At 42.4% G+C, this 143,214-nt stretch overlaps 2 protein-coding genes across 7 annotated transcripts; both read left to right on the top strand.

The window, feature by feature from the left end:
• Nucleotides 1-52,226: 52,226 nt before the first annotated feature.
• On the top strand, nucleotides 52,227-64,899 carry LOC139385121 (uncharacterized protein C11orf24-like). Of its 4 annotated transcripts, none has more exons than XM_071130230.1 (4): nucleotides 52,227-52,434; nucleotides 54,022-54,243; nucleotides 60,836-60,961; nucleotides 62,490-64,899. In XM_071130230.1, the coding sequence occupies exons 2-4, from the start codon at nucleotides 54,117-54,119 to the stop codon at nucleotides 63,476-63,478; spliced, it is 1,242 nt and encodes a 413-aa protein (XP_070986331.1). In that variant the 5' UTR covers nucleotides 52,227-52,434; nucleotides 54,022-54,116; the 3' UTR covers nucleotides 63,479-64,899. The 4 variants fall into 4 exon arrangements, with proteins under 4 accessions (XP_070986331.1, XP_070986410.1, XP_070986486.1 ...); XM_071130309.1 differs by having other exon boundaries at nucleotides 52,246-52,460; XM_071130385.1 differs by having other exon boundaries at nucleotides 52,288-52,460; nucleotides 54,098-54,243.
• Nucleotides 64,900-70,095: 5,196 nt separating this feature from the next.
• LOC139384857 (low-density lipoprotein receptor-related protein 5-like) lies at nucleotides 70,096-139,713 on the top strand. 3 transcript variants are annotated; one of them, XR_011628898.1, is made up of 24 exons: nucleotides 70,096-70,353; nucleotides 80,446-80,646; nucleotides 80,919-81,135; nucleotides 83,174-83,371; nucleotides 86,208-86,404; nucleotides 89,914-90,045; nucleotides 98,634-99,030; nucleotides 100,791-100,962; nucleotides 123,560-123,776; nucleotides 125,540-125,829; nucleotides 126,046-126,272; nucleotides 128,340-128,524; nucleotides 128,750-129,073; nucleotides 129,726-129,922; nucleotides 130,191-130,405; nucleotides 132,004-132,194; nucleotides 133,509-133,718; nucleotides 133,885-134,010; nucleotides 134,113-134,349; nucleotides 136,574-136,757; nucleotides 136,867-137,109; nucleotides 137,255-137,397; nucleotides 137,582-137,679; nucleotides 137,811-139,713. XR_011628898.1 is itself a non-coding variant. In XM_071129786.1 (24 exons), the coding sequence occupies exons 1-24, from the start codon at nucleotides 70,269-70,271 to the stop codon at nucleotides 138,070-138,072; spliced, it is 4,875 nt and encodes a 1,624-aa protein (XP_070985887.1). In that variant the 5' UTR covers nucleotides 70,109-70,268; the 3' UTR covers nucleotides 138,073-139,713. The 3 variants fall into 3 exon arrangements, 2 of the variants coding, with proteins under 2 accessions (XP_070985963.1, XP_070985887.1); XM_071129786.1 differs by having other exon boundaries at nucleotides 70,109-70,353; nucleotides 136,574-136,684; XM_071129862.1 differs by lacking the exon at nucleotides 89,914-90,045 and having other exon boundaries at nucleotides 70,108-70,353; nucleotides 136,574-136,684.
• The last annotated feature ends 3,501 nt before the right edge of the window (nucleotides 139,714-143,214 follow it).

Raw genomic sequence — 143,214 nt, 5'->3', positions numbered from 1 at the left:
AGCCAATTTCGGCGGAAGTCGTGACACTATGTCACACATTAGACCACCAATCTCACATAATCCTACATTAATTGCACACACATTACACAGTAGGATAATATACACTTGCCTATGTATTTATTTGACTCTATACTCCAGCATTTTGTACTTGAGATCAAATGTTAAATATGAGGCGATTTGAGGGTACTTTCATACACATCTGTTTTACAGATTAGAAATGAATGTACTTTTTGTACAGTATCTAGGCCCAAAATGTTAAGGTGTCATAAGTATTTGGACAAATTAACTTATAGTGTATAACATTTTGTCAAAAGTTTAGTATTTGGTCCCATTTACTTAGCACCCAATGACTACATCAAGCCTGTAACTCTTTTTGGATAATGTAGTGCACAAAATAAATGAATGGTAAATAATGTATTGTGTAATTTTGGAGTCACTATTATTGTAAATAAGAATATAATATCTTTCTGAACACTTCTATATCAATGTGGATGCTACCATGATTACTGAGAATGATGAATGAATTGTAAATAATGATTTATTTAGTGAGAAAGTTACAGATTCCCAAAGATCATGCCTCCAAAACACGCTAACCTCTCACCATTACCAATAACAGGGGAGGTAGCATTTTTTGTGGAGTATGATATTTATGCCTCTAACTTTCTAACTTTTTTCATTATTCACAATTCATTCATGATTATCCAATTAATGTAGAAGTGTTTCATTTACAATAAAAGGGACAATCTACCATTCATTTCTATTGGGCAAAAGAAAAACCCAAAATACAACCAAAACAAACTGTAAATGCATGCTAGGAACACGGAACCAAGTACTAAACTTTTGACTAAATGCAATAGACTATAAGGAAAGTTGTCCAAACGTTTATGACACCTTCAAATGGGGGGACTAGATACATAATGTGCTTTACATTTCTAAACGTTAAACAGATATGAAAATGCCCTCAAATAAAAGGTGACATTCTGTAATGTGTATTTTTATAGTCACTGAACTCCGCCATGGTTCATTGAACAAAGCCTATGGGAAATTAATGGAGTTTTTGTAGTTTTTTTGGATAAATGCCAAAAATAAGGTCTGGGGTAAAGACAGGCTTAGGAGATCTTATATGTTTTGTTCTATGAGATAATATTAATTAGTTAACATTACTTTTTGTGAATTGTGAAGAATTTATGTAATAAAAAATAAAAAACGCAAATCAAGGCTTCATAATTCATAAAGGTCATGTTAACTGACTGATATTATCCCATAGAACAAAACATATACGATCTCCTAAACCTGTGTTAACCTCAGGCCTTATTTTTAATGTTTATCCCCAAACCCTATTCTTTCCCCATTCATTTTCGCCATAGGAATGGCTGAACGAACCAGAGGTAATGCAGTTCCGTTTTTAAGGACTATAAACTGGCGAGCTCTATTGTAACTGTCTACCATTTTCCTGCTGTCATTGACTGCTGTCAGTGTTGATATCCTCCATCGCCGGGATAAAGATAAGTGCCCGTGTTCACCTCGGGCCCGCCCAATCACAAAAAACATTCTCAAGAGTTGTTTCACATTTGACAAATTATTACTTTAGCCATGCAGTAGACCTAATGTCAAAACTTGTGACCTAACGTCAAAATGTGTTATTATTTATTATTTATTTAGACCGCATAAAATTATTTTCACTGCAGAACAGAGAAGAGATGACCACCAACTACGCTGAGGCCTACTGACTGTGAGTAGACATTTTATATAGTAGCATAGGCCTAGCCTATGGTTCCACAAAAATACAACCAGTATGATGCAGATAAACTTCAGTGAACTACTGACAAAGACATTTACAAAAATGTATACTGGAGGAGATCAGCATATTATTATTACAGCAGGTTGCTGTATGCAGGTCACTGTAATAATAATACTGTAGTGTGTTTCGACTGAACAGGTAGGCTAATCCTCAGGCAGCGTTGAGGGTCGGAAGCAGATGTGCCGCTAGAAATACAAGTGGAGGTGTAGCCTACTAAACTCAACTCCACATTTTACGATGGTGTTGAGCGGTGACTAATGTGGGAGGACTGGAGCTCCGACATCACATAAAATGAACAATGTGGTGTGTAATAGCGGTCCATTTTTGTAGTGTTGAAATCAGTAGTTTGGGGCGGCAGGGTAGCCTAGTGGTTAGAGCGTTGGACTAGTAACCGCAAGTTCAAACCCCCGAGCTGACAAGGTACAAATCTGTCGTTCTGCCCCTGAACAGGCCCACTGTTCCTTGAAAATGAGAATTTGTAATTGAAAATAAGAATTTGTTCTAAACTGACTTGCCTAGTTAAATTTTAAAAAGTAGTTTAAAAAAAAGACTTCAGAGCTCCAGTCCGTCCACACTAGTTGCCTCAACTCCATCGTAAATTGTTGATTTGAGTTTAATCGGCAAGTGGAGCTGCAGAGTGCATCACACGCCATCAACAACTGTAATCTAAATATATATATTCAAATTGATATCTTATTTTATCACTCCCCTCAAAACGTTTTAGTGTGCTTGCATACAACATGGTATGCCAAATAATGAGCCTAAAAACGCCCCTGCTAAACTACAGCCATCTGGTGTGCGGCATTGAAATCAGCCATTTAGTGAATGCTGCCTTTGAAATCAATGAAAACTGCTATACTGCTCGCGTTGCGTCACATCAGATGACAGCGTCCAAGCTCAAGAATCGCTCAGGTTCAATTCTTGATGGCTGACCCGTGCAGTCATTCTATCTTGTGAATGGAAATAATGATTCATTTTGCGTGATTTTGGTTGGTTTCTGTGTAGCAAGTAGAGCTTCACATTGATGGTGACATGTGTAGTGTAGCTGAAGTGTAACGTTGTCTACTCTGTGAAAGATCAAACACATATCCCATCATCATTACATAGGAGTGTTAATTGAACCATCATTGTAAGGGTTTCAGAGGATTATCTTGGTGGTATTTAACACTCAGGGGCAGGACATGGAGCTAATTGTCACTAAAGCTTCCTTTCTTCCTGGCCTAAGCAAACAAATGAAACCTATTAGCCCAGCAAGAGGCCTCCTCTGTTACTCATTCAGTCCAGACAGCACCAAGTTCACTCAAATCAACAGCTTTTCTCTATGTGAAACATCATTTTTTTTTCAGATTTCACAAGATTGATCTACATGAGTCCAAGATCAAGATGGCAGAGTCTTGAGGTATGTATATCTGTGCACAGCCCTTATATAAATTGCCTGTAGGGTGAACCTGAGAGGGGGTGGATGTGTAGTTTATGGTCAGTTTAGGTAGGGGTTGAGCTTCTATTAATCTCCCTGCATGTGCTGTGGGTGAGTCAAGGTGACAGCTAGTCCCCTGCTGTCCGTGTATCCTGATTCCCAGACAGTCAGTGGAGGAATGTCACACTCTTCATCTGTCCATGTCCCATCCACTTCCTCTCACCAACAACAAATGGACAGGTTAATGGACAAGTTTAATGTTTTTCAACAAAATAGCATATAATAGAAATTATCTCTTGAAAACTCTAAAAAATAATACAGTCATAGATACTCATAAATAAAGGTTAAATAAAATAAGTATTCAAATAGATAGTCATAAGATTATTGTGCTATTGGAAATGGCAATATGGTCCACAGAGAAAAGTATGATATATTGACTAAATGTGATCACCAGGAAGTAGCCAACATCTCTGATTTAACATAAATATCTGGTATGAAGGTAAGACCCAGATGCAGACAACGTCGAATTAATTAACAACGGTTTAATAATCCAACAGGGGCATGCAATAGGCAGGTCAAGGCAGGCAGGGGTCAGTAAACCAGAGGTGGGGCAATTACATGTTACTTATGCCAATACACACAAACCTGTACTGTATATTTGGTTTACTGATAAGTCCCTTTTTGGTGTCCAATTCACTGTGTGAACATGTACTCCCCACTTTCTGTCACAAAGTCCCAAGCCAATGATTGACTTTCAACATTACTGGAGATGTAAATGATGACAGACATTGCATGCAAATTTTGTCATAATCTAAAGTCTATACCACGTACCTGTAGTCCATAGAGTATTGAAATAAATAGACAGATTGTTTGGATTGACTGTATTTGTCAATATGAAGACAATGGAAAAGCAAAACAGTAGTTCAACATGATCTTTCTAATAGTACCCTAACAAAATAATCAGATGGAACCTACCTATTTTGAAGTTCATAGTCCTTAGTACATGCCAGAGATGGCATCGGTTTGTATGATTCACTAGCGGTAGTAGCATTCTTGAACACGTTCCAACCGAAAGCCCACTCTGCATTCCCACCTGCTGCCAGGTCACTGCAGTACTCTGTCATCCTCCAATTAGGATGTATCCTGATATCAAATGTTTTAAGTTGTTATGACAGGGTGGAATTCTTTGTTGTTGAAAATAGAGCAAAAAAATCCTGATATAGTATAGGCTAAATTATGTATACCAGGTACTCCTTAAAGTTTATAAATTAATAAATTATCTATATATACCAACAGGTTGATGTCAGGGTCAGCCATCCACTGACTGTACCAGCCTTTAGTCAGATAATCCAAGATGGCGTAGCAGTCAGAAGTCTTGTCCTCGTCTTGACGTGTCCCGTGTATATATCTTTTTATACATTTTTTCTTTGCATATATATGTATTTTTTGATTTTCTTAACCTGAACTTCAACATACTCTGCTGCAATCCGCATCACCCAATGTGGTATGGATCTGCTATTTTATTTACTTTTGAACCGGAACCCCCAACAGAGGATAGCCAGCTAACTAGCTACTAGCGGTCATCAGCTACCTTTAGTCCGGAGAACTCTCGCCAGTCAGCACAGCGCGACTCAAACCAGAGCAAATCAGACTTATTTTTCTCCATATTCCTACCGCAAGCTCTGAAACTTTTCACCTGGATCATCACAGCTAGCTAGCTGCTATCCGAGTGTCCACTCCTGGCTAAAGTCTCTGTCTCGAAGCAAGAACCAATTAGCCTGGAGCTAGACTTTTCTAGGCCCATCTCCCGGCTAGCCGAAGAGGCCCATCAGCCACTCCTTGGGCTACAATACCTATTTGGCCTGGACCCCTTTTACTCCTGTCACAGAGCCCCGCCGACCCATCACGACTGGACTACCGATGTAATTCGCACAAGGGTTTTTTTCAACTGGCTCCTCCGTCCCGACGTCCCCTGAATGACCATCTCCTAGCCTGCTAGCCACGGTCCACTAGCTGTCTAGAGCATGTCGGACTGTTAGCTGAAGAGGCCCATCGGACAACTTCTTTGGCCACTATACCTATTTTGCCAATTGGCCTGGACCCTTTTACAACACGGAGCCCTGCTGATCCATGACGACTGGTCTGCCGACGTAACAGCATGAGGGGCTACAACAGACTTCTTACATCACGACGTCCCTCTAAGGCCCTTCTGCTAGATTGCTAGCCCCGGCCCGCTAGATGTCTGAATCGCTGTGTCTCGGGCCCGCCGAGCTACTCACTGGACCCCTTTGATCACACGGCTACACATGCCTCACCCGAATGTCAATATGTCCATTGCTGTTTTGGTTACTAATTATTGCCTTATTTCACTGTAGAGCCTCTAGCCCTGCTCAATATGCCTTAGGTAACCCTTTAGTTCCACCTCCCACACATGCAGTGACCTGTAGGATAATGGTTTAAATGTTTCTAGAGACAATATCTCTCTCATCGTCACTCAATGCATAGGTTTACCTCCACTGTATTCACATCCTACCATACCTTTGTCTATACATTATGCCTTGAATCTATTCTACCGTGCCCAGAAACCTGCTCCTTTTACTCTCGGTTCCGAAAGTACAAGACGACCAGTTCTTATAGCCGTACCTTTATCCTACTCCTCCTCTAATCCTCTGGTGATGTAGAGGTTAATCCAGGCCCTGCAATGCCTAGCTCCACTCCCATTCCCCAGGCGCTCTCATTTGTTGACTTCTGTAACCGTAACATTAGGAGCCTCCCCCCTAAGTTTTTTTATTCACTGCTTTAGCACACTCTGCCGACCCGGATGTTCTAGCCGTGTCTAAATCCTGGTTTAGGAAGACCACCAAAAATGTTCCATCCGTAACTATAACATTTTCCAACAAGATAGAACTGCTAAAGGGGGTGAAGTTGCAATCTACTGCAGAGACAGCCTGCAGAATTCTGTCTTACTATCCAGGTCTGTGCCCAAACAATTTGAGCTTCTACAATTTGAGCTTCTACTAAAATCCACATTTCCAGAAACAAGTCTCTCATTGTTGCAGATTGCTATAGATCACCCTCTGCCCCCAGCTGTTCCCTGGACACCATATGTGAATTGATTGCCCCCCATCTATCTTCAGAGCTCGTGCTGTTAGGTGACCTAAACTGGGACATGCTTAACACCTCGGCCGTCCTACAATCTAAGCTTGGTGCCCTCAATCTCACAAAAATTATCAATGAACCTACCAGGTACAACCCCAAATCCGTAAACATGGGCACCCTCAAAGATATCATCCTAACCAACTTGTCCTCCAAATACACCTCTGCTGTCTTCAACCAGGATCTCAGTGATCATTGCCTCATTGCCTGTGTCCGTAATGGGTCATTCCGTCAGTAGAGGATGCCTGGTTATTATTTAAAAGTGCTTTTAAAAGGGCTAGACAATCTGGACCCTCTCTTTCTAAAATTATCAGCCGAAATTGTTGCAACCCCTATTAGTAGCCTGTTCAACCTCTCTTTCGTATCGTCTGAGATCCCCAAAGATTGGAAAGCTGCCACGGTCATCCCCCTCTTCAAAGGGGGAGACACTCTAGACCCAAACAGCTACAGACCTATATCTATCCTACCCTGCCTTTCTAAGGTCTTCGAAAGCCACGTTAACAAACAGATCACCGACCATTTCGAATCCCACCGTGCCTTCTCCAGTATGCAATCTGGTTTCCGAGCTGGCAATGGGTGCACCTCAGCCACGCTCAAGGTCCTAAACGATATCATAACTGCCATCGATAAGAGACAATACTGTACAGCAGTATTTATCGATCTGGCCAAGGCTTTCGACTCTGTCAATCACCACATTCTTATCGGCAGTCTCAACAGCCTTGGTTTCTCAAATGACTGCCTCGGCTGGCTCACCAACTTCTTCTCAGACAGAGTTCAGTGTGTCAAATCGGAGGGCCTGTTGTCCGGACCTCTGGCAGTCTCTATGGGGGTGCCACAGGGTTCAATCCTCAGGCCGACTCTCTTCTCTGTATACGTCAATGATGTCGCTCTTGCTTCTGGTAATTCTCTGATCCACCTCTACGCAGACGACACCATTCTGTATACCGCTGGCCCTCCTTTGGACACTGTGTTAACCATCCTCCAGACGAGCTTCAATGCCATTCAACATTCCTTTCGTGGCCTCAAACTCTTAAATGCAAGTAAAACTAAATGCATGCTCTTCAATCGATCGCTGCCCATACCTGCCCGCCGTCCAGCATCACTACTCTGGACGGTTCTGACTTAGAATATGTGGATAACTACAAGTACCTAGGTGTCTGGTTAGACTGTAAACTGTTCTTCCAGACTCACATTAAGCATCTCCAATCCAAAATTAAATCTAGAATCAGCGTCCTATTCCGCAACAAAGCATCCTTCACTCATGCTGTCAAACATACCCTCGTAAACCTGACTATCCTACCAATCCTTGACTTTGGCGATGTCATTTACAAAATAGGCTCCAACACTCTACTCAGCAAATTGGATGCAGTCTATCACAGTGCCATCCGTTTTGTCACCAAAGCCCCATATACTACCCACCACTGCGACCTGTGTGCTCTCGTTGGCTGGCCCTCGCTTCATATTCGTCGCCAAACCCACTGGCTCCAGGTCATCAATAAGTCTTTGCCAGGTAAAGCCCCGCTTTATCTCAGCTCACTGGTCACCATAGCAGCACCCACCCGTAGCACGCGCTCCAGCAGGTATATTTCACTGGTCATCCCGAAAGCCAATTCCTCCTTCGGTCACCTTTCCTTCCAGTTCTCTGCTGCCAATGACTGGAACAAACTGCAAAAATCACTGAAGCTGGAGGCTCATATCTCCCTCACTAGCTTTAAGCACCAGCTGTCAGAGCAGCTCACAGATCACTGCACCTGTACATAGCCATCTGTAAATAGCCCATCCAACTACCTCATCCCCAAACTTTTATTTATTTATTTATTTTTCTCCTTTGCACCCCAGTATCTCTACTTGCACACTCATCTTCTGCACATCTATTACTCCAGTGTTTACTTGCTATATTGTAATTATTTCGCCACTATGGCCTATTTATTGCCTTACCTCCCTTATCTTACCTCATTTGCACACACTGTATATGGACTTTTTCTATTGCATTATTGACTGCATGTTTGTTTATTCCATGTGTAACTCTGTGATGTTGTTTGTGTCGCGCTGCTTTGCTTTATCTTAGCCAGGTAGCAGTTGTAAATGAGAACTTGTTCTCAACTAGCCTACCTGGTTAAAAAATAAAAATATTCTGAGACTCCACCAGTCCAGTGCCATCCTAATGGCATTCACCTGGTTGTACCTGGTTGTGCTTGATGTTATCATAAAGCCGTATACTCATTTCAGACCATTTCAGGGCCATTCCAGTCACTGGTCTGTTTGCCCACCAGGCACCTTAGTCCAGTCTGAAGTAATAGTCTTAGAAAAGATTCCTCACATAATCCTATGACAAGAACAGAGAATAAGATACTATGTATGTATTCAAGTACGATCAGTATTTTCTGTCTCAAATGATCTTATACGTGTAATTGTCACAAATTATATGACTGACATTCTACCTGCATAGTCCCAAAGTTATCCAGAGCGGACTCCCATGTCATGTGTTCCTTTTCTTTGCAGAGATATTTTGTGGTTCTCAGAGATGTTTAAATTTTTTTATACATTTTATTACCCCTTTTTCTTTTGTGATATCAATTGATAGTAACAGTCTTGCATCATCTCTGCAACTCCCGTATGGACTTGGGAGAGGCGAAGGTTGAGAGCCATGCGTCCTCTGAAACACGACTCCGCGAAGTCGCACTGCTTCTTGACACACTGTACCAATGTGTCAGAGGAAACACCATACAGCTGGTGATCGCGCAAGGAGTTGCTACAGCGCGATGGGACAAGGACATCCCAGTCAAACCCTCCCCTAACCCGGACAACGCTGGGCCAATTGTGCGTTGCCTCATGGGTCTCCCGGTCGTGGCCGGCTGCAACACAGCCCGGGATTGAACCTGGATCGCTCAGCGTTTATGTTGTGGAAATGATTATTACTTTGTAGAAAGGTAAACTGGTTAGAAATGCAATCACCAAAATATGATGCATCCATCTGCTTTGTGACATCGTGGTGGTTCATAAATGTTAAAATCCCAACCATGCCAGATTAAAAGCATTGTCCACAAAAGGTGACCTGTTTATAACTGGTATGACCTGCAATATTAAATAAAATAGTATGGTATGACCTGCAATAAAAAAATCTGACTCTATCAGTGTTGTTTTCAAGCAGAATAACATGGGCAGTAATACCCTTCCTACATAATCTGATGAATACGTTTTTCTTTTTACCTGATGAATAGCCCTCAATTGGTATAGAAGATGTTCCCACTTGCTAAGGTGATACTTAACCCTGTAGTATCCAGTCACATTGAGGTTGGCTAGTACCCACTGATCACTTGTCAGGTTATTGCTTATAGCTGAGGAAAATAATATAATGCATGACAATGAAGATACCGATAGTAGATCAAATCTGCTTGTTATTTCATCAGATAATTTTATGTTTTAATATTCGTCCACAGTTTTCTACAGAGGACACTAGTAAACAGGTTTCCTGTATCTGTACCTTTTTTCTCAAGCAGCCATATTTCTTTCTGAACCACTCCTGCCTCCATCCACTCGTACCTAGTCACCAAAATTAATTATTATATTATTCATACGTATGTAACATTCATGACATATACAGTGCCTCGTGAAAGTTTACATACCGAAATTTTGCTGACTTAAAATTAAATCTAAAAGTATTTCCAGACTATGTTCGGATGGTGGTACAGTCTACACAGAATCAGTGTCCAATATGAATTGTTGCTTGGAGATCTGTCCAGTGGCTGTATTTATGGTGACCACTGGGAAGCCCATCTGATAAGCCTCCCTCTACAACTGGATCCTGGAATTCCTGACAGGCCACCCTCAGGTGGTAAGGGTAGGTAACAACACATCCGCAACGCTGATCCTCAACACGAGGCCCCTCAGGGGTGCGTGCTCAGATACCTCCTGTACTCCCTGTTCACTCATGACTGCATGGCCAGGCACGACTCCAACACCATCATTAAGTTTGCCAATGACACACCGACAACGATCAGACAGCCTATGGGGAGGAGGTCAGAGACCTGGCCGTGTGGTGCCAGGACAACAACCTCTCCATCAATGTGATCAAGACAAAGGAGATGATGGCGGACTACAGGAAAAAGCGGACCGAGCATGCCCCATTCTGATCGACGGGGCTGCAGTGGAACAGGTAGAGTTTCAAGTTTCTTGATTACATCACCAACAAAAACATGGTCCAAACACACCAAGACAGTCGTGAAAAGGGCATGACAACCTATTTCCCCTCAGGAGACTGAAAAGATTTGGCATGGGTCCTCAGATCCTCAAAAGGTTCTACAGCTGCACCATCGAGCGCATCCTGACTGGTTGCATCACTGCCTGGCATGGCAACTGCTCGGCCTCTGACCGCAAGGCACGTCAGAGGGTAGTGCGTACGGCCCAGTATATCACTGGTGCCAATCTTCCTACCATCCAGGACCTCTATACCAGGCGGTGTCAGAGGAAGGCCCTAAAAATGTCAAAGACGTCAGCCACCCTAGTCATAGCCTGTTCTCTCTGCTACCACAAGGCAAGCGGTACCGAGCACCAAGTCTAGGTCCAAGAGGCTTCTTAACAGCTTCTACCCCCAAGCCTTAACACTCTTGAACATCTAATCAAATGGCTACCCATACTATTTGCATTGCCCCCCCGCCCTACTTTTATGCTGCTGCTACTTTATTATCTTTGCAGTCACTTTAATAACTATCTACATGTACATATTACCTCAATTACCTTGACTAACCGGTGACCCTGCACATTGACTCTGTATAGGTAACCCCTGTATATAGCCTCACTATTGTTATCTTGTTGGTTAAGGGTTTGTAAGTAAGCATTTCACTGCTCATGGGATCAATGTTCTTTGGGGTAAAAGTAAACTAAAGTAAACCTGTTGTATTCGGCGCATGTGACATGCACTGTACCAGGAAGCTACATGCCACCGGCATCTACTGCCTAGAGAGGGAGACCGGACACATAGGGGAACTACTAGAGAGAATTGTATGTTCCCTGAACCATTGGAGGGAAGAATTGTCATTATAATACTGGTCTCCACATTCTCATTGATATGACTATAAATGGAAGATATTAATGTGGGCTCGGTCAGTATCATTTGCTGCTGTGAAGACAAACATAAAATCTGATGGAATCTGTAGTCCTGCTATAATACTGCCAAAATCATTCATTTCAACAGTACAAACCAACTAGCTGAAAATAGGAATAGACAATGCACACTATTGATTGTTTCTAAGGAACTTAGTCATTGTAGATGATACCAAAGGGTTGTCTCCACCGTGTTATCGTAGGCAAAGTGATTGAGGTAGCTCTTGAGAAAAATATGTTTGAGGCACTTAAAGTGGAAAAAGTCAAGGAGTCTGAATACTTTCCAAATGCACTGTATATAGTTATAGTTGATACACATTTTAAATTATTTGAAGTTAGGATAGGCTGAACATGTGACAATTGGTTTGGTGTCTAGCTTGAACGGTTCAATAATTACTGTTGTTGGGTTATATTGTACAAACCTATGCAGAATTATATAGTTATTAGTTCGTAAAAGTTTTAAATATTTTGAAGTTAGGATAGCCTTTACATATGAATGTTGGTTTTGTGTGGTAAGCAGTTGTGGTCAGAAGTTGTGTGGTTGTTGTCAGTGGTTGTGGTCACTAGATGTGGTCAGAAGTGTGGTTGTAGTCAGATGTGTGGTTTTGGTCAGTTGTTGTGGTCAGAAGTTGTGGTCAGTAGTTGTGTGGTTGTGGTCAGAAGTTGTGTGGTTGTGGTCATTTGTTTTGGTAAGTAGGTGGGTGTTTCAGTAGTTTCGGTTAGTAGTTGTGGTTAGTAGTTTTGTTCTTAGTAGTTGTGGTTCAGTAGTTGTGGTCAGTAGTTGTGTGGTCAGTAGTTTTGTGGTTGTTGATAATATTGTTTGGTTGTGGTCAGAAATTGTGTGGTTGTGGTCAGTAGTTGTGTGGTGTGGTCAATAGATGTGGTGAGCAGTTGTGTGGTTGTGGTCAGATGTTGTGTGGTTGTTGTTTAGTATATGTGTGATTGTGGTCCCTAGATGTGAAAAGCAGTTGTGTGGTTGTGGTCAGAAGTTGTGTAGTTGTTGTCAGTAGTTGTGTGGTTGTGGTCACTAGATGTGGTCTGTAGTTGAGTGGTCAGTAGTGGTGAGGTCAGTTGTGTGTTTGTGGTCGGACATTGTGTGGTTGTAGTTAGATGTAGTGTGGTTGTGGTCAGTAGTTGTGTGGGTGTGGTCAGACGTCGTGCGGTCCTGGTCACTAGATGTGGTAAGCAGTTGTGTGGTTGTTGTCAGAAGTTGTGCGGTTGTGGTCGCTAGATGTGGTAAGCATTTGTGTGGTTGTGGTCAGAAGTTGTGTGGTTGTTGACAGTGGTTGTGGTCACTAGATGTGGTCAGAAGTTTGGTGGTTGTTGTCAGAGGTTGTGTGGTTGTAGTCAGAAGTTGTGTGGTTGTAGTCAGAAGTTGTGTGTTTGTGGTCAGTTGTTGTGGTCAGCAGTTATGCGGTTGTGGTTAGATTGTTGTGTGGTTGTGGTCAGTTGTTGTGGTCAGCAGTTATGCGGTTGTGGTTAGATTGTTGTGTGGTTTTGGTCAGTTGTTGTGGTCAGTAGTTGTATGGTTTTGGTTAGTAGTTGTGTGGTTGTGGTCACTGGATGTGGTCAGCAGTTGTGTGCTTGTGGTCAGATGTTGTGATAAATAGTTGTGGTCAGTAGTTGTGTGGTTATGGTCTAGTTGTGTTGTTGCCGGTCAGTAGTTGTGTCATGGTCAGTTGTTGTGTGGTTGTGGTCAGTAGTTGTCTGGTTGTGGTCAGTAGTTGTGTGGTTGTGGTTAGAAGTTGTGTGGTTGTGGTCAGTAGTTCTGCTCAGCAGCTGAGTGGTTAGTAGTTGTGTGGTCAGAAGTTGTGGGGTCGTGGTCAGTAGTTGTTTGGTTGTGGTCAGAAGTTGTACGGTTGATGTCAGTAGTTGTGTGGTTGTGGTCACTAGATGTGGCCAGCGTTGTGATTCTGGTCGGAAGTTGGGGATGTAGTCAGTAGCTGAGTGGTCAGAAGTTTGGTCAGAAGTTGTGTGGTTGTGGTCAGAAGTTGTGTGGTTATGGTCAGAAGTGTGGTTGCGGTCATTATTTGTGTTGTAGTCAGTTGTGTGGTCAGTAATTCTATGGTTGTGGTCAGAAGTTATGATTTTAAGTAGTTTTGGTCAGTAGTTGTGTGGTCAGAAGTTGTTTGGTTGTGGTCAGTAGTTGTATGGTTGTGGTCAGTAGTTGTGGTCAGTAGTTGTGTGGTTGTGGTCAGTAGTTGTGGTCAATCGTTATGGTTATGGTCTAGTTGTGTGCTTGCGGTCAGTAGTTGTGGTGTGGTCAGTTGTGTGGAAAGTAGTTCTATGGTTGTAGTTAGTAGCTGTGGTCACTCTTCACCCTTAGAATTGTTGCCCTCTGTGTCTGAGTATAGCAACGTCAACGGCTCCGTTTGGGCAGCTCAATGATGACACAGAGCTGTTAGTAGACGTCAGCTAGACACTTTTTGTCACTCTAAACTCAGACAGAGCTGTAACTTTTAGTTGGTTGAAGGTATTCCTAGTCCGCTCTTTCCAATCAGAGGGGTACAGCCCACCCTTCTATTTAGAGACTAGCCAGTTATGTTATTTAGAGTACAGAGCATGGTCCTGGAAAAGGAGGACGAAGCTGCAGTTCCCCCAAAAAGTTTTGGGAAAATATGGTAATGCTGGTAGTAAAACAGCTGTACCGGAAAATCTGTAGTAAATATCAGAGGAAGAGTTCATAATTTGTTACATTTTTGTCTAACCTGAGGGGTAGTGATCAAATGGGTAGTTTTTTGCAAAAAGGTTACAGAAAATGTTGTCGATGCGGTAGCTATTATTACACCCGTACCGAATATTTGTTATCATTTCAGATATGAATAGCGAAAAGTAGACCAATGTCATACCCTCTAACTTTGTCTAAGTCATTAGAAAACAGGTCAAAGTAGATCTATGTCAAAAGTTATTTTGCATTAACAGTGAATTGCAGTCGGAAGTGACAACGTCTCAATCGGGAGCTTTAGAATGTTGAGGAAAATGCCATGAAAGTGAATGAAGATTGTTGTTGTCCTTATTTGTGACAATGTATAACTTAAAGTATAAAATATATCAAAAGGTTGTATAAACTCAAATAGGGTAAGACTTTTCTGCACATTTAAAAGTTTGAACAGCGTTTAGCTTAAGCGGTGTAGGAGGAGTAGCGTGCTAAAGAAGAAGGTCGAAGATTGAAGCTGGGGCTTTTGCTGCGCAAGTCCCAAAATAATTAGAAGAAGAATGTCGAAGATTTTGAATTGGATGTTTGCGTTGCAAGTCCCATTAATTGCAGTGGAGTGTAATTACAGTGTAACAAGAATTGTTATATCTAATGTAATTTTTACACTGTACTTGGGTTAGGTCATAGGTAGATGTTACTGCTGTAAGTACTGCGTTATAAGGAGTAATTACGATACTTGTTACATTACATTGCCCTTATTACTGTGTAACTGTTACCGTAAAAAGTCTAGTTGACAACATATTTAATCAAATATGTTTGTCCAGTGACTATTTCAGAGTGCTAGTCCACCGATTATTATATAATTATTTCCAGCCATGTAAACGTCCATAAGAAGCAAAGTTACACCATTAGAAAATGCATTGTAAAACAGTTGTATTTATTATTTCCACATTATTCCACATTATTCCACATTATTCCACATTATTCCCACAATCCACAATCATAAACCAGTGTTTAATAGCAATGCAGCATTTTAGAAAGTTAGTCTTTGATAGAAAAATGATGTTTTAATTCATACAACGTTATTTCCCCCCAAAATAGAAGTATAGGCCGACATAGTATTTCTGATTAAGGGGCAGGATAACTTTAGAATAAAAAGTGTCATTGACTGTTAGAGAGACAAAAAAACTACAGGAAACATGGCTTTTGATTGGTCTTAGATAATAAATAAATGGACAGGTGTTTGTTTCTCCATGTGACCATTATGGTGCATCAGTCTCTGCTTTAAACCATGCCTGCACAGTTCTTGTTCTCTGCCACCCATTTGATGTTAGCTGTTGTCCGCTCAATGGCCTGTGAAATTGCAAAGATACCCGAGTCGAAGCCAACCTCAGTTGTCTGCCTGTAACTGCATGAGCTGTGACAGCGAAGAGAAACATTAACTTATATTGTACAATATAGAAAACTCTACATTTAGGGTCCACATCGTACCCCAATACAAACATGTTGAGCAATATGTGCTGACAAATCCCCTAATCTGTAATACCATCTGTTAGAACTCAAATTCAGTTGAAAACCTCTTGGTCACACCATCGATGAGATTGGAGATGGAGAAGGAGAAAGAACCACTTCCGTACCTATGACAGACGAGGTCAAGTAAGAAAACAACATCTAATGTAGAGTTAGATCAAATATCAGAGTACCAAATGTGACAAAGAATCACTTCGAAATTAAACAATCAATGCAATATGTGTTAAAAGCTCAAACTCACTGAGTTAAGATGTAACCCCATCTGTCTCTCATAAAGTCCCAGGCCAGAGACTGGCCAACAACATTGCTTGCAATGTAAAAAATGGTAGAGGTGGCATCCTGCTTGCAGATGTTGGTTGCATCCAGGGTGTAGTCCAGGTACCTCAATGGTGAAAGGAGGTACAAAGACAGTATGAGGCATTGAAGCACCTCATATTCATGTCAGACACACAAGTCTCTTTAAAGCACTCCTTGAAAATGGCTCCTTTTTATGCCAGGCAGAGAATCAATGCTTTGCTGTTTATTGAATACTCTGATGCCTAGGGGAGGGATAATCACAGATCACATTTGACCAATATGCCATGGATACGTAGCACTCTTAACTCATTTGTTGAGTAGCCAGGGCTGCTTTGTACAGGTCAGGGCAGATCAAAGCTTGTCTGCCTGATTAGTGATGCTGGCAGCCTCAAACTGCTCCCAACCAAATTCCCACTCTGCAGCCCCCCCACCCCGCACTGATAACAATGCAGTACACTGTCATCCTCAAGTTGGGGTGTATTCTAATAGGAAATCAAATATTTCAACATTTAAGCATGGAATATCCTATCTATCATCACACCTTTTAATCTTAAAATAGTGGTGCAAAAACATTTTGATATTCACGGTTAATGGTATCAAGAAATGTATCGGAATTGTGTTTAAATCCCGCTGAACTCACAGATTGTTGACAGGGTCAGCCATTAGTCAGATTCTGACACTCCGTCATTCCAGTGCTACAGGCCATCCTAATGGCATTCACTTGGTTGTACCTGAGGGTAGGAAGATACAGTACAACTAAGTAAGGGGATTGTTTTGGTTTTCAAGCAGTTAAAAAAGCCAGAGTGCTGTGCAAAAGGTGGCCATAGCAGGGTCAAATGATTATAATGACATTTTATTGATTAACACACTGGTCCATATGCCCAGTGGGTACTGTTTTCCAGTTGTCAGTGATACCCTTATAGTATGTAAAGTGGTTCAACTTGTTTTTGAGGTAAGCCTAAAAGACAGAAAACACAACTAGTGTTCGTGCCAATATGTTTAGTTTATTCTACTATTTTTAAACATGTTTGTATTGCTTGCTTATTGCCTTTCAAGAAAATAAACCAACCTGCATATCCCCATAGGCTTCACTCCTATCAAACATGAGGTAGAACAATTCCAAGTTGTCAAGAGCTGACTCCCACGGCATATATTCCCTTTCTGTATGTTGTTCGCAACACTATTGTTAAGTCGATATATTTTGCCCTTTACAGAATGTTTTTTTTTAATTGAGACTCCTTATCGGCCTACTATGAATAAAATGTTAAGTATTACTCTTTAAATCATGACTACAGTGAACTATGTACTCACCTTGCAAGGTTAAAAGGATCATCCACCAATTGAGCTCCATTGATAACTGGAATTGACAAGACAAAAACCACTAGCATCAGCATTAATTACTTTTTTTTCTAACAAGACAATAATTTGGGATGGAATAGATTGTGTGTTCATCAATGGGGCGGCAGGGTAGCCTAGTGGTTAGAGCGTTGGGCTAGTAACCGGAAGGTTGCAAGTTCAAATCCCAGAGCTGACAAGGTACAAATCTGTCGTTCTGCCCCTGAACAGGCAGTTAACCCACTAGGCCGTCATTGAAAATAAGAATTTGTTCTTAACTGACTTGCCTAGTTAAATAAAGGTAAAATAAATAAAAAATAAAAAAAATGAGGAATGGTGCTCAGTACGTTGATGAGACTTTCCCAGTTGGCTTCATCATAGCTAACCCTGTAGTATCCAGAGACATTTAGGTTGACCAGTACCCATTCTTTCCCAGTGACTTTCATTTCAGGCTTATTTGCTTAATATTTAGGGACAAACACAACATGTCAGCTTCTGAATCATATAACATGTGCCACCAGGCAGTCATGCACAAATAATGCTCTTTGATGTATTAGGATCTTGGTAGTATGGTAATCCTTAGATTGTGCTCATCTCTATTCTTTAACTGTTCATTGATTTAAATATACCACAATACAGATCTTCACATCAGTGATCCTAATACATGTACAATACATGACAAAAGTATGTGGACACCTGCTTGTCGAACATCACATTGCTGTGGGGACTTGCTTCCATTCAGCTACAAGAGCATTAGTGAAGTCGGGCAATTAGGCCTGACTTGCAGTCGGCGTTCCAATTCATCCCAAAGGTGTTCGATGGGGTTGAGGTCAGGGCTCTGTGCAGGCCAGTCAAGTTCCCCCACACCAATCTCAACAAATCATTACTGTATAGTCCTTGCTTTGAGCACAGGGGCATTGTCATGCTGAAACAGGAAAGGGCCTTCCCCAAACCATTGTCATAAAAAGTTGGAAGCACAGAATCATCTGGAATGTTATTGTATGCTGTAGCGTTAAGATTTCCCTTCACTGGAACTAAGGGGCTTAGTTCAAACCATGAAAAACAGCCCCAGACCACATTCCTCCAAACTTTACGGTTGGCACAATGCATTGAGGCAGCGTTCTCCTGGCATCCGCCAAACCCAGATTCGTCCATCGGACTGCCAGATGGTGAAGCTTGATATAGTGTATCACTCCAGAGAACGCATTTCCACTGCTCCAGAGTCCAATGGTGGTGAGCAACGTTTGTCTATGGTGATTGTATGGCTGTGTGCTTGATTCTCTACATCTGTCAGCAATGGGTGTGGCTGAAATAGCCTAATCAACTAATTTCAAGGGCTGTCCATATACACTATAAAATCGAAGTCGGAAGTTTACATACACGTTAGCCAACTACATTTAAACTCGGTTTTTCACAATTCCTGACATTTAATCCTAGTAAAAATTCCCTGTTTTAGGTCAGTTAAGATCACCAATTTATTTTAAGAATGTAAAATGTCAGAATAATAGTAGAGAGAATGATTTATTTCAGCTTTTATTTCAGCTTTTATTTCTTTCATCACATTCCCAGTGGGTCAGAAGTTTACATACACTCAATTAGTATTTGGTAGCTTTGCTTTTAAATTGTTTAACTTGGCTCAATTATTTCAGGGAGCCTTCCACAAGCTTCCCACAATAAGTTGGGTAAATTTTGGCTGGGCGACAACTGGAGGGGGGTGGAGACAAGCACAAGGACAAGTAAAACAGATCAGGGTGTGACAATCACATCTTTATGATGCACTATATGGTGCCTGATCTCACAATAGTTAGAGAAAATAAAGCCAGGTTATACCGTTAAGAGTTCAAAACACCTGACCTTGGGTGTGACTCTTATCTCAACATTTATTTGATAAATGGAATTCCAAAATGCTAAGAGAGCAAATAAAAAGCTTTGTCAATATTTCAGAAAACAAAGAGAGGTAAAGTGTGTTACATTGGAAGATGCTTCTAAAGGATGGATTTTTATTTATTTATTCTGATATATTCTCAATTTCTTTCTTTATTCTTTTATGGATTATGTGTGTATTGTTTTGTATTGCCAGGTATTACTGCACTGTTGGAGCTAGAAACACAATAATTTTGCTGCACCTGCGATACCATCTGCAAATATGTGTATGTGACCAATAAACATTGATTTGATAAGATTTATGAGAGTTCTTTCTAGTGTGCACATTTAATCTATCTGCTCTCAACGTTTGATGTGTCCATATCTTCAAAGATACAATAGATACCCATATAAGATTTGAAAGATGTGAAGACACGTACAATATTATTGCCACATGATATTATACATTGATCTTACAAAATAAACAGAACCTTGGTGACTCTCTAATATACTGTATTTCCTTTTGGAAAGGGGATTTGACCTGATAATAAGTATGGGCTTTCAGATCATGGAAACAGTTTCTCAAGTCATGTAAATTCCTATAATTCTGTGTAACCTATTCTCATGGCTGTGGTCCTAAGCCATTGCAACATATCTTAGGCCAAAATAGGTCAAAACTGGATCAAATGTGGAAGCTCTATTGCCCCCCTCCATCCCCACCCTGAAATTCAAATTCTTACTCTAATTTATTGTGTTTAATGTACATTTTAAATAACATGTTTCCTAAGTCGTAGACGACTATGCCTGTTACTACACTGTACCACAGCGCCCATAAAGGACAATATCCATCCGGACCTTTGCCACCTAGGGAATTTGTGTCACTGGAGTTTCTCAAATAGTAGTTGAGTACCCCTGGTTTAGATCATTACACATGTTTTTTAGATTGTCTGCCACGTACACTCCCTCTCCGGCGCTCTAGGTCACCAGGCTGCTCATAATCACTCACACCTGTCACCATCGTTACGCGCACCAGCGCCTCATCAGACTCACCTGGACTTCACCACCTTCCTGATTACCTTCCCTATATCTGTCACTCTCTTTGGTTCTTTCCCCAGGCGTTATTGTTTCTGTTCCAGTGTTCATGTCTGTACGCTACCCGTGGTTCTTGTTTTGTTCTATGTTCATTTAGTTATTAATTACACTCCCAGAACTTGCTTCCCGACTCCCAGTGTACACGTTACATTGTCTGAAGCCTGCATTTCCCAATCATAATTTAGGTCACTCAAGATAATAACTGATTTAGTAAAAGACAATAAACTAGTTAACTCCTAGAGTGCACAAAGGTTAGCCAAGGGAAGGCAGTAGATCCCTATAACAGTAAGGGATACATTTTTCCTCAGACAAAGGCTTAACGATATTATCTTAAATGTTTTGGCAAGGGAAACGGATTTCAGTAAAGAGACAGATAAATTATTTTTAATTACAATGGCCATAAGAAATTCAAAATGTGCTATGATCCTACTCAACAATTTGGATCTTGAGGTACAATGAGTCCAAATAGATCCTCAATGAAGATGGATTAGCTTTAATATACTGCTTGATGATAAAACAGTTACGGCTCATAAATGTCTTTAATGGCATTCAAATAGAAATATCAAACATTTTATGAATTATTGAAAGATGCACTACTAGCGTGTTTTAACTTGTATATAAATGGTAAACTGTCTGACACACAAAAAGGGGCTGATTTGTCTCCTACTGAAGCAGGAGCCGGGAGACAGTATAAAGACCCAGTCTCTCTAAAAGGCCCCTCACCCTTCAATGTTGCGATACAAAAATATTGGCAGAATTAAAACGATCTTATCGAATATTATTCATCACAGTCAGACAGGATTCTTAAAAGGAAGATACATTGGAGATAACATTAAACACTTTTTTATAAATAATTGAAAACTATGAGAATGCAGGGAAACAAATCATAGTGTATAGCATATTTTGAGAAAGGCTTCGATAAAGTAAGGGTAGAATTTATTTATAAGTGGCTGGATTATTTCAATTTTGGAGAATCTCTTATAAAATGGATTAAAGTCATGTATAACACTCCTTTATGTAAAATTTTAAGTAATGGTTATTTCTCTGAGAATGTTGAATTGTCAAGACATGTAAAACAAGGTCATTATGGCCATTGAATTGTTAGCTATAAAAAAAATGTGATCCAATTATAAAATTAAGGGGTTAGAAATGAATGGGCTAGAAACAAAGGTAGCAATGTATGCTGATAATTAAAGTTTCTCTCGAGTCCACAATTTTCAACTCTGAGTGGTCTTATTGAGGACCTGAATAAATTCTCCAGTTTATCAGCATTTAAACCCAACTATGATAACTGTACTATATTACAAATTGTGTCTCCAAAGACACAACATTTTAAATTGCTATGTGGTCTCCCGATTTAAATAGGTGACTGATGCAGTTGATGTGCTTGGTGTACACATCCAGTAAAAGTTTAATGATCTTGCAACTATCAATTTTAATAAAAAACTTACCAAAATAAATAAACCATGGAAAAGGAAACACCTGTCCATCTATGGGAAAATTACCCTGATTATTTCGATATTGCAATTTACATATCTATTCATGGCTCTACCGACTCCAGGATAACCTTATGTGAGCAGAAAATACTTAATTTTATTTGGAATGGAAAACCAGATCAAGTTAAATGGGAACACTTATGTAATGAATATGAGTTTGGAGGGCTAAAACTATTAACTATCAAGGCATTAAACCTCTCAAAGCTTCTATTATACCAAAACTATCTAAATCCAAACTGGTCTTCCAGTAGGCTACTAAAAGAGGCACATACGATGTTTAAAAGTGTGATCTTTGCTGTTATACAGGTTAAAACTATACATTTATGGTGGATTGACAATGAAACCCTGTTTAATGTATCCTTATTTTTAAATGAAGCTATACAGATTTGGTTACAATTCCAATTGTATCCTCCAGAAGAGGCAGAATATAAACTGAGTGTACAAAACAATAGGAACACCTTCCTAATATTGAGTTGCACCCCCTTTTGTTCTCAGAGCAGCCTCAATTCATCAGGGCATGGATGACTCCAATGCTTCCCACAGTTGTCAAGTTGGCTGAATGTCATTTGGCTGGTTGACCATTCTGGATACACATGGGAAAAGGTTGAGTGTGAAAAACCCAGCAGCATTGTAGTTCTTGACCCACTCAAACATTTGCGCCTGGCACTTACTAACTGTTTAAAGGCAGGTACATCTTTTGTCTTTCACATTCACCCTCTGAATGGCACACATAAACTATCCATGTCTCAAGGCTTAAAAATCCTTCTTTAACCTGTCTCCTCCCCATCATCTACACACCAACCAACCCATGCTCAGGCTATCCTATCAATCACTCAACCAGTCAAACTTTCCATAATTTTTCAACTATAACCAGTCACTACCATTAATACTACAGAATCTATCACTACAACTTATTTCACAAACATAAATACTTTAAGACAAGCAAGCAAGCACACACATTTTCTTTAGGAAACGTACTTTTCTAGTTATTGTTATTTGCTTTTTTCCACACACTCTAGCACTTAAACCGCTTAAGCTGTCAACACCAATTCAACTTTGGAATGTGCAGACTGACCGTCTTCAGGTTGCTTGAGAAAATCGAATCTACTTTAAGAGAAGCTAGAAAGCACACAAGTGTTATTTAGGAAATGTACTTTTCTAGTTTTAAATATAGTTTAAAAAGTGTAAATGCTATCAAAAATATTTCCTCAACCAATCTAAGTTGAGGTCGTTGGTTTCTTGTTAATATCGCAAAGTGTTTAAGCTCTAGTGCGAGCAGAAGAAATCCAATAATAATAGTATGTAAGAGTGCTAGAGTGGTCTTGCTTTTAGCAAGTACATTAATAATTATATTGATAGAATATCCAGTATCTTAATATGCAGCAACTTTAAAATACAGTATTTCACTGTCAATTCATTATGGAGGAGTATTTATAGTCAGTGCTAAATAAATGGCATACTACAAAAAAAATCTGAATTTGCTTCTGATAAATGTTTTGCATGGTTGGCGTATCGGTGTGGCACCTCAGACACAGACAGATGTAATCACCTAATAATACCTTATGATCTCAAATATATTCTATACTTCGGGTCCAAGCCATTAAAGAAAGCAATTGGAGGAGAAAGGCCTTGGTCAGGGAGGTCACCAAGAACCTGATGGCCACTCTGACAGAAATCCGGAATTCCTTTGTGGTGCTGGGAGAACCTTCCAGGAGGACCAACCTCTCTCGAGCACTCCACCAATCAGACCTTTGTGGTAGAGTGACAGACAGAAGCCACTCCTCAGTAAAACGCACATGACGGCCAGCTCGGAGTTTGCCCAAAGGCAGACTCTCAGACAATGAAGAACAAGAGTTGCTGGTCTAATGAAACCTAATGAAACTAAGATTGTACTATTTGGCCTGAATGCCAAGCGTCATGTCTGGAGGAAACCTGGCACCATCCCTACGGTGAAGCATGTTGGTGGCAGCATCATGCTGTGGGGATATTTTTCAGTGGCAGGGACTGGGAGACTAGTCAGGATCGAGGGAAAGATGAACGGAGCAAAGTACAGAGAGATCCTTGATGAAAACCTGCTCCAGAGTGCTTCGGACCTCAGACTGGGGCCAAGGTTCACCTTTCCAACAGGATAACGACCCTAAGCACACAGCCAAGACAACGCAGGAGTGGGTTCGGGACAAGTCTCTGAATGTCCTTGAGTGGCGCAGCCACAGCCCGGACTTGAACCCGATCAAACATCTCTGGAGATACCTGAAAATAGCTGTGCAGCAACGCTCCCCATCCGACCTGACGGAGCTTGAGAGGATCTGCAAAGAAGAATGGGAGAAACTCCCAAAATACAGTTGTAGATTGCAGCATCATCAAATCAAATCTTTTTTATTTTTTTAACCTTTATTTATCCAGGTAGGCTAGTTGAGAAGAAGTTCTGCGACCTGGCCAAGATAAAGCAAAGCAATTCGACACATACAACAACAGAGAGTTACACATGAAATAAACAAACATACAGTCAATAATACAGTAGAAAAAGTCTATATACAGTATGTGCAAATGAGGTAGAATAAGGGAGGTAAGGCAATAAATAGGCCATGGTGGCGAAGTAGTTACAATATAGCAATTAAACACTGGAATGGTAGATGTGCAGAAGATGAATGTGCAATTAGAGATACTGGCGTGCAAAGGCGCAAGATAAATAAATTAATACAGTTTGGGGATGAGGTAGTTGGATGGGCTATGTACAGCTGCAGTGATCTGTGAGCTGCTCTGACAGCTGGTGCTTAAAGCTAGTGAGAGAGATAAGTGTTTCCAGTTTCAGAGATTTTTGTAGTTTGTTCCAGTCATTGGCAACAGAGAACTGGAAGGAGAGGCGGCCAAAAGAAGAATGGGCTTTGGGGGTGACCAGTGAGATATACCTGCTAGAGCGCGTGCCACGGGTGGATGCTGCTATGGTGACCAGTGAGCTTGTTGTCAATGGTGGAAGAAGGTGAAGAGGACCAAGGTGCAGCGTGGTACGTGTTCATGGTAGATTTAATAAAGAAACTGAACACTAGAACAAAAAAACAACAAAGCCGAACAAACGAAACAGTTCTGTCTGGTGCAGACACACAAAGACAGAAAACGATCACACCACAACTAAAATGGTGAAAACAGGCTACCTAAGTATGATTCTCAATCAGAGACAACGAACGACACCTGCCTCTGATTGAGAACCATACCAGGCCAAACCCATAAATACTATATAGAAAAAAGAACATAGACTACCCACCCCAACTCACGCCCTGACCAAACTAACACAAAGACATAATAAAGAAACTAAGGTCAGAATGTGACAGAGAAGAGATAAGGCGGAGCTTTACCTAGCAGAGACTTGTAGATGACCTGGAGCCAGTGGGTTTGGTGACAAGTATGCATGAAAATCATTTTTGAACCAGGCAGTTGCGACACGAACGTCAGAAATAGCGATATAAAGTATGCCTTACCTTTGAAGATCTTCTTCTGTTGGCACTCCAAAAGGTCCCAGTTACATTACAAATGGTCCTTTTGTTCGATAAAGTCCTTCTTTATATCCATAAAAACTCAGTTTAGCTATAGCGCTTCAGTCAATAATCCACTGGTTTCACTCCATAAAAATACATACAAAGTGAATCCCAAATGTTACTAATAAACGTTTCCAAACAAGTCAAAAAAAAAAAAAGTGCCAGGCATTGAAATCAGTGGTAGGATAACATTTTATTTTTTGGGATGGATTGTCCTCTGGGTTTTGCCTGCCATTTCAGTTCTGTTATACTCACAGACATTATTTTAACAGTTTTAGAAACTTTAGTGTTTTCTATCCAAATCACCAATTATATGCATATCCTAGCTTCTGGGCCTGAGTAACAGTCAGTTTACTTTGGGCACGCTTTTCATCCGGACGTGAAAATAGTGCCCCCTACCCCAAAGAGGTTAACCTCTATAACCTCACAGTGTCCAAAGAAGGTCTAGAGGTATACAGAATGGTGTCGTCTGCGTAGAGGTGGATCAGAGAATCACCAGCAGCAAGAGCTACATCATTGATCTATACAGAGAAGAGAGTCGGCCCGAGAATTGAACCCTGTGGCACCCCCATAGAGACTGCCAGAGGTCCGGACAACAGGCCCTCCGATGTCTGAGAAGTAGTTGGTGAACCAGGCGAGGCAGTCCTTTGAGAAACCAAGGCTGTTGAGTCTGCCGATAATAATGTGGTGATTGACAGAGTCGAAAGCCTTAGCTAGGTCGATGAATACGGCTGTATCTCTTATCGATAGAGGTTATGATATCTTTTAGGACCCATCACCAGCTCTGAAACCAGATTGCATAGTGGAGAAGGTACGGTGGGATTCGAAATGGTCGGTAATCTGTTTGTTAACTTGGCTTTCGAAGACCTTAGAAAGGCAGGGATCTAGAGTGTCTCCCCCTTTGAAAATGGAGATGACCGCGGCAGCTTTCCAATCTTTGGGAATCTCAGACGATACGAAAGAGAGGTTGAACAGGCTAGTAATAGGGGTTGCAACAATTTCGGCAGATCATTTTAGAAAGAGAGGGTCCAGATTTTGCAGCTCTTTCAGGATTTGGGTGAAGGAGAAATTGGTGAGGCTTGGGCAAGTTGCTTGGGGGGTGCAGGGCTGTTGACTGGGGTAGGGGTAGCCAGGTGGAAAGGATGGCCAGCCGTAGAAAAATGCTTATTGAAATTCTCAATATTAGTGGATTTATCATTGGTGACAGTGTTTCCTAGCCTCAGTGCATTGGGCAGCTGGGAGGAGGTGCTCTTATTCTCCATGGACTTCACAGTGTCCCAGAACTTTTTTGAGTTTGTGCTACAGGATGCACATTTCTATTTGAAAAAGCTAGCCTTTGCTTTCCTAACTTCCCTGAAAAGTTGCATATCACGGGGGCTATTCGATGCTAATGCTGAATGCCACAGGGTGTTTTTGTGCTGGTCAAGGGCAGTCAGGTCTGGAGAGAACCAAGGACTATATATTTTCCTGGTTCAATTTTTTTTGAATGGGGCATGCTTATTTAAGATGGTGAGAATGGCACTTTTAAAGAATAGCCAGGCATCTTCTACTGACGGGATGAGGTCAATATCCTTCCAGGATACACGCGCCAGGTCGATTAGCAAGGCCTGCTTGCTGAAGTGTTTTAGGGAGTGTTTGACAGTGATGAGGGGTGGTCGTTTGACCGCAGACCCATTACGGGCACAGTGATCGCTGAGTTCCTGGTTGAAAACAGCAGAGGTGTATTTGGAGGGCTAGTTGGTTAGGATGATATCTTTGAGGGTGCCCGTGTTTACGGATTTGGGGTTGTACCTGGTGGGTGCATTGCTAATTTATGTGAGATTGAGGGCATCAAGCTTAGATTGTAGGATGGCCAGAGTGTTAAGCATGTCCCAGTCTAGGTCACCTAGCAGCATGAGCTCTGAAGATAGATGGGGGCAATCAATTCACATATGGTGTCCAGGGCACATCTGGGAGCAGAAGGTGATCTATAGGAAGCGGCAACAATGAGAGACTGGAAAGGTGGATTTTTTTAAGTAGAAGCTCGAATTGTTTGGGTACTGTTCTGCCAGCTATCTCTGCAGTAGATTGCAACACTGCCCCCTTTGGCAGGTCTATCTTGTTGGAAAATGTTTTAGTTAGGGATGAAAATTTCAGGGTTTTTGGTGGTCTTCCTAAACCAGGATTCAGACATGGCTAGGACATCCGGGTTGGCAGAGTGTGCTAAAGCAGTGAATAAAACAAACCTAGGGAGGAGGCTTCTAATGTTAACATGAATGAAACCAAGGCTTTTACGGTTACAGAAGTCAACAAATGAGAGCACCTTGGGAATAGGAGTGGAGCTAGGCACTGCAGGGCCTGGACTAACCTCTACATCACCTTGGAACAGAGGAGGAGTAGGATAAGGGTAAGGCTAAAGGCTATAAGAACTGGTCGTCTAGTACGTTCGGAACAGAGAGTAAAAGGAGCAGGTTTCTGGGCGCAATAGAATAGATTCAAGGCATAATGTACAGACAAAGCTATGGTAGGATGTGAGTACATTAGAGGTAAACTTTTTTTTTTTTTTTAACTCTGTTTATTAAGTTTTGAACATACACACACACAGACAAGACAAAGCAATATAAATAATATACTCAACTAGAAAAAAAAATACAAATAAAAATACAAATAAAAAAATAGCTTTAAAGATACCATACTTTAGACAAGTTAAACACACCGGGCAGAAGGCTACAGAGGTTAAAGGGCAATCTATAGTACAGGGACAGGGCAAACATCTCACCATTGTTCCTGTAAACAGTCAAGGGATAAGGGTGGAGAAATGCAACCACTCACAGAGAGTCATGGCCACAGACCGACCATCCACTGGACAAAAAAAAAAAGAAGTTTACAATGCTTTAAAATAAAAAATAAAAAAATGATTATTCATGTAGGCGTGAACAAAATGTAAAAATAACTGGGAAAAACAAGCTCACACTTCAGTCTCTGCCTGGGCAAGATGAACAAGGCATCTGCGGACCACTTAAGTCACAGACTTATTTTAGTATTAATTGGAATGCCATCAGAGGATGGACTGTTTAAAGTAAGACCGGAATGGAGCCCAAGCCTCATCAAACAGTTTGGGGTTCCCACGTGAATTTAATTTAATTTTTTCTAGTTTCAGAGAGCACAACACATCCCTCACCCAATATTTATAAGATGGGGGAGCTGCCATCTTCCAGTTCTGTAGTATTAGCCGTCTAGCTAAAAGAGTTGTATAAGCAACAGTGTCCGACTGGATTCTTGATAGGGGGGTACCCATGGGCAGTACTCCAAAAAGGGCTGTAAGGGGAGACGGATCTATAACAGTGTCATATATATCAGAGAAACATTTAAATATTAATTCCCAGAAACCTGACAGTTTATGACAGCCCCAAAACATATGCAACAGTGTGGCTGGTTCCACCTTACATCTGACACAGGTAGGATCAAAATCAGAGAATATTCTTCCAAGTTTGGCCCCCGACCAGTGGATACGGTGAACCACCTTGAATTGAATGAGGCTGTGTCTAGTGCTAAAAGAGGACGAGTGCACCCTGTGCAGCACAGATTCCCAGGCGTCTTCCCCAAGTTCCTCCCCCAAATCCTTTTCCCATCGAGTCTTTAAAGGCACCAAAGAAGGGTTCTGTAAGTCATGAATGATTGCATATACATCTGAAATTGCGCCCCTAGGAAGCTTGTTCAGCTCCAAGATGCTCTCTATAGCTGTATTCGCAGGCCTATTGGGAAATCCAGGTGTGTTAGCCCTGACAAAGTTTCTAGTCTGGAGATAGCGGAAAAAGTGGGATTGGGGGAGATTGAACTTTTCCTGCAGCTGAGAAAAAGAGGCAAATGTACCATCAAAGAATAATTGGGCAAGCGAGGAAAGGCCTAGTGAGTGCCAAATGCCAAAAGCCCCATCATTCAAAGATGGAGGAAATAAAATGTTCTGATTGATTGGGCCTGATAGAGAAAAGCCTTGGAGGTTAAAGGCTAAACGGAACTGATTCCAAATTTTAAGAGACTGCTTTACAATTGGGTTGGCACACCTTTTGCCTAGGGACACTGGGAGAGACGAGCACAGCACAGAGGAAAGTGCTGCAGGTTTACACGATTCAGACTCCATCTGGACCCAGAGTGGTCTAGGGCCAGTAGGATCAGTCTGCAGCCAGTACAGAACGGCTCTAAAATTTGCAGCCCAGTAGTATGTCTGAAAATTTGGTAGAGCTAAACCCCCCAATGACCTAGGCTTCTGTAAATGTTTTCTACCAATCTGTGGTACCTTGCCATCCCAAATAAATGCATGAATGTTTGATCCAGTGAAATAAAAAAAGATTTTGGAATAAAAATGGGTAAACATTGAAATAAATATAGAAATTTGGGCAACACATTCATTTTAATGACATTAATCCTTCCGATAAGAGAAAGGGGTAGCGAATTCCAAAAAGTAAAAGATTGTTTCAATCTGTCTGCTAGAGCAACAAAGTTTTCCTGAAACAAATTTGAATATTTCCTTGTCACTTTTACTCCCAAGTAAGTGAATTGATCCCGGACAATCCTAAACTGAGAACTTGTGAAAGAGCACTTTAAAGCAGCCTTATTTACAGGAAAAAGCTCACTCTTGCCTAGATTCAGCTTGTACCCTGAGATTGATCCAAACTTTTTAAGAACAGATAGGGCACGTGGCAATGAAGTATCGGGATTGGAGATAAACAAAAGGAGGTCGTCAGCATATAGCGAGACTTTCTGCTCCCAGCCCGCCCTGATTATGCCTTGAATGGCATCATTAGAGCGTAGTGCAATGGCGAGAGGCTCGATTGCCAAAGCAAACAACAAGGGGGAGAGTGGGCAACCCTGTCTGGATCCGCGGTGCAAGGGAAAATAGTCAGAGGACAAGTTATTAGTCCGTACCGAAGCCATGGGGGAAAAATAAAGAATCTTTATCCACGCAATGAATTTGGGGCCAAAGCCAAATCTATAAAGGGCAGCTGTTAGGTAGTCCCACTCAACGCGGTCAAACGCTTTTTCGGCATCAAGTGAGACCACCACTTCCGGGTCCTCCGACGCTGGGGAGTACAGTATATTCATAAGGCGCCTAATATTGAAAAATAAATGCCTATTTCTCACAAAGCCAGTCTGGTCAGAGTGTATTACTTGGTGCAGCAAGCCTTCCATACGGATGGCTAAAAGCTTAGCTAGGATTTTGTAATCACAGTTTAAAAGCGAGATTGGGCGATAGGATCCACATTCCAGGGGGTCTTTGTTTTTCTTTAGTAGTAATGAAATTGAAGCCTGATAAAGACTAGGCGGCAGCTTTGAAGTATTGAGGCACTCTGCAAATAGTCGGGACAAGAATGGGCAAAGCAGACCAGAAAACGTCCTGTAAAATTTGGTTGGAAAACCGTCCGGACCCGGTGATTTACCACTTTTCATTGCGGACACTGCTGTTGCAATCTCCTCAAGCGTAAATTCTTCTTCTAGACAGTCATGGGAGTCTGTATCAATTGAAGGCATATTCAAGCCATTAAAGAAGGAGTCAATCAGCAAAGGGTCTTGAGGGGATTCAGAGGTGTATAGCGCAGAGTAAAATTGTTTAAATTGATCATTGATCTCTTTATGTATAACTGTGGTGGCACCAGACGGGGTCCTTATTTGTGGGATTAGCCGTGAGGCCTCAGATTTACGGATCTGATGTGCAAGGAGTTTACTGGCCTTGTCGCCTTGTTCATAGACTTTGTATCGAGCTCGCAAGAGTAACTGTTCAGCTTGCCTGGTAGAAAGCTCATCAAATTCAGATTGGAGTAGTTGGCGCTCTTTATGCAGATCAGAGGAAGGATCCGTAGCATACTTCTCATCCAATGTGGCTATGGACTCGCTCAGGTCCCGAAGTCGCTGGGAGCGAACTCTGTTTTGGTTGGCTGTATAAGAAATAATTTGGCCACGTAGGTATGCTTTGAGAGACTCCCATATGGTAGAGCAGGACATACCTGGTGTTGAATTAGTTTCTAGGAATAAGGTAATTTCAGAAGAAATGAAATTGACAAACTCCTTATCTGAGAGTAAAATGGGGTTGAGACGCCATTGATAATACCTAGGAGGTTGCTGGGGAAACTCTAGTTCAAGCACTAATGGTGAATGGTCAGAGATAACAATACTCTCGTAAGTACACTGCCGAAGGTTAGGCAGAAGTTTTTTTGTCCAAAAAGAAGTAATCAATCCGGGAGTATGTTTGATGAACATGAGAATAAAAGGAATACTGTCTATCTGTAGGATTAAGGAAACGCCAGGCCTCAAACATAGCATATTTCTGAAGAAAGGATTGAATAAGTAGGGCACATTTAGATGGGCCTGTATTTGTTTGTGAGGACTTGTCCAGAACTGGGGACATTTTACAGTTGAAATCCCCCCCTAAAATCAACAAATGAGAATCTAAATTGGGAATAGCAGACAGAAAGGAAGAAATGAAACTTGTGTCATCCCAATTGGGAGCATAAACACTAGCCAAAACAAGAGGGGTAGAAAACAGTTCACCAGTTACTATGACGTATCGTCCCTTAGGATCAGCAATAACCTCAGAAGCTACAAAGGGAGTAGCTTTATCAACCAGAATAGCAGCACCTCTTGATTTACTATGAAAGTTTGAGTGGAACACTTGACCAACCCAGTCCTTACGCATCCTAAAATGCTCACCAGTCCTCAAGTGAGTCTCTTGTAGAAATGCAATATTTGCATTCAAACCCTTTAAGTGTGTCAACACCCTCTTACGCTTCACCGGGTTGTTAACCCCTTTGGTATTCCAAGAAATGTACTTGATCGTATTATTTCGGCCCCTCTGGGCATTCCCGTTATTCAACCCTGTCATTAGAGCATAGAATGGAAAAGCAATGAGCGCCCAAAACCCCCAGAATAACTTGTCTCAGAGTAATAATGTACGGTGGTAAATGTTTGAAAAAAGTACAGAAAAAAAAACAGAAAAAAAAACTAAAAAGACAGAATGACAACATTAGAACTGAACAATTCAACCTGCCCCCCCACCCCCTCCCCCTCCCCCCATCCCAGACAATACCTCCCCAAACAAGGTACAAGCCTAAATAGAACATGTTCTCTTCGCACAGTATGTCTGTGAGAGTGCGGTCTTAAACCTAAACCCACAGTCCCGCTCTTTAAAGTCGCGTTTTGTTCGTGGATCAAGCAGCAAAAAGAAAGATTTGTATGTATTTTTTCAAATAAAAAAAAGGCGAATCCCTTGTGCAAACGGAATGACAAAAGCACCACTTGTAGATGTATATAATTGTATTCCCCGTCTTATTACAGGCATTGAGAGAGAAAATAAATAAAATGTATAAAGGCTCTCAGCCAAAAATCTAATTTGAAGTAAGGAAATCATAGTTAGACAATCAAAAATAATAGTAATTATAATAGTAGTCTAGTTGAAGCTGAGACAGTTTACAACCAATACCAAAAAACTACGTGTGCGCAACGTTGAACGTTTGCTGGGCATAAATGACGCTCAAAACTTTTAAAATTAAAGTGAGGCCCCAGAAACCGTGTAGCCTCGGGAGACATTTACTGTTTACTGGGTCAATACAAACGGATGCAGTAAACGAATAACCAAAACTATTTTGAGTCACTGAGACAATGTGTAAACAAACTAAATAGGTGAGCGAGATAAGGCACGCACACTAGATAATCAAAACATTAGATCACATCAAATAAGCCTGAATAGTTTCACTAACTATACAAGACTAGCCTGTTATATCTAAACATAATTGTACCACAAGTGGGGTACTTACAATCCACACTGTGAGCATATTCAAGACTTCTTGATGTGACGTTGAATGTGAGCCATAGCCTCATCCGGAGATTCAAATGTGTGGTCTTTACCCTCATGAGATATCCATAAACGGGCCGGGAATCGCAGTCCATACTTCACACTTGGATGGTCCCGAAGTACTTGTTTGGCCTGTCCGAAAGCTGCGCGCTGCCTGGAAACAGTGGGGGAGTAGTCCTGGTAGATGGAGAAGCTCTGTCCTTGAAAGCTCAGAGTGGTATTGCGGGCTCGTCGGAGGATCTCCATCTTCTCATGAAAAAAGTGCACTCGAAGAATTATGTCACGGGGCCTCTCCCCATCCCGGGGCTTTGGGCGCAGCGACCGGTGGGCTCGATCAATCAGGGGCTTTTCATCTAAGGCAAGAACATCCTTCAGCAGCCCTGAAACGAAATCCGTGGCGCGATGCATTTCCGCGGACTCTGGGATTGATACAAGTCTCAGATTATTGCGGCGAGAGAATCCCTCTAAACTCACACAGCTCTCCCTCACCTTTTTCAAATCCGCAGCTAGGCGTTTAACCTCAGTCTCCAGGGATGTAGTTAAATCGGAGACATTAGTAGCGGAGGCCTCCAGTGCTGCAATCGTTGTAGTGTGTGACGCAGTTGTTGTTTTGAGTAATGTAATTGCCGGCACAGTCTCGTTCCGCAGGATGGTTAAATCTGCTTTTAAAGTATCAGAAACCTCCTGTATTCTGGCCTCAATCGTAGCAACCACCTGTGTTTTCATTTCAACTATCTCAGAGCGTAGTAGTTTGATGGCTTGGAGAATGTTCATTTCAGCGCCGCCAGGCCAAGCCGCGCCCCCGGGTAAAGTGTGCGTCCCCGGGCCCTCAGACTCAGGAGAGGGCGGTGATGAGAGCGGGTCTTGTGGGCCGGGTTTTCTCAAAGTCATGCTCTTGGCCTTATGTTTGGTCGACATGCTGACATTCGGAAGCAAAGTAGTCTTGGTTTTTACGGAAAGGGATCACCAAATTAATATTTGAAAATAAATACGGTTCTGCTGCAGAATTCACATAAACTTTAAGAATACCACGGGAGCAAACGGAGAACACGTCAGTCACACATGGCGTCCCCTACCATCCACATTGGAGGTAAACTTAGGCATTGAGTAATAATGAGAGAGATATTGTCTCTTGAGACATTTAAACCAGGTGATGTCACCGCATATGTGGCGGTGAAACTAAGTGGTTGGTTAAGGCATATTGAGCAGGGCTAGAGGCTCTACAGTGAAATAAGACAATAATCACTAACCAGGAAAGTAATGGACAAGGAATATTGATATTAGGGAGACGCATGCGTAGCCGAGTGATCGGCGATTCAGACAGCTAGCAGGCCGGGGATAGCAAGCTAGCAGTAGGGCCTTAGAGGGACCTTTTGGAGAAAAAAACTCGGGCAGATTACGTCGGTAGTCCAGTCGTGATGGATAAGCAGGGTTTCGTTGAGTAAAAGGGGCCCAGGCCAATTGGCAAAATAGGTATAGTGGCCCGAAAAATTGGCTGATGGGCCTATTAGCTAAGAGTCTGATATGCTCTAGACAGTTAGCGGGCCGCGGCTAGCAGGCTAGCAGATTGGCATTCAGGGGACGTCGCGACGTAGGAGCCAGTTGAGTACCCCCTTGAGCAGATTACGTCGGTAGTCCAGTCGTGAAGGATCGGCGGGGTTCCGTTCCCCGTACCGGCAGTAGAAGGGGTCCAGGTATTGTAGCCCAGGAGTGGCTGGCTGATGGGCCTCTTCAGCTAGCTGGGAGATGGGCCTAGCAAAAGCTAGCTCCAAGCCAATTGGTGCTTGCTTCGGGACAGAGACGTTAGCCAGGAGTTGTCACTCGGATTGCAGATAGCTAGCTGTGATGATCCAGGTAAAAAGGTTCAGAGCTTGTGGTAGGAATATGGGGATATGGAGAGAAAATAAGTCTGGTATGCTCTGGTTTGAATCGCGTTGTGTAAACTGGCGAGAGCTTTCCGAGCTTACTGCTTGCTGATGACTGCTAGCAGTGGTTAGCTGACTACTAACTAGTAGCTAGTGAGCTGGCTAGCTTCTGTTGGGGAATTCCGGTTCCGAGGTAGATAAAAATACTTTAGAAAAAAACAGATCCACACCACATTGGGTGAGGCGGGTTGAAGGAGTGTATTTTGAAGTTGAGGTTTAGAAAAAGATCAAAAAGATATGCGAAGAAAAATATATAAAAATATATATACATGGGACACGACAAGACGAAGGACAAAGACGTCTGACTGCTACGCCATCTTGGATGCGTTGGTCACATACACATGTTTAGCAGATGTTGACGTGAGTGTAGCGAAATGCTTGCGCTTCTAGTTCCGACAGTGCAGTAATATATAACAAGTAATCTAACAATTTCACAACAGCTACCTTATACACACGTGTAAGGGATGAATAAGAATATGTACATATAAATATACGGATGAGAGACGGCCGTGCGGCATAAGCAAGATGCAGAAGATGGTATAGTGTAAAGTATATACATATGAGATGAGTAATGTAGGTTATGTAAACATTATATAAAATGGCATTGTTTAAAGTGACTAGTGATACATTTATTACATCGAATTATTAATTATTACAGTGGCTAGAGATTTGAGTATGTATGTTGGCAGCAGCCACTCAGTGTTAGTGATGGCTGTTTAACAGTATCATGGCCTTGAGATAGAAGCTGTTTTTCAGTCTCTCGGTCCCAGCTTTGAAGCACCTATACTGGCCTCGCCTTCTGGATGATAGTGGGGTGAACAGACAGTGGCTTGGGTGGTTGTTGTCCTTGATGATCTTTATGGCCTTCCTGTGACATCGGGTGATGTAGGTGTCCTGGAGGGCATGTAGTTTGCCTTCGGAGATGCGTTGTGCAGACAGCACTACCCTCTGGAGAGCCTTACGGTTGTGGGCTGAGCAGTTGCCGTACCAGGCAGTGATACAACCCGACAGGATGCTCTCGATTGTGCATCTGTAAAAGTTTAGTGTTTTCGGTGTCAAGCCAAATTTCTTCAGCCTCCTGAGGTTGAAGAGGCGCTATTGCACCTTCTTCACCACGCTGTCTGTGTGGGTGGACCATTTCAGTTTGTCAGTGACGTGTACGCAGAGGAACTTAAAACTTTCCACCTTCTCCACTACTGTCCTGTTGATGTGGGTAGGGGATTGTTCCCTCTGCTGTTTCCTGAAGTTCACAATCATCTCCTTTGTTTTGTTGACGTTGAGTGTGAGGTTATTTTCCTGACACCACACTCCAAGGGCCCTCACCTCCTCCCTGTAGGCCTTCTTTGTTGGTAATCAACCCTACCACTGTAGTGTCATCTGCAAACTTGATGATTGAGTTGGAGGCGTGCATGGCCACACAGTCATGGGGGAACAGGGAGTACAGGCGGGGGCTGAGCACCCAAGTGGAGGTGTTGTTTCCTACCTTCACAACTTGGGGGCGGCCCGTCAGAGTCCAGGACCCAGTTGCACAGGGCAGGGTCGAGACCCAGGGTCTCGAGCTTAATGACGAGTTTGGAGGGTACTCCTTTGTTATCTACTAATAGGCTTTACCCAAGTGTTAATAATATTCCATAATAGCCCTCATTATCTCTGGTTACTTCAAATTGTTGTGATCAACTCCTGATAAATGCAATGGCTTGGGAATGTTATCCAAACATTGATATCCTAAGTAGTTACAAAGAATGTACATGAATTGACAGGCAGTGCCGGCCCCAAGCGTTAGCGGCCCCCGGCCGCTAGGGAGCCTCCAACCATTTGTATTATATTTTTTTATTCAATTATTTTGGTGGGAACTCAGTCAAGATCTCAACTTACTATTGAGAGTAATTTTTTTTTGTGTGTATTTTTCACCCCTTTTTTCTCCCCAATTTCATGGTATCCAATTGGTAGTAGCTATAGTCTTGTCTCATCGCTGCAACTCCCATACGGACTCGGGAGAGGCGAAGGTCGAGAGCCATGCGTCCTCTGAAACACAACCCAACCAAGCCACACTGCTTCTTGACACAATGCCCATCCAACCCAGAAGGCATTTTAACGTCATATTTTTAGCCGGTGGTAACTTCGCATTTCCAGCAGGTTCTGTTCCACAAGTTACCACCGGCTAAATCTCTGACGTTAAAATGCCTATTTACTCTGTTCCAGCTGACTGTGCAATTCACTAACCAATCAGCATTCAGGATTAGACCCACCCATTGTATAAAGTACAAAACACCAGGTGGAATTTAGAAATGTGGTTGTGCATCAGCAATTCTTCTCTTGTTATGTCTGTCAGTCACTCAACTAGCCATTTCAGCAACAACAACACAAATAGATTTGTAGTGTCACAAACGTGTGTATAGGTGGCAGGGAAGTCAGGTGCAGGAGAATAAACTTGGTAAATGGAGTTAATAAAACAAAACATAACTCCAAAACCATAAATGAAACAAATTGGGTACGAGGACCTATCGCGCACCAAATACAAACACGAAACTGAAACAAGAAACAATCTCTGACAAAGACATGATGGGAAACAGAGGGTTAAATACACAACAGGTAATTAATGGGATTGAAACCAGGTGTGTAGGAAGAGAAGACAAAACCAATGAAAAATTGATAGATTGCTAGAAGACCGGTGACGTCGACCGCACGGCTCCAGCAGCGCAACAACACCGGCCTCGGGGACGACCCGGAGGGCGAGGCGCAGGGCGATCCGGATGGAAACGGTGGAATTCTCGCAGCATGGAAGGATCTAATACGTCCTCCACCGGAACCCAGCATCTCTCCTCCGGACCGTACTCCTCCCAGGGGCAGGTTTCGGGTCGAGAGCCAGACCCTGTCCCCTGGTGCAAACACCTGTGCCTCACTGCAGTGACGGTCTGCGCCAACTTTCTGGCGCAGTATGACGCGCTGAAGGTGGACGTGGGCAGCCTCCCAGGTTTCCTCTGTGCGCCTTAACCAATTGTCCACCGCAGGAGCTTTGTTCTGACTTTGATGCCATGGAGCCAGAACCGGCTGATACCCCTAATACACATAGAAAAGGAAAAAGGTTAGTGGAGGAGTAGCGTAGTGAGTTCTGGGCCATCTCTGCCAAGGGCACGAATTTCGCCCACTCCTCCAGCCGGTCCTGGCAATAAGACCGCAGAAACCTACCCACATCCTGGTTAACTCTGCCCACCTGCCCATTACTCTCGGGGTGAAAACCTGAGGTAAGGCTGACCGAGACCCCCAGACGTTCCATGAATGCCTTCCAGACCCTTGACGTGAACTGGGGACTCCGATCAGACACTACAGTGCCTTTGCGAAAGTATTCGGCCCCCTTGAACTTTGCGACCGTTTGCCACATTTCAGGCTTCAAACATAAAGATATAAAACTGTATTTTTTTGTGAAGAATCAACAACAAGTGGGACACAATCATGAAGTGGAACGACATTTATTGGATATTTCAAACTTTTTTAACAATTTAAAAACTGAAAAATTGGGCGTGCAAAATTATTCAGCCCCTTTACTTTCAGTGCAGCAAACTCTCTCCAGAAGTTCAGTGAGGATCTCTGAATGATCCAATGTTGACCTAAATGACTAATGAGGATAAATACAATCCACCTGTGTGTAATCAAGTCTCCGTATAAATGCATCTGCACTGTGATAGTCTCAGAGGTCCGTTAAAAGCGCAGAGAGCATCATGGAGAACAAGGAACACACCAGGCAGGTCCGAGATACTGTTGTGAAGAAGTTTAAAGCCGGATTTGGATACAAAAAGATTTTCCAAGCTTTAAACATCCCAAGGAGCACTGTGCAAGCAATAATAATGAAATGGAAGGAGTATCAGACCACTGCAAATCTACCAAGACCTGGCCGTCCCTCTAAACTTTCAGCTCATACAAGGAGAAGTCTGATCAGAGATGCAGCCAAGAGGCCCATGATCACTCTGGATGAACTGCAGAGATCTACAGCTGAGGTGGGAGACTCTGTCCATAGGACAACAATCAGTGGTATATTGCACAAATCTGGCCTTTATGGAAGAGTGGCAAGAAGAAAGCCATTTCTTAAAGATATCCATAAAAAGTGTTGTTTAAAGTTTGCCACAAGCCACCTGGGAGACACACCAAACATGTGGAAGAAGGTGCGCTGGTCAGATGAAACCAAAATTGAACTTTTTGGCAACAATGCAAAACGTTATGTTTGGCGTAAAAGCAACACAGCTGAACACACCATCCCCACTGTCAAACATGGTGGTGGCAGCATCATGGTTTGGGCCTGCTTTTCTTCAGCAGGGACAGGGAAGATGGTTAAAATTGATGGGAAGATGGATGGAGCCAAATACAGGACCATTCTGGAAGAAAACCTGATGGAGTCTGCAAAAGACCTGAGACTGGGACGGAGATTTGTCTTCCAACAAGACAATAATCCAAAACATAAAGCAAAATCTACAATGGAATGGTTCAAAAATAAACATATCCAGGTGTTAGAATGGCCAAGTCAAAGTCCAGACCTGAATCCAATCGAGAATCTGTGGAAAGAACTGAAAACTGCTGTTCACAAATGCTCTCCATCCAACCTCACTGAGCTCGAGCTGTTTTGCAAGGAGGAATGGGAAAAAATTTCAGTCTCTCGACGTGCAAAACTGATAGAGACATACCCCAAGCGACTTACAGCTGTAATCGCAGCAAAAGGTGGCGCTACAAAGTATTAACTTAAGGGGGCTGAATAATTTTGCACGCCCAATTTTTCAGTTTTTGATTTGTTAAAAAAGTTTGAAATATCCAATAAATGTCGTTCCACTTCATGATTGTGTCCCACTTGTTGTTGATTCTTCACAAAAAAATACAGTTTTATATCTTTATGTTTGAAGCCTGAAATGTGGCAAAAGGTCGCAAAGTTCAAGGGGGCCGAATACTTTCGCAAGACACTGTATATCCTCAGGCACCCCATAGTGCCGGAAGACGTGTGTAAACAGAGCCTCCGCAGTTTGTAAGGCCGTAGGCAGACCGGGCAAAGGGAGGATATGACAGGACTTAGAAAAATTACCCACAACGACCAGGATTGTGGTGTTACTCTGTGAAGGTGAAAGATCAGTTAAGAAATCCACCGACAGGTGTGATCACGGCCGTTGTGGAACGGGTAAGGGTTGTAACTTACCTCTGGGCAGGTGTCTAGCAGCCTTGCTCTGGGCGCACACTGAGCAGGAGGAAACATCAATCCTCACGTCCTTAGCTAAAGTGGGCCACCAGTACCTCCCATCAAGACAGCGCACCGTCCGACCTATCCCAGGATGACCAGAGGAAGGTGACGTGTGGGCCCAATAGATCAGTCGGTCGCGGACAGCAGACGGAACGTACAGACGCCCAGCTGGACACTGAGGGGGACAGGGCTCTGCACGTGACGCCCGCTCAATGTCCGCGTCCAGCTCCCACACTATCGGCGCCACCAAACAAGAGGCTGGGAGTATGGGAGTAGGATCCATGGACCGCTCCTCTGTGTCATACAGCAGGGACAGTGGGTCTGCCTTAACGTTTTGGAAGCCTGGTCTGTAAGAGAGGGTAAACACAAAACGGGTGAAAAACATGGCCCACCTTGCCTGGCGAGGATTCAGTCTCCTCACCTCCCGGATGTACTCCAGATTGCGATGGTCAGTCCAGATGAGAAAAGGGTATTTAGCCCCCTCAAGCCAATGTCTCCACGCCTTCAAGGCCTTGACGACAGCCAACAGCTCCCGGTCCCCCACATAGTTTCGCTCCGCTGGGCTGAGCTTCTTCGAAAATAAGGCACAGGGGCAGAGCTTCAGTGGCGCACCCGAGCGCTGAGAGAGCACTGCTCCTATCCCAGCTTCGGATGCGTCCACCTCCACTATGAACGGCAAAGAGGGATCCGGATGAGCCAACACAGGAACCGAGGTAAACAGAGCCTTCAGGTGCCTAAAAGCCCTGTTTGCCTCAGCTGACCACTGCAAGCGCACCGGGCCCCCCTTTAGCAGTGAGGTAATGGGAGCAGCAACCTGACCAAAACCCCGATAAATCTCCGGAAGTAGTTGGCAAACCCTAAGATTTGCTGCACCTCCTTTACCGTGGTGGGAGTCTGCCAATTATGCACGGCTACAATGTGATCACTCTCCATCGACACCTCTGATGTGGAAATCTGAGACGGACTGTTGGAAGAACAAGCATTTCTCAGCCTTGATGTGCAGGTCATGCTCCAACAGGCGACCAAGCACTTTGCGCACCAGGGACACATGCTCGGCACGTGTAGCGGAGTATATCAGAATGTCGTCGATATACACCACTACACCCTGCCCGTGCAGGTCTCTGAAAATCTTGTCCACAAATGATTGGAAGACTGATGGAGCATTCATCAACCCATACGGCATGACTAGGTACTCATAATGCCCTGAGATGGTACTAAATGCCGTCTTCCACTTGTCTCCCTTCTTAATATGCACCAGATTGTACGCATTCCTGAGATCCAGTTTAGTGAAGAAGCACGCCCCGTGCATTGACTCAATCATCGTAGCGATAAGAGGTAACTTCCGGCGCCGACAGAGATGGCCGCCTCGCTTCGCGTTCCTAGGAAACTATGCAGTTTTTTGTTTTTTTACGTGTTATTTCTTACATTGGTACCCCAGGTCATCTTAGGTTTCATTACATACAGTCGAGAAGAACTACTGAACATAAGAGCAGCGTCAACTCACCATCAGTACGACCAAGAATATGACTTTTGCGAAGCGGATCCTGTGTTCTGCCTTTCACCCAGGACAACGGAATGGATCCCAGCCGGCGACCCAAAAAAACGACTTCGTAAAAGGGGGAAACGGAGCGGTCTTCTGGTCAGACTCCGGAGACGGGCACATCGTGCACCACTCCCTAGCATTCTTCTCGCCAATGTCCAGTCTCTTGACAACAAGGTTGATGAAATCCGAGCAAGGGTAGCATTCCAGAGGGACATCAGAGACTGTAACGTTCTTTGCTTCACGGAAACATGGCTCACTGGAGAGACGCTATCGGAGTCGGTGCAGCCAGCTGGTTTCTCCACGCATCGAGCCGACAGAAACAAACATCTTTCTGGTAAGAAGAGGGGCGGGGGCGTATGCTTCATGGTTAACGTGACGTGGTGTGGCCACAACAACATACAGGAACTCAAGTCCTTCTGTTCACCTGATTTAGAATTCCTCACAATCAAATACCATACTCAAAGGAGCGGTGGCCTCCCCGATAAACCCTGACCCTAATGGTTGACTATCTAAAGCATGAACGGGGAAAGGCATATTTACAGGAACAATGGGAATCCCTAAACTATGTGCTAATCCTTTATTAATGAAATTCCCAGCCGCACCTGAATCTACTAGCGCCTTATGCTGAGAACACGGGGAAAATTCAGGAAAGGTAACAGAGACAAACATATGTGCAACAGAGGGCTCTGGATGAGAATGGTGCCTAGTCACCTGGGGTGCCGCCAGAGTGCCCTGCCTGTCACCTTGATACCCAGAGGAACCAAACCGGCACCGACCAGCAGTGTGACCTCTGTGGCCACATATGGTGCACGAGCGGGAACCCCCTCCGTTCTCCCTGTGCACTGCACCTCCCAGCTCCATAGGTATCGGAGAGGGTGTGCGGGAGGATGGAACAACCAGACCCTGATCTGAACGTCCGCGAGTAGCCAGCAGGTTGTCCAGCCGGATGGACAGGTCCACGAGCTGGTCAAAGGTGAGGGTGGTGTCTCTGCAAGCCAGCTCCCGACGCACGTCCTGACGTAGACTACAGTAGTAATGGTTGATTAAGGCCCGGTTGCTCCATCCAGCTCCGGCAGCCAGGGTCTTAAACTCCAGTGCAAACTCCTGGGTGCTCCTCTTCTCCTGCCTCAGATGGTAGAGGCGCTCACCCGCTGCTCTGCCCTCAGATGGGTGGTCGAATACTGTCCGGAAACAGCGGGTGAATTCCTCAAAATCGTCCAACGCTGCATCTCCGCCTCCACACACAGCGTTGGCCCACTCCAGGGCTTTCCCGGTGAGGCATAAGAAGGGGACGAAACTCCTCACGGTCCAATGGAGCTGGGTGGACCGTAGCCAGGTACAGGCTTAGTTGAAGAAGGAAACCCTGGCACCCGGCAGCATCTCCATCGTATCTCTGTGGCATGGATAGCTGGATCCTGTTAGGTTCAGGTGGGAAAGGGGTGTTCAGGGGAGACCCTGGTTGTGCTAGTGGAGGCGCTGGAAAAACTCCCTGTGTCTCCCAGCGGTTCATATTCTGGACAACACGATCCATGGCGACGCTCAGTTTGGAAATCATTGCTGTATGTTCCATGACGTGCGCCTCCACCTCCATGGTCGGGGTACCTTCTCCTGCTGACTTCATTGGTGGTCAGAGATTCTGTCACAAACGTGTGTATAGGTGGCAGGGAAGTCAGGCGCAGGAGAATAAACTTGGTAAATTTTGCGCACCAAATACAACACAAAACTGAAACAAGAAACAATCTCTGACAAAGACATGAATGGAAACAGAGGTAATGAATGGGATTGAAACCAGGTGTGTAGGAAGACAAGACAAAACCAATGGAAAATAAAAAATGGATCATTGATGGCTAGAAGACCGGTGACGTTGACCGCCGAGCACCACCCAAACAAGGAGAGGCATCGACTTCGGCAGAAGTCGTGACATGTAGTTAGTCTAACCAGCTATCTAAACTTCGCTGAATACTGACCAGGCACATACCCAAGGACCCTGACCTCCAGCGGGTGCCCAATAATTTAGTTTGTCATTCTCACTCAGACATCATATTAACATGGGATAAGTCATATCAAAATGTACAGTAAATTAGCTATAAAACTACAAAACTTTCTCTCCACCCCATAGCAAAACAGGTAGAATTGCAGGAAATTAGCTGTGAAACAGCACATTCTTTCTTTCTGCTTCATGGCAAAATTAGTAGAATTGCATGAAATTTGTTATAAAATTGCTAAATGTTCTCTCCGCCCCATGGAAACATTTGTAGAATTGCAGAACACTTGCTTTAAAACGGCAATATTTTCTCTAGGACATGTAGATAACCTTCAATTGAAGATGGCCTATCTACATGAACTCACTTTATCCATGTAATGATCTTGCCCGTAGATATTTTAAAAGCCTAATAACCTATAAAGATAGGTAGGGATGTAAAGATAACACTTGGGTGTGCATTGCTAAAAGTTCATTTAATGTGTTTGAGTCAATCAATTGTGTTATGAAAAGGAAGGGTTGATGTACAGAATGTAGAATATATTTGGTAAAAGACCAAATCCATACTATGGCAAGAACAGCTCAAATAAGCAAAGAGAAATGACAGTCCATCATTACTTTAATACATGAAGGTCAATCAATCCAGAACATTTCAAGAACTTTGAAAGTTTCTTAAAGTGCAGTCGCAAAAACCATCAAGCACTATGATGAAACTCTCTCATAAGGACCGCAACAGGAAAGGAATACTTAGAGTTACCTCTGCTGCAGAGGAAAAGTTCATTAGATTTAACTGCACCTCAGATTGCAGCCCAAATAAATGTTTCACAGAGTTCAAGTAACAGACACATCTTAACATCAACTGTTCATAGGAGACTGCATGAATCAGGCCTTCATGGTCGAATTGCTGCAAAGAAACCACTACTAAAGGACATCAATAAGAAGAAGAGACATACTTGGGCCAAGAAACACGTACAATGGACATTAGATAGGTGGAAATCTGTCCTTTGGTCTGATGAGTCCAAATTTGAGATTTGTGGTTCCCACAGCTCTGTCTTTGCTGGTGACACTGTCAGTGATTTATTTAGAATTCAAGGCATACAACCAGCATGGCTTCCACAGCATTCGGCAGCGATACACCATCCCATCTGATTTGCGTGTAGTGGGACTATCATTTGTTTTTCAACAGGACAATGACTCAAAGCATACCTCCAGGCTGTGTAAGGGCTATTTGACCAAAAAGGAGAGTGATAGAGTGCTGCATCAGATACACCTGGCCTCCACAATCTCCTGACCTCAACCCAATTGAGTTGGACCGTGAAGTAAAAGCAGCCAACAAGTGCTCAGCATATGTGGGAACTCCTTCAAGACTGTTGGAAAAGCATTCCTCATGAAGCTGGTTGAGAGAATGCTAAGAGTTTGCAAAGCATACCAGATCCTCAAAAGGTTCTACAGCTGCATCATCGAGAGCTTCCTGACTGGTTGCGTCACCGCCTGGTATGGCAACTGCTCGGCATCTGACCGGAAGGCGCTACAGAGAGTAGTGCATACGGCCCTGTACATCACTGGGGCCAAGCTTCCTGCTACCCAGCACCTATATAATATGTGCTGTCAGAGGAAAGCCCATAAAATTGTCAGAGACTCCAGTCACTCAAGTCATAGACTTTTTGCTGCTACCGCACAGCAAGCTGTACCGGAGCGCTAAGTCTTGGACCAAAAGGCTCCTTAACAGCTTCTACCCCCAAGCCATAAGACTGCTGAACAATTAATCAAATGGCCACCGAACTATTTACATTGACCCCTCCTCCATTTGTTTTGTACACTGCTGCTACTCACTGTTTAATAGTCACTTCACCCCTACCTCCATGTACAAATTACCTCAGCTAACCTGTACCCCCGCACACTGACTCAGTACCGGTACCCCCTGTACATAGCCTCATTATTGTTATGTTATTGTGTTACTTTTAATTATTTTTTACTTTAGTTTATTTGGTAAATATTTTCTTAACTCTTCTTGAACTGCTCTGTTGGTTAAGGCCTTGTACAGTAAGTAAGCATTTCACTGTAAGGTCTACACTTGTTGTATTCGGCGCATGTGACAAATAAAGTTTGATTTGATTTGAAGCTGTCATCAAGGCAAATGGTGGCTACTTTGAAGAATCTAAAATCTAAAATATATTTTGATTTGTTTAACACTTTTAGGTTACTGCATGATTTCATATGTGTTATTTCATAGTTTTGATGTCTTCACTATTATTCTAAAATATAGAAAATAGTCAAAATAAAGAAAACCCCTTGAATGACTTGGTGTATCCAAACCTTTGACTGGTACTGTATATTGGAAAGAAAAACAGCTAGAGAATGTAATGTTATCTGACAGTATTGATAATAGTATTATAAAATGGTATTGAATATTGACGCCAGTAGACCATTACAGTTGATACAATTTGACAATAGTAGTTAGCTAAATGTTTGGTGCAACTTCTTAATAGTGACTGCTGTTGGTATTTATTTATTTTTTAAACTGTGGCTTTAAATCTAAACAACAATCACGTTTAGAAATGTTCAAGTATGCCAAAAACATTTATTTTATTTGATTTATTTCACCTTTATTTAACCAGGTAGGCTAGTTGAGAACAAGTTCTCATTTACAACTGAGACCTGGCCAAGATAAAGCATAGCAGTGTGAACAGACAACAACACAGAGTTACACATGGAGTAAACAATAAACAAGTCAATAACACAGTAGAAAAAAAAAAAAACAGTCTATATTGTTTCTGAAACGTTGGTTCCACTTTATTATGTATGTTCATACACTCACATATGTATTTCTTTGGAGAGTGAAGCTAAAACTTTTAATTTGATTCTTTACTCCAGCATTTTGGATTTGAGAGAAAATGGTTCAATATGAGGCGACAGTACAAAACGTTACCTGTTATTTGAGGGCCAATAGAAATGAATGGTAAATATTGTATTGTGTTATTTGGAGTCACTTTTATTGGAAATAAGAATATATGTTTCTGAACACTTGGATGCTACCATAATTACAGAAAGTCTGAACTCTAGAAAGAGGCCAGAGTTCCCCACTTGTAAATCTGAGTTGGATGACGATTCAGTCTCATGGTCCCAGCTTTGAAACACCTGTACTGACCTCGCCTTCTGGATGATACAGGCCATGGCTCGGGTGGTTGATGTCCTTGATGATCTTTTTGGCCTTCCTGTGACTTCATGTGCTGTATTTGTCCTGGAGGGCAGGTAGTTTGCCCCCAGTGATGTGTTGGGCAGACTGCACTACCGTCTGGAGAGCCCTACGTTTGCGGGTGGTGCAGTTGCTGTACCAGCCCGACAGGATGCTCTCATTTGGAAATCTGTAAAAGTTTGTGAGGGTTTTAGGGGCCAAGACAACATTTTTCAGCCTCCTGAGGTTGAAGAGGTGCTGATACACATTTTTCGCCACACTGTCTGTGGGGGTGGACTATTTCAGATGTGTATGCTGAAATAGTGATGTGTACGCAGAGGAACTTAAAATGTTCCACCTTCTCCACTGTGGTCCTGTTGATGTGGATAGGGGTGTGCTCCCTCTGCTGTTGTCTGAAGTCCACAATCAGCTCCTTTGTTTTTTTGACATTGAGTAAGAGATTATTTTCCTTGCACCACTCTCCCAGGGACCTCACATCCTTCCTGTAGGTTGTCTTGTCATTTATTTTTTACCTTTATTTAACTAGGCAAGTCAGTTAAGAACAAATTCTTATTTTCAATGATGGCTTATGGACAGTGGGTTAACTGCCTTGTCAAAAAGACAAGACAGATTTTTACCTAGTCAGATCGGGGATTCGATCTTGCAACCTTTCGGTTATTAGTCCAACGCTCTAACCACTAGGCTACCTGCTGCCCCATTTGTTAGTAATCAAGCCTACTACTGTTGTGTCATTTGCAAACTTGATGACTGAGTTGGAGGTGTGGGTGGCATTTGGGCAAAGGGAAAGTACAAAGGCTGAGTGCAATAATTATTCTATAAGGGTTGAATAGGAGCTATATGTCTGGGGTTGGAGCTGATAGATCGTAATTACTATTCTATAACACTGTCTTAGGTCTTTACTGTTTTCTATCATTATGTACTCTTAGTATGAATATACAATTTTTATATATTCTTCGAGATTGAAAGTAGTGTTAGGTTTAAGCTCTTTGTGTATGAGAAGTGCAATTATCTAGTGGACTTCAGGAGAATGTGGGAATGTGTACTCCCAATAACTCAAGGCCTGATAAGACCCATGAAAGGCACAGAGGAGTACAAAGGTTCTGAACTCAGGTTGGGACACGATAAAATCAATAGGAAGAACAGACTAGCAACAGAGACAGATTGTCCATCCTAGACATAGAAGGGGGGAGGGCCTAGTCGGAAGGTATAAATATATGTGCTTGTGTGACTGTATACATGCTATGCAGCAGGAACACCCAGTATGGTGAATACATTTAGCTTGAGTTTGTCTTGGTCTGTCTGGATGATTGCACCAGAAATTAGAACCTAAAACCAATAACAGGCGAGGTTAGCATTTTTTTCCATTTTTAAAAATGTAGCCTTTATTTAACAGCCCGGGATCGAATAGGGTCTGTAGTGACTTTGATTAAATGTAATACACTGTAAGTGAATTTGTCCAAATACTTAACACCTTCAAATGGGGGACTAGATACAAAAAGTTATTTAATTTTTAAATGGTAAAACAGATTTGTATGAAAATGTCCTCAATAAAAGGTGACATTCTATACTGTCACCTCATATAAAATATGTTGAACAAAAATATAAACGCAACAAGTGTTGATCCCATGTTTCATGAGCTGAAATAAAAGATCCCAGAAATGTTCCATACGCACAAAAAGCTTAGTTCTCTCAAATTTAGAACATATATTTCTTTACATCCCTGTTAGTGAGCATTTCTCCTTTGTCAAGATAATCCATCCACCTGACAGGTGTGGCATATCAAGAAGCTGATTAAACAGCATGATCACTACACAGGTGCACCTTGTGCTGAGGACAATAAAAGGCCACTCTAAAATGTGCAGTTTTGTCACACAACTGGCATGCTGACTTCAGGAATGTCCACCACAGCTGTTGCCAGAGAATTTAATGTTAATTTCCTGGTAACCTGGTCAAGAACTACAGGAAACATATGATCTCTGTAATTGCAAACAAAGGTTTCTGTACCAAATATTAAGTTCTGCTTTTCTGATGTATCAAATACTTATGTCATGCAATAAAATGCTAATTAATTACTTAAAAATCATACAATGTGATTTTCTGGATTTTTGTTTTAGATTCCGTCTCTCACAGTCAAAGTGTACCTATGATAAAAATTACAGACCTCTACATGCTTTGTAAGTAGGAAAACCTGCAAAATCGGCAGTGTATCAAATACTTCTTCTCCCCACTGTATCATATGCTCAGTGGTGATATTAGCATGTAAATATTAGTGGGGCAAACATAAAAATAAAGAAAAACCATTCAATGAGCAGGTGTGGCCAAACTTTTGACAGGTACTGTTTTTCTTTATTTTTACTATTTTATACATTGTAGAATTTAAAAAAAGTGTTAAACAAATCAAAATCGTATTTTCAGTACGCTGCAGCTAGCGACTGGAACGAGCCGCAACAAACACTAAAACTGGACAGTTTTATCTCAATCTCTTCATTCAAAGACTCAATCATGGACACTCTTGCCTTTTGGTATAAATATTACATATCATTTAAATAATATCATTATAAATAAGAATTTGTTCTTGACTGACTTGCCTAGTTAAATAAAGGTTAAATAAACAAAATAAATAAATATATTATATTTGAGATTCTTCAAAGTAGCCACGCTTTGCCTTGATGACAGCTTTGCATACTCTTGGCAATCTCTCAACCAGCTTCATGAGGTCGTCACCTAGAATGCATTTATATTAACAGATGTGTCTTGTTAAAAGTTAATTTGTGGAATTTCTTTCCTTCTTAATGCGTTTGAGCCAATCAGTTGTGTTGTGACAAGGTAGGGTTGGTATGCAGAAGAAAGCCCTATTTGGTAAAAGACCAAGTCCATATTATGGCAAGAACAGCTCAAATAAGCAAAGAAAAACTACAGTCCATCATTACTTTAAGACATGAAGGTCAGTCAATACTGAACATTTCAAGAACTTTGAAAGTTTCTTCAATTGCAGTTGCAAAAACCATCAAGCCCTATGATGAAACTGGCTCTCATGAGGACCGCCATAGGAATGGAAGACCCAGAATTCAATACAGTTATCAGCCTCAGAAATTGCAGCCCAAATAAATTCTTCACAGAGTTCAAGTAACAGACACAATCTCAACATCAACCGTTCAGGGGAGACTGCATGAATCAAACCTTTATGGTTGAATTGCTGCAAAGAAACCACTACTAAAGGACACCAATATTAAGAAGAGACTTGCTTGGGCAAAGAAACATAAGTAATGGAAAATCTGGTGAAAATCTGTCCTTTGGTCTGAGGAGTCCAAATTTGAGATTTTTGGTTCTAACTGCCGTGTCTTTGTGAGACGCAGAGTAGGTGAACGGATGATCTCCGCATGTGTGGTTCCCACCGTGAAGCGTGGAGGAAGAGGTGTGATGTTGTGGGATGCTTTGCTGGTGACACTGCCAGTGAATTATTTAGAATTCAAAGCCAGCATGGCTACCACAGCATTCCGCAGCGATACACTGATAAGTTGTTTTATAAGTTGTTTTAAAGAGAGAAAACAACAACTTTTATTTAAGTCAGTTAAGAACCAATTCTTATTTACAATGACAGCCTACCCCGGCCAACTCCGGACAATGCTGGGCCAATTGTGCCCTGCTCTGTGGGACTCACGATCACGGCCGGGTCTGTAGCGATGCAATGCCTTAGACCGCCATCCCATCTGGTTTGCACTTAGTTGGACTATCATTTGTTTTCAACAGGACAATTACCCAACACACCTCAAAGGTGTGTAAGGGCTATTTGAACAAGAAAGAGAGTTATGGAGTTCTGCATTAGATGACCTGGCCTCCACAATCACCCTACCTCAACCCAATTGAGATGGTTTGGGATGAGTTGGGCTGCAGAGTGAAGGAAAAGCAGCTAACAAGTTCTCAGCATATGTGGGAACTCCTTCAAGACTGTTGGAAAAGGTAAAGTTGGTTGAGAGAAAGCCAAGCGTGTGCAAAGCTGTCATCAAGGTGGCTACTTAGAGGACTCTAAAATCTAAATTCTATTTAGATTAACACTTTTTTGGTTACTACATGATTCCATATGTGTTATTTCATTGTTTTGATATCTTCAATATTAGGCCAATTGTACAGACCTCCCGGTCGCGGCCGGTTACGACAGAGCCTGGGCGCGAACCCAGGGACTCTGATGGCACAGCTGTCGCTGCAGTACAGCGCCCTTAACCACTGTGCCACCAGGGAGGCCTGCCACTGCATATTCTTGACCTTCAACAGATGCACAGCCTTTGGCAGGGGAAAAAAACTCTGCTGTGAGAGTAAAAGTCTCCCACTCAATGATGTTCTGTTTCAAATATGTATGAATGCCACCACTGGGAAGACAGACAAACAAACTAAAGCCAAAGACAAATATGCTGTTAAAATGAACAAGAATGCAGTAAGTTCAAAGACAGATCACTGTAAATTATACCATACACGCTTACAACAATTTAATTTGAATAATTTTGAAGTACTAACTAACAATGGAATGTTACTCAATAAATTGGAAGATTGTGGACCTTTAAACGGGTGTCCCAACTCTGTGGACACAAAGGATCCCATGGGGTGGTTCTTATATTTGTCCGGATGTAATACAGCCTGAAATCAAACCAGGGACTGTAGTGACGCGGCTTGCACTGAGATGCAGTGCCTTAGACCGCAGCATCACTCGGGAACAAATAAATAAATAGACTATACTAAGTGCCTAGGTGCCAAATAAATTCACAAAGCTGAAGTTTTCATCTTAAATCAACCAAAAAAATCTACTAATATCAAATATTTTAATTTCTGTGAAACTGTGTACGCTTTACTTGTGGATTTTGAAAATAAAATCTACACTTAAGCAGTGTCAATTTGTTTGTCTCACATGCCATTTAAAAAACTTTGTAGATATTGGAGTAAACCTTCAGTATTTTGGGTTACGACAAGTAACTATCAGCCATGAGTAAAGGGCAACACCATGATAAGCTTGCAAGCTGAGTTTGAATAAGACATCTGATAAACACTTTGCATTTATAATAGCTGTTTTTCTTTATCTAATAAATAATCAAATCATTGACGAATCAATAGATCAAATAAATACGTCTCTCGCATGTCCCTGCAAGCCGGCCGGCATACGCGTCATCACATCTCGTCATCTGATTGGTTGTTTACTACGAACCGTAAACCGGCATACGCGTCATCACACTCCCTCATATGATTGGTCGAGTAGGCGGACCTTCTGACTTTGTGATTGTGGTAACTAGTGATGACGACTTTTAAGTAGTTGTTTGCTTAGCCAGCTAGCTACTTCAGTTAGCTACACCTGTGTTGGAAAGTGGGATGTTTTGCTGATGTTGGTTGACATGAGATGACACGTATTTGGTTTGTCTATAGACTGTCAACTGCTATGGTGTTTTCTAGCTACAAGAACAGAGATATAAGTTGACTGAAGGTGTGTATTGTTAGCCTCCTGCCTGGGTGAGTTTTATTTGGTGTTCAACTAACGTTAGCTAGCTATCCAGCTAGGCGGCTAGCTAGTTAGCTGGCTCCCCTACCTAGCTACTACCAAATAATATTGAAGTGGGTATTGACTGTTGAGTGTCATTTGCTACCAGAGATATGGGGTTATTTATCTACAGTCTCTGTTTGTTACTACTAACAACTTACTTGGACCTGACCTGTGCTGTGGTGGATGTGGGAGGAACTAGCGAAGTGAAAAACTATCCTGTACTAACTGTTAGTTAACTGTCCAATTTGGCTAATAGAGTAACTAGCTAGCGAACGTTAACAAACTAACGTTAGTGTGATGAACCTGCATTGCAACGCAGTGTTGGCTATTAGTTAGCGGCTAGCCAAATTACTGGGCAAGGGAGAGGTTCGTTCTAGTTAAGCTCCCTGTGTTAAAAAAATTAAGATATCTATCTCGTTGAGTAAACTCGTCTAGGGAGAGGTCTGAAGAGAGATGCAGGTTTAGCTGTATTGACAAGCATCTGCGACGGTATATGGTTAAAACCTTAGTGCCAAATGAATGCGCAATGGGTTAAACATGTGTAATAAATAACTAGCCAGAAGGCTCTGGTGTTTTTCATACACATACTCTGTAAACTGGTCGTTTGTCCAGTTGTGGAGTGAAGTGGAGCAAATCCATTGTTGAGCCCATCACATGATCTCCTCTTTGGCATGCATGTATAGTAGTGAACTGTGACAATTTGCTCAGCTCAATGCTGATTATATTTAGGGTAGAGCCAACAGGAGTTCTGAAAAAGTGTTCTTGAGTTTGCCTTTTGTAAACTTGAGCATTGTCTAAAAGCACAGTGAGTGTCCAGAAAGAATGAACAGGACTCTGGAATTCAAAAACTGCTTTGAGGCCTACTCAGTTGAATGTCTGACCTGTATACGTGTGATATTTATTGTATCACAATTATAGTGCCTCAACATAAAACCTGTACCTGAAGGCCAGAATAGTTAACCATAGTTGGTATTGCCCTGTACAATACCAACTTTTGTGCCTTTCTGCTAGCTTAACTTGCTCTCTGGTCTTCAGGCTAGCTAGATCTTAGAACTGTAACCTCATGTATAATTTGTGTAATAGTCCATACAATTATACTATCTTGGACATACTATGGAAACCAATTGCGTGAGATTTTAGTTCCTCATTACCCGAGATTAATAAATTACGAAAGTCCCACCTTGCAGTTTCCGTGCAATCCTGCTAGATGGTGCTCATGAGTCATGGTGCTCTTTGATTCTAAACTGCTCAGGTCCCGTTACTCAGGGCAGACGCCTACAGCAAAACATCGACTGTTTTATTTCGCTCTACGGATGTAAAAATGGACAAATTATTTTTATACAAATGTGTCTTGAATAAACTGGAATTTACATGGTTATAATATATTCCAACTGCTGCTCTATTGAAAAAATATAATGAAATGCAAGTTTAAAAATAAATAAAGTCAAGTAGGCCTATATGAATTTGTATGGGCTGATGACAACTGCAAACGCCTTAAATAAGACCGTTTTCCATGCCTGTGTCCTGTAGATGTTAGAGCTGTGATGGTGGTGTCCCCCCTGCCTTCATTGTGACTCCTGTCCACCACCTCTGTCTCCCTGCCCAGTGTGTGCCACCATTTCACCATGACCCTGCATCTTCTCCTGGTCCTGGGGCTCTTTTCGCTGCCTTGTCTGTCATCCCATGTTATCAGCGAGTCCTGTGTTATAGCCAGCCTGAAAATGACAAATCAAACCCAATGCTTGGAAGTATGTAAGTTTGAGTCAGCCTATAAATCAGGTGTTACTGCCATATTGCAGTGGGTTGTCCCACTGAAAACGCACCTAAAACTCAAACAATTGATTTGACTGTAAACGTATAAAATGGCTTGTTGTTCAATGTATCCTACATACACCCTGTTCACAGAAGTTAATTAAGTAATTTTTGTTTACGTTGTCGTACTACTTGTGGAAATGGTATTTGCTCATAAGGTGTCTAAAAACTAATTTAGAAGATAAGCTATGCTGTATGCTACCTAGAATTGCATCCAAATATATTGGCACCCATGCAGTTTTCATAAATGATTCCCCATTTATTTTAAGATAGACAAACATTTTTTTTTAAATATACATTGCTCACCATACCTTGTTATTGGATTTTCAGTATTGCGCAACCAATTTTATATTTGTAAATGTAAGTTTACAATTGTAATTTAGAAAATAACGACAAATGGCATGGAAAATATTATTGGCACCCCGGAGCTAGTACTTGGTCGCATAGCCTTTGGCTAAGAACTGCCAACAAATTATTTTTGTAGCCATCAATGGTTATGTTTACATGCACACTAATAATTTGATTTTAAACTGATTGTCATTTTTGCAAGGTTACGAAGATGGACGTTTTTGAAATATATACGCCTTAGCTAAACCTTTAGTTCCACCTCCCACACATGCGGTGACCTCACTTGGTTTAAAGGATGTTTCTAGAGACAATATCTCTCTCATCGTCACTCAATGCATAGGTTTACCTCCACTTTATTCACATCCTACCATACCTTTGTCTGTACATTATACCTTGAATCTATTCTATCGTGCCCAGAAACCTGCTCCTTTTACTCTCTGTTCCGAACGTACCAGACGACCAGTTTTTATAGCCTTTAGCCATGCTCTTATCCTACTCCTCCTCTAATCCTCTGGTGATGTAGAGGTTAATCCAGGCCCTGCAGTGCCTAGCTCCACTCCCATTCCCCAGGCGCTCTCATTTGTTGACTTCTGTAACCGTAAAAGCCTTGGCTTCATGTATGTTAACATTAGAAGCCTCCTCCCTAAGTTTGTTTTATTCACTGCTTTAGCACACTTCCAACCCGGATGTCCTAGCCGTGTCTGAATCCTGGCTTAAGAAGACCACCAAAACCCCTGAAATTTCCATCCTTAACTAAAACATTTTCCGAAAATATAGAACTGCAAAAGGGGCCGGAGTTGCAAGCTACTACAGAGATGGCCTGCAGAGTTTTCTCTTACTATCCAGGTCTGTGCCCAAACAATTTGAGCTTCTACTTTTGAAAATCCACCTTTCCAGAAACAAGTCTCTCATTGTTGCCGCTTGCTGTAGACCATCTTTTGCCCCCAGCTGTGCCCTGGACACCATATGTGAATTGATTGCCCCCCATCTAGCTTCAGAGCTCGTGCTGTTAGGTGACCTAAACTGGGACATGCTTAACACTCTGTCCATCCTACAATCTAAGATTGATGCCCTCAATCTCACACAAATTATCAATGCACCCACCAGGTACAACCCCAAATCCGTAAACACGGGCACTCTCAAAGATATCATCCTAACCAACCTGTCCTCTAAATAAATCTCTGCTGTCTTCAACCAGGATCTCAGCGATCACTGCCTGCATCCGTAATGGGTCTGTGGTCAAAAGACCACCCCTCATCACTGTCAAACACCCCCTAAAACACTTCAGCGAGCAGGCCTTTCTAATCGACCTGGCGCGGGTATCCTGGAAGGATATTGACCTCATTCCATCAGAAGAGGATGCCTGGTTATTCTTTAAAAGTGCATTCCTCACCATCTTAAATAAGCAGGTCCCATTCAAAAAATTTGTAACCAGGAACAGATATAACCCTTGCTTCACCCCAGACTTGACTGCCCTTGACCAGTGCAAAAACTTCCTGTGGCGTACTGCGTTAGCATCGAATAGCCCCCGCGATATGCAACTTTTCAGGGAAGTTAGGAACCAATATACACAGGCAGTTAGGAAAGCAGAGGCTTGCTTTTTAAAGCAGAAATTTGCCTCCTGTAGCAAACTCTAAAAAGTTCCAGAACACTAATGTCCGTGGAGAATAACAGCACCTCCTCCCAGCTGCCCACTGCACTGAGGCTAGGAAACACTGTCACCACTGATAAATCCACGATAATTGAATGTCAATAAGCACTTTTCTACGGCTGGCCATGCTTTCCACCTGGCTACCCCTAACCCGGTCAACAGCCCTGCACCCCCCCACAGCAACTTGCCCTAGCCTCCCCCATTTCTACATCACCCAAATCCAGATAGCTGATGTTCTGAAGGAGCTGCAAAATCTGGACCCCTACAAATCAGCCGGGCTAGACAACCTGGACCCTCTTTCTAAAATTATCCGCTGAAATTGTTGCACCCCCAATTACTAGCCTGTTCAACCTCTTTTTTTTCGTATCGTCTGAGATCCCCAAAGATTGGAAAGCTGTGGCGGTCATTCCCCTCTTCAAAGGGGGAGACACTCTAGACCCAAACTGCTACAGACCTATATCTATCCTACCCTGCCTTTTCTAAGGTATTCGAAAGCCAAGTGAACAAACAGATCAGCGAACATTTCGAATCCCACCGTACCTTCTCCGCTATGCAATCTTGTTTCCGAGTGATCATGGGTGAACCTCAGCCACGCTTAAGGTCCTAAACGATATCATAACCGCCATCGATAAAAGACAATACTGTGCAGCTGTATTCATTGATCTGGCCAAGGCTTTTGACTCTGTCAATCATCACATTCCTATCGACAGACTCATCAGCCTTGGTTTCTCAAATGACTGCCTCACCTACCTCTGGCAGCCTATGGGGGGTGCCACAGGGTTCAATTCTCGGGTTGACTCTTCTCTGTACACATCAATGATGTCGCTCTTGCTGCTGGTGATTCTCTAAACCACCTCTACGCAGACAACACCATTCTGTATAGTTCTGGCCTTTCTTTGGACACTTAACTAACCTCCAGACTAGCTTCAATGCCATACAACTTTTTCAGTGGCTTCCAGCTGCTCTTAAATTCTAGCAAAATGAAATGCATGCTCTTCAACCGATCGCTGCCCACACCTGCCCGCCCGTCCAGCATCACTACTCTGGACGCTTCTGACTTAGAATATGTGAAAATACATAGGTGTCTGGTTAGACTGTAAACTCTCCTTCCAGACTCACATTAAGCATCTCCAATCCAAAATTAAATCTAGAATTGGCTTCCTATTTCACAACAAAGCAACCTTCACTCATGCTGCCAAACATACCTTCGTAAAACTGACTATCCTACCGAACCTTGACTTCGGCGATTGTCATTTACAAAATAGCCTCCAACACTCTATTCAGCAAATTGGATGCAGTCTATCACAGTGCCATCCGTTTTGTCACCAAAGCCTCATACTACCCACCACTGCGACCTGTATGCTCTTGCTGGCTGGCCCTCGCTTCATATTTGTCGCCAAACCCATTGACACCAGTCTTTGCTAGGTAAAGGCCCGCCTTATCTCAGCTCACTGGTCACCATAGCAGCACCCACCCGTAGCACGCGCTCCAGCAGGTATATTTTACTGGTCACCCCTAGCCAATTCCTACTTTGGCCGCCTTTTCTTCAGGTTCTCTGCTGCCAATGACTGGAATGAACTGCAAAAATCACTGAAGCTGGAGAGTCCTATCTCTCTCACTAGCTTTAAGCACCAGCTGTCAGAGCAGCTCACAGATCACTGCTCCTGTACATAGCCCATCTGTAAATAGTCTATCCAACGACCTCATCCCCATACTGTTATTTATTTATTTTTCTCCTTTGCACCCCAGTATCTCTACTTGCACACTCATCTTCTGCACATCTGTCACTCCAGTGTTTCATTGCTATATTGTAATTATTTTGCCACTGTGGCCTATTTATTGCCTTACCTCCCTTATCCTACCTCATTTACACACACTGTATATAGACTTTTTCTACTGTGTTATTGACTATGTTTGTTTATTCCATGTGTAACTCTGTTGTATGTGTCGCTTTGCTTTATCTTGGCCAGGTCGCAGTTGTAAAAAAAATTATAATAATTGCTGCGTCATTGCGCAAAATGGTACGCAGCATCATTTGGATATGTGTACAACTAAAGTTAAACATTCACCTTTATACTACCAATTCTGTCAAGCCGTGTGCGTATACAGTTTGATGCATACTTTCGATAAATCCGACCTATGTACAACACAGAACGTACTGCAAATGCCTCTGCAACACAAATGCAGCGGCCCATTGGAAATTAATGTACTTATGATGTACCAAAATGACACTGTCGGTGTGATCAAGGCATAAATTCAGGAACAACTGATAAGTATGCGTCTTACAAAGTTAGAATGTGAAAACTATTTCTGTCTGATCTCAGAATCAAATAGTCTTCGCAAAAATAACATGGTCACTGTGGTAGAGCGTTTATTGTGATGGGCGATTTTCTGCATTTATCAAAAGTCCCGTCAAGTAGTCTGATTTCAAATGTGTCCGTGTAAACAGGATTATTAGGGATTATAATACATTTGTGCCAGTAATTTTGTCCATGCCATTTGCCTTTATTCTCTCAATTTAAATGTAAGGTTACTAAAATAACATTTGTTCTGCAATGTTGAAAATCCATTAAAAAAAAACTTATTCTAGAAGAAATAGGGAATTGTTTAATAAATGTGCATGGTGCCAATGTATTTGGCAGCAACTGTACCTCCCTACCTCTAAAAGTTTACCTCTTGGATGATGTAGGAACACAACTGATATGGGAATAGTCTGTGGAATATCGTCTTTGTTAAAAGCAAAGCCATGTGGTTTTTTTTTTTCAAATCACATCTCTGCTAAAGGACATATAATTTCAAAGAAGCCATGTGTTTCAGATTTAAGATGAAAGGGATGCTTAGGCCTTGCTGTGTTTATGAGCCTGGCCTTGCTTTGGTGAGTCTTTGTCATGACATGTTCTTTAATTAAATCTTACAATACTTTTGCCGCACACGCTGCACCACCTGAGTGGTCGGATGCATGCAGCAAGTACATGCATGTACCCCAGGCAGTATTTATCGGGAGGAGTTAGTTGTAAATGGCCCAGCCCTCTTTCAGTTCCACCACATGATCCACTCTAAACAAGCGACAGCTTTTCTAAGAGGCATACGATGCAATGTGGGTTGAGAGTAGTAGGGCATGAAAACAAGGTTGGTATTACCATCTGGAAGCATGTAATGTGTGGTATGACAAAGCGCTATAAATACATAATCATTCAGCATTCCAGCTTAGAGACCTGTATGTTTGGTACACGTCAAGCCCCTAGCATAGGGTGACCCCTAGTAATTTAAGAGGGAGGGGAGAGAGGGGCCCTCTGCAACTTTGATTTTCAAACCCACTGACCCTGCTTTCCCCAACTCCCAACCCTCCACTCTTTTCCCGTCCCATTTGGAACAGCTGCAGAATAATTTAAAACACAAAGTGTCTGGCCTTCCAATTAGTTTGCCGTCACTGACCAGGAATGGCTCTCTAGGCCATTTCACCTGAAGTTTTTAACCACAAAGGACTTTTGATGCCTCAGTGCCTAGCAGCAGCTCCAAAATAAGGCCGGGGAGGAGTGTGACATGAGGTCTCACAACTAGCTCTGCTATCTCTCACACTGACTCCCTAACGGGCTAGCTCCTCCTTCGGTCCAGGCCCAAGGCTGCCTCTGGTCTGAAGATTTCCCCCACCTGTTGTCCTCATCAGTAGGTCTGCTCTGCAGTGGGAGAAGAGACACCAGGCGGGCACTGCTGGATGTTGAGGCTGAGGTGTTCTGGAGCTACCTCTTCAGTCACACAGTTTGGCAGGGATCAAAGGAGGTGTAAACAGGCCTGTTTGTCTCCCATCTGTTTCTGTAATGGATCCCAGGTCTCCTGAAAAAGCCCTGACAGTGGTTGCTGAGAGGAATGAAATAAAATAAGAGTTGCACAAAAAAAAGAGTAAAAACAACCATAGTGCTGTGGTGAAAATGTAAGAAGTTCCCAGGGCTGATTGTGGTAACTTTTTTTTATAAGGATGGTAAATGTTTGGATAAGTTGTTGACCAGCTATATTTATATATTTAAAAAAATAAATATAATTTAACCTTTTATTTAACTAGGCAAGTCAGTTAAGAACAAATTCTTATTTACAATGACGGCCTACACCGGCCAAACCCGGACGACGCTAGGCCAATTGTGCAGCCGTTTGGGACTCCCAATCACAGCCGGTTGTGATACAGCCTGGAAAAGAGCCAGGGTGTCTGTAGTGACACCTCAAGCACTGATATGCAGTGCCTTAGACCGCTGTGCCACTCTGGAGCCCAAAGGTGATGAGGTAACATATTGATGTTGCCTGCATAACAAATGCTTTTGGTTCATGCTGCTGTTCAGTCTGAATTGATTTGATTCATGGCAGGAAAATTTACTGAATTCATTTGAGATGTACAGATTGTCATGGTGCCAGGAATCTTGCTCACAATGAAGCATAAAGGGGTACAATGTATTTTGAGCAATTACTTATTTGGCGATGGTTTAATATAAGATTTTGACTGCATGCAAGAGTTTCTTTTAATTTGTTGTGTTCATTCCACAGGCTTACTGTATATGACCTGTGATCATTCTGTCTTTTGGAAAGAGAACTACACATGCTTTTTCTTGAAGTGTCCCAATGGCACTAACTGCAATGATATCTCCGTCGATGACCTGATAAGGATACAAGGTATACAAATGCTGCGATATTTAAACACAGTTGGTGGAGAATGTTTAAATATGAAAGTGCATGTGTACTCATTGTTAGTAATGTTCAGAATATAACTTATTACCGTCAATATAAATATTATTACACTGAACATAAATATAAATGCAACATTTAAAGTGCTGGATTCATAAGCTGAAATGAAATATCCCAGAAATGTTCCATATGTACATTTCATCCCTGTTAGTGAGCATTTCTCCTTTACCAAGATAATCCATCAACCTGACAGGTATGGCATATCAAGAAGCTGATTAAATGGCATGATCATTACACAGGTGCACCTTGTGCTGGGGACAATAAAAGGCCACTCTAAAATGTGCAGTTTTGTCACACAACACACTGCCACATGTCTCAGGTTTTGAGGGAGTGTGCAATTGGCATGCTGACTGCAGGAATGTCCACCAGAGCTGTTGCCAGAGAACTGAATGTTAATTTCTCTACCATAAATCGTTGGCAGTATGTCCAACCGGCCTCACAACCACAGACCAAGTGTAACCATGCCAGCCCAGGACCTCCACATCTGGATTCTTCACCTGCGGGATCGTCTGAGACCAGACAACTGATGAAACTGGGTTTGTACAACCAAAGAATTTCTGCACTAACTGTCAAAAACCGTATCGGGTAAGCTCATCTGCGTGCTCGTCGTCCTCACCAGGGTCTTGACCTGATTGCAGTTCGGAATCGTAACCGACTTCAGTGGGCAAATGCTCCGCTTCGATGGCCACTGGCATGCTGGAGAAGTGTGCTCTTTACGGATGATATCCGGGTTCAACTGTACCAGGCAAGCATATATCTGATTTTATTTATTTTTCTGCATGTTAGTGATGGCAATTTGTTTGCACAGAGATACCGTGAATGAGCTACTGAGACCTATTGTCGTGCCATTCATCCGCCGCCAAAACCTCATGTTTCAGCATGATAGTGCACGGCCCCATGTTGCAATGATCTGTACACAATTCCTGAAAGCTGAAAATGTCCCAGTTCTTCCATGGCCTGCATACTCACCAGACATGTCACCCATTGAGCATGTTTGGGATGTTCTAGATCGACGTGCAAGACAGTGTTCCAGTTCACACCAATATCCAGCAACTTAACACAGCCATTGAGGAGGAGTGGGATATCATTCCACAGGCCACAATCAACAGCCTGATCAACTCTATGCCCATGAGGCAAATGATGGTCACACCAGATGCTGATTTAAACAAAAAAAAAAGGTCTCTGTGACCAACAGATGCATATCTCTATTCGCAGTCATGTGAAATCCATAGATTATGGCCTATATGAATTTATTTCAATTGACTGATTTCCTTTTGTGAACTAACACTGTAAAATCTTAGAAATTGTTGCGTGTTATTTTTGTTCAGTATAATTGATAAATCTAACGGTATCTTTTGGTTTGTAAATTAACAATCTATTTTGTGATTTGTAATACTTATCATGTAATGCATTTACATTTGTCAGACTTTAAAATCCGTTTTTTTTTCTTCCCCAGATAAAAACATCAGTGGTCTTAAGTGTGACGCTGGACCTACCACTGAGTCTTCAAGTTCCAGTTCCATAACTTCATCAGAAATCTATCAAAACCCCACTGCTCCTGAATTGACAGCCAGCAATAATGCCAATCAAATTACAGACACCTCTGCCCTCAATGAGACTGACTCTACCTTGCATTTTCGTGAGGATAATGTGCAGGCCCCCATCTCCACTGCATTTGCTACCATTACTGCAACACCCATGCCAGCCGCTGAGAATGACACCTTCATTCCAAGTAAGACTGTTAGCAATGCCTCCAGAGGAACTACAGTACCTGACACACCCCATAAGTCAACAGTCCAAACCTCTGAGACAACCACTTCAGTAAAGCAGGAACCCAGAACTACAATGACTCCCTCAGCCCTGACCCCTCCACCAGCCAATCCACAGATGACGACAACAGCATTATCAACAACAAATATCACTACTATCACCACTGCAGTACCAGTAGCAATGCTGTTAACTACCACCACAACACACCCAACAACAAAACCACCACCAACAACTACCACCACAACAGCAATACCACCACCAACAACTACCACCACAACAATACCACTAACAACTATTCCAAACATAACCACCCCTACCACCATAGACTCCTCTACAGTTGTGGAGAGGAATCCATCACCAACCAGTCCGGCGGTCCCCAGCTCTCAAGCTACCTCCAGAAATGCCATAGTCCCTTCGACCTTCACTGTTGAGGTCAGCACAAAAAGGCTTGATGGAGGTACCAACAGAGCCATTATAGACGTTGTTGCCGGGGGGCCTCTGACACGCCAGTTGGTGGACACAAGTATCCTATTGGCTGTCCTGTTGTTTGGCCTCGTCTTCTTCCTGGTTATGGTTGTCCTCTTCCTCACACAGGCCTATGAGAGCTACAGGACGAAAGACTACACCCAGGTGGACTATCTCATCAATGGAATGTATTCTGATTCAGGGGTTTGAAAGTTGAGTGTTTGTTTTTCTAATTTCTTTATTGGAACAGGATTAATAACTTGTGAGTTAACAGATTGCCAATTTTGTACCAGCCTTTGCTGTAGTATTGTATAACTTTTCTGTCTTAATGGTACTCATGCCAATTTCATAGATTTTTTTTCTTCAGCTACTGTATGTATAAATTGCTCCAGGCCTGTTGTGGTTTTATTCAGGCCTTAACCTCTTACGAAGGGCCAACAAATACACCTCTTGGTCATCAGGCCAAGGGCCAAAGTATCGCAACAGTGGTTTGTTTGTCCTATATTTCTGTCTTACATTTCTACGCAAATGCTTCCAGCCCCAACCCATAGGACGAAAGACATATATGGTTAAGTACTCTTTTTTCCTAAGGAATGTCATTTGGATTGTTGTGGGAAAGAGGGTGAAAATGTCCGGTGTTTATTATTTTGTTTGTATCCATTGCGTTGTGTATGTATGTCATTTTTTATGCCTTTTTGTCTTTGTTCATGACTAGCATATTTCATTTGTTTACCATTCCTCTCCTTGGATTAAGATTGAATGGCAAATTGATCACTGAAGCACATTAACGTTGAAGCCAAGGGAATTGTCTAGCCATTTATGAAGGAGGAGGAACAGTTTGTATGATGACCAAAAGAGACTTTCCAAGGCAGAGGAACTTCTGTCAAGGGTGGAAATGGGTATGAAGGCCTGTTATGTGCCTTCATGCACTGTTAAATTATGGTATTTCACAAAATAAAGTTTGATAAAATGGCAGTAGGGGTAAATCAGTGTTTCAACTGTTGTAAGACTTAAGATTTCTGCAGGCCTGTGAACAGTATATGCTGTGTTTCCCAGGCAGGGAGAAATATTGATGTTGTTTATTACAAGGGCATATCAATCAGTCTGGGTGTACTCAAGGTGGTGCACATAAATATCCCACATCTGTAGCCCAGTAATTACTTCCTGGGAATGTGATGCACATGTAATGTCTGTTGAGAAGGTTTGAAGGTGTGGACTAGGAATTAATTGACAGAAGAAAATAATGAGAGCAGGGAGGTGGTCCGACACCTTAACAATGCACTCACCAGTGATGCATTTCTTTTTGGGGGAAAAACTAAAAGGGAAAACAACATGGATTCCAATTGTAACATTTAGGAGAAAACAACTTTTGGTACCTCGAGGCAGTTTTTAAATGGTGTTTCTCTGCTGCGTTTCTGCTTAGCTCTCTTCATTCCAGTGCTTTCTAAAATGTCCTTGTTCAGACATCTATTACCTTGGACTTTATCCCTGTTCCACACACAGTTCTCTTGGGAACTTCCTGGTCCAAACATGCTTTAGTTTCCCATTTCCTGGAATAGTTAGCAATAAAATAACCTTTTTGACCCTTGCCAAAGAATATTGCATTTAGTAAAAAAATAACTAACAATTGATTGCTACAGTATTTGTCATTGATAATTTATCACCCCTCTGCAATTCCCCAATATATTGCTGCCAAGACCTGATATTCATATTTTTTTTTTACTTCAATATTCTGTATTTGCTCTGTTTGTGTGTTTGCTCCCATTATTGAGCTCTAACTGTCAGATCAGAGACAGCAGGAAATCACAGCCTCCAGGACATGCGATTTCAATATCTGCAATATGAATATCTGGTGAGAAGCAGAGAGTGAGGGGGTTAGTGATAAGCTCACTGACATGCCTGTATAAGCCTTTTGTTTTGAGAGGGCCTGTTCCACATGGACTTTGTTACACTGTAGTGTGGATATTACTGGGAGAAACAATATTTATAAGCAACAAAGACCAATGATTTTAATTTTTTTGTGGATAAGGCCCAGTGGATCAAAGGGAATGCCGACGGCTATATGGTGCAGGTGACTATAAAGACAGGTTTCATTATGGCATATCTGGGCTGGGAATGGTTGCCTGCCTCACTCATACACAGAGGGACATCTGCTTCTACTTTTCCCCCTTTTGAGTTCATGCCAGTTGGAGAACCTTAGCATTCAACCCGAGTGCTTTTTCTGCCAGGACTATGGCTTAATCCTCAGTGTTTACAATGCCTGGTGTCTTATGAAGGGAAAATTGTATATCATAAAAGTAACTTTTCTGTTATTGTATATTATAGAGAACATGAGTAGAGACCAAGTGTGCCATTGTTTTAAAATGTTTTTTTATTTAAAAAAAAAAAAATTACATCCTGCGGCTTCAGACACATTATCAAATCAGTAAATAGTCCGGATGGCCATTTGGTTAATTGTTCAGCAATCTTATGGATTGGGGTTAGTAGCTGTTAAGGAGCCTTTTGGTCCTAAACTTGGTGCTCCGGTACCGCTTGTTGTGCAGTAGCAGAGAGAGAAGTGCATGACTTGGGTGACTGGAGTCTTTGACAATTTTTGACACCGCCTAGTATATAGGTCCTGGATGTCAGGAAGCTTGGCCCCAGGGATGTACTGGGCCGTTCGCATGACCCTCTGTAGCGACTTACGGTCAGATGCCGAGCAGTTACCATACCAGGCGGTGATGCAACCAGGACCCATGCCAAATCTTTTCAGTCTCCTGGCGGGGAAAGGTGTGGTCGTGCCCTCTTCACGACTGTCTTGGTGTGTTTGGACCATGATAATTTGTTGGTGATGTGGACACCAAAGCATTGAACTCTCGACCCGCTCCACTTCAGCCCCGTTGATGTTAATGGGGTCCTGTTCGGCCCTCCTTTTCCTATAGTCCACGATCAGCTCCTTTGTCTTGCTCACATTGAGGGAGAGGTTGTTGTCCTGGCACCACCCTGCCAGATCTCTGACCTCCCTATAGTCGGTCTCATTGTTGTCAGTGATCTGGCCTACCACTGTTGTGTCGTCAGCAAACTTAATGATGGTGTTGGAATTGTGCTTGGCCACGAAGTCGTGGGGTGAACATGGAGTACAGGAGGGGACACGCACCCCTGAGGGGCCCCAGTGTTGAAGATCAGCGTGGCAGATGTGTTGTTGCCTACCCTTACCACTTGGGGGTGTCCCATCAGGAAGTCCAGGATCCAGTAGCAGATGGAAGTGTTTAGTCCAGGTGGGAAAGGGCAGTGTGGAGTGCGATTGAGATTGCGTGATCTGTTTGGGCAGTATGCGAATTGGAGTGGGTCTAGGGTTTCCGGCATGATGGTGTTGTGAGCCATGACCATCCTTTCAAAACACCTCATGGCTACTGACTGCTACGGGGCAGTAATCATTTAGGCAGGTTACCTTCAATTTCTTGGGCACAGAGACGATGGTGGTCTGTTTGACACATGTAGGTATTATAGACTCGGGGGGAGATTGAAAATGTCAGTGAAGACATTATGGGCTAAGTGTAGTGTCAGCTAGGCAAATCAAAGTGCAACACAAATTTGGAGACTGATACTGTTAGGTAATATATTTCTAAATGTTATTTCACCTTTATTTAACCAGGTAGGCTAGTTGAGAACAAGCTCTCATTTACAACTGCGACCTGGCCAAGATAAAGCAGTGCAACACAGAGTTACACATGGAATTAACAAACAAAGTGAGGGGGGAATGCATTTGATCCCCTGCTGATTTTGTACGTTTGCCCACTGACAAAAAAATAATCCATCTATAATTTTAATGGTAGGTTTATTTGAACAGTGAGACAGAATAACAACAAAATAAATCCAGAGAAACGCATGTCAAAAATGTTATAAATTGATTTGCATTTTAATGAGGGAAATAAGTATTTGACCCCTCTGCAAAACATGACTTAGTACTTGGTGGCAAAACCCTTGTTGGCAATCACAGAGGTCAGATGTTTCTTGAAGTTGGCCACCAGGTTTGCACACATCCCAGGAGGGATTTTGTCCCACTCCTCTTTGCAGATCTTCTCCAAGTCATTAAGGTTTCGAGGCTGACGTTTGGCAACTCGAACCTTCAGCTCCCTCCACAGATTTTCTATGGGATTATGGTCTGGAAATTGGCTAGGCCACTCCAGGACCTTAATGTGCTTCTTCTTGAGCCACTCCTTTGTTGCCTTGGCCGTGTGTTTTGGCCGTGTGTTCATGCTGGAATACCCATCCACGACCCATGTTCAATGCCCTGGCCGAGGGAAGGAGGTTCATCGTCCCTTTGATGCGATGAAGTTGTCCTGTCTCCTTAGCAGAAAAACACCCCCAAAGCATTTTTCCACCTCCATGTTTGACGGTGGGGATTGTGTTCTTGGGGTCATAGCAGCATTCCTCCTCCTCCAAACACGCCGAGTTGAATTGATGCCAAAGAGCTCCATTTTGGTCTCATCTGACCACAACACTTTCACCCAGTTGTCCTCTGAATCATTCAGATGTTCATTGGCAAACTTCAGACGGGCATGTATATGTGCTTTCTTGAGCAGGGGGACCTTGTGGGCGCTGCAGGATTTCAGTCCTTCACGGCGTAGTGTTACCAATTGTTTTCTTGGTGACTATGGTCCCAGCTGCCTTGAGATCATTGACAAGATCCTCCTGTGTATTTCTGGGCTGATTCCTCACCATTCTCATAATCATTGCAACTCCACGAGGTGTGATCTTGCAGACTGCTCTATCAAATCATAGACTTAATTATTTTTGACATGTGTTTTTCTGGATTTTTGTTTTGTTTTTCTGTCTCTCGCTGTTCAAAGAAACCTACCATTTAAAATTATAGACGGATAATTTCTTAGTCAGTGGGCAAACATACAAAATCAGCTGGGGATTAAATACTTTCCCCCCTCACTGTACAGTCAATAACACAATAGAAAAAGTATATATACAGTGTGTGCAAAAGAGGTAAGATAAGGGACGTAAGGCAATAGGCCACAGTGGTGAAATAATTACAATATAGCAATTAAGCACTGGAGTGATAGATGTGCAGAATAGGTAATGCTAAAAAAATAAAGGGTTAAGCATGCCAAATATCCTCTGGGAGGATGGAGTAAAGCCTACATGGCCATTTATTGTAAAGGAAGTGTACACCCCTATAGCCTACCCTTATTGAGAAGCGGATGTTAGTCTTCCGATCAATCATCCTACACTGGACCAAAAAGGACTCAATTTGTCACTTTGTTTTCACATCCACTGTAGCCTACACAATATTTTTAAATAAAATGATTCTCACTTTAAGTTGTTTTGTGTTTTTAAGCTAAGAAGAAATCATTTCAATATTTACTACTTTATATAAATCAATATTTGACAGTATATCAATCTAGTTTGTGACAGAACACTACATGGCCAAATGTATGTGGACACTTGCTCATCTAACATCTCATTCCAAAATCATGGGCATTATTATGGCGTTGGTCCCCCCTTTGCTGCTCTAACAGCCTCCACTCTTCTGGGAAGGCTTTCCACTAGATGTTGGAACATTGCTGTGGGGACTTGCTTCCATTCAGCCACAAGAGCATTGGTGAGGTCGGGCACTGATGTTGGGCGATTAGGCCTGGCACGCAGTCGGCATTCTAATTCATCCCAAAGGTGTTTGTTGAGGTCAGGGCTCTGTGCAGTCAAGTTCTTCCACATTGATCTCGACAAACCATGTCTTTATGGACCTCACTTTGAGTACAGGGGAATTGTCATGCTGAAGCACAGAATCCTATAGAATGTCATTGTATGCTGTCGTGTTTATTTCCCTTCACTGGAACTAAGGGGCCTAGCCCGACCCACGAAAAACAGACCAACCCCAGACCATTTTTCCTCCACCAAACTTGACAGTTGACACTGCATTTGGGCCGGTAGCGTTCTCCTGGCATCCACCAAACCCAGATTTGTCTGTCGGACTACCAGATGGTGAAGCATGATTCATCACTTCAGAGAACATGTTTCGGCTGAAGTTGCTTCCACAGGCAGTTTGGAACTCGGGAAGTGAGTGTTGCAACTAGATGATTTTTAAGTGCTATGCGCTTCAGCACTCAGTGGTTTGTGTGGCTTACCACTTTGTGGCTGAGCCGTTGTTGCTCCTAGAGGTTTCCACTTCACAATAACAGCATTTACACTTGGCCGGGGCAGCTATTGCAGGGCATACATTTTAAGAACTGACTTGTTCTAAAGGTGGCATTCTGTGAAGGTGCTATGTTAAGTCACTGAGCTCTTCAGTAAGGCCATTCTACTGCCAATGTTTGTCTATGGCGATTGCATGGCTGTGTGCTTGGTTTCATATACCTGTCAGCAACTGGTGTGGCTGAAATAGTCAAATCCACTCATTTGAAAGGGGTGGCACATATATATATATATATATATATATATATATATATATATTTATTTATTGATTGTACCTGTGAGATTTTTTTATTTAACTAGGCAAGTCAGTTAACCCGGACGACGCCTGGCCAATTGTGCGCCGCCCTATGGGACTCCCAATCACGGCCGGTTGTGATACAGCCTGGAATCGAGCCAGGGTCTGTAGTGACGCTTCTAACACTGAAATGCAGTGCCTTAGACCGCTACGCCACTCGGGCCCCTTATAGCCTTAATTAAGTTCTATTTTTTTTCTTAGAAAATATTTAGATGTAGCAATGATCTTGTCATTGAATGCTTTGGAATTCAATGATTGTAAATGAATTTGTGACATTAGATATGTGCTTTTTTTTTAAAGGTGCAACTATAATTTAAAAACTCTCAAGTGAAACACCACGGGCATAAAATAACCGTATGTCTAGTGACGTCGTCCCTTTTCCGCTGTCATTCTCGTTTGTGCCTCCACGATGAGGGCAGGCAGGCAGGCGGGAGTAGCGTTCCAACAAAAGTATCGACCAAGACAGTCGCTCGGATTATAACTTTATTTTGCACAAATAACCAGAAGAATGGAGTCGGAGTTATGGAATTAAAGCTACGAGCAATTGCAATGGACGTTTTTCTCGTGGAATTACTGTTTTATAGTAGCTTGCTCTCTGTAGTTAATGGTAAGTAGCGACTTTTATTGTTCGGACTTTGCTCCGAGTTTACAAAGTTTTAATATGTTTTTTTAGAAAACACTGGGAAGCAATGTGGCTTTAGTTACGTGAATGTGTCTCGCTAGAGGTCGGTAGTTATAATAGCCATAATTAAGTTATCCATTTGTGTTTTAAAGTTAAATGGGCATGTATTTTCGTATATTTTCTTTAGATATACGTTTGAGCCTTTTCTTTACAAGTTGAATACTCACTCCGTGGCAAGGCTATCGCAGGAGTTCACTCAAGTCTAAACTTTCTCGCGTTTTCAATTGATCAGAAGAGTGACATTTTTCAAAATAGGAATTTTGACTATTTATCCCAACTTTACTTAATTCTTGCGGGGTACAGCAAAAGTTCATTTTAGAGCCTATACTCGGAGGCCTCAATGCACTGCGATTGATCGCCGGTGTCGGGTGTCATAAGGACACCGTTTCTGCTTGAAAGTGTGCAAGGTTTGTGGAAAGGAACGACGTTATTTCTCTGATTTCTTTCCACACACTTTGTTTTGGAGTAGCAAAATATAGGCCTACAGAATGTCCCAATGAGATAGGTGAGACAGTTAGTCTTGATGTGCACATATTTCTGAATACAAATATACATTTTAGTTATTTTGTAAGATGTAAACCACTAGCAAAATGCATAACAAACCTTTCACCAATTACATTCCATATCTAATACAAGTCTACAAGTGGGACTAGGTCTATAGAGTTCCTGGTTATTTTGGTGCATCTTTTGTCTACTACACTGTTATAGGTCCCATACAAATATTTGTATGCACTATTAGACAGCTGTTTCCAATAGGTTGACTATGGATGAGTTTGCACTATAGATGAATGGACTGTATGGATACAATTAGTTCATCTTTGATCAAATACCCAGGCTGGCTATGTCTAGGAATAAATCAATCAAGTCTTTCTGTATGCAGTGTACTTGCATGATTAGGCCTGCACATCAAGTGCAGTAGACAACAATTTCCAAAAGTTGGAGAAGTTGAAATATAATCTTTTTCGGTTTAATGGCCGTTCGTCTTTCAAGTTGAAAATGGCAGATTAGGACATGTCTTTAAAGCCCACAATGAATTTGTTGATCCATTTTCCTGGCATTGATTTGGGTGAATTTTCATATCGAGTGTGTTATCATGAAATACTCTCTTTCGCCAACTCTGATGAATGAACTGCTAATTTAGTTACACCCATGGGTCACTGCTACGGTATAAGCAGTGTGTATCAACCTGAGAGAATCTCAGTGTGTGACTTTGACAGAATTTAGGGAGGGGGTGAGTGTATGTAATACACACTCACAGGCTAAAACACAAAACAAGTGTCATCAAACACCAGTCAAGCCAAACACCCAGTGCTGTGTGTAGAGAGAAGCCCTATATTGCCCTATGACTTGTATCAATCACTGTTTATTAAAAAATAAGCCAATATATTTTATGTATGATTTATAAAAGTGTTATTAATACTCACATCTCACATTACACATCCCAGGTAAGATTCAGCCCTTAGATCACTTCAGTGTTTAACATTTAAAAAATAAGTTTGACCATGTTATGTAATTGTGTTGCTTTCTTGCAACTGCATGTTATCATGAATCAACCTACGCTATTTATACAATATATCTGAGTTTTGGCTACTTTTAAAATAAAGCATGGCAGTGTATGGAAAAATGAGCTTGTCTTGAGGTGTGGATGTTATTCAATTCCATGGGTGAAGAATGTATAGCTATGGAATAAATATTTTTCCATTTTTTTAAAACTTTTGAAATACAAGTAGGTTATTGGTTTCATTTCATCTGGGGATTTAGAGGAAGTTTAGTGGAAAATCTACTCAGTAGCAGGCTGTCTTGATTTCCCCTGGTTCTCCGACACTCCTAGGGAATCACTTCTCAAGCTGGGCACAGTTCTAGAGCAATGGAGGCTTTCTACCTTTTCTTTCAGGACCCTGTGAAGGGTACAAAAGTATCTATATCCACAGTAAAACGAGTCCAATATCGACATAACCTGAAAGGCCGCTCAGCAAGGAAGAAGCCACTGCTCCAAAACCGCCATAAAATAGCAAGACTACAGTTTGCAACTGCACATGGGGACAAAGATCGTACTTTTTGAGAAATGTCCTCTGGTCTGATGAAACACATATAGAACTAATTGGCCATAAGGACTAGAGGTCGACCGATTGATTTTTCAACGCCGATACTGATTATTGGAGGACCAAAAAAAGCTGATACCGATTAATCGGACAATTTTATTTATTTATAATAATGACAATTACAATAATACTGAATGAACACTTATTTTAACTTAATATAATACATCAAAATCTATTTAGCCTCAAATAAATAATGAAACATGTTAAATTTGGTTTAAATAATGCAAAAACAAAGTGTTGGAGAAGAAAGTGCAATATGTGCCATGTAAGAAAGCTAACATTTAAGTTCCTTGCTCAGAACATGAGAACATATGGAAGTTGGTGGTTCCTTTTAACATGATTCTTCAATGTTCCCAGGTAAGAAGTTTTAGGTTGTAGTTATTATAGGAATTATACGACTATTTCTCTCTATACCATTTGTATTTCATATACTTTTGACTATTGGATATTCTTTTAGGCAGTTTAGTATTGCCAGTGTAACAGTATAGTAACTCTCCTCGCTCCTACCTGGGCTCGAACCAGGAACACAACGACAACAGCCACCCTCGTATTAGCGTTACCCAAGCAGAGCATGGGGAACAACCACTCCAAGTCTCAGAGCGAGTGACATTTGAAACGCTATTAGCGTGCATCCCACTAACTAGCTAGCCATTTCACATCACATCGTTACACCAGCCTAATCTCGGGAGTTGATATTCTTGAAGTCAACAGCAGAGCTGCTGGCAAAACGCACGAAAGTGCTGTTTGAATGAATGCTTATGAGCCTGCTGGTGCCTACCATTGCTCAGTCAGACTGCTCTATCAAATCATAGACTTAATTATAACATAACATACAAATGCGAGCCTTAGGTCATTAATATGGTCGAATCCGGAAACTATCATCTCGAAAACAAGACGTTTATTTTTTCAGTGAAATACGGAACCGTTACGTATTTTATATAACGGGTGGCATCCATCAGTCTAAATATTCCTGTTACATTGCACAACCTTCAATGTTATGTCATAATTACGTAAAATTCTGGCAAATTAGACGGCCCAAACTGTTGCATATACACTGACTCTGCATGCAATGAACGCAAGAGAAGTGACACAATTTCACCTGGTTAATATTGCCTGCTAACCTGGATTTATTTTAGCTAAATATGCAGATTTAAAAATATACACTTCTGTGTATTGATGTTTATGGTAGGTACACATTGGAGCAACGATACGCACCGCATCGATTATATGCAACGCAGGACACGCTAGATAAACTAGTAATATCATCAACCATGTGTAGTTAACTAGTGATTATGATTGATTGTTTTTTATAAGATACGTTTAATGCTAGCTAGCAACTTACTATGGCTTACTGCATTCGCGTAACAGGCAGGCTCCTTGTGGAGTGCAATGTAATCAGGTGGTTAGAGCGTTGGACAAGTTAACTGTAAGGTTGCAAGATTGAATCCCCGAGCTGACAAGGTAAAAATCTGTCGTTCTGCCCCTGAACAAGGCAGTTAACCCACCGTTCCTAGGCCGTCATTGAAAATAAGGATGTGTTCTTAACTAACTTGCCTAGTTAAATAAAGATTAAATAAAGGTGTAAAAAAATAAATAAAAAAAATCTGCCAAATTGGTGTCCAAAAATACCGATCTCCTATTGTTATGAAAACTTGAAATCGGCCATTCCGATTAATCGGTCGACCATCGTTATGTTTGTAGGAAAAATGGGGAGGCTTGCAAGCCCGAAGAACACCATCCCAACCGTGAAGAATGGGGGTGGCAGCATCATGTTGTGGGGGTGCTTTGCTGCAGGAGGGACTGGTGCACTTCACAAAATAGATGGCATCATGAGGGAGGGAAATTGTCGATATATTGAAGCAACATCTCAAGACATCAGTCAGGAAGTTAAAGCTTGGTCGCAAATGGGTTTTCCAAATGGACAATGACCCAAAGCATACTTCCAAAGTTCTGGCAAAATGGCTTAAGGACAACAAAGTCAAGGTATTGGAGTGGCCATCACAAAGCCCTGACCTCAATCCCATAGAAAATTGGTGGGCAGAACTGAAAAAGTGTGTGCGAGCAAGGAGGCTTACAAACCTGACTCAGTTACACCAGCTCTGTCAGGAGGAATGGGCCAGAATTCACCCAACTTATTGTGGGAAGCTTGTGGAAGGCTACCTGACACGTTTCACCCAAGTTAAACAATTTAATGGCAATGCTACCAAATACTAATTGAGTGTATTTAAACTTCTTACCCACTGGGAATGTGATCAAAGAAATAAAAGATGAAATAAATTATTATTCTGACTAACTGACCTAAAACATGGAATTTGTACTCAGATTAAATGTCAGGAATTGTGAAAAACTGAGTTTAAATGTATTTGGCTAAAGTGTATGTAAACTTACAGTAAACTTACTTCAACTGTATCTGTTTCGGCTTCTTGCAGTCAATAGTCCGTCTACAAATTATTTGTAGTTATGTTCCGGCCCCCGACCATCCGCTCAAGAAAAATAAGTCCCCCGGGTGAATCTATTTAATGATCCCTGTTCTAGTGTATATAGAGTTGATAGAGAGTTAACCCTCACCGGTTAGACCTAGATGTTAGTGCTGAGTTAAGCTACAGCCTTATTAGCTACAACACCAAATGAAAATGTGGCCCATAGGCTGTTTGTTTCCATGTATATATTAGCTGGATAATCCTGCTGGTGGAGCCACTTGAACATGATGATGGTAAAATAAGGAACCACATTCTTCTGAGTGAATGATCGTGCCCAGAGGCCAGTCATGGATGTTTAGGAAAGAGCTGGCATTGTTTCTTGTAGTGAGACTGGCTTCTCCTTGGCCCTGCCTCTTGGGTTGTGGCAGAGACAGAGTGCGACTGGTTTGCAGAATGTGGAGTGGACAGGCCTGGCTGCTGCCTCTGCTCTGTTCTCATAAAAAGATCAGCTGTTGTGGAGAGATTGATCTTTGTAATCCCCGCTGTTATGTATCCACTGGGGGCTGAGGTGTCAAGAATCCTCACTGATGGCTTTCGTTGGTCTCTCCCTGGGCCTCCACATTCTGCTGTCTTGTTAGGAATGCCTTTGGATTACCAGTGCTGCATATTTATTTTTAACACGCCAATACACACAACCACTTAGGACTTCTTCTACACTACATCCTTGAGATCTCATAAGAAGTATGTAGGCTACTTGTTGAATGCCAAGTGTTGAGTATGCCTATTTTCTAGAGGCAGCGTTTCTGTGATTGTGGCTTTTCTAGAGCATAGGTCTAGTTCTCCTGTACCTTTTTAGTGATTGATACTGTGTTCATTGTGTTCTTGTGTTCCTATGTTCCTCTGTAGGTCTCACTTATCCTCTTTCAGTTTTGACCTATGAACCTGTGATTCAGGGAAGAAAGGAAAGAGGCACACATGGCCTTATGGTAGAATTAGGCTATGACTTGTGGCTTTACATCTAACATCAAATTGTATTGGTCACATACACATGGTTAGCAGATGATATTGCGAGTGTAGCGAAATGGTTGTGCTTCTCGTTCAGACAGTGCAGCAATATCTAACATGTAATCTAACAATTCCACAACAACTACCAAATACACACAAATCTAAGTAAAGGAATGGAATAAGAATGTATATACATGTAAATATATGGATGAGCAATGACAGAGCGGCATAGGCAAGATGCAATTGATGGTATGAAAATACAGTATATACATGAGATGAGTAATGCAAGATATATGTAAACATTATTAAAGTGACCATTGATCCATTTGTTAAAGTGGCCAATGATTTCAAATCTGTATTTAGGCAACAACCTCTCTGTGTTAGTGATGTCTGTTTAACAGTCTGATGGCCTTGTTATAGAAGCTGTTTTTCAGTCTCTCTGTCACAGCTTTGATGCACCTGTACTGACCTCGCCTTCTAGTGAACATGCAGTGGCTCGGGTGGTTGTTTTCCTTGATCTTTTTGGCCTTCCTGTGACATCAGGTGCAGTAGGTGACCTGGAGGGCAGGTAGTGTGCCCCCGGTGATGCGTTGTGCAGACAGCACCACCCTCTGGAGAGCCTTGCGGTTGTGAGCGGTGCAGTTGCCGTACCAGGCGGTGATACAGCTCGACAGGATGCTCTCAATTGTGCATCTGTAAAAGTTTGAGGATTTTTAAGACACATTTCTTCAGCCTCCTAAGGTTGAAGAGGCGCTGTTGTGCCTTCACTACATTGTCTGTGTGGGTGGACCATTTCAGTTTGTCCGTGATGTGTTTGCCGAGGAACTTAAAACTTTCCACCTTCTCCACTGCTGTCCTGTCGCATGTTGATTTTGTCCACCCACACGACGCGATCAGGATACGCAGGTTGAAATATCAAAACGAACTCTGAAACAACTATATTAATTTGGGGACAGGTCGAAAAGCATTAAACATGTGAATTTAGTTAGCTAGCTAGATTAACATTGGGTTGCTATTTTACCTGAAATGCACATGGTCCTCTACTCCGACAATTAATCCACAGATAAAAGGGTAAAAGTTTGTTTCGTGTAATCTCTCCTCCAGGCTTCTTGTTCTTTGGACTTTATATGGCGGTTGGCAACCAACTTGAAGGTGCACTACCAACTGGACTTGAGTGTGAACCTCAGTTCATCTTTCAATTACCCATGTGGGTATATGCTCCTAAAAAGCAATGTGGAGACGGGAGAAGAGGGACTTGCAGCGATTGTATAACATGTATGTGTACATTTATTTAGCAACACTTGTGCACGTGACACGAGCGGTGTGGTCAGCATGCCAAGCTTCTTCTCCCTTGTTCTTCACAAGTACCTGTATGATAGCAGTCTTCTCAGTGTCTCTCTCACTGTCTAGCAGGTGCAACACACTACAAAGACATATGGTATGTGTTTGTGGAATCCAGATTTTATGCCGCAATAAAATCATGGTCTAAATAAGGTTATGTTGGACATTGAAGCCTATGTATGGGGAGGGTTTAAAATGTGTAGCTCATCTGTTAATTTGCCTCACAACTCTTTTGTAGTCAAGAATGAGGAGTCGTGTTCTGAGGATGTGTAGATAGACGGGCAGTACATTGTGATTAGTCTGGGTTTTTACCCTGTTGAAGGGAGGACAGTAGGAGGTGACTCAACTGGTTTGTGACTACGATGATTTCCCATTGTAGCCAATTCAATTGCATTAATTCCATTACCGATTTTGTAACAGCATTGAGTTTTAATCACTTAATAATTCATAAACAAACTTAACACTAACTAATTAACACTAACTAATTGGTAGGTCTACCCTTTACTTGTTACTTCTGTGAACTTTCATAATCCTCCCTCTTCATTAGTAAGAGAAATTAGAAAATATCTTAAAGATATGTGGGTTTTTGGTAACACAATTACAATGAATGGCAATGTTCCTGAAACTTACAGAAGGCAATTTCCAAAACAAAAAATGTGTTGATATTAGTTGGCAGGGAGGGGTCTTTTCTTCAACATTGTGTTTTGATATACACTGCTCAAAAAAATAAAGGGAACACTAAAATAACACATCCTAGATCTGAATGAATGAAATATTCTTATTAAATACTTTTTTCTTTACATAGTTGAATGTGCTGACAACAAAAATCACACAAAAATGATCAATGGAAATCAAATTTATCAACCCATGGAGGTCTGGATTTGGAGTCACTCAAAATTAAAGTGGAAAACCACACTACAGGCTGATCCAACTTTGATGTAATGTCCTTAAAACAAGTCAAAATGAGGCTCAGTAGTGTGTGTGGCCTCCACGTGCCTGTATGACCTCCCTACAATGCCTGGGCATGCTCCTGATGAGGTGGCGGATGGTCTCCTGAGGGATCTCCTCCCAGACCTGGACTAAAGCATCCGCCAACTCCTGGACAGTCTGTGGTGCAACATGGCGTTGGTGGATGGAGCGAGACATGATGTCCCAGATGTGCTCAATTGGATTCAGGTCTGGGGAACGGGCAGGCCAGTCCATAGCATCAATGCCTTCCTCTTGCAGGAACTGCTGACACACTCCAGCCACATGAGGTCTAGTATTGTCTTGCATTAGGAGGAACCCAGGGCCAACCGCACCAGCATATGGTCTCACAAGGGGTCTGAGGATCTCATCTCGGTACCTAATGGCAGTCAGGCTACCTCTGGCGAGCACATGGAGGGCTGTGCGGCCCCCCAAAGAAATGCCACCCCACACCATGACTGACCCACCGCCAAACCGGTCATGCTGGAGGATGTTGCAGGCAGCAGAATGTTCTCCACGGCGTCTTCAGACTGTCACGTCTGTCACATGTGCTCAGTGTGAATCTGCTTTCATCTGTGAAGAGCACAGGGCGCCAGTGGCGAATTTGCCACTCTTGGTGTTCTCTGGCAAATGCCAAACGTCCTGCACAGTGTTGGGCTGTAAGCACAACCCCCACCTGTGGACGTCGGGGCCTCATACCACCCTCATGGAGTCTGTTTCTGACCGTTTGAGCAGACACATGCACATTTGTGGCCTGCTGGAGGTAATTTTGTAGGGCTCTGGCAGGGCTCCTCCTTACACAAAGGCGGCGGTAGCGGTCCTGCTGCTGGGTTGTTGCCCTCCTACGGCCTCCTCCACGTCTCCTGATGTACTGGCCTGTGTCCTGGTAGCGCCTCCATGCTCTGGACACTACGCTGACAGACACAGCAAACCTTCTTGCCACAGCTCGCATTGATGTGCCATCCTGGATGAGCTGCACTACCTGAGCCACTTGTGTGGGTTGTAGACTCCGTCTCATGCTACGACTAAAGTGAAAGCACCGCCAGCATTCAAAAGTGACCAAAACATCAGCCAGGAAGCATAGGAACTGAGAAGTGGTCTGTGGTCACCACCTGCAGAACCACTCCTTTATTGGGGGTGTCTTGCTAATTGCCTATAATTTCCACCTGTTGTCCATTCCATTTAATCATGCACCAAAATGTTTTTTAACACGCAATTCCATTTAGAATTGTTGCGCAATGAATGTTCTTATAAAAGCACGTTTTACTACAGGAGGAGAAATCCCACTCAAAATACATAGTTGTGATAGTTGTGTTGGATAAATAAGATACATGATGACTAACAAAAATACACACAAATAACCTATCAACTGATAAGCATGACTGTCAAACGTATTTCCATCGATGAATAAAAAGCATTATCTTGCAAAGGGATTTTTTTTCTGCTGGTCATTTTGTCCGTAAACAATTTGTTAGTTCAGTAATAGGAGAGAAAAAAAAGGAAAAAGCTGCCAGTTGCCAGCCAACGGAAACCCTGGCTACGATGAACTTCACATGTTGGTGCTCATGGGTCCTTTTAGATGGAAATACTTTTTTAAAACTCTATTAGGCCAAGTACAGATTTGTATGCTCTTTAACAAAAGTCTATTCAAGTGGCAGAGAGCTGACACCATAAGTTTTCTATTACTATGCCACTCAGTCTTATTCATATATTAAACTGATGCATTGGAGTAACTGTCCCAGTGAGGCGCTGTGCTGTGGTGTAAACTAATGATGGCTCTTGTCTGGTGTTTTGGTGCTTAGTTACCTGGCATGCTGGTAAACCACAGCGTGGCACCCCTAACCCACAGCCCTCTCTCCTCTTTTCTCTGCAGGCATTGTGTCAGCACTGTCTGCATGTGATGACATCAGTCTGTGTGCATGCATCCAATGCCTCCATCCCACTCAAAAGTCACTGAGGCACCACTTACTTACTGGGTGGCACATTATGCAATCCAGCCTTTGGCTATTGGCTTTCACTCTCATTGCGGAATATCTAACTCGATTCTAAATGTAACTAACATGAACTGTCATGGAATTCTCTGCCTAGTTACTTTTCAACCTTGGTAGGTGGCTGTACTAAATGAGAATAGCTGGCTGTGTACCTTTTCTTTAATGTAATGTATTTCTTCTAATTTTCCTCAGGATCCCCCTTGCTGCTGTTTGCCAACCGGCGGGATGTGAGGCTGGTGGATGTGGAGATGGGAAGGCCAGAGTCAGCAGTGGTGGTCAGTGATCTGGAGGATGCTGCTGCTGTGGACTTCCTCTACTCTGAAGGACTCATCTTCTGGACCGATGTCAGCGAGGAGGCCATCAAGCAAACCTACTACAATCAGTCCACCAACTGTAAGCTTCACACTGCTACATCCAAGTTAGGGACTGTTCTTATGTTGTTGTCTTACATTTGTAAGTGTGTTAAATATTTAGTTGTTTTTAAGTTTGGTGCAAATATAACCGAAAAACAATTTATTCTGCAAAACAGAAAAACTTGAAGAAAGGTCCAACGCCTCTGGATACATCTAGAAAATAACAGCAGAATGTCACTATTAATGGAGGGATATTGATATTGAAGTTTAGACCTAAGTGTTCCTACTGAAATGCTGGGCTTTTGTTTTCAGCTCTGAAAGAGGCCTTGGGGACAAGGCAAACGGTTGTTGTGTCGGGTCTCGACTCCCCTGACGGACTAGCTTGTGATTGGCTGGGCCGTAAACTATACTGGACCGACTCTGAGACCAATCGCATTGAGGTAGCCAACCTGGATGGCACCTCTCGCAAGGTGCTATTCTGGTTGGACCTGGACCAGCCCAGGGCCATCGCCCTGAACCCAGCCCACCGGTGAGTCTCTGGCCTGGCCTCTTTCTCTCCCCTGACTGGGATGTTGGTGATGTATCCACAGCAGCAGCCCCTTCCATCCATGTGTATTTATGGTTCATATATGCATCTGTTGGTTGAGTGAGATGGTTGAAAACCTGCTTTTCAGCTGGGTCTGTTTCCTGTTGTTGTGTTGTGTAGATCCTCTGGAGTTGATTGCTCTTCTCTCATAGGGCAATGTCATAGGGCAATGTTTCTAATTATATGTTGGGGACTAAGGATGTGTATCCAGTGTTAGCATTATTGAGTCAGTATAATTTCACTCTAGTCAGTGGAAAGTACTGCAGTAATACCTTTTTTATTTCATGGATTTGGTGCTATTTTTGAACATGTATGGTTTTGTGAAAAAAACTTCAAACCTCAAGAACCTGAGTTTTGCAATTTATTAACATGGGGTTATAAAACGAAACAAAGGTTAAAAGGGTGAAGAGTGTAAAACGATGATCTATTCTTCCACAAATCCACATTTTGATTTTAATGGAGGTGCAGAAGAGGTAGATATGGCACTTGGTCAAAAACAATACTTAGATTCTTTCCAGACAAGGCATTTTTTCGGTTGCATGTAACTTCTTTAGACCTTTTATGGAAGTACTTACCGGCCGTAATGGCAGTAATGACGATAGTTGCTCTGCGAAACTCCATTATTTGGTAGGCACCGATCAAACTTTGACATTATTAAGCTTGAAAGCTGGTGAAAGGCCAGTTGAATGGCTGCTTCCTGGACTTGAAGGAGAATCGCCATATTCAACGTCTCCTGTAAGACCAGATTCTGGTTCAGTGTAGACCTAGATCAGCATGTGTGTGCAACGGTATATTTTAAATCGGAAGAATATGCGAAGCATTAATATTTTAGAAGCATCAGATGATAGAATTAACTTTAATGTTCCAAGGGAAAACTTGTCTTAGACACACAGCTACACACAAGCTACATAAAGCAAGATAACATTTAATGTAACATCTAATTAGCGTCCACTGGGAAACACTGACCAACACTTTGGTTCCAGCCCTGTCACAATAACTCCTCCCTGGCTTTTTCATTCATTGTCATGTCAAACAGCATTGAATTCAAAGTGCCCACGATATCCCAAGTTTTGGTTGAAGTTTGTTTTATACAAGGAGAAATCCCCAATTAAAACACTTAGAATGTACTGTATGTGTTGCCACCCTAGGGTCATGCACTACTCTTAAAGCATATTTAGAACTTTTATTATTAAAAAAACTAAAATACCTTCAAATATGTCATACTGTCAAAAATGTGAAAAATATTGTGATGATATTTTGGCCATATCGCCCAGTCCTACCAACACCTTCTCTAGCCATTTTGTGAACCACAGACCAGGACAATTGGGAAACCAGGAGGCAGCTCATACGTTGTTCACAAATTCTGTATGTTTGTGTCTGGTTAGGTTATTTTAGAATCGCTTTTCAGTTCTTAGACCATTTTGATTCTGTCAATTTAACCGAACCTAGGGCCCACACCTAGATCTGTTATATTTGCTGGTGGCCTTCCCTGCCCATCCACCTCCATAGCTGTCTATGAATAGAAATTTAGCATGCCTAATTAAGCCTGCTTTCAATGTAGTGCACATTGAAGCGACTGCAGCTATTCTGGGCACAACATGCAGACAGCTTGGAGATCTGGCGAATTTTAAGATATATATCTGGCTTTGTCAGAGGACCTGTAGACATGTGAATTTGTGTGTGTTTGTGCATGCGTATGTTCGCGAGCATCTGTGGTTTTAAAATGAGGATAAGTAGAAAAAAGGTTTCAACTTTCAAGCCCTTTGTAGAGCACCACTGATAAGACTCACTCTGTGTTTTGCTGGGTGTTTTGTCTAGCTTGTTTCCAGCTGCATTTGGCTCCAACCACAAGACTTGCCCGGTGAAAATAAAACCCGACCATTTGTCGGAATTTTCTTTCATAGGTATCAGATGTGGTTATGTGGGTGGGTTTGTTTGGCCTGATCAGATTGGTTGTGATTTTGACACAATTATTTTCCAGCTATATGTACTGGACAGACTGGGGGGAGGAGCCTCGCATCGAGAGGGCAGGGATGGACGGAAGCAACAGGAAGATCATCGTGGAGGTGGACATCTATTGGCCCAATGGCCTCACCATTGACCTGGACGAACAGAAACTGTACTGGGCAGACGCCAAGCTGAGCTTCATACACAGAGCCAACCTGGACGGCTCCTCACGGTTAGTTGGTCTTCTCTCTCTCTCTCGTCTCTCACACATTTTCTCCCTCTCTCCCTGTTCTTCTCATTATTGTTTTTTACACCCTTAGTGGAAAAACAGCCAGGGATCCCAGACTGAACTATGGCACTGGGCTGAACTTAATTTCAGAGGATGGTATGGATGAAACCTCCAATCCAAACACATTTTAATCTGGAGGCCCCAATCCAAACATTGGCTCTGCACGTAGGCCGAGTTGTGACCCCTCCCTCTGTGTGGTTCTCTAAACTGGAAATTACATCTCCGCCATACTGTTGTAACCCTATCTGACTTGGCATTATGGTTGTGATTGGGGCCCTCGGGGCAAAGATTGACTTTTTTTTGTGTAATTGAGGTTTAATGGAAATATTAATAAAGAGGTATGGCATGTTTACCTTTTCTTGTTTAGACAATAGACCACTTTCAACAAGATGTAGAATGAGAGAGGTTGTTTTCTCAAGACCAATGCAGTTGTATTGCCCTTAGTTTGTGTATAAGTTGCTCAGGAAACGATTTCCCAATTTGAGATTGAGGATACGAACAAGATGCACCATGGTAGAATTTTCCAATTGGCAAGAGACAGTTGAATTGCATAATTGACCTCCAGTAATGGTACTCCATTGTTGAAGTTGGTCGGAATTATCATAAGCACTTTTACGGAGAAATGTAAACTTCATCCCAGAAGTAGTTTCTGTTAGCATTGACCTATTCTCTGTGTTAAAGCGAGAGGTTTTGCTTTTCATGTGCACATTCTTGAGACGTCTAATTAATGGAGCAGTTTGCAGTATGTTTTAAATGGCTTCAAACACACACATGTCCAACTTCCAAGTACGTCAAATGCGAAATAGCTGTGAAATCGGGATGTAATACATTTCTTCTCTCCCAACCAAGTTCTTCAAACGCTATTAACGTTTTGGGGAGAACATGCTGTCACCCTCTATCCCTCTGGAAATGGATCCCTTACCAACCAACAGTTGAAGTTGGAAGTTTACATACACCTTAGCCAAATACATTTAAACTCAGTTTTTCACAATTCCTGACATCTAATCCTAGTATAAATTCCCTGTTTTAGGACAGTTAGGATCAATCACCACTTCATTTTAAGAATGTGAAATGTCAGAATAATAGTAGAGAGAATTATTTATTTAAGCTTTTATTTCTTTCATCACATTCCCAGTGGGTAAGATGTTTACATACACTCAATTAGTATTTGGTAGCATTGCCTTTAAATTGTTTAACTTGGGTCAAACATTTTGGCTAGCCCTTCCACAAGCTTCCACCTATAAGTTGGGTGAATTTTGGCCCATTCCTCCTGACAGAGCTGGTGTAACTGAGTCAGGTTTGTAGGCCTCCTTGCTCGCACACACTTTTTCAGTTCTGCCCACCAATTTTTTATGGGATTGAGGTCAGGGCTTTGTGATGGCCACTCCAATACCTTGACTTTGTCCTTAAGCTTTTTGCCACAACTTTGGAAGTATGCTTGGGGTCATTGTCCATTTGAAAAACCCATTTGCGACCAAGCTTTAACTTCCTGATTGATGTCTTGAGATGTTGCTTCAATATATCCACATCATTTTCCTACCTCATGATGCCATCTATTTTGTGAAGTGCACCAGTCCCTCCTGCAGCAAAGCACCCCCACAACATGATGTTGCCACCCCCGTGCTTCACGGTTGGGATGGTGTTCTTCGATTTGCAAGCCTCCCCCTTTTTCCTCCAAACATAACGATGGTCATTATGGCCAAGCATTTCTATTTTTGTTTCATCAGACCATAGGACATTTCTACAAAAACTACGAACTTTGTCCCCATGTGCAGTTGCAAACCGTAGTCTGGCTTTTTTTATGGCATGATAAGCAGCCTTTCAGGTTATGTAGATATAGGACTCATTTTACTGTGGCTATAGATACCTTTGTACCAATTTCCTCCAGCATCTTCACAAGGTCCTTTGCTGTTGTTCTGGGATTTATTTGCACTTTTCGCACCAAAGTACATTCATCTGTAGGAGACAGAACTCCTCTCCTTCCTGAGCGGTATGACGGCCGCATGGTCCCATGGTGTTTATACTTGCATACTATTGTTTGTACAGATGAACGTGGTACCTTCAGGCGTTTGGAAATTGCTCCCAAGGATGAACCAGACTTGTGGAGGTCCTAGCTTCTAAAGCCATGACATAATATCTGCAATTTTCCAAGCTGTTTAAAGGCACAGTCAACTTAGTGTATGTAAACTTCTGACCCACTGGAATTGTGATACAGGGAATTATAAGTGAAATAATCTGTCTGTAAACAATTGTTGGTTAAATGACTTGTGTCATGCACAAAGTAGATGTCCTAATCGACTTGCCAAAACTATAGTTTAACAAGACATTTGTGGAGTGGTTGAAAAACGAGTTTTAATGACAACCTACGTGTATGTAAACTTACGACTTCAACTGTATGTAGTCACCGGCCTGACTGTGTTGTCTGCTGGAGCAGAAGGGAGCAGAGTGCTGTACTAGTGGATGGGGTTGCACTATGCTGTTCTGCTCTGACTGACTTCCTTTCTGAATCAGGACAGCTGTACCATTAGTGCAACCGTTTCCCTTCTAAAGAGTGTACCAGATGCTCCATTAAAGTCTGACAACCTGATTTGTTTTATTTCCTCCTGGAAAAGGCTTGAAACGGCTCCTGAAAGCTACGTGTTCTAACAGATCTGCTTTAGGGTCTCACAGAGATCCCAACCAAGGGGCTCTCGGTTGTTTTTGGGTGGTTAGTTTTGAACTGTCATGCATTAAAGATAAAAACGGTATTCTGATCTGTAAACATATGTTGAATTCACAGGGAGACTGTGGTGGAGGGCACCCTCACCCACCCGTTTGCCCTCACCCTGTCAGACGAGACTCTCTTCTGGACAGACTGGCAGACCCGCTCCATCCACGCCTGCAACAAACACACTGGAGACAAGAGGAGGGAGATACTCAGTGGAATCTACTCCCCCATGGACATCCAAGTGCTGGGTTCAGATAGACAGCCAGATAGTAAGTACTGCTGGGTCCTGATAGACAGTCCAGACAGTAACTGTTGCTGGGTCCAGATAGACAGTAACTGCTGCTGGGTCCAGATAGACAGTCCAGACAGTAACTGTTGCTGGGTCCAGATAGACAGTAACTGTTGCTGGGTCCAGATAGACAGTAACTGCTGCTGGGTCCAGATAGACAGTAACTGCTGCTGGGTCCAGATAGACAGTAACTGCTGCTGGGTCCAGATAGACAGTAACTGCTGCTGGGTCCAGATAGACAGTCCAGACAGTAACTACTGCTGGGTTCAGATAAACAGCCAGATAGTAAGTACTGCTGGGTCCAGATAGACAGTCCAGACAGTAACTACTGATGGGTCCAGCTAGAGAGTCAGACAGTATCTACTGCTGGGTCCAGATAGAATGACAGCCAGACAGTAACTATTGCTGGGTCCAGCTAGAGAGTCAGACAGTATCTACAGCTGGGTCCAGATAGTCTGACAGTCAGACAGTAACTAGTGCTGGGTCCAGACAGTAACTAAGGCTGGGTCCAGACAGTAACTAATGCTGGGTCCAGATAGATAGACAGACAGTAACTAATGCTGGGTCCAGACAGTAACTAATGCTGGGTCCAGACAGACAACAAGACAGTATCTAATGCTGGGTCCAGACAGTAACTAATGCTGGGTCCAGACAGACAACAAGACAGTAACTAATGCTGGGTCCAGACAGACAACAAGACAGTATCTAATGCTGGGTCCAGACAGTAACTAGTGCTAGGTCCAGACAGACAACAAGACAGTATCAAATGCTGGGTCCAGACAGACAACAAGACAGTATCTAATGCTGGGTCCAGGCAGACAGCCAGACAGTATCTAATGCTGAGTCCAGACAGACAGCCACACAGTAACTAATGCTGGGTCCAGATAGATAGACAGTCAGACAGTAACTTGTGCTGGGTCCTGACAAACAGCATCTAATGCTGGGTCCAGATAGATAGACAGCCAGACAGTAACTAGTGTTGGGTTCAGATAGATAGACAGCCAGACAGTAACTAATGCTGGGTCCAGATAGATAGACAGTCAGACAGTAACTTGTGCTGGGTCCTGACAAACAGCATCTAATGCTGGGTCCTGACAAACAACACGACGGTGTCTAATGCTGGGTCCAGATTGATAGACAGCCAGACAGTAACTAGTGTTGGGTTCAGATAGATAGACAGCCAGACAGTAACTAGTGTTGGGTTCAGATAGATAGACAGCCAGACAGTAACTAGTGTTGGGTTCAGATAGATAGACAGCCAGACAGTAACTAGTGTTGGGTTCAGATAGATATACAGCCAGACAGTAACTAGTGCTGGGTCCAGATAGACAGCCAGACAGTAACTAGTGCTGGGTCCAGATAGACAGCCTGACAGTAACTAGTGCTGGGTCCAGATATACAGCCAGACAGTAACTAGTGCTGGGTCCAGATAGACAGCCAGACAGTAACTAGTGCTGGGTCCAGATATACAGCCAGACAGACAGTAACTAGTGCTGGGTCCAGATAGACATCCAGCCAGACAGTAACTAGTGCTGGGTCCAGATATACAGCCAGCCAGACAGTAACTAGTGCTGGGTCCAGATAGACAGCCAGACAGACAGTAACGTGCTGGGTCCAGATAGACAGCCTGACAGTAACTAGTGCTGGGTCCAGATAGACAGCCAGACAGTAACTAGTGCTGGGTCCAGATAGACAGCCAGACAGACAGTAACTAGTGCTGGGTCCAGATAGACAGCCAGACAGACAGTAACTAGTGCTGGGTCCAGATAGACAACCTGACAGTAACTAGTGCTGGGTCCAGATAGACAGCCAGACAGTAACTAGTGCTGGGTCCAGATAGACAGCCAGACAGACAGTAACTAGTGCTGGGTCCAGATAGACAGCCAGCCAGACAGTAACAAGTGCTGGGTCCAGATAGACAGCCTACATAAATGTGTGTGTTCATGTATGATCATCTTGTTTGGATAAAGCAAGTCATGTTTAATAAGCCCATGTGGGCTGGGCATTGTAAAGATGCATGACACAACAATAAAATCAATCAGACATCCAGACAGTATGTAGTGCCTTTTCAGTTCAATCTGTACAATATGTTAATGTTAAGTACACATGAATGTCCCCCCAGTACTCTTAGTTTTCTTATGCACAACATAACAGATTGCCTTTGTTTTGTAAAGATATTTTTTAGACTGACCTGATGGACAGTTAGTGTCCATACAGTCCATACAGTTAGTGTCCATACACAGTAAAATGGGGTCATGTTGTACAATTAATCTGTCAAGAAATGAACATTTTCAAATGTCTGACATTCCTGGCTGGACAAATAAATGTCTGTGCTGTGCAGAAACAGAGATGTTCCAGCACGCTATGATTCCCATCTTCGTGGCATGTGTGTATGTGTGCGTGGGTGTGTGTTGAGACTGGAAGTGACAAGCTGATTACTTTGGCAGTGTGTAAACATTGGTGCGCCAGTTATTGTGTGTGTTTGTTTGGGGAATGATTGATAAAGAACTCCACCATTATGGTGGTTTGCTTCTCTCCAGGAGTGTGGGGAGGGCAGGGGATGTAGAGAAAGAAGGGTTAGATTTTTTTGAGTAAATGACATGGAAATTGAGGAGGTAGCCTAGTGGTTAGAGCGTTGGGCCAGTAACCAAAAGGTTGCTGGATTGAATCCCGGAGCTGACAAGGTAAAAATCTGTAATTCTGCCCCTGAACAAGGCAGTTAACCTGCTATTCCCTGGTAGGTCGTCATTGTGATTAAGAATTTGTTCTTAACTGACTTGCCTAGTTAAATAAAAATGTAAAAATAATTATAAACATTGGCCAATAAATCATTACCTTACCTGTATATCAAGCCTCCATAAATCAAATCCAAAAATGTATTGGATTTTTTTAGACTGCGTGTGAGAGGAGTTTGAGTAGTTTGAATGTAGCCTTGTTGTAATCAGCCTGTAGTGCTGTGTGAAGGGGAGAGTGTTGGTGTTTGCTGCTCTGCTGTGCCAGCCACTGGGCTCTGTAGCTCTGTAGTGCCATGCTGAGAGTAGACAAGGAAAATCTCACCACATGATATCAAACTTTATGGCACAGCTATTGTCCAAGCAGTGATTTTATTGTGGAGGGAAATATCAATGTTGGTCTTGTTTGAAAATGTTTTTCTTTGGTTTTACTTTTAGTCTTCCCAAGTTCTCCATCAATTGTTATGTTGTACAAAAAGAGGGCTTGCAATTTTAACCAATCGCATATGTTTCAGTCAAGCTACACATCAACTTTCCCTAGTCAGTGGATTTTCGTGAGAATTTGGACAAAATAATTTGAAAATGTCAAAATTGATGCAGCAAAGTCCTTAACTTTTCCCGCAAATATCACAAAAAATCCAAACAAAATTCTGGAGGGACTGATGGGTGTTTGCAGTGTGGATTTCAGTCTTAGTCAGTGAAACTGAAAGGACCCCATCTGTGTTATCTCTTCTGACATTGCTCATTGCGCCCACAGTCCATACCCCATGCAGCGACAGCAATGGAGGCTGCTCCCACCTGTGCCTGCTGTCGCCCATGCAACCCTTTTACAGCTGTGCATGCCCCACTGGAGTGAAGCTCAAGGAGGATGGGAAGACCTGTCGCCCAGGTAAGAGACTAGCTGTCTGTGACCATCTAGACCATCATCTGGTGTGGGTTACTAGCTACTCAGTCTTTTATAGGGGGCACTATGCGTCCCAAATGGCACCCTATTCCCTATACAGTGCACTACTTTCGAACAGAGTTCTATGGGCCCTGAATGGTCAAAAGTAGTGCATTATATAGGAAATAAGGTGCCATTTAAAACTCGGTCCATACAGTGCCCCCTCAGTGATAACTCCCTTTGCTTATGCTACTGTACATGTGTTGTGGTTTCACAGACATTCCCATCTGGTGTATGGGACATTATTGACATTCCTGAGGTGATTTTAGTTTTGGACTTTCTTGCATTAGGCCTATTGAACTGCAGAGCTGCTCTTAATAATTTCATGTTATCGTGTCAAATGTCATTTTGTCCCATTTTCTTTAACTAGATTAGGAAATAAGACAAAGCTCTACTTTTAATTACATAACTATGTAATTAAGCATAACATTTTGTGGAGAAAAAAAATGTATACAGTCGTTCAATTGAGATATTTGTCTTGGGTGCATTGGCATCCTGTTCCTCGTCAAAACATTAGCATGCCTAACCAGAGAGCCATGACAGAGACCTAATCTCTTCTGAATGCACAATTTACCCTGCCGTTTGCTCTTAATTTCTATTTCTCTCACATACAGACAGCTACATTTAGGCTAGAAGCATAGCACTCCACCCTTCCTCTCTGCACATTCCCTACTTTCCAAAGTTTACCAAAGACCACATATGAGACAGACTGAGATTCAGGAAGGTTGGACCTCCTCTTTTTTTTGCATTGTTATGTTTCTGCTGCTGTCATTCTCCTTGCTCTGCTACTCCAATCTCATTGCCTAGTTTCTGGGCAGAGAGACATTACGTAGGTAGCCAGGCCTAATCAGGTCACTGCTCCGTTTGTGTGTGTAGTGGTTACGGCCCGGGCTCATGAAACCTGTTTATTTGACTTGCCCCAGAGTGTGTTTAACATTCCCTCTGCTAAGGTCTCGCTCTCTCTCTGGAGGGTCTGATCTCTTAACCCCTCCTGCCCATGACTTAAGGCATCCACATGTTTCCCATCTGAAACAGTTTGTTCATACACTATATATACAAAAGTATGTGGACACCCCTTCAAAATTTGTGGAGTCTGCTATATCAGCCAACCCGTTGCTGACGGTGTATAAAATCGTGCACAGCCATGCAATCTCCATAGACAAGCATTGGCAGTAGAATGGCCTCACTGAAGAGCTCAGTGCCTTTCAACGTGGCACCGTTATAGGATGCCAGCTTTTCAACAAGTCAGTTGGTTAAATTTCTGCCCTGCTAGATCTCGCCGGTGAACTGTAAGTGTTGTTATTGTGAAGTGGAAACGTCTAGGAGCAGGAATGGCTCAGCCGCGAAGTTGTAGGCCACAAAAGCTCACAGAATGGGACCGCCGAGTGCTGAAGCACGTAGTGTCTGTCCTCGGTTGCCACACTCACTACCAAGTTACGAACTGCCTCTGGAAGCAACGTCAGCACAATAACTGTTCGTCGGGAGCTTCATGAAATGGGTTTCCATGGCCGAGCAGCTGCACACAAGCCTAAGATCACTATGTGCAATACCAAGCGTCAGTTGGAGTGGTGTAAAGCCATTGGACTCTGGATCAGTGGAAACGCGTTCTCTGGAATGATGAATCACGCTTCACCATCTGGCAGTCTGACGGACAAGTCTGGGTTTGGCGGATGCCAGGAGAACGCTATCTGCCCGAATGCATAGTGCCAACTGGAAGGTTTGGTGGAGGAGGAATAATGGTCTTGGGTTTTTCTTTCATAGTTCGGGCTAGACCCCTTAGTTCAAGTGGGAAAATCTTAAAGGCAACAGCATACAATTACTTTCTAGAAAATTCTGTGCTTCCAACAGGAAGGCCCTTTCCTGTTTCAGCATGATAATGCCCTCGTGAACAAAGCGAGGTCCATACAGAAATTATTAGTCGAGATCAGTGTGGAAGAACTTGATTGGCCTGCACAGAGCCCTGACCTCAACCCCATCAAACACCTTTAGGATGAAATGGAACGCAGACAACGAACCAGGCCTCATCGCCCATCGCCCAACATCAGTGCCGACCTCACTAATGCTTTTGTGGCTCAATGAAAGTAAGTCCACGCAACAATGTTCCAACATATAGTGGAAAGCCTTCCCAGAAGAGTGGAGCAAAACGGGACACCAACTCCATATTAATGCCCATGATTTTAGAATGAGATGTTCGACAAGCAGGTGTCCGCATACTTTTGGTCTTGTAGTGTTTATTATGACTCCATTTTGTGAGGTTTTTGGCCTCACAGCTGTTTGTGGACACACAAAAGAAATTGAGGCAAGCCCAAGTCTACACCCCTTTACAGTAGTGTTTTTTTTGTCATTCAACGACAGATCAAATCACATTTTATTAGTCACATGCCCCGAATGCAACAGGTGTAGGTAGACCTTACAGTGAAATGTTGAGCCCCTAACCAACAATGCAGTTTTAAAAAATATGGATAAGAATAAGAAATAAAAGTAACAAGTAAGCAGCAGTAAAATAACAGTAGCGAGACAATATACAGGGGTGTACCGGTACAGAGTCAATGTGCCCCCTGCCCCCTGCACATTGACTCTGTACCGGTACACCCCTGTATATTGTCTCGCTATTGTTATTTTACTGCTGCTTACTTGTTACTTTTATTTCTTATTCTTATCCATATTTTTTTAGTTGAGGTAATATGTACAGTTGAAGTCGGAAGTTTACATACACCTTTGCCAAATACATTTAAACTCAGTATTTCACAATTACTGGCATTTAATCCTAGTAAAAATGCAATGTCTTAAGTCAGTTAGGATCACCACTTTATTTTAAGAATGTGAAATGTCAGAATAATAGTAGAGAGAATGATTTATTTCAGCTTTTATTTCTTTGATCACATTCCCAGTGGGTAAGAAGTTTACATACACTCAATTAGTATTTGGTAGCATTGCCTTTTAAATTGTTAAACTTGGGTCAAATGTTTCGGGTATTCTTTCACAAGCTTCCCACAATAATTTGGGTGAATTTTGGCCCATTCCCCCTGACAGAGCTGGTGTAACTGAGTCAGGTTTGTAGGCCTCCTTGCACGCACATGCTTTTTCACTTCTGCCCACAAATGTTCTATAGCATTGAGATCAGAGCTTTGTGATGGCCACTCCAATACCTTGACTTTGTTGTCCTTAAGCCATTTTCCCAGAACTTTGGAAGTATGCTTGGGGTCATTGTCCATTTGGAAGACCCATTTGCGACCAAGCTTTAACTTCCTGACTTATGTCTTGAGATTAGAGGTCGACCGATTAATCGGAATGGCCGATTAATTGGGGCCGATTTCAAGTTTTCATAACAATCGGAAATCAGTCTTTTTGGACACCGATTTGGACGATTATTATTATTTATTTTTTTACACCTTTATTTAATCTTTATTTAACTAGGCAAGTCAGTTAATAACACATTCTTATTTTCAATGACGGCCTAGGAACGGTGGGTTAACTGCCTCGGTGGGTTCAGGGGCAGAACGACAGAACGACAGAGCGACAGACCTTGTCAGCTCGGGGGATTCAATCTTGCAATCTTACAGTTAACTAGTCCAACGCTCTAACCACCTGATTACAATGCACTCCACGCGGAGACTGCCTGTTACGCGAATGCAGTAAGCCAAGGTAAGTTGCTAGCTAGCAATAAACTTATCTTATAAAAAACAATCAATCAATCATAACTACTAGTTAACTACACATGGTTGATGATATTACTAGTTTATCTAGCGTGTCCTGCGTTGCATATAATCGATGCGGTACGTATCGTTGCTCCAACGTGTACCTAACCATAAACATCAATTCCTTTCTTAAAATCAATACACAGAAGTACATATTTTTAAACCTGCATATTTAGCTAAAATATATCCAGGTTAGCAGGCAATATTATACAGGTGAAATTGTGTCACTTCTCTTGCGTTCATTGCACGCAGGGTCAGTTTGGGCCGCCTAATTTGCCAGAATATTACGTAATTATGACATAACATTGAAGGTTGTGCAATGTAACAGGAATATTTATACTTATGGATGCCACCTGTTATATAAAATACGTAACGGTTCCGTATTTCACTGAAAAAATAAACGTCTTGTTTTCGAGATGATAGTTTCCGGATTCGGTCATATTAATGACCTAAGGCTCGTATTTCTGTGTGTTATCATATTATAACTAAGTCTATGATTTGATAGAGCAGTCTGACTGAGCAATGGTAGGCAGCAGCAGGCTTGTAAGCATTCATTCAAACAGCACGTTCGTACGTTTGCCAGCAGCTGTTTATGACTTCAAGCCTATCAACTCTGGAGATTAGGCTGGTGTAACCAATGTAAAATGGCTAGCTAGTTAGCGGGGTGCGCGCTAATAGCGTTTCAAATGTCACTCGCTCTGAGACTTGGAGTGGTTGGTTCCCTTGCTCTGCATGGGTAACGCTGCTTCGAGGGTGGCTGTTGTCGTTGTGTTCCTAGTAGGAGCGAGGAGAGGGACGGAAGCTATACTGTTACACTGGCAATACTAAACTGCCTATAAGAACATCCAATAGTCAAAGGTTAATGAAATACAATGGTATAGAGAGAAATAGTCCTCTAATTCCTACAACCTAAAACTTGTTACCTGGGAACATTGAAGACTCATGTTAAAAGGAACCGCCAGCTTTCATATGTTCTCATGTTCTGAGCAAGGAACTTAAACGTTAGCTTTCTTACATGGCACATATTGCACTTTTACTTTCTTTTCCAACACTTTGTTTTTGAATTATTTAAACCAAATTGAACATGTTTCATTATTTATTTGAGGCTAAATTGATTTTACTGATGTATTATATTAAGTTAAAATAAGTGTTCATTCAGTATTGTTGTAATCGTCATTATTACAAATAAATAAATAAAATCTTCCGATTAATCGGTATCGGCTTTTTTTGGTTCTCCAATAATTGGTATCGGCGTTGAAAAATCATAGTCGGTCGACCTCTACTTGAGATGTTGCTTCAATATTTCCTGCTTCATGATGCCATCTATTTTGTGAAGTGCACCAGTCCCTCCTGCAGCAAAGCACCCCCACAACATGATTCTGCCACCCCCGTGCTTCACGTTTGGGATGGTGTTCTTCGGCTTGCAAGCCTCCCCCTTTTCCCTCCAAACATAAAGATAGTCATTATGGCCAAACAGTTCTTTTTTTGTTTCATCAGACCAGAGGACATTTCTCCAAAAAGTACAATCTTTGTCCCCATGTGCAGTTACAAACCGTAGTCTGGCTCTTTTATGGCGGTTTTGGAGCAGTGGCTTCTTCCTTGCTGAGCGGTTTTTCAGGTTATGTCGATCTGGGCCTCGTTTTACTGTGGATATAGATACTTTTGTACCTGTTTCCTCCAGCATCTTCACAAGGTCCTTTGCTGTTGTTCTGGGATTGATTTGCACTTTTCGCACCAAAGTACGTTCATCTCTAGGAGACAGAATACGTCTTCCTCCTGAGTGGTATGACAGCTGCGTGGTCCCATGGTGTTTATACTTGCGTACTATTGTATGTACAGATGAATGTGGTACCTTCAGGCGTTTGCAAATTGCTCCCAAGGATGAACCAGACTTGTGGAGGTCTACAATTTTTTTTCCTGAGGTCTTGGCTGATTTATTTTGATTTTTCCATGATGTCAAGCAAAGAGGGACTGTGTTTGAAGGTAGGCCTTGAAATACATCCACAGGTACACCTCCAATTGACTCAAATTATGTCAATTAGCCTATCAGAAGCTTCTAAAGCTATGACATAATTTTCTGGAATTTTCCTAGCTGTTTAAAGGCACAGTCAACTTAGTATATGTGAACTTCTGACCCACTGGAATTGTGATACAGTAAATAAGTGAAATAATCTGTCTGTAAACAATTGTTGGAAAAATTACTTATGTCAAGCACAAAGTTGATGTCCTAACTGACTTGCCAAAACTATAATTTGTTAACAAGAAATGTGTGGAGTGGTTGAAAAATGAGTTTTAATGACTCCAACCTAAGTGTACGTAAACTTCAGACTTCAACTGTACGTACGGTCACTGTGGGGACAACTTCATCGATGCCCTTATTGATGAAGCCAATGACTGATGTGGTGTACTCCTCAATGCCATCGGAGGAATCCCGGATCATATTCCAGTCTGTGTTTGCAAAACAGTCCTGTAGCGTAGCATCTGCTTCATCAGACCACTTTTTATTGATCTAGTCACTGGTGCTTCCTGCTTTAATTTTTTTTCTTGTCAGCAGGAATCAGGAAGATAGAATTATGGTCAAATTTGCCAAATGGGAGGGAGAGCTTTGTGTGCGTCTCTGTGTGGAGTAATGGTGGTCCGGCGTTTTCTTCCCCTCTGGTTGCACATTTAACATGCTGATAGAAATTTGGTAAAACGGATTTAAGTTTCCCTGCATTAATGTCCACGGCTACTAGGATCGCCGCCTCTGGGTGAGCATTTTCTTGCTTTTTTATGGTGAAATACAGCTCATTCAATGCTGTCTTTGTGCCAGCCTCAGTCTGTGGTCGTGAGATGACTTGTTTTAATGTACATTTTTCACTTGAGAAATACTGTACCAAACATCTTAGTTAGATGTAAAATTGCACGACTAAGATGTCCTCAGCAAAAGAGAAGTTCTGACAATTTTGAGGAAGTGTATACTGGCTATCTCAAGAAGGACAAACGCTACTTTTTCCGCTTATTTCTCATTTTTCAAGCAATGGGTGTATGCGAGCACACTAGTTCGGATCGAACCGAACCAGCTAAACCGAAGCACGCAGATGCCTTAAGGAGAGGCCCCACCCACCACCCTCCTTGTGTGTGTATAAAGGTGATAGAAAAAAAACTGAGTTGTTGCGGTTTTCTTGGTCAACCCTTGTTTGTGGAGTGACAGCCCTGATTGGAGGCTGTTTTACCTGGGTTTACTTGTCAGGTGTGCGTAAGTAGCTGCAAGGAAGTCAGGCGCAGGAGAGCAGGTATTTGGTAGCACACGGAGCCTTTTTTCCAGGCGAACCAAAAGCACATGGCACAACGAGATAAAACAAATGGAAAATGAAAAATGGATCGGCGATGGCTAGAAGCCCGGCAACATCAAACACCGCCGGAACAAGGAGAGGCGTCGCCTTTCGGCCGAAGTCGTTACAATACTGCCCTGTTTCTTTAGCTTATCTTTAACTCTGCATTTTTTTTAAGGACCCGTAAGTAAGCATTTCACTGTTTGTCTACAGCTGTTGTTTACGGCGCATGTGACAATGTCATTTTATTTGTTGGGACGTACCAGTTAAACGTCAAGCCAAGGTAGTCCTAATTCTGAAACCCAGGTTCAGGCTGTCATAGTCCTGGTTCCCATCCCTCTCTGCAGGGGACAGAAAACACTATTGTCTATGTGCATCAGTCCTGTTAACGACAGCCTATTCATTACCCCAAAAGGACTCTCCTCTCCCAGGCCAGGGATGCAGCGGAGCCTCTCTATTTGAATTTATAACTCTTCCAAATTGAGGCGGTGTATTCCCAGGCCAGGAGACAATGAGTCTTATTCTTTTAGCCTTCATTCCAGAGGCACAAGTAAAACATAGAGAGGGCCTGTGTGTGTGTGTGTGTTAGGGTAGCGGAGGGTTAGTTATCCCAGCCTGATAGAACATATATGTATTCAGTGACTACAGGATTAAACAGACCTCCAGCAGTGTTGACAGCTAAACAGAATGTAAGACAATACCACATTGTATCAGCTCTGATTAGGAGGAAAGCAGTGTGTGTGGGGGGGGTGAGGGGGCTGTGCAAAGTTTTTTTTTTAAAGCACGCATACACGCTCCTCATTTGTTTAACTTGGGTGGCTAAATGGAGGGCATTTGTTGTGGGTTTAGGGGACATCTTGTCACTTTGTCAAATGTGAAGCAGACCGAGGAGCGGATTTAAATCAAAGACGTGACGTTGTTCTCTTCTTGATGGAAAACAAAGGGCTATTTTTTCACTGTCATTACTGATTGGTGTCACCCCTGATGGATGACCCTTCTGATTGGGTGTCAGTAGTCTGCAGCTGGTTTTAAGGGTACTGGAGCGTAAATGGCTAAAACAGGAGATTAGGCAAGGAAAAATTGGACCTAATTGCCTCTGCAGAGTGTGGCCCCAGTGACCAAAGGCAGCTGCTATTTCAGCCATTCTACGATTCCCCTAAGGAAAACATCTTTATACACTTTTAGATAAAGGCTAAACTTAAAGACATTTGAAATGCATATTTAGATCTGGTCTTTTGGCTTTGTTTCAAAATCTTGTCTAAAGCCTCTTCTCACTTTTTTTTAATGAAAAAGTGATAACATTTTTTATTTTCATAAGCTAAACAAATAAAATCAAGATTTTAAAGTTACACTATAAATTGCCCCCTGAAATGTTCTTTACTAAAACATATTAATTTATGCTTGTCAGGTAAGGCTATGTAGAACCTCAGATAAATCCCCAATAAGCTGTTATTTCACATGCTAGTTGAATGTTATGCTTTCTCCCCACTCATTCCCAATTATATACACTTCTCTACCCTAGGTGCGGAGCAGGTTCTACTGCTGGCCAGGCGGACTGACCTGAGGAGGATTTCTCTGGACCTCCCAGACTTCACTGACATCGTTCTGCAAGTGGACGACATCCGCCATGCCATCGCCATCGACTATGACCCTGTGGATGGATATGTGTACTGGACAGACGACGAGGTTAAAGCCATCCGCCGCTCCCGCATTGACGGCACCGAGGCCCAGACCCTGGTCACCACGGAGATCAACCACCCAGATGGCATTGCGGTGGATTGGGTGGCCCGGAACCTTTACTGGACGGATACGGGTACTGACCGTATTGAGGTTACAAGGCTGAACGGAACCTCGCGCCGCATTCTGATCTCAGAGAACCTGGATGAACCAAGGGCCATTGTGCTGGACCCTGTCAATGGGTACGTGTGTCCATTGTAGATTTGTGGCTTTTTTCTTACTTCATCACAGTAATCAATTTAACTAATTTCAGCAAAACATTTGAAATAATGTATTTGAACTCAGTAACTTTTTTACAGCATTCCTTTTGATTTCAACAAAACCTTCCATACATATGTGCCCATTGAAGAAGTGATCAGAAAAGTGACTTTGGACCTGAATGCCAAAACATTCAGGAGATAAAGGTGCTCAAAGTTGACCCACCATACCATGAGACAACCATGTCTGCTTTACTGGAAAAGATTAACGGTTGAGTTTGATATCATTTAAAAGCTTACAAACGGTGTCAAACTAATTTATTATTTAATAAAAATGTAATTGAGTAATCAAACCCTTTACTCTGCACACTCTAATCACCTTTGGCAGGGGTTACAGCCTCGAGTCTTCTTGGGTATGACGCTACAAGCTTGGCACACCTGTATTTGGGGAGTTTCTCCCATTCTTCTCTGCAGATCCTGGATGGGGAGTGTTGCTACACAGCTATTTTCAAGTCTCTCCTGAGATGTTCGATCGGGTTCAACGCCGGGCTCTGGCCGTCCCATTCAAGGACATTCAGAGTCTTGTCCCAAAGCCACTTCTGTGTTGTCTTGGCTGTGTGCTTATGGTTGTTGTCCTGTTGGAAGGTGAACCTTCTAACCAGTCTGAGGTCCTGAGTGCTCCGGAGCAGGTTTTCATCAATGATCTCTCTGTACTTCTCTCATTCTCTCATCTCTCATTCCCTGCCGCTGAAAAACATCCCCACAGCTTGATGCTGCAAACACCATGCTTCAACATAGGGATGGTGCCAGGTTTCCTCCAGGCGTGACGCTTGGCATTCAGACCAAAGAGTTCAATATTGGTGTGATCAGACCAGAGAATCTAATTTCTCATGGTCTAAGATTATTTTTGGTAAACTCCAAGCGGGGGTGTCGAGCCTTTTACTGAGGAATGGCTTCTGTCTGGCCACTCTACCATAAAGGCCTGATTTGGTGTGGTGCTGCAAAGATGGTTGTCCTTCTGGAAGGTTCTCCCATCTCCACAGAGGAACTCTGGAGCTCTGTTTGAGTGACCATCGGGTTCTTGGTCACCTCCCTGACCAAGGACCTTCTCCCCAAACTGCTCAGTTTGGATGGTTGGCCAGCTCTAGGAAGAGACTTGATGGTTCCAAACTTCTTCAATTTAAGAATGATAGAGGCCACTGTGTTCTTGGGTACTTTCAATGCTGCAGAATGTTTTTGGTACCCTTCCCCAGATCTGTGCCTCGACACAATCCTGTCTCGGAGCTCTACGGACAATTCCTTCGACCTCATGGCTTGATTTTTGCTCTGATATGCACTGTCAACTGTGGGACCTTATATAGACAGGTGTGTGCTTTTCCAAATCATGTCCAACCAAATGAATTTACCACAGGTGGACTCCAATCAAGTTGTAGAAACATCTCAAGGATGATCAATGGAAACTGGATGCACCTGAGCTCAATTTCGAGTCTCATATCAAAGGTTCTGAATACTTATGTAAATTCTGTTTTTTCAAAAATGTCTAAAAACCTGTCTTCACTTTGTTATTATGGGGAATTGTGTGTAGGTTGCTGAGAAGAAGAAAAGTAGTTAATCCATTTTAGATCCATTTATATTCAAATGGATTTTCCGTATATACTAACCCAAACCTGTTTTTTTTTTTTAGTTCCATTCTCACTTAAAGCATTTTTGTTTGGTTTTAATTCTGTGCTGGACTCTCTCCACAGTTACATGTACTGGACAGACTGGGGGGAGAAGCCTAAAATAGAGCGTGCTAACCTGGATGGAATGGAACGTCTCGTGCTGCTCAATACCTCGCTGGGTTGGCCCAACGGTTTAGCCATTGACTATGAAGCAGGAAAACTATACTGGGGCGATGCCAAGACGGACAAAATTGAAGTAAGTTAAAAAAAATTTTTTTTAAAGTGTTTCTTATGCAACAAATAGTGTATGGTGCAACTATACTATTACCATCATGGTTTGATGCTGTTGATTGTGGAAGCAGTTGAGTTTAGATCTCCCTAGGACTTGTTGTTCTCTCATTCATTCTCCTCATTTGAGGTTGTCTGGTGTGTTTGTGTTGCCTGTGGAGGTTGAGAAGTGCTTCAGGAGCACATTCTTAGATGAGGTGAGGCAGCCGTGGCCTGATATTTATCTGACCATTGATCCCATGTGAGCGACAGAGGAATGTCAGAGAGAGCTCTTATGTAATACCGGGAGAGGCAACACTAGATTTCCTGTCAGACATGCACTGCAGTTTTATCGTTTTTTGTATTCTTACGGCTAGGACTTTATACTGTACATCTTTCCTGACTGCCTCTGTTTAAAGCCTACTTTTTTGAAACACTGATATTGCCCAATATTGTTATTTTTGGGGGGCCATGTGAAGGACAGAATTATTTGAAGAGGATAGAAACTGATCTAGGCCCCTCCTATGTGAGAGCGCGGTGGGTGATCATATCTTTAGAGGAATAGCTGTGTGTGTCTTCAAGGTTTCTGACTGTATTGTATGATTTATCGTCTACCTGCATGCACAGGTCCCCCTGGGTGTTGAATACCATGGTGGCCATTTTTCTCCAGTCACACGCTCCATATAATATGTAAATACAGGAAGAGCCGGAGCCTCCTCCCAGATGAGGTTTAACACAGGACTTGATGGAAATAAGTTTGTTTTCCTTTTCCTTCTGTGTGTGTGTGTGTGTGTGCGTGTGTGTGTGTGTGTGTGTGTGTGTGTCTCCTGTTGGTTGAATATTCCTCTCATCATAACTATGCTTTTACCAGTGGCTATTGAACTCCCTTTAGTTTCTGCTTGTTTAGGAGCAGTATGTTTTACTGACCCCATAGTCTTTCGAAGTTAACCCAGGGAATAGTTTTCCTAGCTCGCCTCAGTCGCCTAGCACCCTGCAGGGGCATTGTTCACAGTATCTGAAAGCATGAACTGCCCCTAGCTCCAGAGTTGGAAGGGCAGCAGGGGGAAAGGGGTGGCTAGGGAGAAGACATTCCATTTACAGATTCACTCAAACTCTTGGTTGAACTGTACATCATTTTGACCTACCTAGCTAAAATGCTCTGAAGCTGTTGATTTTCATTAAGGGGGTCAGACATGCAGGCTGAGATGAATGAGCAGGGATTAGGGAGCTCCCGCTGAGATATTGAGCTCACTGAGAGGCCATAGACTTGTCCACATGTCACGATACCAGAATATTGACTTCGGTACCAGGTTTAGTATAATGATACTCGATGCCATCGCAATAGCAAAACAATACCACGTTGGTAATCAGTTTATAATAGCAATCAGGCACCTCAGGGGTTTGTGGTATATGGCCTATATACCCCGGCTAAGGGCTGTGTCCAGGCACTCCTCATATATAAAAAATATAATTTCTGGATTACATGTATGTTTTTTTTAAATATTATTGCAAGGTATTACTGCACGGTTGCAGCTACAAACACAAGCATTTCGCTGCACCTGTGATAACATCTGCAAATCTGTAACGACCATTGTTGGTGGAAGAAGGTGAGGACCAAGGTGCAGCGTGGTATGTGTCCGTATTTATTAAAATGAACACGGAAATAACAAAAAATACCAAAGAGAAACGACCGAAAACAGTACAGGCTGGTGCAGACACACAACAGAAAACAATCACCCACGAAACACAATAGAAAACAGGCTCCCTAAATATGGTTCTTAATCAGGGACAATGATTGACAGCTGCCTCTGATTGAGAACCATACCAGGCCAAACACAGAAATAGCAAATCATAGAAAAACTAACATAGACAACCCACCCAACTCACGCCCTGACCATACTAAAACAAAGACATAACAAAATAACTAAGGTCAGAACGTGACAAAACCTGTTTACGTGACCAATAAACTTGGACTTGATTTATGATGGTAAAATGCATCCCACCAATGCGCGATAGAAAAAAAAGAAAACCGTTGTGCCGGTATTGGGGTCACATCTTTTGAACGTATTGGCTAGAATCAAGCTGTTTTTTTCTGGGGAAAAGAGGGCGTTGTGGCTATGGAACCTGGCTAGGAAATTAAGTGGGGAAAGTGGGAGGGTACAAATTCAAGTACAGACTACTTTTCTATACTCAAGGGGGGAGAAAAACATAGCTGGGCTGTTTTTAATTTTGTAAAGCAGCTTGTTTCTTAACCAGGCAAGGGTAGCAAAACTATAAGGCTGGTTGGTGGTGACTGGTTAGCTATGGGGAAGCAAGAGTCGCCTGCGCATATCAATTTAAGTCATCGCTGAAAAGCTCTCAATCTCTTCAAAAAGTATTGTCCAGTCCACTTCGTAGTCAGATTTTAGTCACAGAGATAATTTAGTCTGGTTTTAGTCAACTAAATTAAAAATACCATTTGTTTAGTTAGAGTTTTTTTCTGGGTCAGTTATAGTGTCGTCAATTGAAACTCAAAAATAGGTATTTTACAAATATTTTAGGGTGTTTTCACACTTTGTCCCTTCCAGACAATTTTCGTGAAGGTGGTTCACTGAATTTTGCTCAATTCAAAAGAGTCCCCCAAAGTGAACCAAACTGAGACCACCTTTTTTAGGGCAATGTGAACACAAAGCTCCCCGGGTTTGCTTGTCATTATTCCCGCACCACACACTAGACTACTGCAACACCGTTTCCCCTGCCATAAACCTTCTCCCATTGGAAAAAATGTGTTCTGTTTCTGGATAGGCCTATTGATTAGCGATTGTCAAGGATGCACAGAAATTCCAAAATACAGTTGAAGTCGGAAGTTTACATACACCTTAGCCAAATACATTTAAACTCAGTTTTTCACAATTTCTGACATTTAATCCTAGTAAAAATTCCCTGTCTTAGGTCAGTTAGGATCACCACTTTTATTTAAAAATTGTGAAATGTCAGAATAATAGCAGAGATTATTTATTTCAGCTTTTATTTATTTCATCATATTCCCAGTATTTGGTAGCATTGCCTTTAAATTGTTTAACTTGGGTCAAACGTTTCGGGTAGCCTTCCACAAGCTTCCCACAATAAGTTGGGTGAATTTTGGCCCATTCCTCCTGACAGAGCTGGTGTAACTGAGTCAGGTTTTTAGGCCTCCTTGCTCGCACACGCCTTTTCAGTTCTACCCACACATTTTCTATGGGATTGAGGTCAGGGCTTTGTGATGGCAACTCTAAGCCATTTTGACAGAACTTTGGAAGTATGCTTGGCGTCATTGTCCATTTGGAAGACCCATTTGTGACCAAGCTTAAACTTCCTGACTGATGTCTTGAGATGTTGCTTCAATATATCCACATCATTTTCCTACCTCGTGATGCCATCTATTTTGTGAAGTGCACCAGTCCCTCCTGCAGCAAAGCACCCCCACAACATGATGCTGCCACCCCCGTGCTTCACGGTTGGGATGGTGTTCTTCGACTTGCAAGCCTCCCCCTTTTTCCTCCAAACATAACGATGGTCATTATGGCCAAGCAGTTCTATTTTTGTTTCATCAGACCAGAGGACATTTCTCCAAAAAGTACCATCTTTGTCCCCATGTGCAGTTGCAAACCGTAGTCTGGCTTTATTATGGCGGTTTTGGAGCAGTGGCTTCTTCCTTGCTGAGCAGCCTTTCAGTTTATGTTGTACCAATTTCCTCCAGCATCTTCACATGGTCCTTTGCTGTTGTTCTGGGATTGATTTGCACTTTTCGCACCAAAGTACGTTCATCTCTAGGAGACAGAATGCGTCTCCTTCCTGAGTGGTATGACGGCTGCGTGGTCCCATGGTGTTTATACTTGCATACTATTGTTTGTACAGATGAACGTGGTGGTACCTTCAGGCATTTGGAAATTGCTCCCCAGGATGAACCAAACTTGTGGAGGTCTACAAAAACAATTTCTGATGTCTTGGCTGATTTTCTTTTGATTTTTCTCATGATGTCAAGCAAAGAGGCACTGAGTTTGAAGGTCGGCCTTGAAATACATCCACAGGTACACCTCCAATTGACTCAAATTATGTCAATTAGACTATCAGAAGCTTCTAAAGCCATGACATAATTTTCTGGAATTTTCCTAGCCGTTTAAAGGCACAGTCAACTTAGTGTATGTAAACGTCTGACCCACTGGAATTGTGATACAGTGAATTATAAATGAAATAATCTGTCTGTAAACAATTGTTGGAAAAATGACTTGTGTCATGCACAAAGTAGATGTCGTAACTGACTTGCCAAAACTATAGTTTGTTAACAAGAAATTTGTGGAGTGGTTGAAAACTGAGTTTTAATGACTCCAACCTAAGTTTATGTAAACTTCTTACTTCGACTGTATGTGTGGTGTTTTTTAGTTCAGATTATTTGTTTGCAATGTGTGATCTATAGGCTAAGAGGGCTTCAGTCGATTGTGGGGTTTGAATAGTGTGAAAACACAAACACAGTATTTGGTGAGATCACAACACAGGGTAGAAAATCTATTCTAGCTCTTAAAGGGGCAGTAGACTACATTGGATGTACAATTTTCAATTACAGCATTAATTAATCTGCAGTTATTCTTCTGATATTATTATTCTAATATTTACATGTTAATAGTATCGTTTTTTTACTAAATGTTATTTTGCTTTTTTTTTTTACCCCAGAGTTCACTTTAAAGAGGACTGAGATATGTTATTTTAAAGAGCACTATATGTGAAAACACATTTTTTAAACTGTTTGTTTGAGTTCGGTCTTTTATTTCTCCCAATTTATGCTTTTGTCAAAAATATGAGAATAGGGCGAGTCCACTACATTATTTGGGAATAAGTTAACAGAATGCAAACTTATAAAAGTTAAATTTTCACTGGACAGTTACTTTAAATCGAAGTAATAACCTGTTTAATTTAAGTGCCACATTTCTATAAGCATCACACACTAGTGTTGCCAGAAGTCTTACATTCCTTAACTTTCTGTCTGGTGAAGAGTTGTTTATTTTGTCTGTAGTCTGGACCCTGCAGCCCAGAGCCCCCCCACTTGACTCTCTCTGTCTGTGTAGAGCAGATGGGGGAGAAACAGAAACCGAGCAGGACTAGTGGTGGAGCGCTTCAGAGAGGAGGGGGTTGGGCAGCACTGCCTCTCCTCTCACAACACAGCACACCTAACCAATGTGCTGACTGACAAGGGGAGCCCCTCGCCCATGTGCTCTACCGTGACCCCTGCACTGGACCTGACAATGGCAGCATAGAATGGTGGCGGGGCTGGCCCTTAGTCTTCCTCAGCAGCCCCCACCCCTGAACCAGATGCACACTTTGGTGGCAGCCCTGCTTCCAGAGGCTCCCAGCAGCTGACAAGTGTGTCTTGTTCTGCTCATTTCACAATGGTTTTTCAGCTTCACCTAATGGAGGCCCGGGCCATTCTCCCACAGACCCACTTAGCTGCTGAAAGGGACAGTAGTGCTTGAAGTGCTAATGGGGGGAATCCACGTGCAGCTCAGACATCAGCAATTTCTCATTAAAGTTTTTTTTACAGAATGCAGCACTTGTTTTTAATTCCCCTTTGTGTTTTTGTAATGGCTGTCCAATACTATTTTTCCCTTAACGAAGTGTTAATTTAGTTGTTACTGTTTTCTTTTTAAGCTTTTTCTTTTTAGATGAAAACAACATTAGGCATTGAATGAAAAGTTTTTAAAAGTGCCTTCTGGCATTTGGAATGTGGCAGTTCACTGGCTGAATGGTTATAAATAGAGGTCTGGAGGCTTTTTAGCCCTCCTCCCAGCCTCTCTTTCCATCCCCCTTTTTCTATTTTTCTGTGCTGTTGAAGGAGCCTGTCTGAGAATATATTTCTTTCTTCCTTTCTGTTTCAAAGTGAATTGCTTTTGTGTCCAAATACATTTCCATTATAAATGTTTCATGTGTGAGGGGTTAGATCTTCAATAAATGTTTTTCATCTTCACACATAGCATAGCTTTCATGCACTGGCATGTGTGGCTCTGACCCAAGTTACATCATCCAATGTGGCTGAGAGTGTCTCTCAGGGGACGTTTCGTATTAAATACCACTTTTACTCTAGTTTTTAAAGATAATTATGGCTTACAATTCACCATTTCCATCTCCAGAGGTAGCAACCTTTCAGAGTATGCTGGAAGACGCAGGTTTCAGTCGGCATTTTCCATTGCTTGCTTGTTGAGTAAATAGTCTAGAGTAAGTCAGACACTTTAAATTAAGTACATTTTGTAAATATCATTTGTTTTTCTTTGTCCATCTTAATACATTTTCTGAAGTGAAGTTACAATACTATTAAAGGACCCATCTTCTGCAACGTAATTGAATGATCAAGGATGAATAGAGTTTAGCATGTACTGGAGTTTTACCGGCGAAACTAGAGGCCTGCTTATTCTATCCACTGGAATCCCAGGACCAGTGATTAGTATTCTGGCGATGTTGCACGCCGGAGGTGAGGAGCAGGAGAAGATGTGACAGATATGAAGAAAATGTATATTTCAAAAGAACAGAATAGCATACTCTGAGTTGTCCTTGTGTTAGGTCCTGATCTGGTTATGCCATATGGCTGGGGGCTACACATGTTCATTTAGCAGACAAAAATTGCTTAGAATTACATAAGCATCATTTTATAGTATGAAGAATACAATTGAACAAAGCTGAATAAAATAGAAAGGATATTTTCTCCGAACAGTAAAAGCATGAGCCTATATCAATCTACTATCCCCCATAGTAGAAAAGATGACCTATTCTGTGTGAGAAGTAAATATTCCAAAGATAAGTCTGGGACAGTTGTGGTATGTGGTAGTTCCCAAATTAATACAACCACTAGCGTCAACAAACCTTTTTTACGCAATGTGGCTGACGCAACAGATCAGAACGTTTAGCTTAAAATGTTGATAAACTATTAGGCTATTTCTTAATATTATAAGCGCAAATGGCAGTCAAGGCACAAAAAAACTATTAGGCTATTTCTTAATATTATATTAATATTATAAGCGCAAATGGCAGTCAAGGCACAAGGTGAGACCCAAATGCAGACACAGGAGGCAGATGGTTGGAGTCTTACAATGTTTATGAATCCAAAGAGATGGGCAAGAGAATGGTCGTGGACAGGCAAAAGGTCAAAACCAGATCAGAGTCCAGGAGGTACAGAGTGGCAGACAGGCTCGTGGTCAAGGCAGGCAGAATGGTCAGGCAGGTGGGTACAGAGTCCAGGAGGTACAGAGTGGCAGACAGGCTCGTGGTCAAGGCAGGCAGAATGGTCAGGCAGGTGGGTACAAAGTCCAGAAACAGGCAAGGGTCAAAACCAGGAGGACTAGAAAAAGGAGAATGCAAAAAGCAGGAGACAGGGAAAACCGCTGGTTGACTTGGAAACATACAAGACGAACTGGCACAGAGAGACAGGAAACACAGTGATAAATACACTGGGGAAAATAAGTGACACCTGGAGGGGGTGGAGACAATCACAAGGACAGGTGAAACAGATCAGGGCGTGGCAGTAGGCTATAAGCTTGAATGTTCCGTTAATGGGGAAACACTTATCAAAAGTGACCGCAAATGCGATTGTGCATGCTTTTATAAAAGGTGCATTTTTATGGTGAACATTTTCTTCCCCAAACTTGAAACTCACGCGCTTCTTATTTATGCCAGTTAGGCTCTACACCCCTTGTAAAGTGGATTAATATGCTTAATTTTAAGATGGTATTTGGCCACTATTTAGTTGTGATACAAACCTTATCAAAAGATAAGGGCTAGGCTACATGAGGTGTGCGACTATGATTTGAAAAAGTCGTAAAAAATAAGGCAGCAATGTTTCTTGCCTTATGCTGGGCATCATTCACAAGTGATGGTATATAATTCAAAAGTGATAGGCTAATATTGTCACCCATGAGACTATTCTTTATTTAATCTTGTCTTTACATATACTAAATACTGTGTGGAATTGGTTTTGATTTAGAATGGACCATTATCATGCACCTGTCTCGAAACATGTCAGCCAGGTAGGTTATACTCCTGTGGTAAAGATAAGCAATATGCCTAATATTAGGAAAGTTGAGAAATAAATGTAGTAGGCCTAGCCTATAGAAAGCTGATGGGATCCTCCTCTTTTTAAGAGGCCATCACTCTGTTTCATCGCACAATTGCAAAGCCTATAGAAATGTTGCTGTTCTCATGAAGTGTTTGATTAGATTTTCTATTACATTTACATTGATGTCAGAGTGATTAGAGGGACAATATAGTGCTGTGTACCAGGCAGTTGGCAAGTTTGGTAGGCTACTAACAACCATCAGCAGTATCACAACTTCGAGAAGCCTAATTACCATAACTAAACAGTCACGTGGAATTTGACTGCCTTCATGACTAGTGACTGCTAGTGTGGCGGTAATACGATTACAGCCTTACTAGAGGCTAGCTAACCTATTCCCTGCACTAGTAAAGCTAGCTAGCCAGGTAGCTACCGGTAACTATTAGCAACTGTAGATAATTGTTTCCAATGTTGTTTCAATCATAGGAATACCTGTCACTATGAAGAGTAATGGTTAGGTAGCTACTAACTACTGTACTCAATGTAGTTAGCTTACTAAACAACAACTGGAATGACCTAGCTGTAATGTTTACAAGTATCCCCACTAGCTGGTTATTAGATGACCAATATAACAGTTGGCCCTAAATCTTTTTGTAGTGAGCTAAGGAAAGCAACTCTTGCCTGTATGTATCAGTAATGGACAGTAGCTAGAATGTGTAACGCTAACAATACTATTAGAAATAGGCCACTACCAACACAGTATGCCAACTTCTTGCACATTGTTGTGTTGAGCCGGTGCCCTTAGAATAAGGTTGTCACTTGGTCAAATATGAATTCATATTCTTTACAAATACATTGCATATCAATAAACATCATACAATGTATGCATACCATGTAATCCTACTGTATGTTCCTTTTGTATTAGCAAACTTCATCCAGATATTACACTGTTGATGTGTATGTAGTAGTGCTGCAGCTCTCTGCCCCCCTGATTGCTGAATCATTAACCCATATTTTTAACCTGACGATTATATCTGGTACTATCCCCAAGGTTTGGAAGGCAGCCATTGTACTCCCCTTCAAAAAAGTGGTGACCCTTGTGAACTAAATAATTATCACCCTATTTCTAAACTTTCTTGCCTAGCTAAAATATTAGAATCCTTTATTAATTCTCAGCTAAGATCTTTCTTATCTTTGAAATGTATTCTAAATGTACATCAGTTGGGTTTTAGACCAGGTCATCCCTAGTTATAAATTATGTGGTTACCTGCATGGATAAAAGGCAACATTGTGCCGCCCTCTTCATTGACCTGTCAAAGGCTTCCGATAATGTTGATCACTCACTGCTAATTCAGAGGCTTTCCTCAATTCGCTTAGACCAGGCTGCATGTAACTGGTTTAAAAATTACTTGACAGATAGAACTCAATGTGTATCTACTTATGGTGTTAAATTAGGTTTCCTGGATATTACGAAAGGTGTTCCGCAGGGGTCAATTTTGGGTCCACATATTTTGGGTCAACAGAACTTTTCTTTGCTGACGGGCTACCAAGTAGGCCTATTCCTTTTCCCGAGATACAATGGAGTTTGAAATGGTGATTGGCCTAGAGTCCACTGCCTCCTTTTCTTTTAAACGTGCTGCTGAAAGCCTAGTTTTGAATACGGTCCAAGAACATCCCCTTTCATCTTGGGACTTGCACGTCTGAAAGAAGGCTAAGTTATTGGCACTCTGATTAGCAGGTTTTTCCTTAAACAGTAAGGGAATTGTGGTCTTTTATTTGTCTCTCTTTGTGTTTTTGCCTCTTTTTGAGGAATCTGACTCCCTCTGCAGCCGCGCCACCCCCACCTCCCGGTGAAAGCCTCTGATGTTGCCGCACATCCCCTCTTTCACCCCATCACTGGTGAGATCCTGAGGATAACTCATTTGACTGATGCGCTAGTCCTCTATACAGAAACTCCTGCTTTGTTGTACAATTATGCAGATTCTCCTTCGGTGGAGCATTTAGTCACCCTTCATTGCCGTGTGTGTGCGGCGGGGTTCCATATGGTACATTAGAGGGAAATAACAGGGGGCGGTGATGGAATTTCCTCCTGTAAAATATGAGAGGAATTAAAAATATATCCAGGAACTGGGTGTTAGTTCTCAGAAGTGGTCTGAACCTCAAAGACCTCCTGTGATCTCAACAGCTAGGCCTATACCCATCTCTACGTGCTGGTGAGAAAAGAGTAGAGGCAACTTTGAACCCATGTGTGAAAATAACACTTTTCCTTCTATGGCACTCTGCTGAGCCATGAATCTCATTAAAATAACCAAGATTAGGGCCTCCCGAGTGGCACAGTGGTCTAAGGCACTGCATCGCAGTGCTAGCTGTGCCCCTAGAGATCCTGGTTAGAGTCCCCCCCAAAAAATTACTACGATTAAATGGACAAAAATAGGTTCTAAATTGCCTGTTTTTATGACAAATAAATCATTATGTGAAGTGGTCCATTTCTATTTTAAAAAAGTGGAGAAAGTGCACGAACAACAATGAGTAATTGAGTGCATTTGATTACTTGAGTTGTTTTCTGTGCTTCAGTCAAAGTAGTGGCATCCAGGCCTTTTTCACCACAACAATGAAAAGCCTTGTTTTGAAAGGAAGTCTTTATTTGGGCTTGAGAGCTGAGTCTGACCAACTGAAGGCCCTGGTGCTGATGGATGCTGGCTGAAACCCCTCTCGTCTGAAAGGATCAATAATGTTTTCTTTAAAGTTCCTCCGAAGCGTCGCTCAGGTGGCCTCGCCACATTGTTGTGTCTTGAGCCGTGAAACTTAATTTGTGGAGGATTTTCCAACAAGGGGCCTCTCTCTAAAACATTGGCCATGCTAATGACAGCTTTAGTCTCAGTGTAAGTGGCCCGTCCAAGCCTCTTCACATTCAGGACGGTGGGTAGGACAGCAGCTGAGTAAGCCATAGAGCACTCAACACGTACATAGCCCTCTGATCGGTCAGTCTCAACTGCTCATCAACAGGTAGACTCACTCTGCTAATGCCTGTCCGACCACTCCCACAGTCAGTAAACTCAAACCACCAACTTCTAGGAAAAAAGTTCAAAAAGTCCTTAATAAATTCCCATTCCCCTATGGATTCCTTTGCCCATCATAGTCAATTCTGCGTTTTCGTTCAGTAAGACTTTTGAGGGATTAAGTCTGGCCCAGCATCAGCTGGGATGTTCCCCTCTTCCTACAGGCTATCCAAAGGCTTACTATGGAAATCTGTGGCTTTTATTAAGAGGGAAGGGGGGTGATGGCATATGTATCTCATGTTCAGAGGTGTCCAATAAGACATCTTTGTACCAGCTTGTTGTGCTGGCCTTGTTGGCTTGTTTTGTTTGCAATGCTACGTTTTATAGCTCACTTGTCACCGCATCTGGACCGAATAGTTTGGCTTCCGTTGCCCTTTGCTTTAAATTACACAAAAATAAATGACTTTCTCCCTGAAAGGGTCTGCTCCCATTTAACAGTGCATTGATAAATTATACTTTTTTTTGTTGAGACTTCAGTCAAAACCCAGATTTCTTTAAAAAGCCCCTTGTCCGAGAAGCCAAGAAGTTAATTGCCTGGTAACAGATTGTTGCTGTTTTTTGCCTTATACAGTGAGGTCTTAAAACATTCATGTGCCAAGCTCTGAGGAAGGATGCAATGTTTGAGGAGAATAAAAGACACCTGACTTTTGTAATATTTTCCACCCCCATCGGCCCATCTGCTCTCTCACTTCGCCATACATCATGTACAAGGCTGTTTTAGAAAACACATCTCTAGGTATCTGAAAGACTCATTAGTGGCAAGTGCAGCTCTTTGAGTGCATTCATCAAGGTTAGTTAGTGTTTTAAAGATGGCTGCCCAGACTGATGGTTAAGAGCTGGCTTAAACCTATTAAACTCCAATGTGTCTGACATAATTAGGCTAGATGAATGGAGGTTTTCCAATAAATTTTTTACAGGAAGAGAACTATTAGATATTAGCTGTTTCAGGTGTCTTGCCACAATTTTCCAAGATATCTCACCGGGGGGTGTTCCTCTGCTCCTGTTCTGGCTCTGTTTGTGGCTTAACATGATTGTGCCGTGGCTACCCCTCGATCCATAGTAGTGTTGTGATGAGGAGTTGCCGGCAGTTGTCGACTTGTCTGTTCACAATGCAGCCCATATGTATCCTAAATACCACATTGTGTTGGAATTTACAGGCAAATAGGCCTGAGTGGCATTTAAAGAAGTTGCTGAGACATCCAGCCTGTTTAGACCGTTCTTTGAAAACCCAGTTGAGAAGAAAGGAATTAACTCTGATAGTTCCTAGCTACATTAACATTAAGTCTACATTTTCCTTGAATATGGTGCATGGAGGGTTGATTTCCCCATCACTTTTGCCTAAGTTATGTGTGTGTGCAGGTGGGCTCAATGATTGACTGACATTATAAATATAGGCTAAATAATGTTTTGTATACTGGTTCTGTACACTGTTGACAGTACTCTTTGCTGTAATGATTCTGAATGAACAGCCTAAATGAGCCCCAAAGCTCTTCTTACCCAAGTTATGTATTTACTCATGCCTCCTGGATCAGCAGGATTGTCTGAGTGTGAACGCTGCAACACCATGTAAGTGTAATAATGTTTTGGCTATGCTGGACATACTGTTGGCAGGCCTGGTAGGCGAATACATGGCTGTTTATAGACTGGTGCATGAGATTGACTGTGAGTGAATCTCTCCAGACACTATATCTATATCTCCCGGGAAGGTGTATGGATCAGGAGAAGATGGAGTGCCATGGATCAATAATTATTATGTTCAGCTACAGGTAGACCAGTGTTTCCCAAACTCGCTCCTCGGGAACTCCAAGGGGTGCACATTTAGTTTTTTTGCCCTAGCATTAGACAGCTGATTTAGATCATTAAAGCTTAATTAGTTGACTATTTGAATCAGCTGTGTAGTGCTATGGCAAAAATCATAACATGCACCCCCTGGGGTCTTGAGTTTGGGAAATACTAAGCTAGACCCACTCTGCCTCTGGTTCTGTGTGTCTGTTTGGGTGTGTGCGTGCGTGCGTGTTGGAGTTTGTCCATATGGTACAGTGGGATTTGGGCAGGTTTTTGTATGGAAATATTCATGCCATACATTATAAATCCCAGTATTTCAACTTGAAATGGGGGTGGGGCTAAAATGTCTCTTTCAGCCAGGAAATAACTCAATCATCTACCATTTGAAGGTATGCCTTTATAACCAAATGATTGTATTTTATATATAGTTTTCTAGCAATAAGCTAATCCTGTTACTGTACTATGTGAGGAAAAGCTGTTTGCCCAGGCTCTGAGGGGGGAGTTCGGCATCATATTAGGCTCATGTTGAGTTCCAGAGGAGGGCTACGATTATGATAATATAAATATGTATTGCAGTAGGATGTTGATATTTTGTAAACAGGATACAGGAGCTCATGAGATCCACCAATTATTTTTAAAGATTGGTCTGTGAAGACTAACATCAACATGTAGGAGCAAGCCAGTAAAACATATTCTAGAAGAATTTGATCATACAGCCAGTCTTTAAACCACATTTTTGTTAAAGGATTCAAACAGTAGAAACATTTTATATTGGGTGACATAGTTTGAATGTTATTTGAGAATATAGCGTTTTTTCTCCTTTCCTGCTTATTTCCTGTGGAGGTGGTCGACCCTCAGAAGGGAGGGAGAGAAAGAAAAGAGAGAGGGAGGCTTGAAAAGGGACTGAAGGGGGTTGGGGGGGAAGTGCATGGAACATTGAGATGGATTGAGAGGATAATGGAGGATTGGAGGGGGAAAGAAAAGCAGTATGGACATTCTGTTTGACTTAAGGCAGCGCTCTTCTCAGCAGATAAAAATATAATATAATTTGTTGCCGAGTCGGGCCCTCGGAAGAACTGGCCAAACCCTATAACATTTCAAAGCCAATTGTGAATTGGAAGGTTGTTTGGTGTGAAGCGTAAATTATCAAATCTGCCAGGTAAACGGGGTTGGGGGATGCTCATGTGGAGATGTATTTTGTGCCCTTCTCCTGAACTACTTGAGGTAATGCAGTCCACCAGGTTATGTGCATCTTCATGGTGATCCCCAAACTGAGCCAACTGGGTTTGTGTTCCTACCATATGCTGGGTTTGTGTTCCTACCTGCCCAATGATATGACGGGCAGGTAGGAACACAAACCCAGGAAAATACCCAGATCCCACTACAAATATCTAACTTTTTAAGGACATTGACTTTATAGCCTACATGCTTTTTAATTCAGATGAAATAGGATAAACTAGTGCTTGATATTTTAAAAGGTCTTTGGAATTATGATCTGTAATTTTGAGACGGTGGTAAAAAAATACATGTTATTTATGTCATAAATGCTGTGTGTGCCATTCCTCTTTCGTCTGTGTAGAGCATTGGTCAGGCCTCAGTCATTTTCCTCAGAAGCTTTAAAGTGGAACTGACGGCTTTTTAGCAAAAAGGAAATGTTGATAAAATGTTTTTTATATTTTCTGACAAGCGAGCACAGTCATTTTCATACTTTCATAGAATGTTTGGGAATGGCGTAGAGTAAGGCATTTGTTAAAAAAAAATAAAAAAAATACAGCCATGCGTTTGGACCATTAATAGCCACTGCAGTAGATAAAACCTAATAAAAACGTGGCAGTTTTGTTCAGGCCCAGACTACACAGACCGGTGCGCCATAACCAATCAGAACTTGTGTAGGCATATATGTAACTAAGCCATTTGCCACATGTGCCTGCCATCATACACTTTGAACTGGACTGTGTGTTTACAGACTGTAGCATTAGCTCAACTTTAGATCATTAGAAAGTGTTTGTCAAAAACCACAAAATACCCCTGAATGGTTTTCTGCTCAAATGTAAATAAATACTACGGACATCCTCTTATATTTGGGAACTTAACAGTCCTATTGATCAAACAACCCTGAACAGGTAGGCTCTCTCTCTCTGTTGCCTATAAGGTAGGGCTCTCCAACCCGGTTCCTGGTGAGCTACCTTCCTGTAGGTTTTCACTCCAACCCGACTCTAGCACAACTGATTCTAACAATTAGCTAGTTGATAAGCTGAACCACGTTAGTTTACAACTGGGGTTTGAGCAAATTTTGATAGCCTAGCAAAATACCGTTTTTTTTTTCTTTATCCTCTGTTTTTCCAGCGAATTGTATTTTGAAATATTGCAACAGGCCTAGGTCTATTATATATGCTTTTCACTTACAACCACAAATCAACAATCAGCTATTTCATATCCTGCTCGCGCTGCCCAAATAGCACGCTTCCTGACTGTTGGTTATGCCCTGGCATTGTAATTTAAGGCTCTCCAACCCTGTTCCTGGTGAGCTACCTTCCTGTAGGTTTTCACTCCAACCCGAATCTAGCACACCTGATTCTAATTATTAGCTAGTTGATAAGCTGGTTATTTACAACTGGGGTGGGAGCGAAAACCTACAGGAGTGTAGCTGTCAAGGAACATGTTGGGATACATCTGCTATAAGGGCTCCAACACACTGGTAGGATTGTCAAACGTTTGCCTGCCGACAGTATTTGGCACCTCTGAACAGAATGTCGGCATTCACACACACCAAAGACTTTGGAAGTCGTCAGCCTCGCCGCCTTGTTAAAGTACTTCAAAACCAGACGGTGGCAGAGTAGCATTGTTTGGCAATGCATATCCGTGCATGACTGTGCCTTTAAACAGCTAGGAAAATTCCAGAAAATGATGTCATGGCTTTAGAAGCTTCTGATAGTCTAATTGACATCATTTGAGTCCATTGGAGGTGTAGCTGTGGATGTATTTCAAGGCCTACCTTCAAACTCAGTGCCTTTTCCCTTGACATCATGGGAAAATCGAAAGAAATTCCCCAAACCCTCAGAAAAGGACCTTGTGAAGATGCTGGAGAAAACGGGTACAAAAGTATCTATATCCACAGTAAAACGAGTCCTATATCGACATAATCTGAAAGGCTGCTCAGCAAGGAAAAGGCCACTGCTCCAAAACCGCCATAAAAAAGCCAGACTACGGTTTGCAACTGCACATGGGGACAAAGATCGTACTTTTTGGAGAAATGTCCTCTGGTCCGATGAAACACAAATAGAACTGTTAGGCCATAATGACCATCGTTATGTTTGGAGGAAAAAGGGGGAGGCTTGCAAGCCAAAGAACACCATCCCAACCGTGAAGCACGGGAGTGGAAGCAGCATGTTGTGGGGGTTCTTTGCTGCAGGAGGGACTGGTGTACTTGACAAAATAGATGGCATCATGAGGTAGGAAAATGATGTTTTTTAGCGTTTTAGTGTTTTAGCGTTATGAATTTTTAGCGTTGGGTGCATTGCGTCTTTGCACTTAGCTACAGTGTAGCTACCATCCCATAGCCAACATTGCATATGAAGTGTGACTGGCTCATCCGTGTATGTAAGGAAAAAATGCACCTTTTTTTCCTTTTGTTGGCTCCCCCACTTGGGGGTTCATGCTTTCTGATTGGCTCAAAGTTAAGTTGTTGTCCACTTACAAGCGTTGCGATTCTACAAGTAGAATCAGTAGATTTGTCGGCACTGAGCAGGAATCGATTTTGTTCTAGCAAGAGAAGGAACGGCCACCCACTTTGAAAAGTATCTATCCGCAGTCAATCAGTAGTGAGATTCTCATTGTGTTTCATGCTTAAGATCAACAACTTATTTTAGCCAGAGCAAGTTGAGCTAAAATCTAAATAGAGAACTGTAGATAAACCCTCTCAAACCTTTTCAGCTTGTAGTTGGTTGTCAAAATGGAGCTGATAAAAGCTGGGGAATAGTAGCCTGCTCACCCTTCTGCAGCTTGCCTGCTAACGCATGCTTCTATTCCAACCCACGTTTTGACAACAATGGGAACTTGCCTGCCTGCCCATTTGTTCGATGCCAAATATATTTGATTGACAACTAAGAGATGGTAACTGTGGATAAGTCGTTCAAGTTCAACATAGCTGTATTTGGGGAAAGCAAAACAAAATATTTAAAAAATCACCTTAATTATAAAGTATTGCTGCATCTGTCATCACCTTTGCAGACTAATGTAAGATAGCCAACTATTCCTAATATGATGTAGATTGGATAGTCGTAAGTTAGGCTAATAATATATGTATTTTTATTTAACTAGGCAAGTCAGTTAAGAACAAATTCTTATTTACAATGATGGCCTACCCGACCAAACCCTAATCCGGATGACACTGGGCAAATTGTGCGCCGCCCTATGGGACTCCCAATCACGTCCGGTTGTGATACAGACTGGAATCGAACCTGGGTCTGTAGTGATGCCTCTAGCACTGAGATGCAGTGCCTTAGACCGCTGCGCCACTCGGGAGCCCAATATAACTGACTCACTGTTCGGAAAAAATACTTCTGCTTTTCTTCGCCTTTCTTTGCACACATCCAGAGCTCTGCCCCAGCTAGAGTGACATTTTTTAGGTAGATCCAAGAAAAATCTTTAACTATTTTTGCCTTTTTATAAATGTATTTCATTCAATTCTACGACTCTTTACCTTCGACTGGAGACACTAGTAGAATCTTTAATACCCCAAAAATTACAGTGTAGGCTACTCGGCTGACCCGGACAAACTGAGGTAAATGAAAGCGACCTCGTCTTGGAAGAGGAAATTATTGTTCTAAGAAACTGTCAAGGAGCACGGAGACACCCAATGATAAAGACAGTGAATATGAGCACTCACCGGGATATGGCCGATGCTCTTCACTATAGTGCCAATAAGATGAGCTACTGTTCACTCAATAAACTATTGCGAGTTGAGAATTTTGATAGCGTAGCAAAAGACAGGGTTTTTTTTTCTTTATCCTCTTGTGTTTTTCCAGCGATTTGTATTTTAAAATATTGCGGTAGGCCTAGGTCCATTATAGATGCTTTTCACTTACAACCAGCTATTTCATATGCTGCTCGCACTGTCCAAATAGCAAGCTTCCAGACTGTTGGTTATGCCATGACCTTGTGATTTTAAAACAATCCAAATAGCAAGCTTCCAGACTGTTGGTTATGCCATGACCTTGTGATTTTAAAACAATCCAAATAGCAAGCTTCCAGACTGTTGGTTATGCCATGACCTTGTGATTTTAAAACAATCCAAATAGCAAGCTTCCAGACTGTTGGTTATGCCATGACCTTGTGATTTTAAAACAATCCTAAGCAACAAAGAAAAATAATAAGCTAATGATCCTGTGTGGCTAAATAATTTTCTCTGGTGTAGGGTTTTGAAGGATTGTATTTATTATTGTGTAGACCAGAGAAATTATATAACTTTGCCAAGTTCAATTTACTTTAGGGGAAGTGAATCACATTTTTTGCTAGCTTACCAAATTACACCTGCATCTCTAGCTGTAGCCACCAAAAAACTAAATGGGGGGAAAGTCTGCCACTCAACCACTCGTCCATCCAATGACATGGCATCCTTCCAGCAGGTAGCTAGGCTCTGTGGTTTTAGCTTGCCAAACAAATAGCTACATATTCTCTCCGCACCATGGAAAAATGTGTGGAATTGCAGGAAATTAACTTTAAAATGTTTTGCTCGCAAAGGGGGAGTGGTATGGATGTGGGTACGCAAACCCACGAGTCACTGCAGCCCCTCATGATGAGTTTGTGTGGCTCCCATCCCAATGAAAGTTGCCCATCCCAGCTCTACATCATGACATTTTTTGTCAAATATAACCTCTTTTGTAAAACCTCTTATGAAGTTGGTTTTGAAGCATAAACTGTCCATTTAATATTTTTGACTGATATTATCATTGTCTGTTTATTTCATATTTACAAAGTAGTTAAAACACTGTCAGCTCCACTATAAGCTGCTAGCTAGTAGAAACTAAGACTGGGCTTTGAGTGCCATGCAGCCTTCTTCCGTCACACTGCCCCGGCCTGCAGATTGAATTTGTAAGGCATCTCAATGACACTGAGGCGCAAAGAGGACGTTTACAATTGGCTGGCATTGAAGCCTGCCGAGGTTTGACTTTTCCCTGAATTACTGATGAGACTTTTTTTGTTTTCTGTTTTGTTTATCTTTTCCTCGGTCAAGAAAAGGGTTCTCACACTATAAAAAAAACTCTCCCAGTGAAAAAGAGCAGGGAGAAAAAATGGTGCACCCATCTTTCAGTGGCGAGGGCCATGTCTAATTGTCTCAGTAAAACATGAATAGAACGTCTAAGGGAGGGGGATAGACTCCTGCTGATAGGATGGCCATCAAAGTGCTGTTTTTTTGTTTTCCTGGTTGGTCCTAAATTTTGAGTCCATTTTGTGTTTTGTTTCCAATATTTTCCTTTTTGGTAGAAGGGGAGGTAAATTCCATCAACACTTTTTTCTTTTTTTTCCCCCTGTGGCATTATATGTTTTAATGACCTCAGAGGCCTGCTTAGGTTTGTTCTGGACTAATTAGCCTAGGCAGCTGGCGTGTTCTTAACAGCACAGAGGGTCCAGTGTGTGCTGGCAGCCATGCGTTTACCCGTGCCTCCCCCACTTCCCTCCATCCTCCCCTCCACTCCTAGGCTAGCCCCAGAAAGAGTTAACCTGGAGAAAGTGTGGCCGCACCATGGCTGAAATCCAGAAAATCCAAAAATCAACCAGCTGCACACTTAGTCCTTTGATGCGCTGCAAGGTGAGTGGTGTATGTGGAATTGTCAGGATGTGGAGGAACATGACTCCATAGAAAGAGCAGTAATCTTACCTGGATTAGACTACGAAAGAAATGGAGAGGGAAGGAATGCCAGAGTTGGAGATTTTCTCCATTACTGGTAAAAATAGCTGGAGTTTTTGGTGGTTACTCGGGTGAGCAGTCAAACAATGTCCTATAGTCCACTGAAAGCATAAATGCAAGGGGAAACAGATGTTTGAAAGGTATGCCATCCAATAAAAAGGTCTAATTACACCAGTGGAAAGAATTCATGCCATCCAAAGTCAGGAAAAAGTGTTTAAAACGGTCAATTTCCCTAAAACAGGGAATCATAACATTCATGGCATACCACACAAGTTGTGTGAAGCTTCCAGGGAAGTCCAGTTGAGGTATTATATCTCTGCTAGCTGGGGCTGCTATAGAAACTATGGCTGCTGTTTTGTTGAGCATTATGACCTACCCTCTCCCCCTCAGAGTGTTACTGCAAACCTTTCTGAATATCTTACCAGTTCCCCTTTAAGACTTTCCACTGAGTTGTGCTTAGCCTTCTTAGTCAGTGCTATATGCTTTCTCCTAATGTCTTTATCTAGTGTCTTTATCCTAACAGACACACAGGTATAATGTTCCATAAAGAATGCTCGGTGTGAACCCAGTCCACCCTTCTAGTCTCTCTCTCTCTTAGCCATGTGGTCAGAGCAGTTTAGTGAGCTGGATTATCCTCCATCTCACCTTCTCCTCAAAAGCGACACCTTTTCTCTGTGGTGTCAAATTCTGCCTGTCCCCCTCATATTGTGCTGTCTGCAGTGTTTGTGAAGAGAAAAAGTATTTCACCCAACAATGTGCCAATAATTTATTTATTTTCATATTGGGAGAGCGGGAGGAAGTCAGTGAGTCGCTCCATCAGCTGTAGGAAGCGAGGGACTGAATTACAGAAATTAATCAAGTGGACACCCCTCCAGGGCAGGCAGCCCTTGGAAGCAGCCTCAGCCCATCTCCGTCTGCACACTCCAAGCTCCCTGGCCACACAGGAAGAGCTCAAGATGGGAACCACACCGTACAGAAAGTCTTTGTTTTAAGAACTTCTCGGCAAAACAACATGCCACACTAATATGGCCGTCACTGGCAGAGCCGTCTGTGAATGCGTAGGTAGTATTTAGACATCAGCCGATATCTGTCGAAAGGGCCTAAGTTTGTATTCACTAGAGCGATCCAAAGTCATCTGTAAGACCACCAGATCTTATAAGTTCAAGTTGCCATTGTTAAATACCTGCTGTGAACCGGATATGCAAGTGTACTGGTGCCTTTGTGCTCAGTTCCTATAGGGTTTTGTAAAGTGCTTGTGGACGGCATCGTTTTCATCCAGAGAAGTCAACTTTTCATTATCATTTTTGTGTCCGAGCCACTTCGGCTTGTCTCCCACCAAAATAAAGACCTAGGGTTGGTTGTTTGTATGAAGTGATTAACACCCACGTGAACCCACTGATACCTCCATGTAAACTGAAATGGGACAAGCACACAGTGCTGATCTGTGTAGTGCTCAGTTTCTCCTAGAGTAGAATATGCTCATCATGTCACGTAGGAGTAGCCATAATAAAATGCCACACTCCAGAATTTTCAGTCAGACTGAAATATTTCCTGGAACTTACACCAGTTTGCTAAAATAAAAAACACAGGTCTATTTTCAGTGGCACAGTTTTGTGTAATAGTAATGCCGGGTCGGCTAGGATTCGTGTCGAGTGTAATTGCAGCCTTTTCAGAAATAAGCAGTTAAGTTCCCAGTAAGGAACAGTCAGTTTCAGCTCTCTCTTTCTGCTCCTCATAAGACAGAGGCATGCTTTGGCACCACTCCCTATATCCGTTTACTTCATTTTCCAATGCAACCCTTGTGACTGGAATCCTATACTGTCACATTTATTCATTTAAATATGATATACGCTGCGTGAATAAGGATTATTTGTGTGGTCTCCCACTTAGCAGAAGTTGTGTTTTTCCCCAGATAGAGATCTTGACGGTCATGCTCCACAGTTAATGGTGATCTTTGAATATAAATAGCTTGTCAGTTTGCAGTTAGTTACATATTGAGTTTTATTGATTTTAAAAATGTCTCCATGATTTGGCTTTGAAACAGTCTTGAAATTAGTGCTCTCAACAACTCTATGAAATACTATTGTCATTGTCAGTGCATTCTATCCAGTGTCAGTAACCTGCTCTGACCTGTTTGTGTGTTTTAAATTGTACCTTACCTCAGATTATCAAGAATTAGATGTCATAACTCATATTGACGCCTACAGCATCTATGGCAGGGATCATCAACTAGATTCAGGCGCAATACTTTTTTTTATTTTCTTGAGCGGATGGTCGTGGGGGGGACACACACGACATAATTCCAAATCATTTGTAGACTGCAAATTGACCGCAAGAAGCCCAAACAGATATATTTGACCTTGCTAACTTCTGTATACAATATTATGCTTGGGAATACTGTGGAACATTTCTGAAATTAAATCACTTGATTTGCTATTGTTTTTACAAAAAAATATTTGTTTTGGTTAGTAAACTTTGGCAGCCAAATAAAATCCCCACCAGTTTCTTTCCGCCAATTGGGGAATCCTGATCTATGGGTGTGGGTAGATGCTTGTGTGTTACAGAACAAGAGCCTGAGGACAAACTTTTGCTTGGACAATTGCTAATGCCTAATCAGACAAATGCCTATCAGTTGCTGTTTCCTACCACTGTGCCCTTGAGCAAAGCACCCAACTGCTCCACGGGTGCTGAAATGACAAACTTTTTTGCTCATACTTGGCAAAAGATACTGCTTGGGTTGCCCATCAATATTAAAACCCCCTCCTCTCCGTAAACCCAGGTGATTGATGTGGACGGCTCCAATAGGATGACCCTACTGGAGGACAAGCTACCCCACATCTTTGGCTTCACGCTGCTAGGCGACTACATCTACTGGACGGACTGGCAGAGGAGGAGCATCGAGAGGGTCCACAAGACCAACGCCATCCGAGAGATCATCATTGACCAGCTGCCTGATCTCATGGGACTCAAAGCCACCAGAGTCACTGAGGTCTCCGGTAAGAGAAAGAGGAAATTATGGGGTTTTATTGTTATTTGGATGTACACAGCTGTAGTAGTGTAAGAATTGTGTTTCATTTAAACTCAGCAAAAAAAGAAACATCCTCTCACTGTCAACTGTGTGTATTTTCAGCAAACTTAACGTGTAAATATTTATGAACATAAGATTCAACAACTGATACATAAACTGAACAAGTTCCACAGATATGTGACTAACAGAAATGGAATAATGTGTCCCTGAACAAAGAGGGGGTCAAAAGTAACAGTCAGTATTTTGTGTGGCCACCAGCTGCATTAAGTACTGCAATGCATCTCCTCCTCATGGACTGTACCAGATTTGCCAGTTCTTGCTGTGAGATGTTACCCCACTCTTCCACGAAGGCACCTGGAAGTTCCCAGACATTTCTGGGGGAAATGGCCCTAGCACTCACCCTCCGATACACGCACAGAATGAGCAGTATGGCTGGTGGCATTGTCATGCTGGAGGGTCATGTCAGGATGAGACTGCAGGAAGGGTACCACATGAGGGAGGAGGATGTCTTCCCAGTAACGCACAGCATTGAGATTGCCTGCAATGACAACAAGCTCAGTCCGATGATGCTGTGACACACTGCCCCAGACCATGACGGACCCTCCACCACCGAGTACAGGCCTCGATGTAACACTCATTCCTTCGACGATAAACGCGAATCTGACCATCACCCCTGGTGTGACAAAACTGCGACTCATCAGTAAAGAGCACTTTTTGCCAGTCCTGTCTGGTCCAACGTCAGTAGGTTTGTGCCCATAGGCGACGTTGTTGCCGGTGATGTCTGGTGAGGACATGCCTTACAATAGGCCTACAAGCCCTCTGTCCAGCCACTCAGCCTATTACGGACAGTCTGAGCACTGATTGAGGGATTGTGCGTTCCTGGTGTAACTCCGGCAGTTGTTGTTGCCATCCTGTACCTGTCCCGCATGTGTGATGTTTGGATGTACTGATCCTGTGCAGGTGTTGTTACACATGGTCTGCCACTGCGTGGATGATCAGCTGTCCGTCCTGTCTTCCTGTAGCTTTGTCTTCGGCGTCTCATTGCAATTTATTGCCCTGGCCACATCTGCAGTCCTCATGCCTCTATGCAGCATACCTAAGGCACGTTCACACAGATGAGCAGGGACCCTGGGCATCTTTTTTTTTGGTTGTTTTTCAGAGTCAGTAGAAGGGCCTCTTTAGTGTCCTAAGTTTTCATAACTGACCTTAATTGCCTACCATCTGTAAGCTGTTAGTGTCTTAACGACCGTTCCACAGGTGCATGGTCATTAATTATTTATGGTTCATTGAACACGCATGGAACAGTGTTTAAACCCTTTACAATGAAGATTTGAGAAGTTATTTTGATATTTACGAATTATCTTTAAAAGACAGGGTCCTGAAAAAGACGTTTCTTTATTTGCCTAGTTTAGGATGTGACATAGTGTGGCGCACAATTGGCGAAGCATCGTTAGGATTTGGCCGGGGTAGGCAGTCATTGTAAATAAGAATTCATTCTTAACTGACTTGCCTAGTTAAAATAGAGGTTCAATATTTATTTTTTATTTTAAAGTTCTACAGTATTAAGTATGCAATAATTCTGAGTACTACTAGGGTAAATGTTTTCTTATGTATGATGTATTATCACAACTGGCAGCTGTAAACAGTCCTTAAAGAGGACAGTACCAGACCTCCCGGTCTGCTGCTGCTAAACTGACCATGTCTCTCTCTGTCCCTCTCTCCCTCATAAAGGCACAAACGGCTGTGTGGAGGATAATGGCGGCTGCAGCCACCTGTGTTTCCACCGGCCCCAGGGCCTGCGCTGTGACTGTCCCATGGGCCTGGAGCTCCTCAGTGACATGAGGACATGCGTGGTGCCCGAGGCTTTCCTGCTCTTCACCAACCGGGCTGACATCCGCTCCATCTCCCTCGGGACCAACTCTAACGACGTTGCCATCCCCCTCACCGGGGTCAAGGAGGCCTCCGCCCTCGACTTTGACGTCTCCGAGAACCGGATCTACTGGACTGACGTCAGCACCAAGGTGAGAATGACTCCTTTTCTCTGTCATTCTATTCTAGTCATTCGTTTTAGGGTTTCCATTCAAATTTTGGGGGTTTGTTTTCTGTCATCTGGGTTAATTTAGCTATCGGGATGTTTTATTTATATTTAAGCTCCAGTCTTTTTTGGTTCATATTGAGCTCAGTGCCTGACTGTTGTACGAGTGTCTGACTCTACTCCACTGTCCTCCCTCCCTCAGACCATCAGCAGGGCCTTCATGAACGGCAGCTCTGTGGAGCATGTGATCGAGTTTGGGCTGGACTACCCAGAAGGCATGGCAGTAGACTGGATGGGCAGGAACGTGTACTGGGCCGACACAGGGACCAACCGCATAGAGGTGGCCCGGCTGGATGGACAATACCGACAGGTCCTGGTGTGTAAGGACCTGGACAACCCTCGCTCCCTGGCCCTTAACCCTGCCAATGGGTAAGATTGACTGGGATCCAGCTCATCTGCATGACACAACTCACAGACCTGTCTGACTGGCATGAGCCTGGTCCCAGATCGGTTTGAGCTGTCTTGCCAGCTTTGAACGTGTGAGAATGTCCATAGGAGTTGGAATGGCAAGGCGGTACAAACGGATCTGAAACCAGGCTAGGCTGATGTCATCTGTTCACCAGTACCCATAGAGATGACTGTCTGGCTGGATGAATCCCCTTCGCATGATTCGTTCCCTCTGACTTTTTTAGGTAGGGAGTGTAGTGAGGTTGCATCAGTGGCACAGCACTGCGGCTTTCAAGTTTTAGTCACGTGCACATGTACAGTGAAATGTCTTTCTTGCAAGCTCATTCCCAACAATGCAGTAATCAATATCAGTAGTACTATAAAATATAGCCGAACAAAAACACACGAGAAATAGAAATAAGAAGAACACAAGTAAGCTATATACAGGGTCAGTTCATGGTCCGTGCCAATACCATAGTTACAATGAGCAGGAATACAATGTGGTTGAGGTAGATATGTATTGGGGTAAGGTGACTAGGCATCAGGATATGATAAAGGATATGAAGATAAGATAAACAGAGTAGTAGTAGCAGTGTGTATGCGTGATGCGTGTGTGTAGAGTCATTATGAATGTGTGCATGTTGTGTGTGAATACATTTAAGTGTGTGAGTGTATAGTAGTCAAAAATAAAATAGAAGGGTCAATGCAGATAGTCTGTGTAGCCATTTTGTTAGCTATTTAGCAGTCTTATGACTTAGGAATAGAAGCTGTTTAGGAGCCTGTTGGTGTCAGACTTGTTGCTCTGGTACCAATTTACCAGTCCATATTGAATTAGTTTGGGAATGCAGACATAGTCTTGGCTGGCATCAAGTGTTTGGGGATATATGGGCTAGAGGTCGACCGATTATGATTAATACCAATTATTGGAGGACCAAAAAAAGCCGAAAAATCGGCCGATTAATTGGTATCGGCTTTTCTTGGTCATTATATATATTATATATATATAATGACAATTACAGCATTTCTGAATTAACACTTATTTTAACGTAATATAATACATCAAAATGAATTTAGTCTTAAATAAATAATGAAACATGTTCAATTGGGTTTAAATAATGCAAAAACAAAGTGTTGGAGAAGAAAGTAAAAGTGCAATATTTGCCATGTAAGAAAGCTAATGTTTAAGTTCCTTGCTCAGAACATATGAAAGCTGGTGGTTCCTTTTAACATGAGTCTTCAATATTCCCAGGTAACAAGTTCTAGGTTGTTCCATATTGTATCTAACGGATGGCATCCCTAAGTCTAAATATTGCTGTTACATTGCACAACATTCAATGTTATGTCATAATTATGTACAATTCTGGCAAATTAATTACCATCTTTGTTAAAAAGAAATGGTCTTCACACAGTTCGCAACGAGCCAGGCGGCCCAAACTGCTGCATATACCCTGACTCTGCTTGCACAGAACGCAAGAGAAATGACACAATTTCCCTAGTTAGAAGAAATTCATGTTAGCGGGCAATATTAACTAAATATGCAGGTTTAAAAAATATATACTTGTGTATTGATTTTAAGAATTGCATTGATGTTTATGGTTAGGTACACATTGGTGCAACGACAGTGCTTTTTTTCACGAATGCGCTTGTTAAATCATCACCCGTTTGGCGAAGTAGGCTGTGATTCGATGATAAATTAACAGGCACCGCATTGGTTATTTGCAACACCGGACAAGCTAGTTAAACTAGTAATATCATCAACCATGTGTAGTTAACTAGTGATTATGTTAAGATTGATTTTTAATAAGATAAGTTTAATGCTAGCTAGCAATTTACCTTGGCTCCTTGCTGCACTCACGTAACAGGTGGTCAGCCTGCCACGCAGATTCCTTGTGGGGTGCAATGTAATCAGCCATAATCGGTGTCCAAAAATTACAGATTATTATGAAAACTTTAAATCGGCAATAATTAATCGGCCATTACGATTAATCAGTCGACCTCTAATATGGGCTCGTTCTACTATGTATAAAGCAGCTCTGTGTGTCTCCTCAGCTACATGTATTGGACAGAGTGGGGAGGCAAGCCCAGGATCGCCAGGGCCCACATGGACGGCAGCAACATAATTACCCTAGTGGACAAAGTGGGCAGAGCCAACGGCCTCACCATCGACTACATCGACCAGAGACTCTACTGGACCGACCTGGACACCTGTATGATAGAGTCAACCAACATGCAAGGTAAACGCATACAGTAGTCTTCTCCAAACCCTCTGTTGTTTATGATTGATGATACATGATGAGCATAAAACTCTGTAATATTGCTGTGGTTGACAGCAATATTCATTCATGTCCATTCTCCTTTTCCACCCAATATTACTGTACAAATATATCATATTGCTGTGGTTAACATCAATATCCTCAGATCTTCAATAATCCATATATTGATAATCATGTTTCATCCAGGTCTGCAGAGGGAGATAGTGGCTGACGACCTCCCTCATCCGTTCGGTCTGACCCAGTACCGGGACTACATCTACTGGACAGACTGGAACCTGCGCAGCATCGAGCGGGCCGACAAGCGCTCTGGGCTGAACCGCACCATGGTCCAGGGACACCTGGAGTACGTCATGGACATCCTGGTCTTCCACTCCTCTCGCCAGGACGGTGCCAATGACTGCTCCCAGAACAACGGCAACTGTGCCCACCTGTGCCTGGCGTCGCCCTCCGGCTCCCAGTGCCGCTGTGCCTCCCACTACATCCTGGACTCAAACAGCAGGAACTGCAGCTGTGAGTAGAGAAATGACCAGGGCCGGCATTGATAGGGGGTTGTTGGGTTTATGTTTTTAGTTTGGTTCAGTGTTGTATTTAGTGTGTTGGTACAGTCAGTTTATTCTGTTTTGAGACATATGCACTTATCTCCTGTGGACATTTTACTGTAAGTTGGAAATGTAATCTCTCCGTTAAGAGTAGGCGAGTCAGTGTATTTTACAACGTCTTTGCTCTAGAAGGATGTATTGTCTTAATCAAATCCAGGTGTGTCTACAGCCCTTGGCCATGCAAAACCTCATAACACGTGTCTGTCTGAATCATACCATGAGCTGACCTCAGACTTTCACTGAGGCCTGATGTGGACAAGTGTTAGAAAGGAGGTTGCTGTGCACATATCACAGACTGAGCATTCCTCTGGTCTTGGCATGGGATGAAGGCCCTGTGTTCCTAAATGTATTTTTCTTTCTTACTGCTGCATACTTCCCTGGCCTCTGGGGACCACTGATTACTGCATTCTATTAAGCTGATTACAACATCCTGAGTCATGGAAAGGTTGGTAGGAGAGAGGGAGGAAGAGATATAGAGGGAGGGGACAGAGAGAGTGAGCGAGATGGAGAGATTCAAATGTTTGGATTCGGCCTGTTAACCTCTGACCCCTCCCTCCCTCCAGCCCCCTCGAGCTTCCTCCTGTTCAGCCAGAAGGCCTCAATCAGCCGCATGGTTCTGGGTGAGCAGAGCCCCGACATCATCCTTCCCATCCACGTCCTCCGCAACGTCCGGGCCATCAGCTACGACCCCCTAGACCACCTGATCTACTGGGTGGACGGGCGGCAGAACATCAGGAGGGCCCGCGACGATGGCACACAGGTGAGTGATAAAGAGGACCATATATTTACATACACACTTAAGATGCATATAGTATATTGTGTATATGAATGTTTTTCAATTATATTCTAGTTTAGATGCATATAAAGTTGAGGGAGTTATAGAACTTAATTTAATTGACGTCAGTGCAGCCATCATGCACAAATACATTTGTTTGAACACTCGCATATCTTTTGTCGACAGTGTGAAACCTTTCACAATTATAGGCCCTTTCTCTAATTTAATATCTATCTCCTTCATCCTCTTCCAGTCGTCAGTGGTGGTGTCCACCACTTCCACCCACCAGCAGCAGCCTGACAAACAGCCCCACGACCTGAGCCTGGACACCTACAGCCGTACTGTCTACTGGACTTGTGAGGCCACCAATACCATCAACCTCCAGCGCCTGGACGGAGATGCCGTGGGCGTGGTGCTGCGAGATGAACATGACAAACCCAGAGCCATTGTAGTCAACGCTGAAAAAGGGTGAGGAGGGAAGGGGGAGTGTTGTATCAAAGAGACTGCAAAACAAAGTGCTGCCTGGTTCATACTGTTACAGCTTGAGGCAACGGTTTTTTGTGCAGATAGAGGCAGACTGACTCAATAACTGGATTTAGGGATAGCAACATTTCTATTTCAAATCTCCCAGGCTCGGTTTTCAAATCTACCCCGATTGTGGTGGACTTGGGAATGATAAACCGAGGGACCTCACTCACTTGAAAGCTTTTGAAAATAAACAGGACTTCCAAAATAGTTCAGTGTCCCCTTATGAAATATTTTCAAGTGAGCGATGCCACTTGTATGTGTGTAAATATAGCAGTTGGCTGGCGGGCAGATCAGGGACTGGGTGTGGCGGCACTCCAAGCAGCAGAGTAATTAGTGGGTGATCAGGTGTTTAGTGATGTGGTGTTGACAATTTGACATAGGAGACTCTGTGGAACAGTGTTTATTTTCCTTCGATAGGGCAGGGAAGGAACCACAGCCCCAAGTAACTACGAGGCTGAGAATGTCAGGTCATGTGTGCAGCAGATGGTTGTGTTTACTGTTCTGCCTGCACTACTTTCTCCTCTCCAGTGGTGCAGTAGTATGGTCAGGGCCGTAGGTCAGGGCCTGGCAGGCTGCACTGTAATTGTGATGCTCATTGTTGATGCGGCCGTCCTCCATGTTCCGTTCTATTTGGGGCTCTCCTATGTGGTTTGGCTTGGATGTGGCGGAGGTGACTTCTCTCATAGGAGTGACCCGGAGTAAACTAATCAACATGAGATGTTTAATCCCAAAAATCTCAAACTGAATATTGTTGGCAATCAGCTTGACAATTTGTATAATTTGACATGGTCTTGTAGTTGTTTTTATCCGATTTGAAAGTTGATTGTCTCTCCATGGGCATGGAAAGCACTAAATAGACATTGAAGATATTTGGCCGAGCTCAGTACAGACAGTCTCAAAAGGTTACAGGCAGGTTGAAGAGCTGTGGGGTTCATTTGTTTTCTCCCACTTTCCCTTGAAGTGACGGCTTCTACATTTACTCAAAGCATTATGTTATTACATTAATACTTCAACTGATTACACTCAGACTGATATTTTTAAAAAAAATAGTTCCCTTTTGACTTGAAGAAGCAGAACCAAATTACAAACAGACGAGCATTTGCGCAATAGCATTTCTTCCTTCAAGTCTTCTGTCTAAACAGGTGTTAAGGGAGGTTCTTATCAGAGCTGATAGAAGCTGGTGTGAGACGTAACAAACCGGGAAGGCCCACAGCCCGATAATAGCCTCTACTCCTCCAGGCTCTGAGAGGGGGGCCAACTTAACAGCCCTGCGCTCTTGTCTACACCCAGCACAGTACAATTCAGGCTGCCCTGCCCACTCATCAAAACACATATCTCAACTGTTATTTATCTCCCATCTATCAGTAAATCTCTCTGACTGATTTACATGTTGTAATGTGATTAATATATATATCAATGTTGACTAATGTCTAAAATCCTGTACACAGTTGGTGGTTTAAGGTTTGGGCAGCAACTGTTCAAATGTCTGTCAGTATGCTTTTCGTTGTTTTTTCTTACTGCCTCCATCTCTCCTGTAGGTATATGTATTTCACGACCATGCAGGATCGCTCTGCTAAGATCGAGGGAGCGTCTCTGGATGGGACAGAGCGGGAGTCTTTGTTCACCACAGGTCTGATCCGGCCTGTAGCCCTGGCCCTGGACAACAAGCTGGGGAAACTCTTCTGGGTGGACGCTGACTTGAAACGCATTGAGAGCAGTGACCTCACTGGTGAGTCCCAATGCTAAAGAAGTGTGGACAGCCATTCTAGATCCAGAACGTCAGCACTCAAACACTGCTGATCATCTGAAAAGCTGTTGTTGCTATGGTTGATCAGTTTTGACAGCATTTATTTACCACTCTCATTCTCAGTAGTACACAGCAGTACCATGGAAAATTACACAATGTTCCTCGAGTCCAAACACAGTTTGTGGTCTAAAATAGTCTGCCCATCTTCCTAATACGTCTGAAAGCCTACATCTTCACACTAGAAAAGCCTGGCCTCTTTGGACCCCCCTTCAGGCCAATGAGGAGTCATTTGGACTCAACATACTAATGAATACAATTTCATGTATGCTATCGGGAAAATAATACTTTGGTTTTGTTTATGAAGAACACAATAGCATTTTTATTAGTTTGTTACTGTAGGCTGTGGAGTGGATGGAATTGTGATATTTTGAAAAAGGGCTCATCTCTTCAGTCTTAAGAGTTATTTGGCAAGGGTAAGTGTTTTTTTGTTTTTTTTTAAACATCAGAATCTGCTTTTTCTAATACTATATAGAAATCAAGTCTTGCCTTCCTGTGACACTACAATGATATGAAAAGGTCACTTTTTCGTGCAAAACAACTGTTTTTAACAATTCTGTTTGATACCGGTGCTAGGCGCACTGGTTTGAGTGTCGAACTGCAACGCGGCTGGGTTTTTCATGCTCAACATTTTCCTGTGTGTATCTAGAATTGTCCACCACCCAAATGACATCCAACCAACTTGACACAACAGTGGGATGCATGGGGGTGCAACTCAATATTAGGAAAGCGTTCCTAATACACTGTATGTGTGTTAAATATACTTATTTTAGGAGAAGTCCAGAACAGAGGGGGGCATGACTTTAAAATGGCAGGGAAATTTCCATTTCAATTCACATTGGGTCAAAATGATCCCCTTGGCCTTTCTAGTGTTAAATAAATCCCCCTGCCTCTGAAGTCTGGACTGGATATGAACAATACAGCATCCAGACTGATTTCTCCAGGCCATTTATGCACCATCAGACTGTAAAGTTATACAAGAGAGTGTCTTTATTTTGGCAGACCATGTTTGGCAACAGTTATTGAATATTAGTCAACCTGGTTTTAGTGATGGTGTCTATATTTATACCTATATACCTATATTTTCTATGATAAAGTTTAGAACTTAAGAAGGAAGACCTAAGGGTCTGAAAATAAATGCATTTGGGAGGATACACCGTCTTTGATGTGAGATATAGGATATCTATTGTTTGGTGTATACTACCCTTGTTCTGAGGTCATTCCTCTTCCTTCTCCCAGGAGCCAATCGGATCGTCCTCCAGGACTCTAACATCCTGCAGCCCATGGGTCTGACAGTGCTGGGGGAGCACCTGTACTGGATCGACAGACAGCAGCAGATGATCGAGAGGGTGGACAAGCTGATTGGGGAGAAGAGGACCCGTATCCAGGGCCGCATTGCCTACCTCACCAGCATTCACGCTGTGGAAGACATGGACCCTACAGAGTTTGGTAAGGCACCTGAAGGAGCCTGTGTTTAGCCACTTCCTATTGCCTCAGCAGATACCAATTATTTTGGAAAACAATGTGTGATGCAGTGCATTACTACAACAGAGTTCCGTTACTCTCCAGGGGCAAAAACTCAATGTCCACGTCTTCTCCTTCCTCTTCTTCACAGCTTCTCATCCCTGTTCCCATGACAACGGAGGCTGCTCACACATCTGCATTGCCAAAGGAGACCGGACACCTCGCTGCTCCTGTCCCATGCACCTGGTCCTGCTGCCCAACCTGCTCATCTGTGGAGGTACAGCTGCTGCTGTAACACATTCAATAATGATGTGCGATACACAATAAGTCAAGTTTTACACCAGGCATTGGCTCTGAATCTAAACTCCTCCCACTTCAGACCCACCCACCTGTTCCACAGAGCAGTTCACCTGTGCCACGGGCGACATTGACTGCATCCCCATGGCATGGCGCTGTGACGGCGTTGCTGAGTGTGATGACAACAGTGACGAGGAGAACTGCCCCGTGTGCTCGGCAATCCAATTCCAGTGTGACAAGGGCCAGTGTGTGGATGCTCAGCTACGCTGCAACGGAGAGCCAGACTGCGCAGACAACTCCGATGAACAGGACTGTGACAGTACGTTCACTCAACTGACTTTATGCACAATATTGACACATACTGCTGCGCCATCTTGGAAGTATGTAAGACGTTTTAGTCCAAAGTAAATGTAGTCTTTCGGTTTTTGTATACGTTTCACTCTTTTAAAGATCCATCTCTCCAGAAATAAGTCCCTCACTGTTGCTGCTTGTTATAGATGCCCCGTCACCAAGAAGTTAAATGCTAGTAAAAGGAAATGCATGCTCTTCAACCGATCGATGCCCGCACCCGCCCGACTAGCATCACTACTCTGGACGGTTCTGACTTAAAATATGTGGACAACTATAAATAGGTGTCTGGCTAGACTGTAACCTCTTCTCCAATCCAAAATTAAATTTAGAATTGCCTTCCTATTTCACAACAAAGCCTCCTTCACTCATGCTGCCAAACATACCCTCGTAAAACTGACTATCCTACCGATCCTTGACTTCGGCGATGTAATTTATAAAATAGCCTCCAACACTCTACTCAGAAAATTGGATGCCGTCTATCACAGTGCCATCCGTTTTGTCACCAAAGCCCCATATACTACCCACCACTGAGACCTGTATGCTCTCGTTAGCTGGTCCTCGCTACATATTCGTTGCCAAACCCACTGACTCCAGGTCATCTACAAGTCTTTGCTAGGTGAAGCTTTGCCTTATCTCAGCTCACTGGTCACCATAGCAACACCCACCCGTAGCACGTGCTCCAGCAGGTATATTTCACTGGTCAACCCCAAAGCCAACACTTCATTTGGCCGCCTTTCCTTCCAGTTCTCTGCTGCCAATGACTGGAACAAATAGCAAAAAAGAACAAATTTGCTGAAGTTGGTATATATATATATATATATACAGTGGGGCAAAAAAAGTATTTAGTCAGCCAGCAATTGTGCAAGTTCTCCCACTTAAAGATGAGAGAGGCCTGTAATTTTCATCATAGGTACACTTCAACTATGACAGACAAAATGAGAAAAAAAATCCAGAAAATCACATTGTAGGATTTTTAATTGCTCATCTGCACATCTATCACTCCAGTGTTAATTGCTAAATTGTAATTACTTCGCCACAAGCCTATTTATTGCCTTACCTCCTTCATTTGCACACACTGTATACAGATTTTTATATTGTTATTGACTGTACGTTGTTTTGTCGCACTGTTTTGCTTTATCTTGGCCAGGTCGCCGTTGTAAATGAGAACTTGTTCTCAACTGGCCTACCTGGTTAAATAATGGTGAAATAAAAAAAATAAAAACACTTCCAGATCAGTAAAACATACACCAATGTCATAGGGATTAAAGGGCGACTGCACTTCCTGATTTGACCTCGTTTTGAAGATTGCTCATTGAGAAATGCTAGCGGCCATGACTAAAGTCGAATGATAGTTATCTTGGATGTGGGCGTGTTATGTTCCCATATCGTACCCTTGCAGGTACTGTTGTTGTTTGTCCCTCCTGAGTCACCGTAGCAACAGCCACTTCCTCAAAATAAGTTGAATTCATCTAAGAGAAATCTGTAATTAATTTTGATATTTTAGCTTAGTCGTGCAATTTTACATCTAGCTAAGGTGTTTGGTCCAGTGTTTCTCAAGTTAAAAAATGTGCATGGAAAACTAGTCAGTGGGTTTTGGAATATTGACAAGTTGCAGTTGGGATACAAATGCGCTTTGATCGTCTCAATTCTCATTTTGCCCCAAAAGTTGGCAGGCGTTAGTGATTGACACTGTCAAACACATCAGCATGTGGCCACTCCATAAAGGGCTTAGGGCCAAGAGTTATTTCAACATAACATTGGCAACGTGTTGTCTTATGTAAACAAGTCAGAGGCGCTGTGTAATGGGCAGGTCTGTCTCGCTGTCTGGAAGTTCTGGCTGCTATGGTTGGAGTGCACACAGCTGCTTCTCTCGTGTTAGTGGACACAATCGTAATCATACCCAACCCTCCAGTAAGTCGCGACGAACTCACAAAACTCAGTTTTGGACAAGATGGGCTGACAAATGATGCCATTTACACTTTGTGGTTAATTTTTACACTAGAATAAATGTGTTTATGCTTCATAGATGCCACATAGAATCAACTTCTCTGAATTGAAATGGCCTAAAGGGCAGTTGACCTTTAATACTGGGAGATCGTACTATCACCACCAGCAACCTTGTTTGTATTGATTTGATGATAAGCCATGCCAAGTCTTGTAACATGGACTTTGCTCTGCTCTCCTCCCCTCAGCCATATGCCTGCCCAACCAGTTCCGCTGCAACAACAAGCAGTGCATCCTGAAGAAACAGCAGTGTGACTCCTACAATGACTGTGCTGACAACTCTGACGAGCTCTTCTGTGGTGTGTTTAACTTCACTCAGTCTCTTGAGAAAATCAAGGGAGTTCAGAATTTACACTATTGTCATATTTTTCAGTAAGGAGAAACCAGTCAATCCATCTACAATATCACATTGATTTAACCGACTACTCATACTTGGCAGCAGTCCGTTAAACCTGTTGTAATGTCTTTGCCCGTCTTGTAGAATTCCTCACCCCCCCGTCAAGCGACGTTCAATCACCATCTCACACCAGCACCATCGGCCCAGTCATTGGCATCATCCTGTCAGTGTTTGTGATGGGAGGGATGTATTTTGTGTGCCAGCGGGTGGTGTGCCGCCGTTACAAAGGTCCCAACGGAGCCTTCCCCCACGATTACATCAGTGGCACCTCACACGTACCCCTCAACTTCATCGCACCCAGCAGCTCACAGCACGGAACCTTCACAGGTAAAGGTTGGCTATTACACAACACTGAAAACTAAAGATCAAATGGATGAGTGTATAGATATGGCCTGTACTGTGAAAGGATAGTATTTACATGCTGAAGCAGGTAGTTGTTGTCACTGTATTTGACTGTTTTGTTGTTTCTTAGGTATCTCGTGTGGGAAGTCTATGATGAGTTCTGTCAGTCTGATGGGGAGCAGCTGTAGTGGGGCGCCACTCTATGACAGGAACCATGTGACAGGGGCCTCCTCCAGCAGCTCCTCCAGCACTAAGGGAACCTTTTATCCACAGGTATGTACCCAACTTCTCTGCCCTCTCTTAGGAACCCAACACCTGTCCTCTCCGCGGTGTCTCTCATACATTATTTCTAAAAACTGGGGGGAATGTACATTTTCTCCTGTTTGAACTTTACTGGACACTGGATGATCTCAAAACTTAAGTTTGTAATTGAATGGGTAAGGGTTTGTATTTGCAGATGCTCAACCCGCCTCCCTCTCCAGCCACGGATCGCTCCCTGTATAATGCAGAGATCTTCTACTCCTCTAACAGTCCCTCCACCACCAGGTCTTACAGGTAAGAGATGAGGCACACTTGATCAGTTTCTCTCTTTGTATTATGCAACAGTCAGCTTGATGCAAATTGGCACCTCTTTGCTGTTGTGAAATAAAAAAGTATTTTCTCTCCTCCATGCTTGCTCCTGAAAGGCCTTATCTAATGCGCGGTGTGGCACCCCCCACCACCCCATGCAGCACTGATGTCTGTGACAGCGACTACACCACAAGTCGTTGGAAGAGCAACAAGTACTACATGGACCTAAACTCAGACTCTGACCCTTACCCTCCTCCCCCTACTCCCCGGAGCCAATACCTATCAGCAGAGGAGAGCTGCCCCCCTTCTCCATCCACAGAGCGCAGTTACTTTCACCTCTGTCCCCCACCCCCGTCACCATGCACTGACTCTTCATGACACCCGGGGAAATAGCCATGTCTGTAAATAATTTTAAATATAAACAAATGAGAATTATATTTTATTCATTTCCACTGATTGCCATGGGTTAAGGTGGGGATGGAATAGGGCCAGATCAAGTGTGACGTTGTTGTACAGTGAATTGTATCACTTGTCTATATTTTTCATGTTTCCCACCCTCGTTTCAGATGGAGTATCCTCCTAATTAGAAGACTTTCAATTTGACTATTCTATTGGCCTTTAATAATTCTTCGTTTTTTTCAGCAAAGTACTTTAGAACTTCCTTCAAACGTACCAATTTACAGTGACATTTGGTTTGAGAAAATACTCCATTCAAATGTTACACTGGTGATGTGGCCAACCACATTACCATTAACAAAACAAATTGTAAATATTTGTAATTAAGTAAATAAGAAATGTTTCACAACAGCCATGAAATGCTCTTATTAATTGAAATGGTCCTGAGCATGTCTTTGTTTTGGAGTTTACCAAAAATGTGTTTGCTGCTACTGTACATATACTTTACTCTGAATTATGAGAACACCCAACAAAACAATAGATCATTAAGCTGTTTCAGTTAGTAACGTTATAATTTTTTTGTGTAGAACAGTATGTATACATGTTAATTGTTTTGAAGGAGTCCTTATGGAATAACTCATAAGAGCAGCTTCATTGTTGATGCAGTTATCAACCAGAAATGACAAGGTTTTGCACAACCTTAACTCTATCATGAATCTCTTATGCAATGTCCATGTGACATACTAGACTGACTATTTCCATTTATTGAAACAATAATACTGTTGATATTTCAGCTTTTATCCATGAGACAAATGTCTGTAGTTTAGTAAAAGCTATTCCATCTTTTGTAAACAATGTTTGAAAACTGTAGATGATTCAATTGTAGTGAAACACTCACTATCTTCACATACCTTTCAACTTATAGATTGAATTTCAGAGTGGTGAATATCATGCACCTGTAAAATCATGGCTCCATTATATTGTCTCACTTTGAAGATTGGCAACATTGTCAAACTGAGCACTTCCTTAAATGAACTATCCAACCAGTTAAGAAATGTGAACAGTGAATGTAAAATTACATAAAGAGGGAAATTTATTTTGAATTCATACCTCTTGTGCTTGTTTTCTGAGCTTTTTTCTGCCATTTGTATACAGGCAATTAACCATGGTGCTGACAAGTGAAATTAAATCATATGATCAAAAGTGTCAGGCTTCCATCTGTATGTTGGACACCTCTGGCTTCTAGCGGAGAGGTTGTACAGGTTCCTCAGACCTCCACAACACAACCTGCTGCCTAGCCCATTTCAAGCCACGCCCTTACTGGACAGGGACAACTCCAGCCGTACTTCATTGTGCCAGTATGTATGTAGATGCTCCCCAAACAAACCTGTGTTGTGTTATTTACACTTGTGACAATTTTTGTATCAAAAGCATTTTTATATAATAAAGGTTCTATTTTAAGGAATATTTGTGTGGCTACTTTGAAGAATCAAAAATATTTTGATTCTTCAAACACTTTTTTGGTTACTAAATGATTCCATGTGTTATTTCCTAGTTTTGATGTCTTAACTATTATTGTACAATGTAGAAAATAGTAAAAAATAAAGAAAAACCCTTGAATGAGTAGGTGTCCAAACTTTTGACTGGTACTGTATATACAGTAATATTAATTTGTTGCATGGAAAAGGTTTTTAGTGATCCAAATAGGACTCACATTTTCTATTGCGATACTATTAACTGCACTGGTTATGCGAGTGAATCATAGCTAAATGCTGCCACCACGTGTAGAAAAGTTGGAACGTCATCCTTATCTAATTTTCAGGTCTCGTTTTTTTTTTTACAAATGGACATCCATGTCAAATCATATCAATCTACCCCAGTAAAGTCTAGTTATGGCCAGAATATTTTGAGTGAGGACTGAAGGTGTGTTGTATGGGCTGACCCAAAGACACCCCTAGAGCAATTGCTGCTGCTTACAAACTTCTCCAGCATAGCACATCAGTCTGCAGTTCAAATAATAATGCTGAGCCAGTGTGGTATGTCAACCTCAAACAATAATAACCTGTATAAAAGCTGCTGTCAATGTGACCCCTATTAGGAAGGATTACAGACTGGACATGGAAAACTCCTTGAAACTTAGCACCTCTCATGCCTTGGGTATGTAAAACCAAAGGAAACTACGTATGAGGAAACATAGCTATTCAATGTCTTTGACGTTCCTATTTTGGTGTACAGTACATTGCAGAAATAGTTGTGCATGCGTGAAAGATTCCCGTGAAACTTTTGAGCAGGTTGATTGAGAACAAACAACGATATAAGAGTATTGCATTTGGTGGCTGGCATTAGAGATTACTAAACTGCTCTCCATTCACTGTTAGAGGACCGCTATACTCTTCAGGTGAAGTTACTCAAGTGCAGGCCTGTAATGACAGGCCTTAACTGGAAAACCCCTCACATCACGTTTTTTGTTTTGCTCATTTCGTTTGGATGTCTTCCATCTCCGACAAAGTTATACTTTCACTTGCTACAATCCCTAATGTTAACAATGATTTTTTTTAATTAAATAACTCAATGTTATCAGGGGAGTAATAGCAAAAGACAGGGGAGACCCATCTTGGCAATCAAGGGCCAACTCCTATTGATTCAAAAATGATCACACGTAGACTGTAGTCTGCAAAACATCTTTGGCACTCTGTGCATTTGTAACATGACGATACTGTAGGCTTGCAAGACATCAATGTTCAGTTTAAGGTAATTTCCATCTTCAGACCCCATGGTTACAGGTTGTAATGTAAGAGAATAATAATAAGAGAAAAACTATTCAGAATACTCATGACACCAACACTTTACAGTGATAATAACCACAGGGACAACACAACAGTTAAAAATGCTGCACAATAATATGGTTTAACACTGACAGATAACTTTTGCTTCATTCCAAGAGATATCTGGGTTTCTCAACTCCACAATATGTACATCTCCGCAGTGGTGGCTGGTGGCACTTTAAAATGGGGAGGATGAGCTCATAGTAATGGCTAGAACAGAATAAATGGAATTGTCTCAAACACCTGGTTTCCATGTGTTTGATATCATTCCATTTACTCCATTCCATTCATTATTATGAGCCATCCTCCCCTCGCCAGCCTCGGATTGAGTTGGGTTGCGACGACTGTGGGAAAAGTGTAGCTCCGACTACATCGAGTCGCTGTCATTCGATACGAGGAAACAGTTGGTGGTTGTATTTGACTAGTTTTATTAAAAAGTAGGGATTTCAACAAACATAGAAAGGCACGCAGCTGCAGAAGAAAAACTTACATACACCCTAAGAGTTTAAGAATTTAAAATTGCACAAGTACCGACTGATAGTGACTCGATGTAGTCTGAGGTTCAGTCCGCCCAGTCGTCTCCGCTCAACTCCAATGACGTGAGGTACATCTTGGGAGTTGAGAAAAACTTGGCTAGCCAAGACATTAACTTCGATCAGTTGCACTGGCTCTAAATCCTCTAGATGCAAAGATAAGCAACTCTCCTGGCACCGGGTTTAACCCATCAATCTCATCACACTGAGAAATTATACAATGTAGTTTAATGTAGGATACTTTTGGAAATACACCTCAGATTATCAGGTGTCATTTCTTAGCCTGACAACTCACACTATATTCTTCCACTGCTCTGTCATTCACTACATACTTCAAATACTGAAGTCGTTTGTGTATCAGTGTATCAAAGCCAATTACATTTTCAAACCGCCTCTTTGCTAGAGGTCGAATGATTATGATTTTTCAATGCCGATACCGATTATTGGAGGACCAAAAAAAGCCGATACCAATTATTGGAGGACCCCCAAAAAATCTGCCGATTTTATATATATATATATATATATATATAAATAATAATTACAATTATAACAATACTGAATGGACACTTATTTTAACTTAATATAATGCATATATTTAGTCTCAAATAAACAATGAAACGGATTCAAATTTGGTTTAAATAATGCAAAAATACAGTGTTGGGGAAGAAAGTAAAAGTGCAACATGTACCATGTAAAAAAAGCTAACGTTTAAGTTCCTTGCTCAGAACATATGAAAGCTGGTGGTTCTTTTTATCATGAGTCTTCAATATTTCCAGTTAAGAAGTTGTAGGTTGTAGTTATTATAGGAATTATAGGACTATTTCTCTCTATACCATTTGTATTTCATATATCTTTGACTATTGGATGCTCTTATAGGCACTATAGTATTGCCAGCCTAATCTCGGGAGTTGATAGGCTTGGAGTCATAAACAGCACTGTGCTTCAAGCATTGCGAATAGATGCTGGGAAACGCAGGAAAGTGCTGTTTGAACGAATGCTTACGAGCCTGCTGCTGCCTACCACCGCTCAGTCAGACTGCTCTATCAAATATCAAATCATCGACTTAATTATAATAAACACACAGAAATACAAGCCGTAGGTCATTAATATGGTCAAATCTGGAAACTATCAAAACAAAACGTTTATTCTTGGTTAAGTCTAAATATTGCTGTTACATTGCACAACCTTCAATGTGATGTCATAATTATGTACAATTTTGGCAAATTAATTACAGTCTTTGTTAGAAAGAAATGGTCTTCACACAGTTCGCAACGAGCCAAACTGCTGCATATACCCCGACTCTGCTTGCACTGAACCCAAGAGAAGTGACACAATTTCCCTAGTTAATATTGCCCGATAACATGCATTTCTTTTAACTAAATATGCAGGTTTAAAAAAATATACTTTTGTATTCATTTTAAGAAAGGCATTGATGTTTATGTGTAACAGTATAAATTTATACCGTCCCCTCGCCCATACCCGGGCGCGAACCAGGGACTCTCTGCACACATCAACAACTGACACCCACGAAGCATCGTTACCCATCGCTCCACAAAAGCCGCAGCCCTTGCAGAGCAAGGGGAACTACTACTTCAAGGTCTCAGAGCAAGTGACGTCACCGATTGAACCGCTATTTAGCGCACACTGCTAACTAAGCTAGCCGTTTCACATCCGTTACATATGGTTAGGTACATTGGTGCAACGACCGTGCGTTTTCGCAAATGCGCTTGTTAAATCATCACCCGTTTGGCGAAGTAGGCTGTGAT

The sequence above is a fragment of the Oncorhynchus clarkii genome, chromosome 1, assembly GCF_045791955.1.
Source record: "Oncorhynchus clarkii lewisi isolate Uvic-CL-2024 chromosome 1, UVic_Ocla_1.0, whole genome shotgun sequence".
In the NCBI taxonomy this organism is placed as follows: Eukaryota; Metazoa; Chordata; class Actinopteri; order Salmoniformes; family Salmonidae; genus Oncorhynchus; species Oncorhynchus clarkii.
This window is presented reverse-complemented; position numbering and strand designations above follow the sequence as displayed.

Coding starts and splice junctions, on each gene's coding strand:
- LOC139385121 (XM_071130230.1), top strand. CDS start 54,117: ATGACCCTGCATCTTCTCCTGGTCCTGGGGCTCTTTTCGCTGCCTTGT. Junction 54,244..60,835: donor AACCCAATGCTTGGAAGTAT/GTAAGTTTGAGT, acceptor TTCATTCCACAG/GCTTACTGTATATGACCTGT. Junction 60,962..62,489: donor TGACCTGATAAGGATACAAG/GTATACAAATGC, acceptor TTTCTTCCCCAG/ATAAAAACATCAGTGGTCTT.
- LOC139384857 (XM_071129786.1), top strand. CDS start 70,269: ATGGAATTAAAGCTACGAGCAATTGCAATGGACGTTTTTCTCGTGGAA. Junction 86,405..89,913: donor TTCAGATAGACAGCCAGATA/GTAAGTACTGCT, acceptor TTGCGCCCACAG/TCCATACCCCATGCAGCGAC. Junction 132,195..133,508: donor TGAGAGCAGTGACCTCACTG/GTGAGTCCCAAT, acceptor TCCTTCTCCCAG/GAGCCAATCGGATCGTCCTC.